Source organism: Saimiri boliviensis, chromosome 1 (genome assembly GCF_048565385.1).
Source record: "Saimiri boliviensis isolate mSaiBol1 chromosome 1, mSaiBol1.pri, whole genome shotgun sequence".
Lineage (NCBI taxonomy): Eukaryota > Metazoa > Chordata > Mammalia > Primates > Cebidae > Saimiri > Saimiri boliviensis.
Window position 1 is genome coordinate 183,184,478 of NC_133449.1, and position 144,179 is coordinate 183,328,656.

At 43.2% G+C, this 144,179-nt stretch overlaps 1 protein-coding gene and 1 non-coding gene across 2 annotated transcripts; one reads left to right on the plus strand and one right to left on the minus strand.

Moving 5' to 3' along the window:
- Positions 1-1,085: 1,085 nt before the first annotated feature.
- Positions 1,086-1,247, plus strand: LOC120365939 (U1 spliceosomal RNA). Its single transcript, XR_005580758.1, has one exon. It is a non-coding gene; the product is annotated as a U1 spliceosomal RNA (small nuclear RNA).
- Positions 1,248-17,301: 16,054 nt separating this feature from the next.
- LMNB1 (lamin B1) lies at positions 17,302-79,660 on the minus strand. The gene is made up of 11 exons (XM_039470832.2): positions 78,854-79,660; positions 54,070-54,226; positions 53,316-53,441; positions 46,887-47,057; positions 44,715-44,840; positions 37,576-37,796; positions 34,395-34,620; positions 33,005-33,109; positions 28,441-28,560; positions 21,652-21,759; positions 17,302-18,094 (listed from the first exon to the last, which is right to left on the minus strand). Exons 1-11 carry the CDS (start codon positions 79,210-79,212, stop codon positions 18,053-18,055), a joined length of 1,761 nt encoding a protein of 586 aa, XP_039326766.1. The 5' UTR covers positions 79,213-79,660; the 3' UTR covers positions 17,302-18,052.
- Between the last annotated feature and the right edge of the window lie 64,519 nt (positions 79,661-144,179).

The following is a 144,179-nucleotide window of genomic DNA, read 5'->3' on the forward strand; positions in this document are numbered from 1 at the left end:
GCAGGCAACATCTTACAGCAAAATGAGCAGTCCTGAGTTAGGAGGTCTGCTATGTGAGGAGAGACTCCCCAAAGGCATGCACCATTCTGGAAGAAGGGATGCAGCTTCCCATCGTCAGCTCTCAGGACAGTACGCCAGGGTCGGGGGCCAGCTTTGGCCGGGTCAACCTCTGCAGCTCCACAGTATCTTTGCATTGTGGGAGCTCTTAGGAGGAAGAAGGAAAAAAAAAAAATCTAACATTTGTTAGTAAATCTGCTTCATCCCAGATGAGAAGGACTAAGAATCAGAGTCAGCCAAGTTCTGCAAAAGTCAAGGGACTTTAGTTTTCTTGTTTTGGGTTTTTTTGTTTTGTTTTTATGACAGGGTCTCACTCTGCCGCCCAGGCTGGAGTGCAGTGGTGTGATCACAGCTCACTCACTGTAGCCTCAACCTCCTGGGCTCAGGTGATCCTCCTGCCTCAGCCTCCCGAGTAGTTGGGACTACACGTGTGCAATGCAAAGCCTGGCTAATTTTGTGTGTGTATTGCGTAGAGACTGGGTTTTGCCATGTTGCCCAGGCTGGTCTCAAACTCCTGAGCTCAACGATCTGCCCACCTCAGCCTCCCGAAGAGCTAGGAGTACAAGCGTGAGCCACCATGCGTGGCCTCAAGGAACTTTCAAACATGCACCCCGACTGGGGGGGAATGGGTGGAATGTTTTGTCAAATGCACCTGGTAAGATATGCAGCAGCAGTTGATCATGCCCGTGTGCAAGACTTGGGTCACCACTATTTATGCAGGCAAATCTTTAAAAACTGGGCACACCTATTGTGATGTAGCTATGCTTACCAAAAACAATCAGGCCTTGGAGAAATGTCTAACTCTAGGTCAGAGAAAGAAAATATATAAGGCGAATGTGGAATATTTTGTCACACCAGAAAGCAAAGAAGGGTACTGTGGTCACGTCTAAAAGACACAGGTTGCATTAAGCAGGCTTCCCCTAGCCCAAGATGGAACAGTGTGTGCATCAGAAAGAACAACAACTGCACTGAGTTGTCACACATCATTTATGCTAAGATTCCAAGTTTATAATGACACTTTAGAAAACCAACCTCCTGGCAGGGGAGATACCATGATCACGAAGGTGGTTTTCCCAGGGCGAGCTTATCCATTGCACTCCGGATGTGCTGACCCCTGCGATTTCCCCAAATGTGGGAAACTCGACTGCATAATTTGTGGTAGTGGGGGACTGCGTTCGCGCTCTCCCCTAGTTAAAACATTTTTTAATAAAAAAAAATTTTTTTAATAAAAAAAGAAACCAACCTCACCAATCACCTTTATTTAGGCACATCCTAAATAACTAAATCATTATTCTGATAACTGCCTTAAAAAAGAAAAATATCGACAGGATGCAGTGGCTCACGCCTGTAATCCCAGCACTTTGGGAGGCCAAGGCGGGCGGATCACACGGTCAGGAGTTGGAAACCAGCCTGGCCAATATGGTGAAACCTCATCTCTACTAAAAACACAAAAAATTAGCCAGATGTGCTGGCGGGTGCCTGTAATCCCAGCTACTCGTGAGGCTGAGGCAGGAGAATCGCTTGAACCCAGGTGGCAGAGGTTACAGTGAGCCAAGACCGCACCATTGCACTCTAACCTGGGTGACTGAGCAAGACTCTGTCTCAAGAAAAAGAAAAGTTTCTTATGTATATTGTACATTGGGATATAATTGAAGGGCAGCCCTTCTTTTTTCTTATTTTTTTTTCTTTTTTTTTTTTTTTGCCTTTTACAAGTAAATCTTAAATAAGCTTGTTTTAAAATTATTGGTAACATAAAAATGGACATGTCTTTAAAATTGTCAGCATGCATTTTTGGCTGTGTGCTGATCTCTGTTAGATATTTTAAGGTCTTAAAACTATAAATTCAGCCTACAAACAGAATGATCTTTGTGTAACCCTTTGGTAAATAAGGCTAATTCAATATTGTTGGTTTCATAAAATCAGCTGCATCTCCTGTGTTATCAACAAAACACCTATATATTTAAGTTTCTTTTTTTTTTTTAATTGCATTTTAGGTTTTGGGGTACATGTGAAGAACATGCAAGATTGTTGCATAGGTACACACATGGCAGTGTGGTTTGCTGCCTTGAAGGGAAGCCCTTCTTTAGAGAAGAATGACACCTAACAAGTATAGAAACAATAATAAAATCTATATGAAATCATTGATCTACCTAACCATCACTAACAGATGCTAGAATCTTTAGCTGATGGGTAACATTAAAATAGAAGGATCAGGGCTGGGCAAGGTGGCTCACACCTGTAGTCCCAGCACTTTGGGATGATGAGACAGGAGGATCACTTGAGGCCGGGAGCTCAAGAGCAGCCTGGGCAACATAGTGTGACTCCGTTTGTACCAAAAAAAAAAAAAAAAAAAAAAAAATTTGCCAAGCATTGTGGCACACACCTGTAGTCCCAGCTACTTGGGAGGCTGAGGCAGGAGGATTGCTTGGGCCCAGGAGTTCAAGGCTACAGTAAGCTATGATTGCTCCACTGCACTCCAGCCTGCGGGACAGAGATCTTGTCCCTTAAAAAAAAGAAGAAGAAGAAGGATCAGATCATTGACACCTAAACTCACAGATCAACCCTAACATCACAGAAAAGAGGAAAGCTTTTCGTGACAGGAAATGGCCCCCAATGTGCTGCCATAGGAAGTGCCCAGAAACTCTCATGAGATACTCTTGCCTCATCTGATCCCGAACTCGGTCAAGTGCTGCTGTCTAACTATCCATTTACAGAAAATAGAGAGATACATTGTATCTCTCTATTTTCTCTAAATGGATAGAAATAGAGATACATTGTATCTATTTTCTGTAAATGGATACAGAAAATAGAGAGATGCCATAGCAGGGTCTCTCAATTGCAGTACTATAGACATTTTGGCCTGGATAATTCATTTAGAAGACTTTAAAATATATCAACTAATGTGATGTGTGGGACCTTGTTTGGATCCTCATTCAGATGAGTTAAATGTTTAAAAAAAAAAAAACTATCAGGGAAATTTGAACACTGGATATATGATCTTATTTGTCTTAGGTAGAGAATAGAATAACAGTTATGTAATTTAAAGTTCTGTCTCTTCAGAATATATACTGAAGTGTTTATGAGGAAGCTATGCAAGGTAATGGGAAGCTGCTGGACAAAGGGTACAAAGTCTCAGCTGTAGTGGAGAAATAAGTCCTGAAGATCTACAGGACAGCTATGGTGACTATAGCTAATAATAACGTACCATGTGCTGGGCGCAGTAGCTCACACCTGTAATCCCAGCACTTTGACAGGTCAGGGCAGGTAAATTGCCTGAGCTAAGGAATTTGAGACCAGCCCATCCAGAAGGGCAAAACCCCGTCTCTACTAAAAATACAAAAATTAGATAGGCAAGGTGGCAGAAAAGGGGAAAAATAGAAGGATCAGGGCTGGGCAAGATGGCTCACACTGGTAATCCTAGCACTCTGGGACTCGGGTGTGGGGACACATTCCTGTAATCCCAAATCAAGAACAAACTGCCATTCACAATTGCTACAAAGAGAATAAAATACCTAGGAATACAACTAACAAAGGATGTAAATGACCTTTTCAAGGAGAACTACAAACCACTGCTCAATGAAATAAGAGAGAACACAAACAGATGGAAAAACATTCCATGCTCATGGTTAGGAGGAAGCAATTTTGTGAAAATGGCCATACTGCCCAAAGTAATTTATAGATTCAATGCTATCCCCATCAAGCTACCAATGACCCTCTTTACAGAACTGGAAAAAAACACTTTAAACTTCATATGGAATAAAAAAGAGCCTGCATAGCCAAGTCAATTCTAAGCAAAAAGAACAAAGCTGGAGGCATCATGCTCCCTGACTTCAAACTATACTGCAAGGCTACAGTAATCAAAACAACATGGTACTGGTACCAAAACAGATATATAGACCAATGGAACAGAACAGAGGCCTCGGAGGCAATGCCACACATCTACAACCATCTGATCTTTGACAAACCTGACAAAAACAAGCAATGGGCAAAGGATTCCCTGTTTAATAAATGGTGTTGGGAAAACTGGCTAGCTATGTGCAGAAAGCAGGAACTGGACCCCTTCCTGACACCTTACACTAAAATTAACTCCAGATGGATTAAAGACTTAAACGTAAGACCTAACACCATAAAAACCCTAGAAGGAAACCTAGACAAAACATTTCAGGATATAGGCATAGGCAAGGACTTCATGACTAAAACACCAAAAGCACTGGCAACAAAAGCCAAAATAGACAAATGGGATCTAATTACACTTCAGAGCTTCTGCACAGCAAAAGAAACAATCATTAGAATGAACCAGCAACCAACAGAATGGGAAAAATTTTTTGCAATCTACCCATGTGACAAAGGGCTAATATCCAGAATCTGCAAAGAACTAAAACAGATTTACAAGAAAAAAAGAAACAAACCCATTCAAAAGTGGGTGAAAGATATGAACAGACACTTTTCAAAAGAAGACATATATGAGGCCAATAAACATATTTTAAAAATGCTCATCATCACTGGTCATTAGTGAAATGCAAATCAAAACCTCATTGAGATACCATCTCATGCCAGTTAGAATGGTGATCATTAAAAAATCTGGAGACAACAGATGCTGGAGAGATGTGGAGAAATAGGAACACTTTTACAGTGTTGGTGGAAATATAAGTTGGTTCAACCATTGTGGAAGACAGAGTGGCAATTCCTCAAGGACCTAGAAATAGAAATTCCATTTGACCCAGCAATCCCATGACTGGATATGTATACAAAGGATTATAAATCATTCTATTATAAAGACACATTCACACATGTGTTCACTGCAGCACTGTTTACAATAGCAAAGACCTGGAACCAACCCAAATGCCCATTGATGATAGACTAGACAGGGAAAATGTGACACATATACATCATGGAGTATTATACAGCCATAAAAACAATGAGTTTGTGTCCTTTGTGGGGACATGGATGAACCTGGAAACCATCATTCTCAGCAAACTGACACAAGAACAGAAAATCAAACACCACATGTTCTCACTCATAGGTGGGTGTTGAACAGTGAGAACACATGGACACAGGGAGGGAGCATCACACACTGGGGTCTTTTAGGGGGATACTAGGGGAGGGACAGCAAGGGGTAGGGAGTTGGGAAGCGATAACATGAGGAGAAATGCCAGATATAGGTGATGGGGGGATGGAGGCAGTAAACCACAGTGCCATGTATGTACCTATGCAACAATCCTGCATGTTCTGCACATGTACCCAGAACCTAAAGTGCAATAAAATATATATGTAAAAAAAAAAAAAAAAAACCTTGATGTAATCACTTTACAATGTATACACTTGTCAAAACATCACATTTTACATCATAAATCCATATAATTTTGTCAGTTATACCTTAATAATGTGAAGGGGAGAAAAAAGAATATTATGTGACATACACCGAATATGTAAATATTATCTTTAGTATATTCTGAAGAGTAAAACTGTATTACAAACTGAAAAAAAAGTCATGCTATAATGCTATATCTGGGATTCACTTTAAAACAATCCAGTGGATAACAGGGTAGAGGGTGGGAGCATGGGTGAAATAAGATTGGCGTTAAGTAGGTAATTGTTGAAGTCAGGTGATGAATAGCTGGTGTTCATTATACTACTCTCAGAGTTTTTGTTTGTTTGTTTTTGTTTTTTTGAGATGGAGTTTCACTCTTGTTGCCCAGGCTGGAGTGCAATGGCGCGATCTTGGCTCACCGCAACCTTTGCTCCTGGGTTCAAGCGATTCTCCTGCTTCAGCCTCCCGAGTAGCTGGAACTACAAGCATGCGCCCCCACGCCCAGCTAACTTTTTATTTTTAGTAAAGACAGGGTTTCTCCATATTGGTCAGGCTGGTCTCAAACTCCCAACCTCAGGTGATCCTCCTGCCTCAGTGCTGGGATTACAGGTGTGAGCCACTGAACCCAGTTACTCTCCAGTTTTATATAGGTTTAAGCTTCCCATTGTGAAGTTACTTGTATTAAAAAGAGAGAGAGAGCCTGATACATGCTCTCCCTAAAAGAACTCCCTGCTCTGCAGGGACAGGGAGCTGACCAGAGGAAAGCCTGTAGCTCATAGGCTGTAGGCTCAAGGTTGGTCATTTTACACAGAGATGTTAAGTGTACGAAGTCAGATGTGATCAGAAGAGTCCAGTAAGGCAGTGGGCTGACTGTGCAGTAATTGTAGATAGGGGAAGGGAAGTGGAAGTCAGAGAAGAGGCCTCAGGCTCAGTGCCAAGAATGATGCCTTCGGTAATGGACAGAAGGGCTTCAGAGCATCCAGTTAAAAAAGAAAACCCAGCTGGGCACGGTGCCCCACGCCTGTAACCCCAGCACTTTGGGAGGCTAAGGTGGGCCGATCACCTGAGGTTGGGAGTTTGAGACCAACCTGACCAACATGGAGAAACCCTGTCTCTACTAAAAATACAAAATTAGCTAGGCGTGGTGGTGCATGCCTGTAATCCCAGCTACTCAGGAGGCTGAGGCAGGAGAATCGCTTCAATCCAGGAGGCGGAAGTTGCGGTGAGCCAAGATTGTGCCATTGCACTCCAGCCTGTGCAACGAGAGCGAAACTCCATCTCAAAAAAAAAAAAAAAAAGAAAGAAAGAAAGAAAGAAAAGAAAAGAAAAAGTAAAGATAATGCGGGCGCGGTGGCTCAAGCCTGTAATCCCAGCACTTTGGGAGGCCGAGGCGGGTGGATCACGAGGTTGAGAGATCGAGACCATCCTGGTCAACATGGTGAAACCCTGTCTCTACTAAAAATACAAAAAATTAGCTGGGCATGGTGGCACATGCCTGTAATCCCAGCTACTGAGGAGGCTGAGGCAGGAGAATTGCCTGAACCCAGGAGGCGGAGGTTGCGGTGAGCCGAGACCGCGCCATTGCACTCCAGCCTGGGTAACAAGAGCGAAACTCCGTCTCAAAAAAAGAAAAAAGAAAAGAAAAGAAAATGCACATCCTGCTGAGATTGGAGGGTGCCAATGAGGCTGTCACCCATCTGACAGTGCTATGGTGATGGAGGCATCCCACCACATGCTAGGAACAAAAAGAAGACACATGTCAACCAGAGCCCCTAAAGCCTCAATTCTGCTATATAAAGTGTGTGGGTGCACTTGCACACGCATGGCTTGGCGTGAGGCAGGTGATGCAGGTTCCGTGGTAAGAGGGATGATTCTCATTGGCTTGTTCTGATGCTCTGTTTGTGCACCACGAGGTTCACACAGGAAATATGAAAGGCGCTCAGACTACCGGGAGCAGCTGCTCGTGGGCAGGTCAGCCCTGAGCAAAGCTTCCCCAGGTCCAGACCATGACTGTCCTGCCACTTGTACATAGCACCCAAGTGTCAACTTCACTCTGATGGCTGACAGGGGCCACTAGGACAGCATATCCTCTGCAATCCATCCTAACGTGGGACAAGGACGGTGGCCCTTGTGTCACAGGGCAGAACAGAGATCTCTGCCATCCAAAGGACAAAGAAGGAGAAAAGCTAGTGAAAAAAGCCCTCCGTGGCTCAGGTGCAGAAAACCATCTAGACAGATGAGCAAAATGGGATTCCTCTCCTAGGGGAATACTTACCATTTTAAAAGGTTACTCTGACCCAGAAAATAACCCACTTGCTGCGCCCGCCCCCCACCCCACACACATACACATTAAAAAACTCCTGTGGCACAGACACAGTCACACACAGCACTAGAAGACTCCTGGGCCAGTTCAACTCTTGTCAGTATCAGCAAGTCTCAAAGTGAGCCCTCCGAGACCCCTGTGATTTCCTCTTCCCTCTCCCACACCCCTGATGACAGCTCCTTGTGGCTAAGTTCAGCACCACGTAAGGAAGAAGCTTACGTGCTGCAAGCTTGCTTGAGGAGGAAAAACAGTAAGGCAGCAGGTATCAGAAGCAAGTCGCCCCCGGGAGAAGTCAGGGAGAAGTGGCCACATGCCCCTCCAGGGTCACGATTAGAGCTGAGAAAAGGATACGTTTGTCTCTACAACCCTCCAGCAGCTCTTCTGAACATAAGAGGGGTCACAGGCCCAGGCAGGGTCAATTTGTTATGAAACAAATCAATGGATGGGCAGCACATATGCTCACATTTCCTGCCTCTCCCATCTCTTCTTGGAACTGAACAAGCCCCTTCAAACAGAACCTTCTGGAATCCTGTCAAGTTTCCTCCTTTCCCCCAGAGACAGTGTCACCGCGCACTAACTTGTTTCCCAATAATAACCATCCAAAGTCAAGCCGGGTGCGGTGGCTTCACGCCTATAATCCCAAAACTTTGGGAGGCTGAGGCAGGCAGATCACTTCAGGTCAGGAGTTCAAGACCAGCCTGGCCAACACGGTGAAACCCCATCTCTACTGAAAATACAAAAATCAGCCAGGCATGGTGGTGCACACCTGTAATCCCAGGATTACAGGAGGCTGAGGCCAGGAGACTCTCTTGAGCCCAGGAGGTGAAGATTGCGGTGAGCTGAGCTCGTGCCACTGTACTCTAGCCTGGGCGATAGAGTGAGACTCTGTCTCAAACAAAACAAAACAAAACAAAAAAGTCATTTGCCTCAGGTCAGCCATTTCCTAGTCTGTTGAAGAGCACACACAGAAAAACAAATTGCCTAAGAGCAAGGCGCCCTGGAGTACACCATTAAGAGGCTGATCTCATTTACCCTAGTTTAAGATTCAGGTGCCAAGGATGACAAAAGGAACTGCCTTCCTTTATTTCACAATTCAGTGTTTCTCAACCTTCCACTATGCATTTTGGGAAAGAGTTGTCAAAAACCCACAGTTATTTCTTCCAGCAACCTGGGTGGGGAAGGGAGGAAAGTCAATTTGGGCTCAGTCTCTCTGGCCTGCCAGAGACTTTGTCCATTGGGGATACTTTAATCTCCTTTCCCAGCTGAGGCCTTAACCTATTTGTTTAAATGAAACTCTGAAACAAAACTACGGCTATCATCAAGAACAGGCAGGAGATCCTGTCATCTTGGTTCCATGGATCAAGCAGAGGGCCAGTGTTCAGCATTTGTGCAGAGCACAGGCGAGATTTTCCAGCAGTGGAGGACAGTCCCGATGCAGCGTGCAGCCCTGTGAGCTGGGGAAGGCAGACAGAGGTTGGCCAACTGGCAGGAGCCAGATTTTCTCCATGTTCGGGTCTCAATAGGAAACTCAGAAGTGACTGCCAAACACGTTCCAGAAATCTCCATTTCCCATTTGAGCACTGAGTACATGGGGGACCTCCACAGTCACAGTCATCTTCGATTTTAAACAACAGGGGCAAAGGTTCCAATGTGACCGGCCTGTCACAAGTACTGACAGTATTCACCAGTGCCTCCTTCCTGCCAGAAATGCAAAGGGACCCAACAGGCACCCGGCACCTCCGCACGGTGGAGACAAGCCACATAACGGAGTGTTTAAAGCAAAGCGAAGGGAAATCGCAGCATTGAAAAATGATTTGGAACAAACAAGCATGACGGAGACTACTTGGGGGAAAGCTGACATTTGTCTGAAATGGAAAAATCCAAATGCACTTTCCAAAGCACCTAGCTGGGAATAGACATTGTCCCTCATATAATATTCAATTTTCAAAAGGAAAAAAGTAGATCTTGCCATTCATTTAACTTAGTGTTGCTTTTACTTGTCAACACCAGGTATAAGGTGGAACAGAACGTGGGTTATGATTCCCTCAGGTGAAGATCTCTCTTTGACAGCACTAGGCCCTCAAACGCCAAATTAACCAGGCACTCCCAGATTCTATCCCAAATCCCATCAGAGCAGGGAGAGCCAAGTCTCAGGGACCCTCAGGTGAACTCTTGAACTCAACTCAGCTGGCTGAGTGACTCTCTTGACACACGTCAGCATGCCGTTTCCACGAAAGCACTCTGGACTGACCTGGACCCTTGAATTTGGGTGCCTGTGAGTACCCAGGACCACCCAGAGAGATCAGAGAAACAGACTGAGGCTACAGGACTGTGGCCCCACTTTCCCCACTGTTCTGTCTGCAACGAAGTGGTGGCTCGAGACTGGATGGATTCTTCCAGGGCAAGAGCATGGCCTATCAGGACCACCAGCTGTATCCCTTAGCTAATACTCTGATAGATGATGGCCAGTTTTAATAAGCTCAAATCTTCTTAATGGGAAGTCAAAGAACTTGAAACTCCCCCTTAACTTCCCCAACCCTGGAGCCCCTGTCATGACCGCGGAGGTGAGAACTGTCACCTTTGAAAGTCAGCCTCCTACCAGACAATTCTTTCCTAATGACCACTTCCTTTAAGAGACCCATGCCCCTGAAGCCTGCCTGCTGCGTGGTGCCTTCCTGTTTTTTATTTTGTTTTGCTTTGCTTTTTTAGACGGAGTTTTGCTTGTTGCCCAGGCTGGAGTACGATGGCACAATCTCAGCTCACAGCAACCACTGCCTCCTGGGTTCAAGTGATTCTCCTTGAGTAGCTGGGATTACAGGCATGCACCACCATACTGGCTAATTTTTGTATTTTTAGTAGAGACAGGGTTTCTCCATGTTGGCAAGGCTGGTCTCGAACTCCTGACCTCAGGTGATCCGCCTGCCTTGGCTTCCCAAAGTGCTGGGATTACAGTCGTGAGCCACCACGCCTGGCTGCTATTTATTCTTTCTACATGAAGTCTATCTATGGAGAAGGTCCAACTATGTGGGAAAGTACAAATTTGGGACATAACCCATGACTATACTTGAATTCTCTATCATTAAAAAAGTGTTTATCTCCTTTCCAATCAGAGCTGAATCAACAGTTCCAATAATTCCTGTTATTCACAGCCTCCCCACCCTACCCCCACCAGGATAACTTGGATGTACTTGCACACCCTCTGGGTCATTTTCAACACTTCCTAGATCCAGTAACACATTGCATCACTGGGGCCCAAACTGCTTTCACCTACTTGCTGGGTGCTCTGTTTAGCTTACCTAATGGTGACTATCCCTCCAAAGGAGACTTTTAAATCACAACACTAAACTACCTCCCTGATGTCAGGGAAAGTGCATCCTCAAACAGCCAGTTTAGGAAAGGTGTCTACCAGGACTGTGGTTTCCTGCCTTATCTGAGAGCGTATGATGGAATAGTGGGAGGAAGGCAGACTGAGCAAGCGCTGGAGCTGTGGAAAATTGAATCTCTTTCCTGCTCCTAAGTCCATCTTCACATGCCGAGAGGTGCAGATCAGCTAATATACAAGAAAGCACTTTCTAAACCTCACCATGAAAACAATATTTATTACATTTGCCATTAATTTGAAGAACATTAGAAACAACAGAGATTTTAAATAGGGATTTGGGGATTATCCGACAGTTGGAATTGTTCCCATTCATTTAGACAATGAATGGCACCGTTTTCATTAGTAAACTGGCTATGTAAATTATTTTCTGACAGCTGCCTGGGATAGCAGAATAGGCATAGTCATCAAGGATAATAGAACTGTGATCAGACTGAGCTCCTCAAGAAAAGAACTGGCTCTCTCTCATCTTGGTATTTATTCCTGATGCCTTGCTCGGCAGTGCCTGGCAAAACTAAATCTCCCAGTGAATAGCTGGTGAAGGAATGAACAAGTGAATAAATGACAACCTCTGGGTCTGTTACCCCATCTACAAAACAAGGGTAATACTAATCATGCAGTATTGTGAGCTGTAAGGTAATGTTGGACGTGGCAACCCGAGCAGAGTGAACATTCCATAAACATTTGCCCCCTTTCCTTTTGCCCCGTGTCCTCTTGATGGCTCTTATGCTACTTTTCTGCCCTCCTATGTGAGAGTGAGAGTGTTCCGTGTGTCAAGAGACCAGCAGCTGCCAGTGTTTACTTCCCGCATGTAGGAGCAGCTCTGAGTTTCCAGACCCTGCCCCTGTCGGCTTCTCCCAGTGGGGTCCCCAATGTTCCCCACCTGTATGGTCTGAGTAAGGGCCCAGCTTCAGGTCTCCTCTGGGATTTCTGGTATGAGGTCAGCCTGAGTGACCCAAAGCATTCACCTGTAGCACCCACACCCTTCTATCTCCAGGGAAAAACCCCTCCCATAAGGGTTGTGATAATACACATTACTTTTCCTGGTAATGAAATGCAGCATCTCTCAGGGTGAAGCCCAGGCCCATTATTTCTTTTATGACATGGTATGAATGTTTTCAGCTCATAGATAGATAGATAGATAGATATACATATATATACATATATATATACATATATCTATATATTAGAGTTCAAATTTCATAACACTTTTCCCCTCAGCAAGACAAATTTTTTTAAAGAGAAATGATCTGATTTGGTAGCTGGGAAAATGGCTCATAGGAAAATTCTATGATCCCAGAAGGAGCTTGGGTTGAGTCCCTTCCTGGCGTCTGCTGGTTGGAGGAGGCAGCGTAACAAGTGAAAGCTAGCACTGAAGAGGTAGGCTGGGTCGCGACCGGTCTTGGGAAGGGAATGAACTAACTGCCACGGTCAAAGTCACACTTCTCACTACAGGGCAGTGTGAGAAGGGAGGCTCCTTGGTTTAAATGTGGACAATGGAGAGAAAAACAGAAGAGAAAAACAAGTGATCTGGGACTGTTTGTGAAACTAGATTTAAAAAAACAGGTCATCTGAGATCACTCTCAACCACTACATTAGGAAGCTAGAGAAACATATTCAGTACAGACGTTTGTGTCCCCTCTGGTCACAGTGGACACTTTAACTAGCACTTGTGGCTAAACTTAAGTCATGGGACTCAGAAAGAGCTGTGGAAACATCCGCACGTATTCAACTGACCAAACCAGACAACTGGAGAATAATTATCCAGACTGAGTCACAAAACACTGAGGAAAACCTCACACTAGCAATGGTACCTCTACCCTATCACAGTTACACAGTGAGTCCGCCCCAAAGTCAGATCCATGCAGAAAACCAGCAGATGCTACAGAGGGAGGATTAGGGCCATCAGCTGTAAGCCAAGTGGGTCATGAGATGAGTCTCAAAAGGCAAGTAGGAAAGTATTTGTCATAAAAAAAAAAAAAAAAAAAAAAAAAAATCAACACTAGTACCAAAGAAAATGAAATACAAATGCGGAGAAATCTTCCGGTTCCACAGACTGCAGCTCATTTGGAGTAATACACAGCCAAAGTAAGTATTAAAAAACCCAAAATGGAACAGGAGCGGCATTTCTCTAAAAGCAAACTTGGCTGGCATTTAAAGTGAGAATTCCAATTCAGATTGGTGGAGGAAGCACTCACATCATAAATCTGGGTGAATATGTGTTTTATTGTTATAAAGTAATTAAGCTACTGAGCAGGCTGTCTCCCTAAATTGAGAGGTGTATTTTGTCTCTGGGGAAATGTCAGGAGAGGACAGGATTTACCGTGCTGAGGCGGAGGTTGCGGTGAGCCGAGATCGCGCCATTGCACTCCAGCCTGGGTAACAAGAGTGAAACTCAGTCTCAAAAAAAAAAAAAAAAAAAAAAAGTGAAAGAAAATGCATTATTGTGGAAGTGAGGGGTAGGAGGAGGTAGGCAGTGAGGATTTCACACTCTAGGTCCAATGCATGGCTCCAGGGCAAAGTGGTTACTGACAGGCCCGTAAGCATGTTCTCCGTCCTCACGCTGACCCTCCAGGACAGTAAAGCAGCGTTCACTTCCAGTACGGTTCCCCACTAACTCCTCTTCCCATTCAAGACTGCTAATGTGGAGCTCTCTCCAAGAACTTGAAATATGACTTCTGTGAGTTTTGCATGTATTTTGCCACGTATTTTCCTCATTTTCATCAGTTTGGCTCTGAATGTCCCCTTCAGGAAGGCAGCCAGATAGAAGAAACACAAAATTCTAAATACTACCTCCCTCAGTCTTTTTTTTGTTGGGGGGGATTTTTTTTTCCCCTAATCTGGTAGACAGGGAAGAACAGTCAGAGTCCCAACTTTAGAATTCTGGGTTTTCCCATGTAAACATCACAGATACTTGAACCTTGCTTCAGGGACTCAGAAGTTTGAATCCCTAAGAAACATTTCCCTCTGGCGGCACCTCCTAAAATTCCATGTTGTTATTTCATGCAATGGAATTAGAAAGAAAAAAAATCTGCATTTTGTTTAGAAGCCAATGATCCAGAAGGTATGGATTATTTAAAGATTCTTTTCAATTTCTCTCATTTTATCAAGTGTTTTGGCAAAAGAAGGGGCATCCAAATAAATTTCTTTGTAATTTAAGATATGATGAAAAGGATGATGGGTAAGAGATTGAAACCCAAGAGGAACATGATTTAGAATAATCAAATCTCTTAAAAATACACGGACACAGACACACTCTTGTATGACAGCAGATTAAACTGACATGGACACACCCTGCTTCCACTATTAGACTGAGAAAATAGAATAAAATTTGTGTTTTAATAGAGCCAACCTTTAAAGAAAGGACAAGAAATGTCCAGGTGACACAAACAACTCAAAATCTGGAACATAAACTTTAAGGGCTGATAGCTGGGGATAGGAAACGGCTTTGGGTCCTTGCAAGGGAGTGAACTTAGTAAGACTGTTGAACAAAGCACAGAACCTTGCATAGCTCCCTGCAGGCTCACTCTACCAGAATGCTGCCTGCCAGCCAGAGCAAAGACAAAAGCCGGCAGTGCTTTTCAGACAGGAAGAGGAAGCTACTTGAGAAAAACAGAACCACCATGCAGTGGATTTGTATTACCACGAGGCAAGAAAGTGACCCAAAAATGGTCCTGGGACTCTGGCACAGGAAACTCCCAAATTCCTCTGTAGCAATACCATTAAAATCCAGGGATACGGATCACTCCTTGCTAGAGATGGGCTCACAATCCTAAAAACTACATGAGGACGCAAACTACCATTAGGAGGGTCAACAGACACAGCTAACAGAAAAACAGCATCCCCCAAAACGAAATAAAATAGAGACTATAAAATAAATACAGTTAAAACAATTCATAAAAAGAATAAAAACTATAATTAAAATTATGAAAAAAGAGTCAAATTTGAGAAAGAATCATCAAAGACAACTTCAGAAATAAAAAATATAAGTCCAGAAAGCTCAATGGCTGCAATAAACCGACGAGACAGGGCTGAGAACAGAACAAGTAAGATAAATTACAAAAGAGTTAGCTAAGAATACAGTGTGGAGAAATCTAAAACATATGAAACAGGACAGGTTCAACATAGTTATAAAGGAAACCCCAGAAGGAAATAACAGAGTGGGGATGAGATAATACTCAACAAAATTAGAACATCCAAAATTTTCTTAATGAAGAACAGAGACCTGAACAAGAGGAATAAAAATAAATCTGTATCCAGGCATGGTGGCACATGCTTGTAATCCCAGCTACTCAGGAAGCTGAGGCAGGAGAATTGCTTGAACCTGGGAGATGGAGGCTGCAGTGGGCCGAGACTGCGCCATTGCACTCCAGCATGGGCAACAAGAGTGAGACTCAGTCTCAAAAAACACTAAATACATAAAATAAAAATTCATATCTAAACAGGTGAAAACAGAACACTGAAGACAGAACACGGGAAAAATGTGAATCATGCTTGTTATAAAATAGTTAAGTAATCCAAAAATGCATATATATGTTGTGTGCCTAATGCACGAATGGAAGCATGCCCTCTGGCTCACTCATGTTCTCTGGGAATGAGCTTAGGTGCAGCTGTTTCAGAAAACCTCAATTTAGTCCAAAGTTTGTCAGTCTAAGCAAACTCAGGAATCTACTACTGCCACACATCCAGGGTCCTGCATTTTGACTCTCAATTTCCCCAGCGTACACACTATTCTGTCTTACAACTGCCATTTTTTTTAATGCCCAAATTAATTAAAGTGTTGGCTTTTATAACCTAATTTATACAGCAATAAAAGCACCTAGAATGCATTTTGATGGCAAGAACCCCATCTTGTGGCAAAGTGTTTCACAGCTGAGTTTGGCTGTATACTGTATTGCCATTCTCACTCTGAAGATAAATCTGCGTTGAGAAGTTATCATTTTATCTTCTTTACCAGACAGAATTTCTAACCCAGCATTTATCTTGTGTCTGCGACGGCACCAAAGTATGCAGTAAATCTGTGGAGCACAGTAATTCTGGGGCTTTGTGAGTTATTTTCAAGTGAAAGCTGGTAGTCTTTGTGCAGCTTACTGCAGGAATATTTTAAGAGAAAAGCAAACACTGACTCTGGGTTAGCTTCTGAAATATTATCTGTTCATTTTAGGAAGGGTTCAGATATTGCACTTGTATAAAATGAACTCAACGAGAGCAATCAAGACAAAACCTCCCTAAATTCACATGAAATGACACCATAATTAACACCATACATAATAAAGCTACCCCCCACACAGCACACTTGTATTTCATAGCATTCATCTTATTCCCCTAAAAGGTGGGGTTTTTTTGTTTGTTTTTTTGAGACAGTCTTGCTCAGTTGCCCAGGCTGGAGTACAATGATGCAGTCTGGGCTCACTGCAACCTCTGCCTCCAAGGTTCAAATGATTCTCCTGCCTCAGCCTCCCGAATTGCTGGGATTACAGGCATCCATCACTATAGTAGAGACAGGGTTTCACCATGTTGGCCAGGCTGGTCTCAAACTCCTGACCTCATGAACCTCCCACTTTGGCCTTCCAAAGTGCTGGGATTACAGGCGTGAGCCATTGTGCTGGCCTAAGGTGGCTTTTAATCAATTTCTCTGCCCTTCCTATTTTAAAAGACAATAGAACTATATTCTAAAATAGTCTCCCCATTTTTTCTTTTACTAGGAACATCCAGCATGGACAACATGACAAAAATCCTCTCTATGAATACAAAAAGATCAGCTGGATGTGGTGGTGCATTCCCATAGTCCCAGCTAGAAGGCGGAGCCCAGGAGGTCAAGGCCACAGTGAGCTAAGACAGTGTCACTGCACTCCATCCTGGGCAGCAGAATAAGACTCTGCCTTAAAAAAAGAAAAGAAGGAATGTCTTTCCCAACCGTTCCTTTTTGGTTTTCCTAAAGAGATTTTGAAAGGTCTTATTGTTAACAAGCTAAAAAATGTAATAAAGCATTGAGCATGATGTCTGGCTTAAAAACATGAGTTACTATTACTGCTTTTATTATTGTTATTAATGACAACTGAATACTGAAGACCCCAAAAAAGCTCGTCCATCTTCCTCAACTGGCAAAGCCTTAAAAAAAAAAAAAAAAACAGTTCAAACAAGCCAAATTATATTTTTATCAAAAGCAAAACTGAAACAATACTTTTCTCCCCTCAAAATGTTTTTAAGAGGTTAAAAAGGACAGTAGAGATCAATATTAAAAGAGGTTTATTTGTTAATGTCACATAAGAAATTTAAGCAAGTTACACTATCTTAAAAAACACAATGAATGCATTTTAATAGAGAAACCCTTCCCTCCCTCCGCCTCCCTCTCCCCGCCCCCTCATGAATTAAGAATCTAAGAGAAGAAGTAACCATAAAACCAAGTTTTGCGGAATCCATCGTCCAGAGTGCTTACATGGTGATTAGGTTAATATTGCCTTCTTACAAAATTTCTTTTCTATTTAAAAAAATTGTAAGCTTGATTGCTTATTACAAAAAAATTCAGTACAAAAGTTCAATATATTGAAAAATGTTTTCCCCCTCCCTGACAGCACCATTATATATAGCAAAGAATAATGAAGAGCAGATTGCTAGTCTAGATGCAGCAATCTTCAAATTATACCGAGACACACAGTGGTTTATTTACCCTCCCCTCCTCATAAGAACTTTAAAAAAAGAAAAAACACACATACAAAAAAAGTCAAAAAATTTGAGGAACCCCTTCCAAACAGTACACAGTTAAGTTCAGTGTCAATAATTCACATCTTGCAACAAAGTGTATGGACATTTCTTTTAGAAAACTTTCAGCATCAAAAAGAAAATTAAGGCCATCAGATTTGCAGCTTAAAAATTCACATAAAGGAAATATAAAAATATTCTGTGCTTCTGAGAAGGCTCTGCACTGTATACAGGTTAAGGATTACCATCTTAATTTTGAGGAAGACAGTTGATGAAAATTTTACATAATTGCACAGCTTCTATTGGATGCTCTTGGGGTTCCCTGATGAGGAAAACAGAAAGAAAAATTAATACTAAAGAAAAAAAATCATAATATCCTAAAATAAGACAAAAACTTTTAACTACAGGGATACTACAAAACCATATCACCTAACTTCAAAGGAGCCCTATATCATCTCTCATCTTTTGTAACCTTTTCTTTTTTCTCTTTTTTGTTTGTTTGTTTAAGACAGAGTCTCACTCTGTTGCCCAGGCTAGAGTGCATGGTGCGATCTTGGTTCACTGCAACCTCCATCTCCTGGGTTCATGCGATTCAGTAGCTGGTACTACAGGCATGCATCACACCACACCCAGCTAATTTTTGTATTTTTAGTAAAGGTGGGGTTTCACCATGTTAGCCAGCGTGGTCTCAAACTCCTGGCCTCAAGTGATCCACCCGCCTTGTCCTCCCCAAAGTGCTGGGATTACAGGCATGAGCCACCGTGTCTGGCCTCTAACTTTCTTTTATGGACTTCTTTCTAGACTACCCCCACCAAATTCCAGAACAGTAATTGTCAACTTTGGCTACACATTCAAATCCTGAAGAGTTTTAAAAAAAAAAATTCTGATCTAGGTCCCTTGATCAATCCAAATGTGAATTTCTCATTTTACTGGGAAATGATATCTATCTATCTATATATAATTTTAACATAATTCTAATATGCAGCTCAATTTGAAAACCATTGTTCAGTAACTTACTTTGATAACTTAGGAAACAGGAGATCAGTGGATCAGCTTTAACATCCACATTGGAGAATAAGGCTTGCTAGATCCTGAATTTACACATCCCAAGCCATTTGCACTGGATTCATCCTCCAAGGTGAAGTCAACATGGTTCCTCTATCCATTTCTTTATCACCCACTAATTTTGTAAAACCTCACAATATGGCTTGTGACTCACCACTGATTGAACTAAAACTGGTTTTTTGAAGGTCACCAAAATACTTCTAATCAATTCAAAAGGCTATTGGAAGGCCAGATGCGGTGGCTCAAGCCTGTAATCCCAGCACTTTGGGAGGCCGAGGCGGGTGGATCACGAGGTCAAGAGATCGAGACCATCCCAGTCAACACGGTGAAACCCCGTCTCTATTAAAAATACAAAAAAAAAATTAGCTGGGCATGGTGGCACATGCCTGTAATCCCAGCTACTCAGGAGACTGAGACAGGAGAATTGCCTGAACCCAGGAGGCAGAGGTTGCGGTGAGCCGAGATCGCGCCATTGCACTCCAGCCTGGGTAACAAGAGCGAAACTCCGTCTCAAAAAAAAAAAAAAAGGCTATTGGATTCATCCTCAAATACGAAGTTCAAATACCTGTTCTGTCCTTCCATCTTCCATTTTATGAACCTTGGTATCATTATTTTCTGTGATAAAAACCTCATACATCTTTATTCTTTTTCCTTCTCTCACCCTCAGGCTTAGTCACTAAACCTTAATAAATCTCTATTATAAAGCCTTAATAAATCTCCTCAGTGTCTCTAGAATTGCCCCTCTAGAGTTAGACCCTCTGATTCAGCTTGGCTAGTGATATTTTATTTGTTTTATTTTATTTTATTTTGAGACAGACTTTCGCTCTTGTTGCCCACGATGGAGTACAATGGTGTGATCTCAGCTCACCACAACCTCCGCCTCCCCGGTTCAAGTGATTCTCCTGCCTCAGCCTCCTGAGTAGCTGGGATTACAGGCATGTACCACCATGCACAGCTAATTTTGTATTTTTTATAGAGACAGGGTTTCTCCATGTTGGTCACGCTGGTCTCAAACTCCTGACCTCAGAGGATCTGCCCACGTCAGCCTCCCAAAGTGCCGGGATTATAGGTGTGAGCCGCTGCGCCCTGCAGCGAGTGGTATTTTTAAATGCCGTCTTAATTTTTCCTTCGTTCCAAATTGTACAGATACATGCCTAAGCATTCCAGACTATGCCCAGTTTAATTCCAACCTTTCAACTTCATTTATCTCTCACATAAACCCTACAAAATAACTGGATGAATGGATATATTTGGTGCATTAAGTCTTGATGCATCCTCTGTACTGAGCTAAAGATCACTATGAATTCTGTCATTCCTCCCAACAAGTGGAGACTATTTTACCTCCACCTTGAATCTGGGTCAGCCTCATGACTTTGACTAAGAGAATGCTGTGGAAGGGACAAGGGGCCCAATCTTTAAGAAACCTGGTACTCTCCACTTACTCTATTAGACAATTGCCATGTTGTAAAAAAGCTTTGGCTAACCTCTTAAATCACAGAAATCCATACAGAAAGAGACCTAAAGAATATTCCAGCCCAGGCCAACCTCTGAGCTGAACCCAGCCTGTATGATAGAGTTCAGTCTGCAGCACATGGGACAGAAACACTGCCCGGCTGAGCCCAGTCAGACCACAGAATTACGGGAAGTAAGAAATTGCTGTTTTAAGCTGTTATGCTTTGGGGTGGTCTGTTGGTGAAGCAACAGATGATTGGAACATCCTCAGAACACCATCATCTGCCTTCTTTCCAATACCTAAATAATTAGCCATCCTTCAAATTAGTGGACAAGCATCATCTCCCAGAGTTCTCAGCTACTCTGCTGGCCTCGAGTACTTCCTCTAGCGTCTGGCATGCTGTAACTCATGCTGAGCCACTTATCTTGCACCTTGAGTTATCTCCTATATAATTATTTCACTTCTAAGTAATTACAATGTTTCTCATTTAAGCATGGAAAATGGAACTTGTGCTTGTTTCTTGTAAGCTAACTGCAGTGTATGTGTTTTAAAATATTCCTCCAAAATAAACGTTTGAGAAGGCATCCAGGAAAAAATTCATGCTACTTCATGCAACCCACCTCAAGTGGTTCTCAACCCTGGGGGCTAAACACATGAGACAGTGTTTATTTAGACCAGGACTAGGGCTAAATGAAGCAAAGCAGACTTAAGATCATAAATCTGGAGCCATGGAGACAAAGTCTTATCAGGATGAGGGTAGAGACTTTAACAAATGATTAGACTCAAACAGCTTGAGAATATAAACTAAAGGCTCATTAGTTATTATTAATTCCAACTTAATTATAACGAAAACCAAATTTGGATTCTTTATTTCAAGGGCTCTCAAAAGCCGAACCATCAGATAAAATCTATCTTGCAATTAGATAATGATTACAAACTTAACATAGCAAGACTTTTGTTTCACTTTGAAGTTGAATACTACTTTGTTTTTTAAAAGTTTATATGCAGGTTCTTGCTCTAATTTAGTGAGCTCAACTTTTAGTCACAGAACTCTACAGAGTAAATAAGTTTTGGGGCATAAAATCCAATCCATAGACATGTTTCACTCTAACACATAACATACATTAAAAAACAAAAGACAAAACTGAAATCTGGTAAAATGAGAAAAAGTATCAACATATTCTTCCAGTACCCTAAACTATCACACCTTGAATACCCCTTTGGGGAATACAAACCCCACTTGTTAAATCACTGCTCTGGTTCATCAAGTGATAGGGGGAAAAACCAAATCACACTCTTAGTCTTCATGTACTTCTGTTAATAAAATCTAAAATAAATATATTAAATAAATAAAGTGATACCTGCTGGTGGAAAAGTTCTTCCTCAACAACCACTCCAGCTGCCTCTTCCTCCTCCTCCTCTTCTTCAGGTATGGTTGTTTTAAAGACTGTACTTCTTTGAGCAACCTCCTAAAAACAATAGTAGTTTACTTTTAAATTAAAAAACACACTTAAAATCAACAAGTGCATGGGAGAGGGACCTTTTCATTGCTTAAGAGACAGCTTTTCTGCTTATTATTATTACTATTATTAATTCTTTTTTTTTTTGGAGACGGAGTCTTGCTCTGTCACCAGGCTGGAGTACAGTGGAGTGATCTCGACTCACTGCAACCTTCACTTCCCAGGTTCAAATGATTCCTCTGGCTCAGCCACCCCAGGAGCAGGGATTATAGGCATGCACCACCACGTGTGGCTATTTTTTTTTTGTATTTTTAGTAGAGACGGGGTTTTGCCACGTTAGCCAGGCTGGTCTTGAATGCCTGGCCTCAAGTGATCCACCCACATCATCCTCCCAAAGTGCTGGGATTACAGGCATGAGCCTCTGCACCCAGCCCGTTTACTATTTTTAAAAGGGTGGGGCAGGGACAGCAGTATATCAGTAACTTTTTTTGTTATTGAACTGAAATTTCTGCATAATTAGTAGCAGTTCTTACACCTTCCATATTCCCTGCAGGGGAGGAAGTGCTATCCAATTTGAAATACCTGCTGAGAAGTTTCCACTGCTTTTTATCCTATTCTGTTACTAAGAATTCTGCAAATTATTTGGCATACTAAATTCTTTATAAAACTCAACGTGAATTCAGCTTAAAGATCTTAGCTCCTGGCAAAGAGAAAGTGTTAAATAAATGCTGAATAAAATAAAGCTGGAAGCCCACTGTGATCTCAGGGACCAGCAGCAACAGGACCACCTGAGGGAGAAGAAAGGACAAGCTCCTTTCATTGCCTTTCAGCAACTGATACCTTTTGAACGAAACACAATCAAGACAGATGAACACGATACACTATTTACCAATAACATACTAGTGAGGTTCCAATGTACTCTGTACAGAAATAAGTCTCCTATCATTCGCTAAAGGTATGACAGAAAGCAACTATTTCCATTTTCTAAAAAGCTCAAATACAGATTACTTTCCTGTGGAAAATGCTGACATGGCACAAATGCAGCAGTGTTTTTGCTTAAGCACAAGGCTAACCGGATGATCTGGCAGCAAGCAAATGAGGGTGTCTGTCCTCAAGAGTGCTGCAGAGCACATAATTTTATTCTGTACCCTGTCCTAAGGTCACTCAAGAAAGAGAATGCAATAGGGGAAGACACTAATATTACTTCAGTAAAAGCTTATCTAATGTATACCAGCTAGTTTACAAAGGCAGAGAAAGAAAACCAAAGCCCAGTGTCACAGAAATGAGACTTCCATTTGAAATATGCTCAAGAGTGTGTTTTGTAAATAAATTAAGGTGGTAAAACAGTATTTTGTGGGATTTTTTATTACTGTTTCTAGACCAAGGAAGATGGACCATTCTGAGTCTCTCAATTAGCCAATAACTTCAATGCTGTGAAATTGGTCTGTCTTTACAAACAGAAATAGCCGTTTCACAAACATCAGTGTTTTAACCAAAATAGTAATGATAATTTAAAAATGTGATTCCTTACATCAACCACCATTCAAAATATCAACTAGAAGACAGCAGCATATAAAGCAAAAAATAAATTCTTAAACAACTTTGAGAGTACCCAGCTTTTCTCAACTCATCTTAAAATAAGGAAAGAGTCAAACAAAATCTTCTATAACAAAATTACCACATTCCAGCTTTTAGAAGTTTGTGGCAGGGTATGTATCCCATATGCAAACGCTGGCTCTTAAGGCTCATGATGTGACTTAAGATATTAGCCTCAATGAGAACCTAGGAAAACAGCAACTTGCCCATCTTCATTATTATGAATTACCTTAACATATTTACTTTAAATGTAACCCTACTGTTAGGCACTTTTCATTTGAAAACATGTAAAAATCAATTAATCTAATACAGAAAGCCTGTATGAAAAATGAGTGACCTAATGTCTAAAAATCTAGGTAGAAAAATAACAACAATAATTTAGAACCAAAAAGTTGTTGGGAGGCTTAGATCCAGGAAACTGTTATTAGTCAAGATGCTGCTAAATGAATGTGTTTCCGCCTAGTGTCCTGAAATGTCCACATAAACGGTCTTACATGACAAGCTTTACTCTGTCTATAAAATGTAATATGGGTCTGCCCCTGCTCAGAGCCTTAGCCACATGAAGGTGCACTGATCTGTGCAGTGGTGTCCAGAGCCAGCTGCACCTGCTGATGCTGCCTATGCATTCACAGCTCTGTGCTCAGTCGTATAATGTTGGAAGTCTGACATCGGCCATAGTAGGAGTATTTACACCACAGAAATCGGCAAATGCTACAAAGCAGGGTGATTTTATATGGACAAGAGATGATTGTTTATATTTTATATATTATATCTCTATCTATATAAGTAAACATTTACATATACAGAAGTTTCCATTATATCTATATTCTGAAAAGTTTGGAAGTACTGCTTTATTTTTTTCATTCTCTCATAGGAAAACATCTTTTTTTTTTTTCTTGCCATGGTGACATTTGCTGTTTTTAACCTCCCAGTGCCCCTTCCCTCCTAAGGGCCCCCAGGTTTGCCTGGGTACCCGCCCTCCATGAAGCACAGGAGCCCACCACGATGTGGCTGCTAATTCCACACTCCTGACTCCAGAAACTGGTTTAGAGTTGGGCCCTGGTCTAGTGAGAGTGAAGCCCAGATAGGGCCTCACAGGGAATGAAGTTTAGCTTCCCTCCATAATTCAAACACGGAATATTAGATTATTTGATGGGCTAGACTGTCTTTTTTTAAGACAGAGTTTCACTCTTGTTGCCCAGGCTGGAGTGCAATAGTGTGATCTTGGCTCACGGCATCTACTTCCCAGGTTCAAGTGATTCTCCTACCTCAGCCTCCCTAGTAGCTGGGATTACAGGCATGTACCACCATGCCCAGCTAATTTTTTGCATTTGTAGTGTAGAAAGGTTTATCCATGTTGGTCGGGCTGGTCTCGAACTCCTGACCTCAGGTGATCCGCCCACCCCAGTCTCCCAAAGTACTGGGATTACAGGTGCGAGCCGCTGTGCCCAGCAGACTATCTATTCTTTTAACAGACTTCTACTGCATTCTGCTTGGTAGGCTGTTCTGAGAGAGTTCCGTAAGAAATGAGGAGGAAAAGCAGTATGAATACAGGCCTTATTTCATTAGACAGTTACTTTCGGCATGTATTCATTTAATTCTGTAAGACCATGTTTATTTGTCAGCAGTATCGGATCACATTAGTAAAAAATCTATGAACTCCACCATAAAGACAACTTTTTTGAAAGATCACCTTCCCACAAAAAGCAAATAGTAAAGACATACCTCAGGGAGCAGCTGGCAGCTATCCTGTGTCCCCGAGGGAGGCAACCAGAAGAGAGACAACAGACAGATCCCCGGGGACATACTGTGAGCCACTGGATCAGGTTCACTATTTAAATTTTTTATTATGTGAGCCCAAAAAATGTCCATTATTTCTAGCCAGTTTAATTGGGGTTTCTGACATGTGTAATGCCCCAGCAAGAAGAAAAAATACATAAAAAAACAAGACTGACTAAGCCAGTTACCTACAATCTTGCTACAAAACGATCTTTATGGCAGGTATGGTGTATAGATTGTTGCTTATCTGGTCCCTACTACAAATATGGTCTTACCAAATTAAATGAATAAATGCCAAAAGTAACTGTCTAATGAAATATGAACTGTATTAATAACACTTTCTCTCGTTTCTGACAGAACTCATTTAAAACAGAGCCTCACAAGCAGAAGGTAGTAGAAGTTTGTTAAAAGAATGGATCAACCAACCAATCAAATAATAAATCTGATATTCAATGCTTGAGTTATGAAGTGGAGCTAAGCTTCAGTTAGCTTTACTAATACATCATCAGTAATACTAGTAACACTGTCTCAACATGCATCCCATGTTATAATATCTGCTACTTTGTTCATGTCACTGTATCTATTGTGTGGACATTTAAACCTATTGTTGCAGTCCAAATAGCCTCCTATAACATTGTTTCTAACTTGGAACACACTTGCACACAGAAAAAGAAAGAGACATTTCTTTTTCAGACATTTCCAATTTCAAATGGCAGGGCGGACACGGAACTACCAGTACGGGAAGTTTAAGAGTTGCAGTTAATTCCAGCACTAGGTGGCAGCACCTACAGCAGCTGGACAGGATTCCAAAGTGCTGAAGGCAAGAAGTGAGCAAGGGCTTCAGCACAGCAAAGCCAGCATTCTGAAGCCTGTGAATTATTGAAGGTACTTGTAAATACCCGCTACCCTGAGAAACTAGAAGGTGTTTGGAGGTAAATTCCCCAGATGCACTCAAAAATCTCACACAGAGGTCGACAGTGACAGAAAATCAAATGCCATTTCATTTTCAGTCTCAGTCTGAGATCAAAGGCACTCGTTATTCAGCAATCGATTCCTTAGGGAAAGCATTTTAAACAACAGATGTTTACAGTGAGGGATAGACGGGAAGATGGCCAGAAACAGAACTTTTTATGCAGTCACCTCAGACTCCTATAATGAATGCTGCTATTGTTTTATTTCTCTGAACATAAGTCATGGTCCATGTGTGATTAAAAAAAAAAAAAATGCATCCAGTAAATGTTTCCTGAATTCCTGTTATGTGCCAGGCATGATGCCAGGATCTACCAGAACAGGGCCTTGCCCTCAGTATGCTTCCTCTAGTGAGCGAGAACAACCTGACAGGCAGGTTAGAGACCTGCCCCTGGCACTATGGGAGCTGATAAAGAACCCCTAAAGGGATGCTGTGATTTGACCCTCTGATCACTCCATCTTGTGCACACACTCCTCCTCTGGCCTTCCTGACACAACACACCATTTTCCCCTGGCTTCACTGGCTGCATCTTCCACCTCCTTTGCTCTTATTCCTAATAACAGTATTTTCTAGGGTTCGATTCTGGACCCTCTTCTGACAAACATTACTCAGCGAGTCCTGTAAATTACTTACTTACTTACTTGATTTATTTAAAACAGAGTCTCGCTCTGTCACCCAGGCTGGAGTGCAGTGATGCAATCTCGGCTCACTGCAACCTGAGCTTCTAGGATTCAAGCCATTCTCCTGCCTCAGCCTGCCGAGTAGCTGGGAATACAGGCACATGCCACCATGCCCGGCCAATTTTTCTGTTTTTAGTAGAGACAGGGTTTCACTATGTTGGCCAGGCTGGTCTCAAACTCCTGACCTCGGCCTCCGAAAGTGCTGGAATCATAGGCATCGGCGACCACGCCCAACCAGTCCTGTAACTTTAAATACCACCTAGGTGATAAGTACTCTCAAATATCTCTAGCCTGGGCAGGGTTCAAATAAATATTCCAGTAGGCTTCTAGAAATCTCTACTTGGGTATCTAACTGGCATTGCAAACTTAATATGGCAAGAAGAGGTCTCTTGATTACTTTTCCAACCCTTCTCTCCACAAAGCCTATTATTCCTCATGCAATTTCCTCAGTAAATGGCACCAGGACCATCAGGCTACCCAAACAAACTAGAAGTCAACTTAATTGCTATCTCTCATCCGTCACATTTAACCTGATTAATACATGCTATCAAATATACTTCTAAAATATCTCTTCCATTGGTTTTCTTCTCTTCTACCCACAGAACCACCTCAGTCTAAGTTACTCACCTCAGTTGCTTTATCTCTACCTGGTTTTGACCCCCTATAATCCATACGGCAGCATGATTTCTTTCTTCACTGCTCCTCTTAGCATGTCACTCTCCCTAAAATCCCTCCAGTAGCCTCCCATTTGCGCTCACAATATGATCTATACTTCTCCCCAGAACCTTTGCGATCTCTCCCTGCTAACCGAGTTTCCCTCTCCCTTTCTCAGTGTTTGTTAGCCACAGTGGCCTCCTTTCCTTCAAAACACAGAAGGATTTCCTGCCTTAGGACCTTTGTACTTGCTGTCTCCTCTAACTGGGAATATTTTTTCTGTCCTCTCAATGGCTGGCTCTTTCTCACCTTTCAGGTTAATACTCAAGAGTCACCTTGTCAAGGCCAACTTCCCTGACCACCCCAACCCTATCCTCTCCTTGGTGACTCTTTATGATACCACAGGGGTTTTTTTGTTGTTGTTTCTTTTGTTTTGTTTCTGAGATGGAGTTTTGCTCTTGTTGCCAGGGCTAAAGGGCATGATCTTGGCTCATTGCAACCTCAGCCTCCTGAGTTCAAGCGATTGTTTTGCCTCAGCCTCCCAAGTAGCTGGGACTACAGGCATGTGTCACTACGCGTGGCTAATTTTTGTATTTTTAGTAGAGACGGGGTTTCACCATGTTGGTCAGGTTGGTCTCTATCTCTTAACCTCATGATCCGCCTGCCTCGGCCTCCCAAAGTATTGGGATTACAAGCGTGACCCACCACGTCCAGCCCATTTTTAAATGAGAAATCTAAGACAGATGAAATAACTTGCCCAAAATTACAAAGCTAGTGTGCAGTGAAAACAGAAACTGGATACAATCTGTTCTGAAGCCTGTGCTAATAACCAGTACTTTATAATACACTCCTATTTATTCCTAAAATTTAAAAAAAGCTTCAGTTCAATTTTTAGCAGTTTTGGTCTGTTTAAGCAATCAGTTATTACACATTTCATTCTGATCTTGATTATATTTGCAACTTTCAAGTGAAATTAACGTTGTGGTGGTGGTCCTGATCAACTAGCCATACCTCTCCCTGAGAATTTTTCAATATAACCTTCACATCTTCACCAGTGCCCCAGGAGTTCTGGTTCTTCCAGATGAGGTCAGTGGGGGGGCTGGCTGTGACACCAGCGTTTGCAGCCCAAATCTGTAAAAAACAAAGGACATCAGTACACCCAGAACCCAGCTCTCCCACATGCCATTAACAGCAATACGATGAGACTCAAACACTTGATTCTAAAAGTCTGAGAAATATGCCTAGCTACAGAATTCTATACATAGCTGTGTGGCCAGAACTCACAGAGCTTCTCATGGCACCAGCTTCCCCATCTATAAGTGAAGATGATGATACATAAAGCCCTGAAGTGAAACTGCCTACACTCACATCCTAGTTCCTTTACACACCAGCTAACCCTGAGCAAGTTACCTTCAGTCATCCATAAAACAGCATAGAAATGACACCTTTAACTGGTGGGATTGTTGAAAAGAGCAAGAGATTACTCACATACAGTGGCTGCCTAACTCAGGGAAGGGTAGCCTCATCATTCCATTATTCTACGGGTTTTATGGGCCATCCTTCCATGTTAGAGCCTTCTGTGACCCCCCCTCTAATAATATCCTCCAGTTGCCTATAGAACTAAAGAGACCTTCTGCAGCAGTCAGCCTATCTAGAATAATCTTATGGAAACTGGTATGTCTCCAAACAGAGAAAGTGTCATAATACCCTAGAGTATCTGAGACTGCATTCCAAAAAACAATGCTGGAAATGGATAAATCACTCACTGTTCAAGGGAAAATATAATTGCTATTGAAATAGGCCAAAGAAAGAAATAATTATATTTTCCTTTTCATGGGCACGAAAATCTTTTTATATATCTACTGGCAAAAGAACGAGCAGGGTGAAGAAAACTTGGCAGTCAGAAAGCCTAAGTTTGAATTCTGGACAAATCACTACACCTCTAGGAACCTCAATGCCTTTAGCTACAGGGATACCATGAGCCCTGATTTTTTTAGAAAGATCATTTAAAATCAAATAGAAAGAGAAAAGTTTGTAATCCATAAATTGTTATACAAATAAAAGATTTTAAGGCTAGGTGCAGTGGCTCACGCATGTAATCCCAGCACTCTGGGCAGCCAAGGTGGGCAGATCATCTGAGGTCAAGAGTTTGTTCAAGACCAGCCTGACCAACATGGTGAAACCCTGTCTCTACTAAAAATACAAAATTAGGCAGGCATGGTGGCACATGCCTGTAATCCCAGCTACTCAGGAGGCTGAGGCAGGAGAATCACTTGAACCTGGGAGGTGGAGGTTGCAGTGAGCGGAGATCATGCCACTGCACACCAGCATGGGCAACAAAAGCGAAACTCGCCAGGTGTGGTGGCTCACACCTGTAATCCCAGCACTTTGGGAGGCTGAGGCGGGTGGATCACGAGGTCAAGAGATCGAGACTATCCTGGTCAACATCATAAAACCCTGTCTCTACTAAAAATACAAAGAAAAAAAAATTAGCTGTGCATGGTGGCGTGTGCCTGTAAATCCCAGCTACTCAGGAGGCTGAGGCAGGAGAATTGCCTGAACCCAGGAGGCGGAGGTTGTGGTGAGCTGAGATCACGCCACTGCACTCCAGCCTGGGTAACAAGAGCGAAACTCTGCCTCAAAAAAAAAAAAAAAAAAAAAAAAGTGAAACTCTGCCTCAAAAAAAAAAAAGCTTTATGACTACAAAAGGAAAGCTGAAGATGGCAAAGACAAGTATATTTGTTTTGTTTATTTGTTTGTTTTATTGAGACAGAGTTTTGATCTTGTTGCCCCAGCTAGAGTGCAATGGTGTGATCTCAGCTCACTGCAACCACTGCCTCCAAGTTCAAGCAATTCTCCTGCCTCCGCCTACTGAGTAGTTGAGATTACAGGCATCCACCATCACACCTGGCTAATTTTGTATTTTTAGTAGAGATAAAGTTTCTCCATGTTGGTCAGGCTGGTCTTGAACTCTCGATTTCAGGTGATCCACCCTCAGCCTCCCAAAGTGCTGGGACTACAGTCGTGAGCCACCACACCCAGCCAACAAGCGTATTTCAAAATGGGGGCTGGGTGTAGTGGCTCCAGCCTGTAATCCCAGCACTTTGGGAGGCCAAAGTGGGTGGATGACTTGAGCTAGGGAGTTTAATCAAAACCAGCCTGGGGAATATAGTGAAACCCCAACTTGTATCAAAAAAAAAAGTTGGGGGGTGGGGGAGTTGTGAGGAAAGAAAAAAGAGAAAAATCTACGAATTACTGATTTGGAGAGAGCCTTTACTTTTCACAAGTTCACCTGGAGCATTCAGATCTTTCATCAGCATTACAAATGGAAAGGAGCACAAGGTATTAATTGGGATGAAACTAAAAAAAAAAAAAAAAAAAACTGGATCTCGTCCAACATTTAGATTATGTGGAACGTTAGCGTTTTCCTAATTTTAAGCACTATTTCTCACTAACCTTTATGTAATCATATAGCTGATTTAGTGTTAATAATAATCATCATAAAATGTCAGTATCCTTGCTGGCTAACTTAACCTAAAAATGAGTAAGTCCTATAGCCATGTCATTCAATATGGCAGCAAAATGTGGCTTCTGAGCACTTAAAATGTGGCTAGTCTGAAACAAATGTGCTGTGAGAATCAAATACACACTAGATTTTTGAAGACTTAGCTAAAAGAAAGAATGTAAAAGTATCTAACTTTTTAGACTAATTACATGCTAAAGCAATAATATTTTGGATATACTGGGTTTAATAAAATATAGTTCTAAAATTCATGTCTTTCTCTTTTACTTCATTTTAATGTGGCTATAAGAAAATTTAAAATAACACATGTGGTTCTCATATTTCTATTCTAGAGTTTTAAATTCATCTTTGCTTTTGCCTCTGCAATTTTACAGAAAGATCACTTATCATTACCATGTTCCAAAGAGCTGGTTATCACATTTAATGCCAGTTACTGAAGAAAAAAAAAATCACATTATTTTATATGATAATTGAGCTCTCCACTAGACCTCTAGAATCCATCTATTTAGTCCCTGAGGTAGTATACCCAGTAGAGAAAAGCAGATGATTGGCATAAGGCTTCCATATTACTTTAGAGATAGCGAGCATACTCAATTCTGAATCCTTTGACCTGAAATGTCAGATTCTTTTTACCACATTATACAGCTTCCATAAGACATATAATAGGATTGAGCAATTTTCTCTCACTAACAGTAATCACTAAAGAGAAGAAAGGATATTGTAGTTAGGATAGTTGATCCATTTTTACCCATTATTACCAAATTAGCATCTGATATTTTCACAAAGTGGCATCATGCTCTCTAAATATACCTTTTTAAAGAGAAGTTTGAGCCTTTGATCTTCAACAGTAAGATATGGATCAACATAAAATTATAAACACATTTAAAAGACATGTTTAATATTTTTTAAAGAACAATCTATAAAAGGAAAGAGACAGTCACCTCTATATTCTTTTAGGATGAAAAGAGTGACTTTTGACATCTATATCAAAGTTAGCATATTCTACTGTTTGCTAAATCTACCTACTAAGTAAAAGCAAAAGAATCTTGTTTACTCAATGAAACATATTTCTCTAATAGTATTTCAGTAACTATTAAAGATGTAGTATTTCAGAACACACCAATACCGAGCCAGTTAGAAATCGAGACTCAAAATGTCACTTAGTCTCTCTGAATCTAGAACCTTAGATATTATGCAAAAATTGCACAGATACTCTTGCTAAAATATGACATTTCAAAGCAGTGGTCATTTACGAGGGTGCCTATAATCCAAAGACTTTTGTTCAAAACCTAAATTCTTACCCCAACCCCGAAGATAGCGAAGGGTGAAGTGGGGCCTGAATACCCAAATACTACCCCAGATGATTCTGAAGCTCACGCAAGGCTGGAGATTGCTGTTTTAGGGATACGTTAATGCACATATATTAATGTTATATTCTTTTTTTTTTTTTTTTTTGAGGCGGAGTTTCGCTCTTGTTACCCAGGCTGGAGTGCAATGGCGCGATCTCAGCTCACCGCAACCTCCGCCTCCTGGGTTCAGGCAATTCTCCTGCCTCAGCCTCCTGAGTAGCTGGGATTACAGGCACACGCCACCATGCCCAGCTAATTTTTTGTATTTTTAGTAGAGACGGGGTTTCACTATGTTGACTAGGATGGTCTCGATCTCTTGACCTCGTGATCCACCCGCCTCGGCCTCCCAAAGTGCTGGGATTACAGGTTTGAGCCACCGCGCCCGGCCTAATGTTATATTCTTAACAGATTTTTATGCCAAGCAGTGTCTCCTGAATGACATTGGACTGTAATTATCAGTCAGGTTATAGCTTTTATATCTACTGGAATAGACAAGATAAAAATACTTCAAAGGTCAATTCTTCACTACTCTCAATAAGACACAATTTTAAAAATCTTTTATAGCATTTGTAATATCCTAATAATACAAAAAGTGTTGGAATGGCAATTTCTAAAATGCTTCTCTTTCAGCCAAAAAACTTTCTGAGTTACTTTGTTAGTTAACAAAATGAAGTTAAATTAAATGATGACTAGATTAACTTACTGTAACAGTTTGGCCTGCCTTCAGCACGTATCTTGAGGTATATTTGTAACTGACTGATGTGTCTCCAATTTTTCTGATCATCTCCCAGCCTCCCATTGGCTGGTCCTACACACAGAAGAGCAGGGTAGTATTACTTCAAAGATACAGAAAGTTATGGCATAATCAAATAAATTAATCCATACAGACAGTTAAAACTAAGACTGCTTTATGGCCATCTTCCCATGTTTCAGGTTTTTCTATTATAAAAAGAAAACACGATTTTGTCATTCAGTAAAACGGTAACTTCAACAATGAGTTTATTAGTAAGGTACTTAACTTTAAAGAGGACAGAACTGGAAGGAAAGGGTATAAACCAAATTAAATGGTCAAATTCACTGCTAGATAAGGTGGGTCTTTTAAACTTACAATATTATCTAGCTGTCATAATCACAATTTTAAACATCAAGTATTGGATTACTTCAAGCTTTTAAAATATAGATGCATAAGCTTAGAAACAGAAGAAAATCTCTCATTTTCCTTCTGCATCTGTCCCACTTCTGCCCACATTCAACTCTCTTACATGAAAACATGAGGGGCTCAAAAAAAAAAAAAAGTGGGGGGGTCAATGTGGCTGGGCACAGTGGCTCACGCCTGTAATCCCAGCACTTTGGAAGGCCGAGGTGGGTGGATCACCTGAGGTCAGGAGTTGGAGACCAGCCTGGCCAACATGGTCAAACACTGTGTAAAAATATAAAAATTAGCCGGACATAGTGGCTCATGCCTGTAGTCCCAGCATTTCTTGGGAGGCCGAGACAGGCAGATCACGAGGTCAGGAGATCAAGACCATCCTGGCTAACATGCTGAAACCCTGTCTCTACTAAAAATACAAAAAATTAGCTGGGCGTAGTGGTGGGCGCCTGTATTCCCAGCTTGCGCACACCTGTAATCCCAGTTACTTAAGAGGCTGAGGCAGGAGAATCACTTGAGCCGGAAGGTAGAGGTTGCAGAGTCAAGATTAAGCCACTGCACACCAACCTGGAGTCATTAAGTTAATAAATGAAACAATATCCACCATTTTCATCCAATTGCTCTAACTTCTTCACAAATCTAGCTAGGGCAGAGAATAATAATAATAATTTATCCTCAGAAAAACCACTATAATAAAAGGAACATGCTTTTCAAAAAAGCCCTGGCTCTCTAGAGAAGAGTAAATTGTTTAAACTACTAAGGGCACCACCTCTTCCTCCTCCTATTTTAATTTTATTTTATGAATGTAAGTAAAAAGAATATAAATCCTTATTCCATGAAGACTTAATGAATCCAAACAAAAACTAAGGTGCTTTCACAATTGCAAGATAGCCTGGAAATCTTCAAAGCCTTGCTAGAAAAAAAATGGGTCTATTTTTTTTACCTGTTCGGAAGTGTTCTTCAAGCGGATAAATTTCCCATCAACATCAATTTCTTCAATGCAAACATTCCCAGTGGCTGAGGCGGAATGAGAGATGCTAACACTGCTACTTGCCTCTGATTCTTCCACATCAACCCTCTTCCGCTTTCCTCTAGTCGTACGTACACTGCGACTTGAGGATGCTCGGGATACTGTCACACGGGAAGAAGGGCTTGGAGAGAGCTTCAATCTATATAGGAAAAATAAAACAATTTATTTTTAAAACACATATGCCCTTCTTGCCTTTAAAAAAAGGGGAGAGGGCTGGACATGGTGGCTCATGCCTGTAATCCCACAGCACTTTGGGAGGCCAAGGCGGGTAGACTGCTTGAGGTCAGTAATTCAAGACCAGCCTGACCAACATGGTGAAACCCCATCTCTACTTAAAAAAAAAAAGAAAAAAAATAGCTAGGCATGGTGGCAGGCGCCTGTAATACCAGTTACTTGGGAGGCTGAGGCAGGAGAACTGTTTGAACCCCAGAGGCAGAGGTTGCAGTAAGCCAAGATCGCACCACTGCACTCTAATCTGGGTGACTCTATCTCGAAAAACAAAACAAAACAAAAAAACAAGGCCAGGCACAATGGCTCACAACTGTAATCCCAACACTTCGGGAGGCTGAGACAGGCGGATCACTTGATCAAGACCAGCCTGGGCAATACAACAAAACCTTGTCTCTACAAAAAATACAAAAATTAGCCAGTCATAGTGGCTCACACCTGTGGTCACAGCTACTCGGGAAGCTGAGACAGAAAGACTGCTTGAGCCCAGGAGGCTAAAGTTGCAGTGAGCCAAGATTGTGCCAGTGCCCTCCAGCCTGGGTGACAGAGCGAGGCCCTGTCTCAAATAATAATAATAATATCCCAATGAATTTCTAAAGCAAAATGTTGCTTACAATCTGTTAGCCAAAGCCAAAGTTTACCTTAAATAAGGTAAACTTTTTTATAATAAAATACCCATCATCAACTTTGTTTAAAAAAAAAAAAAACACACAACAATTTGAATGTCTTCTCTAGGGATAAAAGTAATATAACCATAATGCAGGAAGTCTAATAAACAGGTGTAGAAGGAGGTCATCTGATCTACCACCACCCACCACAGCCACTGTTATAGTTAGTGTACTATTTTCTCTTTGCATACCTTACTTTCTTATGATCGCAATGGACATAATATTGCCTGACTTTTTATCCTAAATCAGGCACTTTCCTTTTGGAACTCTTTTTAATTTCCTGAAATAGAGTTTTGCTCTTGTTGTCCATGCCAGAGTGCAGTGGCAATCTTGGCTCACTGCAACCTCTGCCTCCCAGTTTCAAGTGATTCTCCTACCTCAGCCTCCCGAGTAGCTGGGATTACAGGCATGCATGGCCACACCTGGCTAATTTTGTATTTTTAGTATAGAGAGGCTTTCTCCATGTTGGTCAGGCTGGTCTTGAACTCTCGATCTCAGGTGATCCACTCACTTTGGCCTCCCAAAGTGCTGTGCTGGGATTCCAGGCATGAACCACTCACTGCGCCTGGCTCTTTTGGAACTCTTTTCTGAAAACAGGTATCGAAAAGATTTATGCATTGACCAGATTTAAAATACATGTAAAGCCAGCCGGGTGTGGTGGCTCACATCTGTCATCCCAACACTTTGGGTGGCCGAATCATTTTTTTTTTGGAGACAGAGTCTCACTTTGTCTCCAGGCGCTGGGCTGGAGTGCAGTGGCACAATCTCGGCTCACTGCAACCTCTGCCTCCCGGGTTCAAGCAATTCTCCTGCCTCAGCCTCCCGAGTAGCTGGGACTACAGGCGCACGCCACCACGCCCAGCTAATTTTTGTATTTTTAGTAGAGACGGGGTTTCACCATGTTGGCCAGGATGGTCTCGATCTCTTGACCTCGTGATGCGCCCACCTCGGCCTCCCAAAGTGCTGGGATTACAGGCTTGAGCCACCACGCCCCACCGGGTGAATCATTTGAAGCCAGGAGTTTGAGACCAGCCTGGCCAACATGGTAAAATCTCATCTCTACTAAAAATACAAAATTAGCTGAGTGTGGGGGCACACATCTGTAATCCCAGATACTTGGGAGGCTGAGGCAGGAAAATTGCTTGAACCCAGGAGGAAGAGGCTACAGTAAGCCAAGATCACACCACTGCACTCTAGCCTGGGCAACAGGGTAAGACCTTGTCTCAAAAAAATAAAATATAGCCGGTCGCGGTGGCTCAAGCCTGTAATCCCAGCACTATGGGAGGCCGAGGCGGGTGGATCACAAGGTCAAGAGATCGAGACCATCCTGGTCAACAAGGTGAAACCCCGTCTCTACTAAAAATACTAAAACTTAGCTGGGCATGGTGGTGCGTGCCTGTAATCCCAGCTACTCAGGAGGCTGAGACAGGAGAATTGCCTGAACCCAGGAGGCGGAGGTTGCGGTGAGCCGAGATCGCGCCATTGCACTCCAGCCTGGGTAACAAGAGCGAAACTCCGTCTCAAAAAAAAAAATATATATATATATATATATATATATATATATATATATATATATATATATATATATATGTAGAGTCTCTTTCAGCCAATTTGGTATTTCCAAATCACAAAAACATTTAAAATCTCAGAGGAACTATTCCATCCTGACGCAGTTCAGCATTTAAAGTAATAATAAAAAACTAACAGTACTTGAGCAATACTTTGTCTGTTAAGGTAAAAATATTATCTATGACTACCTCTATACCTACCTAGGTGTTAGAAGAAATGACCGAGAAAATAATTAAACTTCTTTTAAAAATGCTAGGCCGGACGCGGTGGCTCACGCCTGTAATCCCAGCACTTCGGGAGGCCGAGATGGGTGGTTCACGAGGTCAAGAGATCGAGACCATCCTGGTCAACATGGTGAAACTCCGTCTCTACTAAAAGTACAAAAATTAGCTGGGCATGGTGGCGCACGCCTGTAGTCCCAGCTACTCGGGAGGCCGAGGCAGGAGAATTGCTTGAACCCAGGAGGCGGAGGTTGCGGTGAGCCGAGATCGCGCCATTGCACTCCAGCCTGGGTAACAAGAGTGAAACTCCGTCTCGAGAAAAAAAAAAAGCTATTTATTTTTCTTTAAATAAAAAGGGTGAGGGGCAAAAAGTGGACCATAAGATAGGGTGAGGCTTAAGTTCCTTACCTCTCTTCTTCGCCTTCTAAGAGTTTCCTGTAAGCACTGATTTCCATGTCCAGGGCTAACTTTACATCAAGAAGCTGTTCATAGTCATTCAGCTGTTGCTGCATCTGATCTCTTATTTCTGCCATCTCTCTCTCTTTGTCTGTCAGCATGCGACGAGAGTTGTCTTTTTCTTTAGCAAGCAAGTCCTCTAATTCTTGAATCCTTTCCAAACATGCTCTAGACTTAAGATACAAGGAAACACATTTACTTTCTAGGAACATTCCAACATTAGCACCAGGCAGCTATTTTAAACCATTTCCTAGACTGGAAAATAAGTACAACCCTATGGAATCTCTAACTCACTAGAACTGAAGAGATTTTAAGAAATTTAAACTCAAAATTCCTCAAATACAAAACACAGACCTCAGGAAAGTTTTGGCTAATAAAAGAATCAAAGATATATTCCCCAAATGTAAGTTCTATAAATATATGTATATTGTTTTCTGTACTTAGCCAAAAAAAGTTTAAGCTGTGGTTTTGGTAAAAGTCAAGTCTGACTCCCTTACAAAGCCTTTACTTCCAAAAGCATAAATTAAATAAAAAACTTAAAAAGATATAAACACTGACTGACAAAATAAACCTAAGAGTGGGTAAAAGTGTGTTTTAGCAGATTGCTAAGGAATATTCAGAAACCAAGGCAAAGGGACTCTGGTTACCATGTGGAAGGTACTACCTGATGTTCCTTTAGGATTGGTGGGCTATCTCATGCTCAGTTAGCACACAAAGGCCATATAATATAGGGCTGGGTGATAAAGTATCACTGTAAACATAGAAGCTATATATTTGGCATTAAAAAATTTAAAAATCACACATCCTCACCAGAAGTTCATCTTAGAAACCTTGTGGCTCACTGGGTAATTATTCTTCTGTGTTTCTCATGACAGAATTCATCTCAGTAGCCTCAGAAAGTGATAATCAACTCAAAAAGACTGATGGATAGCTTAGGCCTCAGAATCACAAGTACCCACAACAGAGTAGGAGAGGAAGGGCATCTAATGTGCAAAAACTATATCTAGAAGGCTAGAGATAAAAAGGAACTACCCAATACATAAAAACTATATTCTTGCTAATTAAATTTACTTCTCACAGTAGTATAGATTCAAAATTTTGAAACTGCTTTAACATATACTTGGGCTGAATAGATAAGTAAATGGATGATAAAAACTAGGTTTCTTACTCTCAGAAAAGTTATAGATATGTCAGAGAGGACACCAAATATGAATCCTGTGGTACTAGATTCAAGTCAGAGACATCTGTATAAATTCATGTTTACCTTAATATAAACACAAATGATTAGACAGAAAAACAGTTATAAATATGTGTGTACACTTGGGTTAGCATACATAAAATATTACCTACTTTTACTGGTGAGAGGGCTGAGAAGTAGTGACAACCCAGGACCAATGAGCACACTCAGTGACCAGATCTTAATTTCTATATACCATTCTCCAATAAGAACCAGAGCTCCTTGGAGAAATGAGTAAGTCTAGGATTGGGGCAGGGAAAACGCAAGATGGGCCTACAGCATGTTATAGTACCAGAAAGCAACAAAGTGCTCAAGAAGCAATGGGACACAGTGGCCAACCTGACAGAACTCCCAATGGCCAAAGGTGAAACAATCCAAGCCAAAAAGTAAATACTGCAGTATTAACTTACAACCCAAAGTATAAAGTAAATGCTTATGAGTCCATACTGACACAAACAAACAAATAAACAAACAAGGAATGGACAAATATTTACAAAAGAATGCCATTTAATAAATGTAGATCTCCCCACAGAATGTGGTGCTTAAGTCCTGCCCTTACCCTTGAGGGTGGGCTGAACTTAGTGACCTGCTTCCCATGAACAGTGTATGAAAAGGGAAAACTAGTAGTACTGTTGACAGTGGAGAAACATGGCAAACACTATCTTAAACCAAGCACCACCAGTGATGTCATATGGATATCACCTATGTGCAATCCCAGATATGATGCAACAAAACGGGCACCTAAAACCCCAAACCCCAGTCTAATCATGTGAAAAGCACCAGAGAAATCCAAATTGGGGGACAGTCTATAGGATACCTGAACAATCCTACTCAATATTCAAGCTCATAAAAAACAAGGAAAGCCCAAGAAAATGTCACAGACCAGGGGAGGCATGTGGCACCTGGAACAGAAAGAGGATAATAGAAAAACTGGTGAAATCCAAAGTCTGGAGTCTAGTTCACAGTAATTTATCAATGTCAGTTTCTTACTTTTGAAAAATACACTATGGTAACATAAGGATGCTAACAACAGGGGAAACTGGGTGAAGGAAAAACAGAACTATCTATGCTACTTTGCCAACTTTTCTGTATATCTAAAATTATGAAAAAATAACAAGGTTATTTAAAAAATAATCAGGAGTCACTCTGAACCTATTCGGGGGTAGAGGGGGTGCCTGGTTCACATGCAAACAAAAAAAATATATTTTTAAAGAAAAAATGACAATCAATTAATTAAATTACAGAGTAGTATATGACTTGACATTCTATTTAGACAGGCACTCCTCTTAAGATGGGTATTACAAAGGTAATGCCTGAACCTCAGAGAACTTGCATGTAACTGCATTTGCAAATATCATGCTATAAATGGAGAAATCCATTTCCCTGCTACCATGTTTTTTGTATTTTCTTTTCTCCAAAAGAAAAAAAAAAAGTCATGTAAGTTCAAAATGCCTCCCTTCAATCTCTTTGTTTTATTTCATATATCAGAGGTAGCAGACAGAATGAGCAAAAAAGGAGAGTTGACAAGAGATACAAACTACCCAAGATTCGAGGATAACCTGAGCCCAGATTTATAAACCCAGTAATGTCTCTGACTGCCTTTGATGTTGGAGAGCTGTTTAAGAGGGAGAAGTCGCCGGGCGCGGTGGCTCAAGCCTGTAATCCCAGCACTTTGGGAGGCCGAGGCGGGTGGATCACGAGGTCGAGAGTTCGAGACCATCCTGGTCGACATGGTGAAACCCCGTCTCTACTAAAAATACAAAAAAATCAGCTGGGCATGGTGACGTGTGCCTGTAATCCCAGCTACTCAGGAGGCTGAGGCAGGAGAATTGCCTGAACCCAGGAGGCGGAGGTTGCGGTGAGCCGAGATCGCGCCATTGCACTCCAGCCTGGGTAACAAGAGCGAAACTCCGTCTCAAAAAAAAAAAAAAAAAAAGAGGGAGAAGTCAAAATCTAGGTATAGAAGTTTTAAAGTTACTCTGAATCATTCTGCATTTTAAATAGAAATATTTAAATTCCATTTTCAGTCACTGCACTTACACTTGTGTAGTGAAACATAAGGAACACAGTATGAGAAGTTAGACCTAGATTCTCCTTTCTAATTCTGCCATTAACTACCTATGAGACTATAAGCAAGCTGCAATTAACCTCACTAAACCAGTTTCCACATAAGAAAATGAAGAGATCTAACTAACTAGATTATCTCTCAGATATTGCTTCCAACCCCAAATTTTATGACTTCTGATGATCTTAGGGTTTTTTAATTTTTTATAGTATGTAATGTAATTGTACTGGTTTATTAAGGTCTAGCTGCAACAAAAGTCTCCAGAATCCAGGTGTCAGAAAAACAAAAGTTAGAGTGTTTTTAAGTACCATGCTATACTCTCCTCTAAGGCAAGCAAGCGCTAACTGGCCCAAGTCAAAAATCTAGAAATGCTATCAACGATGTAAAATCTCTAATTCCAAAACATAACACTGCTACCATCTATATATTATTTAAATATATCTTCTAAAATCAGTATTTTAAAAGCCATGTCAATTTTAAGTGAAATTTAAGAAGTACTTCACCAACCTGAGTTATTTAACCAAAAGGAAATTCTTATGGCCCAATAGGCAGCATGATGAAACTGATATGACTCAGCAACAAACACTATTAAGATACACAACAGGGAAATATTAAAGAAGTAACATTTTTCTTTTTGATGATTTTTCTAAGGCTAAAATTTATCAACTAATAAAAATATTCCTCAAAATGTACTGTTTACCATAAAGTCTGTTACCAATAATGAATGGAGGAAAAGATTCACCCACAGACAGCGAAATTAAAAACTATTTTGGCTAAAGGGAAATGCTCTTCTTCTACTTACTAATGAGTTAGCTCCTGGAAACCCCCCGTTCCCTGCCTGACATTACTTAAAAACCACTAAGTTAAGATCAACAAAAACAATTGCAGCCAGGCGCTGTAACAAAAACAATTGCAGCTCACAGTTGTAATCCCAGCATTTTGGGAGGACGAAAAGGGAAGATCACCTGAGGTCAGGAGTTCCAGACCCGCCTGGCTAACATGGTGAAACATTGTTTCTACTAAAAATAAGAAAAATTAGCCGGGCATGGTGGCGCACACCTGTAATTCCAGCTACTCGGGAGGCTGAGGAAGGAGAATCATTTGAACCCAGGAAGCAAAGGTTGCATGCCACTGTGCTCCAGCTTAGGCAACAAGAACAAAATTCTGTCTTTAAAAAAAAAAAAGAAAACAAAACAAAACTTGCAAAAATGGGAATGCAATTAACAGGCAAACAGGGAAAAGGCTTAGATCTGGGTCAATAAGTTTCAGAGCTCACTGCTACTTATTAATAACACTAGACTACTCTCAGTTTCCTCATCCAAAGTACAATGAAGATCCACCACAAGAGAAGATCTGTACTAAGTAAATCAAACGGATTAAGCAACAGCCAAAAAAATAATAGTAAGAGTAGGAAAAAATAAAATAGAGAGACAGTAACTAGTATACAATTTGCTATTAGTAAATGGAAAATAGTAGTAAATGCCAACTCAGCCTAAGAACAGAGAGGCCCATTTTTAGAAAAGTACCTGTTAAGACAGTGATATAATCTGAATGTTTGTGTTCCCATAAAGTTCATGTCTAAATCCTAACTCTCAAGATGATGATATTAAGAGATGGGGCTTTTGTGTGGTAATCAGATCCTAAGACGAAAGCCCTAGTGATTGGGATTCATGCCCTTATAAAATAGGGCCAAGGGAGCTCATTCACCCTTCAACCGTGTGAGGACACAGCAAGAAGGCCCAATCTATAAATCAGGGAACAGCCTTCACCAGGCAGATACCCAATCTGCCAGTGTCTTGATCTTGCATTTCCCAGCCTCCGAAACAGAAATAATTTCCAATGTTTCTGTTGTTTGTAAGCTAGCAAGTCAATAGCAGTTTGTTATGGCAGCCCAAAAGGACTAAGACAGATGGTGCCATGGAAAAAAGATTATCTGTTAAATTTCTAAAAGTAAATCTTCTTTGAAGAGAATGAGGTATAAAAGAAAAAACTGAGAACCAGTAGAGAAACACATTTATCAGTCTGCAGCCTCTGGGCAAGTCATCAAACTCACCTAGATCTGTGGTTATACAGAATGAATTCAGGTGTTTCCAGCTCTACTGTTACATGAAAACCTTCAAAACACTATCAGCACAAAATAGGTTTAAAATAAGTTAAAAATTTCTGCTGTAAGTAACAAAGCACATGATAGACTATGTAAGGGATCCTATGTTAACTAAATTCTTTTTTATCACCCCATTTTATGTGACTCATTTTCTGCTTTAAGTTCCTGCAATAAATGTCATCAGTTTTATAATTAGAAACATTTTACTAAAAATGGTAAAAAGAAAAAGAAGAAAGAAAAGCCTCATCAAGAGTAAAGTGAAGTTTATTCTTATGTGGAAAATTCAAAACAAGATTTCCTCCCTTGAGGAAAACAGAAGCTGAAGTTATTTCCAAAATAATTAAGGTGATATGTAAATTGCTGAATCACTCTGAAGGCAATATATGAAGTATACATACTTTGTGTCCACACTGACATCACCCCAGGCTGAAAATGAGCTAAAGTAGTGCAGCACCTGAAGCACACCATCACGCCCTGGTAGATAGCCAGTCAACATAGCCAGCAATAATGCCATTTGTCGCTTAGGTGTACCAACAAATTAATGAGTCACTAAATTCTTATTGGAATATGCAAATTAAAGCTACTTCCCTGGATCCTAATTTTTTTTTTTTTTTTTTTTTTTTTTTTTGGAGACGGAGTTTCGCTCTTGTTACCCAGGCTGGAGTGCAATGGCGCGATCTCGGCTCACCACAACCTCCGCCTCCTGGGTTCAGGCAATTCTCCTGCCTCAGCCTCCTGAGTAGCTGGGATTACAGGAACATGCCACCATGCCCAGCTGATTTTTTGTATTTTCAGTAGAGACGGGGTTTCACCATGTCGACCAGGATGGTCTCAAACTCTCAACCTCGTGATCCACCCGCCTCGGCCTCCCAAAGTGCTGGGATTACAGGCTTGAGCCACCACGCCCAGCTTGGATCCTAATTATTAAACATTTTTTTTTTTTTTGAGACGGAGTTTCACGCTTCTTACCCAGGCTGGAGTGCAATGGTGCGATCTCGGCTCACCGCAACCTCCGCCTCCTGGGTTCAGGCAATTCTCCTGCCTCGGCCTCCTGAGTAGCTGGGATTACGGGCACGCACCACCATGCCCAGCTAATGTTGTGTATTTTTAGTAGAGATGGGGTTTCACCATGTTGACCAGGATGGTCTCGATCTTTTGATCTTGTGATCCACCCGCCTCGGCCTCCCAAAGTGCCGAGATTACAGGCTTGAGCCACCGCGTCCGGCAATTATTAAATACTTTAAGCACTAAACAACTTGTCTAGAAACACAAAGCATTCACCACTCACAAAGAATTTTTGCATGTCTTTCTTCATTTTGGTTTTCAAATGATATAAAAAAGTAATGTGTTGAGAATAACTCTGTAGAGATGAAGCTGTTAGAGAAGTCAAAAGACGTAGGTCCTAGGGTAAGTCCAGTGAATAAACTAGCAAGCTGCTTCCTCAAGGGCAAATCCCTTAGCTTTGTGTAATCTACTAATTAGGAATAATAGTATCTGCTCAAAGAATGTTTATGCAATGCAAAATGAACTAATCTAGAAAAGTACTGTGCAGACCAAAGCACAGGATAACATCATCCTCTGTGACAAACAGAGGGAGGAGGGACATCAGGCAGAGCAAAGCAGGTAGGTGCCCATGGTGAAGGTGGCCTTCAAGTCTAACTTCTTACAGAAAGATGTTTACTTACCTCTTTCTGTAGATTAGAAAGCTGAGATGAAAGGCTCTCAATTCTCATGCGGCTTTCCATCAGTTCTTCCCTGGCACTGTTGACAGTAGAAGTATTCATCTCTGATGACAGCCTGGCATTCTCAAGCTAAAAGAAGAAGCAAACCATAGTCAGTCTTATCTAGAGAACTGAAACAAACAAGGAAGCATGATTCACCTCAAGGTATTTCAAACCTAAGTCCTGCTGGTAACTGGTTGATGAAACACAGGAAAAGCATCATGAAGTTTGCTGACATGGTGTGAATGACCATAATTCTGTGTGACTTTTAGAGTCATTTCCTAAATAATGTGTGTTTTGTTTTTGTTTTTGTTTTTTTTGAGACGGAGTTTCGCTCTTGTTACCCAGGCTGGAGTGCAATGGCGTGATCTCAGCTCACCACAACCTCCACCTCCTGGGTTCAGGCAATTCTCCTGCCTCAGCCTCCTGAGTAGCTGGGATTACAGGAACGTGCCACCATGCCCAGCTAATTTTTTTTGTATTTTTAGTAGAGACGGGGTTTCACCATGTTGACCAGGATGGTCTCGATCTCTTGACCTTGTGATCCACCCGCCTCAGCCTCCCAAAGTGCTGGGATTACAGGCTTGAGCCACCGTGCCCGGCCAATAATGAGTTTTAAGAATGGTAATATACCTAGACCTTTAACCGAAGTTTATTACTTCAATATTTCATCTATTAAACCTTTAATGTCTAAGAGAACATTGATAAGGAGATTAGGCAGTAGCAACTTGACTTGGTGATGTTTGTAAGAAGGCAAACATCATGTATCACTAACCCACCAAATCCAATACAGAATATAAAGCAACAAGCAGAAAATACTAGTTTATAGATTAGGTCAAACCAGATAGAAATATTTCCATTCAAAGGCAAAAAAAAAAAAAAAAAAAATAGCTCCTTGAGTAAAATACAAATCCCGTAACACTACTGTGTATGTGTGTCTCAGGCACATGATCCTGTGACTCCTCCCTGGCTCCCTGTGAGGCCACAGTGTAACTCATCCTTACTTTAGTTCATTCACCGTCTAGCTCAATACATAATATTGGATAAATGTTATACAACTGAAGATACTGCTTGTAATAAGAGATCTTTCACCAATTACCAATTCATAGAATAGATAAGAAGCAACAAGAACAGTTTAAGGCCATACAATGAAAATTTTTAATAACTCTGACTCTAATACTAAGTCGGCCTCAAAAAAATCTTTTTAATCAAATCATATAACATTTAAAACGAGGTAAAATCATTTGCCAGGAAAGCCTGTATTAGTTGGTGATTTTTATGAATTCTTGCATGGTCTGCTAACGTAAGTGGGAAGTTTCTACAATTTTTTTAAAGTGAGTAATAGTGACAGAAGAAATACCAGAGACTTTTCATTTGGCCCTTGTGCAAAAAACCCCAATGTGTAGTAGCCACAATCTGTGCACAGTGATGATGTGAAAACTAGATCAAATGCAGCTGGACATTCATTTACTACTAAACGGATGTAGATGTTGGCACCATGATCAGTACTTGTTATTGGCAGAAAGGTATTTCATATGACTTGGGTTCAGCTCTGGCACAATACAAATGATCAGTAGGACAAAAAGACAAATCCTTACCTCTAATAAAATTGGAACAACCCTACATTTTTCCAGTAATTTTAGTAACATTTAGTTTATAGAAAACTGCATTTAAAAAAAAAAATCAGTTTTTCTATATATTTCATGGAGGCTAGTGGAATTGTTTTTAAAAAGAACAAGATAGCCGGGCGCGGTGGCTCAAGTCTGTAATCCCAGCACTTTGGGAGGCCGAGGCGGGTGGATCACGAGGTCGAGAGATCGAGACCAACCTGGTCAACATGGTGAAACCCCGTCTCTACTAAAAATACAAAAAAAAAATTAGCTGGGCATGGTGGTGCGTGCCTGTAATCCCAGCTACTCAGGAGGCGGAGGCAGGAGAATTGCCTGAACCCAGGAGGCGGAGGTTGTGGTGAGCCGAGATCGCGCCATTGCACTCCAGCCTGGGTAACAAGAGCGAAACTCCGTCTCAAAAAAAAAAAAAAAAAAGAACAAGATAAACATCAAGCCATGTTCTTCATGGGATCTGTGAAGTAATGATTTTAAGAGTTCAAAAGAATCTTCTGAAGAGAGAGCTCACTTTAGCATGGTAAGTCTGCTCCAGCTCTTCCTTATACAGCCTCACTTGGGCGTCATGTTGCTCTCTCATCTCATGAAGGGCTTGGGCCAGCTTGTACTCGTACTCAATCTGACGCCCAGAATCCACCTCTACCAAGCGTGTTTCATGTTTCCTTCTGGTCTCATTAATCTCCTGGGGAAAAAAGAAATAAAAAACATAAAGCCAAGTTATTTACTGTGGCTGCACTGGTACGGATCTGAGTGACATCACAGCCACCTGAAGTTTCACACACAAACCTCCTCCTGTTTGTCCTAAAGCAGTTATGTGAATAAACACTTTCTTGCCACTTAGTTTTCAGTTGAGAAGATATTTGAAATGAAACTAATGACAGAAGTCGTAGCATCTCAAGCCCTAGGAATTTCCTATTCCTTTTCAGGGGCATAGCTATTTATTTTTCTGAAGCCAAGGAAAGGCCTGGATGACCTACTAAACTACCATGCAATCAGGGATTTATAGACAATAAACTATACTAAACACTAAGCAAAAATTATTTTTCTAAATTGTTTCATAGATAATCCCTCTTTAAAAAAAAAACAAAGCACATGGAAAGGTAAACTTACCAGTCACGATAAATTTAAGTAAAAATTCATGTGTAATGTAACTATTTCCTTTTTCTTTCTTTGAGATGGGGTCTTAACTCTGTCACTCGCCCAGGCTGGAGTGCCGTGGCGTGATCCCAGCTTACTGCAACCTCCACCTCCCAGGTTCAAGCAATTCTCCTGTCTCAGCCTCTCTAGTAGCTGGGATTATAAGCACACACCACCACACCTGGCTAATTTTTGTATTTTTAGTAGAGATGGGATTTCCCCATGTTAGCCAGACTGGTCTCAAACTCCTGACCTCAGATGATCCACCTGACTTAGCTTTCCAAAGCGCTGGGATTACAAGAGTGAGCCACCACACCCGGCCATAAAACTATTTTCTTAGACATAATAACAGGCAGATCAAGCTAATTTATATGATTTCGTTTAAAAGCTGGTATTGCCGGGCACGGTGGCTCAAGTCTGTAATCCCAGCACTTTGGGAGGCCGAGGCAGGTGGATCACAAGGTCAAGAGATCGAGACCATCCTGGTCAACATGGTGAAACCCCTTCTCTACTAAAAATACAAAAAATGAGCTGGGCATGGTGGCGCATGCCTGTAATCCCAGCTACTCAGGAGGCTGAGGCGGGAGAATTGCCTGACCCCAGGGGGTGGAGGTTGCGGTGAGCCGAGATCACGCCATTGCACTCCAGCCTGGGTAACAAGAGCGAAACTCCGTCTCAAAAAAACAAAGTTGCTGTTTGTGTATGTTAGTGCATGTATTTTCCTGTGCATTTCTTCATCTTTCTCTTAGCCACTGCACAGGAGCATGCACTTGACAAAAATCAGAAAACCAAGTTCAAATTACAGTTCTGCTATCACCCTCCCAGAAATCATGTCTATTTCATGAAGCAAATAATACCTAAATCATAAAAACACTGAAAAGAGCAACTACTAATGGTTTGTCCTTCCTTTATCTACCTCCTCCTTCCTCTTTTTTCTCCTTCTTTTTCCCCCCAACTGTTCATAATAAGGAAGTTAGATATTATTGCTGAACATATACCATCAATGTAAAATAAAATTAGGCCAGCGTAGTGGTTCACACCTGTAATCCCAGCACTTTGGGAGGCTGAGGCGAGGAGTTTGAGGCCAGGAGTTTGAGACTTACGAAAAAAATACCAAAAAAAAAAAAAAAAAAAAAAAAAAAACTTACTTGTGAGGGTGTGAACCTGTAACCCCAGCTACTCAAGAAGCTGAGGCACAAGAATCACTTGAACCCAAAAGGCACAGGTTGCAGTGAGCCAACATCACAACACTGTGCTCCAGCCTGGGCAACAGAGTAAGACTCTGTCTCTTAAAAAAATAATAATAGGTGGCCGGGCGCGGTGGCTCAAGCCTGTAATCCCAGCACTTTGGGAGGCCGAGGCGGGTGGATCACGAGGTCGAGAGATCGAGACCATCCTGGTCAACATGGTGAAACCCCGTCTTTACTAAAAATACAAAAAATTAGCTGGGCATGGTGGCGCGTGCCTGTAATCCCAGCTACTCAGGAGGCTGAGGCAGGAGAATTGCCTGAACCCAGGAGGCGGAGGTTGCGGTGAGCCGAGATAGCGCCATTGCACTCCAGCCTGGGTAACAAGAGCGAAACTCCGTCTCAAAAAAAAAAAATAAATAAATAAAAATAATAATAATAATAATTAATTTTTTTTTTTTTTTTTTTTTTTTTAAAGTAGAAAAGGCCAGGCGCGGTGGCTCACGCCTAAATCCCAGCACTCTAGGAGGCCAAGGCGAAAGCATCACTTGAGTTCAGAAATTTGAGACCAGACTAGTCAAACTGGTCAAACCCTGTCTCTACCAAAAATACAAAACTTAGCCGGGTGTGGTGGTGCATGCCTTTAGTTCCTGCTACCCCGGAGGCTGAGGCAGGAGAATCGACTGAACCCAGGAGGTGAAGGTTGCAGTGAGCCAAGATCACACCACTACACTCCAGTCTGGGCAACAGAGTAGGACTCTCTCTCCAAAAACAATTAAAAAAAAAAAAAAAAAAAATTGCCGGGCGCGGTGGCTCAAGCCTGTAATCCCAGCACTTTGGGAGGCCGAGGCGGGTGGATCACGAGGTCGAGAGATCAAGACCATCCTAGTCAACATGGTGAAACCCCGTCTCTACTCAAAATACAAAAAATTAGCTGGGCATGGTGGCACGTGCCTGTAATCCCAGCTACTCAGGAGACTGAGGCAGGAGAATTGCCTGAACCCAGGAGGCGGAGGTTGCGGTGAGCCGAGATCGTGCCATCGCACTCCAGCCTGGGTAACAAGAGCGAAACTCCATCTCAAAAAAAAAAAAAAAAATTAAGAGGAATAACTTAAAATCCATTGAAAAAAAGGCAAAAGCCAAAAATTCAAAGATGTGACATAAACACTCTAAAATAAATATGTATACATACATACACACACACACACACACACACACACACACACACACGCACACACATATATATGTATACGTATATATATATAGTTTTTTTGAGATGGAGTCTCACTCTGTCACCAGGCTGGAGTGTGGTGAGATCTTGGTTCACTGCAACCACCGCCTCCTGGGTTCAAGCAATTCTCCTGCCTCAGCCTCCTGAGTAGCTGGGACTACAGGCTGTGCACCACCATGTCCAGCTAATGTTTGTATTTTTAGTATAGACAGGGTTTCACCATGTTGGCCAGGATAGTCTTCAACTCTTGACCTCGTGATCCACCTGCCTCAGCCTCCCAAAGTGCTGGGATTACAGTAGTGAGCCACCACGCCCAGCCTCTAAAAATAGTAAATGACTTTTTAATGATGTCATTTTTTATGTAGAACCAGTGGCCTGGCCACTAAAAAAATAAATCACAATTTTTTTTTTTTTTTGGCTTATCCACAGAAACCAGATCATTTTATTCATTTACTTGAATGTTTCCATTACATATTCATGAATACTTCAATTTCCATATGTATTTCATATCTATACCATTCAAATTAAATAATATACAAGTTATTGTGAATAATTATAAACATTTATTAAGCACCAAGAGTATACTGTGGTGGTTGCTATATGAAAACACAATTATCGATTTAGTATCCCTGCCATTGAGCTTACAATCTAAAATGAAATACAACAAGGCTATCAGCCTTCCTCAAAATGTCCTTAACTTAGAAATGGCTACTTTGGCAAATGAGTGAGGCAAAATGACCTACTATTCAAGTGCAGTGTTAATAAGGCTTTGAGTATGAGTCAAAGAATATTTTACTTGTACCCATTTTTCCTGATTGTATTATGCTTGTTAAGAAAAACAGTACTTAGAATTTTGGCATGAACAATGAATTATTTCAAATTGCCTTGTAGGACTTTAAACAAAGAGATGCTTACTGGCCTAAGTTTTCCAGCAGCCAGAGAAAGTCCCATTAAAAATATGAACTAGACCAAGTTTCTTTTTTAATCTACTTACACTTTTTCAACTTCTTCCTCTTCTCCTTATATGTAAGGGCTCCAATGATACTACTTATCAGGGAAGAAAGTACTGTATCTAGATAAACTACACTGAAGTATTAGAGGCTTAGCAAGTTGAACTTCTAGAAAATACTAATTCATATTTTAAAAGAGGACTGAGCAAAGACAGCAATGGAACCTCTGGCTACAGGAGATGCCTGGCTATGCCTGATATGTAAACAGACACAAGCAGTCGATAAAGCACAATTTTTATAAAACAATACAAAAGTGTAAGTGAATGTCATATAAAACTATCTGCTTTGGCCTGGGCGTGGTGGCTCACACCTGTAATCCCAGCACTTTGGGAGGCCAAGGTGGGCAGATAACCTGAGGTCAACAGTTCAAGACCTGCCTATCCAGCATAGTGAAACCCCATCTCTACTAAAAATACAAAAATTAGCCAACATTATAGGTGGTGACAGCCGCCTATAATCCCAGCTAGGGAAGCTGAGGCAAGACCTGCCTATCCAGCATAGTGAAACCCCATCTCTACTAAAAATACAAAAATTAGCCAACATTATAGGCGGTGACAGCCGCCTATAATCCCAGCTTGGGAAGCTGAGGCACAGTGAGCCAAGATCCTGCCATTGCACTCCAGCCTGTGCAACAGAGTGAGACTTTGTTTCCAAAAAAAAAAAAAAAAAAAAAAAAAATCTACTTTAACAAAGTAACACTTGGTAACAATTATATAAAAGTTTGCCAAAAAAAAAAAACAAACAAACAAACAAACAAACAAAAAAAACTTGTTTTAACAAAGCAACACTTAGTAACAATTATATACAGTTTGCAAAGAGCTTTCACACACAGTATTTCACTTTGATACTCAACACTCCTTGAAGAAAAAAGAGCAGTATCAGTATCTCATTTTAAATAAGAAACTGACACTAAGAGTTGTCCAAGGTCTGACTGTCTGTCTGGTACACCTTGCGCTAATACCTATTTTGTTTAGACTGTCATAAAAAAAATCAGATTTCTATTGTTTTTCCTCCAACTAAAAAAATAATTTTCTAACTATGAATTCCTATTTTTTTAATTATTGTTAGTCACTGTTTTCAAAATTACACTACTTCTAAAAACATTAAGCCTAGCACATTAACAACATGTTCTCTCCCATGGGTTGTTTCCAACCTTCTCCAATTTTCATGAAATATACATTCCCTTTTCTTCAATTTTATTACTTCCTTTGTTCGACAACAGTTTTGCCCCTACCCCTTGACCATAGCAGTTAAGGCCTGTAAGTGGCATTTTAAGAGTTACACGAGTGGGCCGGGCACAGTGGCTCACACCTATAGTCCCAGCACTTTGGGAGGCAAAGGCAGGTGGATCACGAGGTCAGGAGATCGAGATCATCCTGGCTAACATGGTGAAACCCCGTCTCCACTAAAACTACAAAAAATTAGCCAGACATGGTGGCATGCACCTGTAGTCCCAGCTACTCGGGAGGCTGAGGCAAGAGAATCACTTGAACCCAGGAGAGGGAGGTTGAGGTGAACTGAGATTGTGCCACTGTACTCCAGCCTGGGCAACAGAGCAAGACTCCGTCTCAAGGAAAAGAAAAAAAAAAAAAAATGACTTACACATATACCTATAAATGCTATGAGTAGCCAGATTTCCAGATATGAGCCATAGAAGGCAAAAGTGATGGTATATAACTTCTGCGATTAGGTTATAGAAGACAATGTGGCTTCTGCCTTGGTAGCTGGTACCATATGTTCTCATTCATATTTATTCTCTCTCTCTCTCTCTCTCTCTCTCTTTCTCTCTCTCTCTCTCTCTCTCTCTCTCTATCACTGACTCTTAGGGGGGCCATATCATGAGCAGCCCTATGGAGAAGATCATGAGGTGAGGAACTGACACTTCCAGCCCTACGAATGAGCTCAGATGCCATTTCTCCAGCCCAGGTTAAAAGCTATACTGCAACCTCATGGGACCCAGAAACAGAACCACCCAGTTTAGCAGCTCTGATTCCTGACCTTCAGGAACTGAGAAATTAATACAAGTCTGTGGTTTCAGGATGATGAACTTTGGAAGTAATTTGTTAGGCAGGAATAGATAACTAATCCCTAAACATATTGACAGTAATTAGCTGCTGTGATCAAGCCTTTATAAGTAAGATGAAGTGAAATCATAGCTGTTTACAATAACTTGAGTTCTCAAATGCAGCTCCTTAGCAGCAGTAGCTTGAATAATCTACCTGCAAAATTTCTCCCGATCCCCAAACATTATTTCTTTATTTAATATAATTCTGTGGTAAAGAAATCATAAATAAAATATAATTACATGTATAGCTATGACAAAGTCATTCTAGAACCCCTCCATTCCTCTACAAAGTAAAATTATACATAATTACCTCTTCATACATGTTTTTGCGAAACTCCAAGTCCTCAGTAAGGCTCTGACAACGATTCTCCAAATCCACTTTAAGTAAAGTTTCATCTGCTAACTGTTTTTTGGCAGCAGCTAAAGAGGCTTCCAACTATTACAAGGAAAAAGAATTGTGATAAAAATTACACAGCAATCATTTAATAATGAATTTAAGATATCTACGAATAAAATCAACTGTTAAAATTCCTATACATTTATCAATGTATAATTACTTCATTTTAACATTTATCACAGAACTGGGTGTTCATTTGCTGGTCTCACCCACAGAGTATCATACCAAATCAGCCATCAAACTGGTAACTGGCAACAGGGAACAAAACAGAGATGTTATGACCCACTCACGTTTCAAAAATCAAACTAGTTATTTTAGCTAACTGCTTTCATTTTTTCCTGTGTACAGAGCAGCATTATGACATCGCTTTTCTTACTTATTTCCTAATGAAATAGGCTTTGAGAGCAGAAACAGAATGAGTGTGCGTCCAATGGGGAAGAAGGGAAGCCACGCTATCTGTATGATCCAGATATAATACCTGGGAGGTGGTGATGTTTTGCATGTTAGCCACCTCAACGCTTTTCTTCAAGTGAGTCACCAAAAAATAAATTTCTAAAATTTCAAAAATAAAATAAATTTAAAAATAAATCAATCAATCAAACTATGGCTTAAGGCAGATGAGGCAATTAATCTACCACATATGGCTCAAAAGTAGGATTGACCTTACCTGGGCAATCTGATCCTTCAGATCCTCCAAATCTCCCTCTAAACTCTTTTTGTCACCAAGTGCAGTAGCAAGAGCCGCATCTTTAGAATTCAGTGCTGCTTCATATTCTCGAAGCTTAATCTGGGCACCATTAAGATCAGATTCTTTCTTAGCGTAGCTGGAAAATATTTAAAAAGCGTAAGACATCAAATCATACTCCTGACTTGAGGCCTTCTCCCTCTCTGCTGAAGAGACAAACAGAAGTAGTTTAAATAAGGCTGCCATAACCTATCAAAATTAAAGAAGCAATTCACAAGCATGGATCTAGAGTTTTTGTTGGCTAACATTCTCTTTCAATGTCACATGACTACTAATGACTATGGGTCAAAGACGTCCATATAAAGACCAATGTACCAGAATCCTACTTGTCCCTGAGGGGGAACACATGTCCCCTTTGTTCTATAAAGAGGCACACAAATACAGGATATTTTTGAAGAAATGAAAATTCACTATTTTCTAAATACAATGCATATTATAAGCCAAAATGTACAGGAACTGTAAATCAGGATATCATGCTAGGTGCAGTGGCTTACATCTGTAATCACAATATTTTGGGAGGCCGACGGGAGGATGGCTTTAGACCAGAAATTCAAGACCAGCCTAGGCAACATAGCAAGACGCCACCTCTACCAAAGAAAGAAAAAGAAGAAAAGAAAGAAGGGGTGGGGGGGGGGGGGGGGCAGAGAAAGAAAAGAAAAGGAAAGGAAAGAAAAAGGGGCCCAGCATGACGGCACACACCTGTAGTCCCAGCTACTCAGGAGGCTCAGGCCGGGACATTGCTTGAGCCCAGGAGGTGGATGCTGCAGTGAGCCATGACTGCACAACTGTACTGCAGCAGAAGGAAGGAAGGAAGGAGGGAAGGAAGGAAGGAGGGAGGGAGGGAAGGAAGGAAGGAAGGAAGGAAGGAAGGAAGGAAGGAAGGAAGGAAGGAAGGAAGGAAGGAGGGAAGGAGGGAAGGAAGGAAGGAGGGAAGGAAGGAAGGAAGGAAGGAAAGAAGAGGGGAGAGGAGGGGAGGGGAGAGGAAATTAAATTACACTAAATGAGAATAAGATGTTACTCTAAAAAGCATTTTTTTAAATGTAGAATAGCATCTAAAAAGTAATTTTATAACTCAATGCATGATACTGAAACTCCCATGATATTAGTAAGAACTAACTGACCACAATTTTGCAAGTATCTCCCATTTCGTTACACCTTTTTTTACACATTTTTGTTACCTCCCAGAGGTAACTTTAGATTTCTCTAACAATAAGTAACCGCCTCTCTAATACTTTGTGTAAAAATTATTTCAGTTTATACAGCTAACTACCAAAAAACTGAAGTTCAGGGCCCGGCACAGTGGCTCATGTCTGTAATCCCAGCACTTTGGAAGGCCAAGGCAGATAGATCACTTGAGGTCAGGAGTTCAAGACCAACCTTGCCAATATGGTGAAACCTCATCTCTGCCAAAAAACACAAAAACTTAAGCCAGGCATTGGTGGTGCATGCCTGTAGTCTCAGCTACTCGGGAGGCTCAGGAAGGGGTACTGCTTGAACCCGGGAGGCGGAGGTTGCCCTGAGCCGAGATCGTACCATTAAACTCCATCCAGCCTGGGAGCCTGGGTGACACAGTGAGACTTAGTCTCAAAAAAAAAAAAAGACAAAAAAACACAAGCTGATGTTCAAACTGAAGTTTCTTTTTCTCTAAATATCACCTATTTTTTATTTTTTGAGACAGCATCTCACTCTGTCACCCAGGCTGGAGTATATTGGGGTTATCGTGGCTCACTGCAACCTCCGCCTCCTGGGTTCAAGTGAAGTAATTCACATGCCTTAGCTTCCAGAGGAACTGGGATTACAGGTGTGCATTACTAGGCCCAGCTAAATTTCTGTATTTGTAGTAGAGATGGGGTTTGCCTATGTTGGCCAGACTGGTCTCAAACCCCTGGCCTCAAATCTACCCGCCTCGGCTTCCCAAAGTGCTGGGATTACAGGCATGAGCCACCACACCCAGCCTCTAAATATCACTTTTTATTAAATGGAGTTCTACACTATAAAATTAAAGTTCCTTTGGATGCATTTAACCCAATAATTATATTTTAATGGGCAGTATTTTTCTCACCCAAATAACTATTAACATTAGTTACACAAAAAATGCCTTAATAACATCAAAATTATTGCCAGGTGTGGTGGCTCATGCCTGTAATCCCAATACTTTGAGAGGCCATGGCAAGTGGATCTCCTGAGGTCAGGAGTTTGAAACCAGCCTCGCCAAAATGGTGAAACCCCATCTCTACAAAAAATACAAAAATTAGTCGGGCGTGGTGGCATGTACCTGTAATCCCAGCTACTTGGGAGGCTGAGGCAAAAGGATCACTTGTACCTGGGAGGTGGAGGTTGCGGTAAGCCGAGATCAGACCACTGCAATCCATCCTGGGTGACAGAGTGAGACTCTGTCTCAAAAAAATAATAATAATATCAAAATTATGAATACCTGTTCTTAAAACTGCTATTATATTTTTCTTGGAGAAATAGGATTTTAAAAATAAACTAAAAAACTGCTACTGAGAGTACTACTGATGTTTGAGGACTGGCTAAAGGAGAAATTTTTAGTTAATAAAAGTTCCAAAATAATCTTGTAATATTAAAATAAAGTGAAGAAATAAACTGGCCAAATGATGATCACATATGAAAAGATTTAATAGTGTTCACTTTTTACTCATTGGAAAAGCTCAGCAGTCATATCTCATGCTTTAAAACACCACAAGATGGCAGGCTTTAACTGAAGACTAGTCCAGAAGAGGAAAATATTAACTGTTTAAAAAAAAAAAAAAAAAAGGATCCCATACCAATAGAATTTACAACCAAAACGCAGAGTTCACACAAGTGCTGGGTCTCCACAGGAATAGAATTGACACTTGTAAAGAAACCTCTATTTTATCCCACTATAAAATGACCAGAGGGGCTAGGATACATATCATAATACACTGACTGAAAATAAAACGATCTTTATTTTCTTTTATTTATTAATAAATTTGGTTTGAGATGGAGTTTTGCTCTTGTTGCCCAGGCTGGAGTGCAATGGCTCTAACTCAGCTCACCGTAACCTCTGCCTCCTGGGTTCAAGTGATTCTCCTGCCTCAGCCTCCTGAGTAATTGGGACTACAGGCATGTGCCACCATATCTGGCTAATTTTGAATTTGTAGTAGAGATGGGGTTTCTCCATGTTGGTCAGGCTAGACTCGAACTCCTGGCCTTGAAATCCTGACCTCAAACTCCTGACCTCAGGTGATCCACCTGCCTCGGCCTCCCAAAGTGCTGGGATTACAGGTGTGAGCCACCACACCCAGCCTAAAACCGTATTTTAAATGCAGTATTACGCAGTACTTACAAAAGCTACTGATTCAAAATTAATTATGTAACAATTAAAAATATTAATTTTTAAAGTTCAGGTCATAATGTGGTATTTTTCAGTATAATACTGCCTCATGGCAGGAGAAAGACCTGTGCTTTCCAGGGACCAAATGGTCTAGCAAGAATGATACCTCATAAAACAGCATGTCATTTATGTTATTAAGTTATTATATGGAGCAATCTGTAAAATTGGCATATTTTATGCAGTATTGTTCTTGTTTATTTGACTTCACAGATGTAATAGGTAATACATGCAAATAGCTCAAAACTCAAAATGTCATGCTATCAAGTGAAAGATACTGTGCAACATCTTGTGGAGTGCAGAAAATACAAGGAGCCAAAAAATTAATCTAAGGCAGTACACCTAGATGACTAGAATAAGGTAATTTCTTCCATACAAATAAAAAACAAAGAAAACAAGGAGGATGGGGAATGAAGAGGGTATTTATTTGTGGTACCCTGAGGGCCACCCAATGATACCAGTGAAAATTTTATAGGAACTTTAATTTCAATCACGACTAATGTTTCTACTGTTCATTTTATGTCAAGTTCTTAGTTACGTAAAACAGTTGTTCTATGAAAATATAAATTGTTCTGTTATAAGTATTTCTTGGCCAGGTGCAGTGGCTCACATCTATAATCCCAGCACTTTGGGAGGGAGACCAGCCTGGGCAACATGGTGAGACCCCATCTGTACCAAAAACACAAAAAATTAGCCAGATGTGGTAGTGCATGCCTATGGTCCCAGCTACTAGAGGGGCTGAGGCAGGAGAATCACTTGACCCCAGGAGGTCAAGGCTGCAGTGAGCCCTGATTGGGCCACTACACTCCATCCTGGTTGACAGAGTGAGACCCTATCTCCAAATACAAATATATATATATATGATATATATAATATATATACATAAAGTGAGTACCTATCTCCAAATATATATATATATATTTACATATATTAAGAAACATGGCCGGGCGCGGTGGCTCAAGCCTGTAATCCCAGCACTTTGGGAGGCCGAGGCGGGTGGATCACGAGGTCAAGAGATCGAGACCATCCTCGTCAACATGGTGAAACCTCGTCTCTACTATAAATACAAAAAATTAGCTGGGCATGGTGGCACGTGCCTGTAATCCCAGCTACTCAGGAGGCTGAGGCAGGAGAATTGCCTGAACCCAGGAGGCGGAGGTTGCGGTGAGCCGAGATCGTGCCATTGCACTCCAGCCTAGGTAACAAGAGCGAAACTCCGTCTTAAAAAAAAAAAAAAGAAATATAGGGCCGGGCGCAGTGGCTCACGCCTGTAATCCCAGCACTTTGGGAGGCCGAGGCGGGTGGATCACGAGGTCAAGAGATCGAGACCATCCTGGTCAACATGATGAAACCCCGTCTCTACTAAAAATACAAAAAATTAGCTGGGCATGGTGGTGCATGCCTGTAATCCCAGCTACTCAGGAGGCTGAGGCAGGAGAATTGCCTGAACCCAGGAAGCGGAGGTTGCGGTGAGCCGAGATTGCGCCATTGCACTCCAGCCTGGGTAACAGGAGCGAAACTCCACCTCAAAAAAAAAAAAAAAAGAAAAGAAATATATATACGGCGGGCGCAATGGCTCATGCTGGTAATCCTAGCACTTTGGGAGGTCGAGGTGGATGGATCACCTAATGTCAGAAGTTCAAGACCAGCCTCGCCATCACAGTGAAACCCCATCTTTAAAAAAAAAAGAAAGAAAAAAAAAAAGAAATATATATATATATATATATATATATATATATATATATATATTTAAAGCTGTAACTTTGACATTACTGGAAAAATTAGGCAGATACAAATCAGAAGTTCAAAATGTGCTTAAAATTGCAAAGAAATGCTAACCTTTCACATCCAGGTTCAAAAGAAAACAACAAAACTCTTATTTGCTTACTTTAAAAAATGTATTTGGCTTTTTCCCCCTCTACTCAGAGAAGTATATAAATAGGCTCCCAGACAGCCTTATCGACAGGTTTTAAAAACACATGTAAGGGCAGGCCGGTCGCAGTGGCTAAAGCCTGTAATCCTAGCACTTTGGGAGGCCAAGGCAGGTGGATCACGAGGTCAATAGATCGAGACAATCCTGGTCAACATGGTGAAACCCCGTCTCTACTAAAAATACAAAAATTTAGCTGGGCGTGGTGGCGCGTGCCTGTAATCCCAGCTACTCAGGAGGCTGAGGTAGGATAACTGCCCGAACCCAGGAGGTGGAGGTTGCGGTGAGCCGAGAGCGCGCCATTGCACTCCAGCCTGGGAAACAAGAGCGAAACTCCGTCTCAAAAAAAAAACAAAAAAAAGAAAATACACTCTCTCCAAAAGAAATAATAATCATTTCTTGGGCTTAATTTTTCTTTTTTTCTCAGCCGGGCGCCTGAAATTCCAGCACTTTGGGAGGCCGAGGCAGATGGATCACAATGTCAGGATATCTAGACCATCTTGGCCAACATAGTGAAACCACGTCTTTAATAAACATACAAAAAGTAGCCAGGCATGGTGGCTCACGCCTGTAATCCCAGAACTTTGGGAGGCCAAAGTGGGCGGATCACAAGGTCAGGAGTTCAAGACCAGCCTGGCCAATATGGTGAAACCTCATCTCTACCAAAAATACAAAAATTCGGTGGGCATGGTGGCAGGCACCTGTAGTCCCAGCTACTCAGGAGGCTGTGAGGCAGGAAAATCGCTTGAACCCAGGAGGCTGAGGTTGTAGTGAGCTGAGATCACACCACTGTACTGCAGCCTGGGCGACAGAGCAACACTCCACCTCAAAAAAAAAAAAAAAAAAAAAAAATAGTAGCTGGGTGTGGTAGTATGCACCTGTAGTCCCAGTTACTCAGGAGGCTGAGGCAAGAGAATCACTTGAACTCAGGAGGCAGTGGTGCAGTGGCAGGATCATGACTCACAGTCCACCTCCTGGACTCAGGCAATCCTCCCATCTCAGTCTCTCAAGTAGCTGGGAGTATACACATGTGCCACCACTCCAGGCTAATTTTTGTATTTTGGGGGGGACAAGTGGGAAAATGGGGTTTTTCTATGTTGCCCAGGCTAGTCTCAAACTCCTGGGCTCGAGTGATCTGTCCACATCAGCCTCTGAAAGTACTGAGATTACCAGAGTGAGACACTGCACTCAGCCAAATCAATGAGTCTTCTATGTCACATGAGTTGTCAAGGATACACGGGAGCTATACAGTCAGTTAATACTCTGAACATAATTTTGTCATAATTTTCAAACCATTTTTCATTCATCAATATTATAAAGAAAATCCACGTGTAATTATCAGCACATGGTAAAAGTGCAGAAACCTGTAGAACTGATATCCTAAAACATACATATGAATTTGCTGCAGCTATCACCTAAGCAGAGTGAAATCTGAGGATGCCTCCAAACAGAGAGCAATTTAGATAGGAATCCTAAATTAGTAGACGCTATCTACCACTTAAGGTATTAGTATACATTTACTTCTAGTACATTTCCTGACTGGATTTGTTGTATTATCCACCTGTCTGATTAAACTATTTCTAGTCCGGATAAGGAGATCTTCCTATGTTAAATTCAACATATGAATCTAATACTAAAAATATTCATGCCCCTGAAAATAAGTCACAAAACATACCCATTTGCTTTAGATGTTTTACAGAAGAACTAAACCCTAACTGCAACCATAAGATAAATGTTTTATAAATGTAACTGGCATTCTATGGTAATTAAGAATTTCTTTCCTTAATAAACAAAATTAGCTCTCATTTCAAGTAAGCTAGAATTTTGTTACTCATAACAAGTAACCAGGTCTAATCGAGTATCTGACTGTTAAAAAGAAAATTAGTATGGCTGGGTGCAGTGGCTCACACCTGTAATCCTAGCACTTTGCGAGGCCAAGGTGGGTGGATCACCTGAGGCCAGGAGTTCAAGACCACCCTGGCCAACATGGTAAAACCCCATCTCTACTAAAAATACAAAAATTAGCTGGGCATGGTGGCTCATGCCTGTAATCCCAACTGCTCGGGAGACTCAAGCAGGAGAACTGCTTGAACCCAGGGGGCGGAGGCTGCACTGAGCCAAGATTGTGTCACTGCACTCCACTGGGCTAAAGAGCAAGATTCCATATCAAGAAAAGGAAAGAAAAAAAGAAAAAGAAGAGGAGAGAGAAAAAGGAAATTAGCTAGAAAGGATATTTTTATATTCTTGCTAACATTCTACAGCATTGACTTAAGACTAACATACACAGCTTTACTATGGTTGTACTTTCCCAATAAAACTAGTACCATGTATCTGGGACACATCCCTATCCTCTCCTGAGGCCTATAGGACTAACCTAAATCCATTTGGTTAACACTTTCTGAATTGCTCCTGAGCACCTTCACCACCATCAAATACTACACACTCTGCTGCTGCTAGTTTTACACCATACCACCAGTTTGACCCTGAATTGTATTAAGATCATTTCCAACCCTGGATTCTGCACTGAACTTGGCTCTGGAACTCAGTGTCTGAACTTTGCTTGGCCTCTGCATTAGTCCTTCTGTGAGGATGACTCTGTCTCCCACTCCTTGGGTGTGCTTCATTTGTCTAGGTATACCCTACTCTAGACTAGGCCTACCAATCAGAAAGTGGAGGTTAGTCAGCATCATAAGAAGACAAGGCAAGGGGAAAAAAAGGAGATTCAAAAACTGCATCCAACCGGGTGCAGTGGCTCACACCTGTAAATCCCTGCACTTTGGGAGGCCAAGGCAGGCAGATCACAAGGTCAGGAGTTCGAGACCAGCCTGACCAACATGTTCAAATCCCATCTCTACTAAACTATGAAATTAGCAGGGTGTGGTGGTGGGTACCTGTAATCCCACTTACTCAGGAGGCTGAGGCAGGAGAATGAATCACTTAAACCCGGAAGGTTGCAGTGAGCCAAGATGGCACCATTGCACTCCAGCCTTGGCAACAAGAATGTATCTCCATCTCAAAAAACAAAAAAAAAAACAAAACAAACAAAAATCAAAAACCGCATCCAATCACAAAATCACTGGAAAACAAATACTCAATGGAGCTCTTAGAAAAATATATCATTACTAGGTGGTAACTGTAGAGTATATTTTTCCAAAAGTCATACCACATACATAACATGCAGAAAGTCATTCAAGGCCTGCAAAAACAATAACTACTTGAAAATGAATTAGTGGGCCAGGCCCAGTAGCTCATGTCTGTAATCCCAGCACTTTGGGAGGCCAAGATGGGCAGATTGCTTAAGCCCAGGAGTTCGAAACTAGCCTGGGCAATATGGTAAAGCCCCATCCCCATTATTACAAAGAATACAAAAATTAGCCAGGTGTGCTGCCCTGCGCCTATAGTATCAGCTACTAGAGGGACCGAGGTGGGAGAATTGCTTGGGCCAGGGATGTTAAGGCTGCTGTGAGCTGTGGTTGGGTCACTGTCATTCTGGACAACAAAGTGAGACCCTTACCGTAAAAAAAAAATTTTTTTTTTTTCTTTTTTTTGAGACAAAGTCTCACTCTGTCACCCAGGCTGGAGTGCAGTGGCACAATCTTGGCTCACTGCAACCTCAGCCTCCCAGGTTCAGGCAATTCTCCTGCCTCAGCCTCCCGAATAGCTGGGATTACAGGTGTGTGCCACCATGCCCAACTAATTTTTGTATTTTTAGTAGAGACAGGGTTTCACCATGTTGGTCAGGCTGGTCTCAAACTCCTGACCTCGTGATCCACGTGCCTCAGCCTCCCAAAGTGCTGGGATTACAGGCATGAGCCACCACGCCTGGCCTGTAAAATAATTAATTAATTAATTAAAAAAGAAAAGAAAGCTGGCTAGGCTCTGTTCATGTTTTCATATAATATAAGGTTCTTCTGAACAGCTGTCTCTGGTAGCAGCTGAACACCACTCAACACTAGTGCAGTATTCAAGTGACTATCACATAAGTCCATGTCTGGCGATCTCTTCACACCCAGAGCTCAGCATCATGTCTTTTATTATCTAGCCATGCTTCAGATCTTTAGAGGAAAAAATAAACCTTATTTTCAATTTAAAGTAAAATATGCCCACATAAAAACCTTGTCCTAAAACTAGATAATTTTATTTCATAACAGGCTCAAACTGCACATCAAACATGCATTTGCTCCAACAGCCACTCATCAGCTTCAACATTATCCTCATGTTATCCTCCCTTCCAAAAGCAAAAAGGATGTGATCCACAGTACTTTTCTCCTAAGGAAAATGAATGAATTGAAACTAAAACAAATATAACTTAATACAGAAAAACTCAGCCAGGCACAGTAGCTCACTCTTGTAATCCCAGCACTTTGGGAGGCTGAAGCGGGCAGATCACCTGAGGTCAGGAGTTAAGAGACCAGCCTGGTCAACATGATGAAACCTCATCTCTACTAAAAATACAAAAATTAGCTGGGCATGATGGGGAACGCCTGTAATCTTTAGCTGCTCAGGAGGCTGAGGCAGGAGAATCGCTTGAACCTGGGAGGCTGTGGTGACAGTAAGCCAAGATCACACCACTGCACTCTAGCCTGGGCAACAAAGCAAGACTCCATCTCAAAAAAAAAAAATTGTACACAAAAACTCTAGAATGTCTTGTGATCATAATTTCTATTAACAAGGGTCTCCTCTGGCACATGGAAAAAGACGAAGATGCTTCTGCATAACTCAAAAGCTTCAAAGGACAGTTTCTAGTGCTAATAAAATTCTGCTACTCACTGAATAAACTGTCAATCAATTAGCAACAACCTAATCAGACTCAAGCAAGCTCTAGCTGAAACTCAGGAAAAAAATTAGGAAAAATACTAAATGAGATTGAAACTGGACCACAAAACCACTTCTTTGAAGCAAACGAACAAAAATTCACTGTAATATAAACAGGCACAGGAGTGTGGAGAAGACACTTACAGATTAAGTCTTTTTTTTTTTTTTTTGAGACGGAGTTTCACTCTTGTTACCCAGGCTGGAGTGCAATGGTGCTATCTTGGCTCATTGCAACCTCCACCTCCTGGGTTCAGGCAATTCTTCTGTCTCAGCCTCCTGAGTAACTGGGATTACAGGCACGCACCACCATGTCCAGCTATTTTTTTTGTATTTTTAGTAGAGACGAGGTTTCACCATGCTGACCAGGATGGTCTCGATCTCTTGACCTCGTGATCCATCCGCCTCGGCCTCCCAAAGTGCTGGGATTACAGGCTTGAGCCACTGCGCCCGGCCCAGATTAAGTCTTAATAAAAATGACTGATTCACTTAAAAATAAAAGCCAATAACCACTACTTTGTAACCTATCTACAATATGCCAGGCACTGATCTGGGTGTAAAATATTTCAGAAACAGTGTTCCAATATCCATTCTCCAGTTTGTTGGTTGTCATGAGGCAGCTGTTCCTAAAGCAATCACAGTGGCATCTTCCTGGTCCTGAATAGTAGCTATATACCGTTTTTAAAACAGTTCACTAGTTTCATTGATGACCTCATACATAAAAGCTCCCAAAGAAGGTGAGTTCTACAACAATATTCTAGGAATCATTACTGCTCCTCTAGCCCCTCTAAAAATCATTTCTGAGCACCTACATCTCATATTATTTCCCTTTCTGCTTAAAATCCCTAGTAGTTTCTATTCCCTTCACTGAGTGATGACACAAAGACCTAAACAGAAAAAGAAAGTAACTTAGCAAAGAGGGGCTATGAAGGACAATGAAGATTTCTGGGCCGGGTGCGGTGGCTCAAGCCTGTAATCCCAGCACTTTGGGAGGCCGAGGTGGGTGGATCACAAGGTCGAGAGATCGAGACCATCCTGGTCAACGTGGTGAAACCCCGTCTCTACTAAAATACAAAAGAAATTAGCTGGGCATGGTGGCGCGTGCCTGTAATCCCAGCTACTCAGGAGGCTGAGGAGAATTGCCTGAACCCAGGAGGTGGAGGTTGCGGTGAGCTGAGATCGCACCATTGCACTCCAGCCTGGGTAACAAGAGCGAAACTCCGTCTCACCAAAAAAAAAAAAAAAAAGATTTCTGCAAAGATAAGAGAAAGTACTAAATCCACCAGGCGCAGTGGCTCACGCCTGTAATCCCTCCCAGCACATTCATTCGGAGCAGATGGATAACCTGAAGTCAGGAGTTCAAGACCCACCTGGCCAACATGGCAAAACCCCATTTCTACTAAAAAAACAAGTCAGCCGGGCATGGTGGCATGCATCTGTAATCCCAGCTACTCGGGAGGCTGAGGCAGGAGAATCACTTGAACCCAGGACGCAGAGGTTGCAATGAGCTGATATTGTGCCACTGCACTCCAGCCAGGGCGACAGAGCAAGACTCCATTTCAAAAAAATAAAAAGGAAAGTACCAAATCTATCAAATTTAGATAAAAACAATGCTATAGAGATATCAAGAGAATAGGCTCTCATCTGTAAACCCAGCACTGTGTGAGGCAGAAACTTGAGGTCAGGAAGGAAGATCACTTGAGGTCAGGAGTTCAAGACCAGCCTGACCAACATAGTGAAACCCCGTCTCTACTAAAAATACAAAAATTAGCCCAGTGTCATAGTGGGCACTTATAATCCCAGCTGCTCAGGAGGCTGAGGCATGAGAATCACTTGAACATGGAGGCGGAGGTTGCAGTGAGCTGAGACTACACCACTGCACTCCAGCCTGGGCAACAAAGCGAGACCCTGTCTCAAAAAGAAAAAAAAAAAAGAGAGAGAGAGAGATATCAAGAGAATAAAAAGGCCAGGTGTGATGGTTCACACCTGTAATCCCAAAACTTTGGGAGGCTGAGGCAGAAGGACCACTTGAGCTCAGGAGTTTGAGACTAGCCTAGGCATGGTAAGAACTTGACTCTACGAAAAAATCAAAAACCTAGCTGGGTGTAATGGTACACACCTACAGTCCCAACTACTCCAAAGGCTGAGGTGAGAGGATCACTTGAGCCTGGAAGGTTGAGACTGTATGTAGTGAGCCAAGATCATGCCCCTGCATTCCAGACTGGGCAAGAATGACACCCTACCTTAAAAAAAAAAAAAAAAAGGGTCAGGCTCAGTGGCTCATGCCTGTAATCCCAACACTTTGGGAGGCCAAGGCGGGTGGATCACCTAAGGTCAGGAGTTTGAGACCAGCTTGACAACATGAAGAAACCCCATCTCTACTAAAAATATAAAAAATTAGCAGGGCGTGGTAGTACATGCCTGGCTACTTGGGAGGCTGAGGCAGGAGAATCACTTGAACCTGGGAGGCAGACGTTACGGTGAGCTGAGATCCTGCCACTGCACTCTAGTCTGGACAACAAGAGCAAACTCTGTCTCAAAAAAAGAGAGCGAGAGAGAGAATAAAAAGAAGTTATTAGGAATTTAAAATACCATAGCAAAAACCGGAAAGGAAAATTGGGAACATGTCTTAATAGAGAAATAATATACTTTCAAAAAAGGTAAGAAAACCAAAGGATTGGTGTAAGAGGTCCAACATTTGAATAACAGGAGTCTCATATGGTAGTAAAAGAGGAGAAAATATCCATAAAATAATTCAACAAAACTTCCAAGAACTAAAGAAGATAAATTTCCAGACCCCAAAACAACAACAACAAAACAAAAAACAAATGACCAACGCAATGGATGAAAAGAGATTTACAACAAAGAATATCCTTGTGAAATTTTAGAACTGGACCAAAAGAAGATTCTCTCAGCCTTTTTTGAGACAAAGTCTTGCTCTTGTTCCCGAGGCTGGAGTGCAATGGCATGATCTTGGCTCACTGCTACCTCCAACTCCCCTGTTCAAGCCATTCTCTTTTAAATTTTTCACTTATTATTACTTCTGCAGCAAATGAGAGCGAGAAAACAAGAACATGCCTTCAAAAGTCTAAGAAAATAGCCTTTACAACCTAGAATTCTATACCCAACCTATCAATGCTTATGCAATACAACTAGAATGGAGAAAACACAAGACACCCAAAGGTAATTCCTTATTTAATGAGATAAAAATTAATTTTAAAAAGATCCTAAACAATTTGACGTTTTAACAACTGGCATAGACTATATAATTATATAAAAAAGTAAGTAAGTGGGGAAAAATACTATTTTTTTTTTTTTTTTTTTGAGACAGTTTCACTCTTGTTACCCAGGCTGGAGTGCAATGGCGCGATCTGGGCTCACCGCAACCTCCGCCTCCTGGGTTCATGCAATTCTCCTGCCTCTGCCTCCTGAGTAGTTGGGATTACAGGCACGCGACACCATGCCCAGCTATTTTTTTTTTTTTTTTGTATTTTTAGTAGAGATGGGGTTTCACTATGTTGACCAGGATGGTCTCGATCTCTTGACCTTGTGATCCACCCGCCTCGGCCTCCCAAAGTGCTGGGATTACAGGCTTGAGCCACCGCGCCCGGCCTAACCTAGACTCTTTATTCTCCCTAGTCTCTTATGCTCAGTATCTCTTAAATCCACCTTCTCTCCTTTCTTCCACCTGCCTCAGTTCAAGGGCTACCTTATCACTCCCCCAGTGTTCTTACTAGTGTTTGTATCTCTCCTCTTTTTGTCCCTCCACAGCATAGCCTGACTGATCATGTCACAATTCTGGCTGAAAATTTTGGGTCTACTTATTACTTAAAATGCAATCCCCTTCCCCACCCCATATTAAATATATATATGGCTCCAATAGGCCAGGCACGGTGGCTCTCACCTGTAATTCCAGCACTTTGGGAGGCTTAGGTGAGTGGATCACCTGAGGTCAGGAGTTTGCAACCAGCCTGGCCAACATAGTGAAACCCCATCTCCACTAAAAATACAAAACATTAGCTGGGCGTGGTGGCGCGTGTCTGTAATCCCAGCTACTCAGGAGGTTGAAGCAGGAGAATTGCCTGAACCCAGGAGGCGGAGGTTGTGGTGAGCCGAGATAGCGCCACTGAACTCCAGCCTGGGTAACAAGAGTGAAATTCCATCTCGAAAAAAAAAAAAAAAAAAAAAATGAAGGAGCACTCTATCATGAGTATTAAAGATTTATTTAGAGGTTTTAATTTCTTTTAAATTATTAAGTCATGGAATAAAGTGGGAAAGTAGCTTTTAAGAAGAGAAGAAAAGAGGCCAGGTGAGGTGGCTCACACCTGTAATCCCCGTACTTTGGGAGGCTGCAGCAGGCGGACTGTCAGGCTGGTCAACATAGTAAAACCTCATCTCTACTAAAAATACAAAATTTGCCAAGTTTGGTGGCACATGCCTGTAATCCCAGCTACTCGAAAGGCTGAGGCAGGAGAATTGCTTGGACCCCAGAGTCAGAGGTTGCGGTGAGCTGAGCTTGCACAATTGCGCTCCAGCCTGGGCAACAAGAGTGAAACTCTATCTCAAAAAAAAAAAGAAGAAAGAAGAGAAAAAAGAGATCTCTTTCAGTAATTCATCTTTACCTTTTAGCAAATAAAGCCCTCAGCATTTCAAATAGGTGTTCCAACTACTGCACCCTACTGACAAATCCAAAATTACCTCCCTGAGGGCTACAAACTATCAATGTGAAAAATGCATCTAGTAGTATTTCCAAAAGTAGCACCCAAAGGAATCTGAAAATCAACTATCTTGTGTGAGACTTCAAGTATCAACCACAAATAATGACGCTCTGTGAGCATGCTTCATGTCAGTAAACCAGAGTAATGCATGCAGAACACTGTTGTATGGATGAAATACGGCTATGTATGTGAAAACCCTATCACAATGCTAGAAGTCAGGGCTACCATCCTTTCTAGCTCTTTCATTGCTCTCTGCTAAGTAATCCCAGGCAAAATACCTAACCTCTCTGAGCCTCAAGTTTCCTCACTCATCAGCAGTTATCCTAAACTTAAAAGACAATGTCTGTAAAGCATCTAGTATAATGCCTGGCAAACAGAATAGGCACAAAATAAATGTCAGCTCTTTTCTTCCTGCATCTTGCCTCCCACCCCCACCTCCACCCCACAAAGTCTTGCTCTGTCACTCAGGCTGGAGCACAGTGGCGTGATCTCAGCTCACTGCAACCTCTGCCTCCCAGGTTCAAGTAGTTCTCCTGCCTCAGCCTCCTAAGTAGCTGGGATTACAGGCGCCCGCCACCACACCCAGCTAATTTTTGTATTTTTAGTAGAGACAGGATTTCATGATGTTGGCCAGGCTGGTCTTGAACTCCTGATATTGTGATCCACCCTCCTAGGCCTCCCAAAGTGCTGAGATTACAGGCATGAGCCACCTCACCTGGCCTTTTCCTGCATCTTATATAAGTCTTTTAATCTCTCTAGGTCAGTAACACTTTCTATATCTACAAAATCAGTTGGGGACCCCAGACCCCATCTAGCAGTAATAGTGATATAATTCTATCATCAATAAATCCAAATGAAGTGAAGGTAAAAAAAAATTAAAAAGGACCAAGTAAGTAGAGTAACTCTAAGGCCTAACTTATCACCCAGGTATATGACAAAATATCAACAGAAACCTAAGTCTATGACCCAAGTGTAGAATCTTGATACTATTTTTCCTTAATGAGCAGAACAATAAAAATAATCAAGAACTAGAAAGAACCTCCAGAAATTAACACTACAGACCTTCAAGCGACATTCCTCTATTGCTGGTGGTACCAAAAATTGTAATTTTATCAACTTTTCAGTGGTTAATATTTAATGAGCAAATTAGAAGACATTTAACCAGCAATTTAACCAAAAGAAAAAACCTGATATTGTCAGCAAGAGAGTAGTCTCCTAGATAATCACAGCCATCTATGGCCTCTGAGAAATTGGTTAGATCCAGTCCGTGCAAAGCATATTTCCTTGGTCATAAGCAAGTAAGTGGCCAATAAAGCACATCTTGATGTATGTTTAAAATGTGTTAAATGTTGGCTGGGCGCGGTGGCTTATGCCTGTAAACCCAGCACTTTGGGAGGCCAAGGAGGGTAAATCATGAGGTCAAGAGATTGAGACCATCCTGGCCAACATGGTGAAACCCTGTCTCTACTAAAAATATAAAAATTAACTGGGCGTGGTGGTATGTCCCTGTAATCCCAACAACTCGGGAGGCTGAGGCAGGAGAATCGCCTGAACCCAGGAGGCAGAGGTTGCAGTGAGCCAAGATCACGCTACTGCACTCCAGCCTGGCAACAGAGAGAGTCTCTGTCTCAAAAAAAAAACAACAAAAATGTGCTAAATGATGTTATAGTACACATTTACTGACATGTAAAGATGTTCACAAAGTAGTGTTGCATGAAAAAACGTTATCTACTAATATTTATCATTAACCTATTTTTTGTTAATAAAATATAAAGGCCGGGCACGGTGGCTCACACCTCTAATCCCAGCACTTTGGGAGGCCGAGGCAGGCAAACTACCTGGGGTTGGGAGTTCAAGACCAGCCTGACCAACATGGAGAAACCCTGTCTCTAATAAAAATACAAAATTAGCTGGGTGTCATGGCTCCTGCCTGTAATCCCAGCTACTTGGGAGGCCGAGGCAGGAGAATAGATTGAACCTGGGAGGCAGAGGTTGCAGTGAGCCAAGATTGTGCCACTGCATTCCAGCCTGGGCAAAAAACAGCGAAACACCGTCTCCAAAACAAAAAACCAAAAAACTGATTTTAAAAACTTTCCTGGTCAGGTATGGCGGCTCACACCTGTAATCCCAACACTTTTGGGGGGCTGAGGGGAGCAGATCACAAGGTCAGGTACTGGAGACCAGTCTGGCCAACATAGTGAAACACTGTCTCTGCTAAAAACAAAAAATTAGCCGGGTGTGGTGGTGTGCGCCTGGAATCCCAGCTACTCGGGAGTCTTGAAGGAAGAGGATGGCGTGAACTCAGAAGGCAGAGGTTGTTGTGAGCCAAGATGGTGCCATTGCACTCCAGCACTGGCAATACCGCGAGATTCCACCTCAAAACAAGAACAAAAGAAAACTTCCCTGATCCTAAAAACAATTGGAAACTTCAGCTATGCAGGGTCAACCCAACCTATACCTGAGGTTCATTCTCACCATTTGTATATGAAAGAGACTTACACTGATGGGAAAAAAATTAGCGGGGCATGGTGGTGTGTGCCTGTAATCCCAACTACTCGGGAGGCCAACGCAGGAGAATCTCTTGAACCAGGGAGTCGGAAGTTGCAGTGAGCCGAGATCAAGCCACTGCACTCTAGCCAGGCAACAATGTTAGACTCCATCTCAAAAAAAAAGTGTAAAGGTGCCGGGCGCGGTGGCTCAAGCCTGTAATCCCAGCACTTTGGGAGGCCGAGGCGGGTGGATCACGAGGTCGAGAGATCGAGACCATCCTGGTCAACATGGTGAAACCCCGTCTCTACTAAAAGTGCAAAAAATTAGCTGGGCATGGTGGCGCGTGCCTGTAATCCCAGCTACTCAGGAGGCTGAGGCAGGAGAATTGCCTGAACCCAGGAGGCGGAGGTTGCGGTGAGCCGAGATCGCGCCATTGCACTCCAGCCTGGGTAACAAGGGCGAAACTCCGTCTCAAAAAAAAAAAAAAAGTGTAAAGGTTTCTAACTTGGCCGGGCGCGGTGGCTCAGCCTGTAATCCCAGCACTTTGGGAGGCCGAGGCAGGTGGATCACGAGGTCGAGAGATCGAGACCATCCCGGTCAATATGGTGAAACCCCGTCTCTACTAAAAATACAAAAAATTAGCTGGGCATGGTGGCGCGTGCATGTAATCCCAGCTACTCAGGAGGCTGAGGCAGGAGAATTGCCTGAACCCAGGAGGCGGAGGTTGCGGTGAGCCGAGATCGCGCCATTGCACTCCAGCCTGGGGTAACAAGAGCGAAACTCCGTCTCAAAAAAAAAAAAAAAAGGTTTCTAACTCAAACATATCAGAAGTGACACCACCTATACAAATGAAAGAATAAATATAAGTAGCGATTATGTAAAGAGAGGGAGAAAAAAGACTCACCATATTTTAATAGTGCTTTATCTTTCATTCTGGGTGTTTACTTCCTTGAATCTGGGTATACCAAATATCACATAGTCTCATACTCTAAGTTAAATAACTCCAAAACATCTTGCTTTACCAAACATCTTTTGAAAGCATGAGAAGGAAATGCCATGACAGTTTATTTACTTGGGACCTCTTCCTAGACATCAATTTTAGGGGTTTGGTCCTTCCAAGTCTTCCCTTGCAAATTAAAGTAATTTAACATAACTCTTTTATAAAAGAGCTATAACTAGCAGTTTAACTACTTTTATAACACTTATAAAGAAAACTAGTATTGGCCAGATGCAGTGGCTCATGCCTGTAATTCCAGTACTTTGGGAGGCCAAGACAGGCAGATCACCTGAGGTCTGGAGTTCGAGTACAGCCTGACCAACATGAAGAAACCCTGTCTCTACTAAAAATACAAAATGAGCCGCGTGTGGTAGCAGGCACCTGTAATCTCAGCACTTGGGAGGCTGAGGCAGGAGAATCACTTGAACCCAGGAGGCAGAGGTTGCAGTGAGCCAAGATTGTGCCATTGCACTCCAGCCTGGGTGACAAAGCGAGACTCCCTGTCAAAAAAAAAAAAAAAAAAAAGTTCAAGATAGAATGCTACCCCAAACCCCACTGAGGGGTGTCATATACAGTATGTGCATCATATTATCATCTTAAATTGGAATCGCTTTTACTTCCAAAGTATATCTGATCCCCAGGGTTTTACATAAAAGATAGGGGACCTATATCACTGAAGGAAAACAAATGTCTGAATCCACAAAATCAGTTACTGAGGACTAATGTAAATGCTTAACTTTCTGTTATATCTAGTTTTGCCATAGAGTTAACAGTGAAATTCTGAAACAAGTCAATTTCTCTGTACTTTTGTTTAAAGTATTGAGTGATGGCATTCATCATTATTCTTGCAAACTAATCCCCCAAAAAAGTTTCCAGCAAAATATAGTCAGTTAGGCTTGGACTGAATCAGAGTAATTGTACCTTACATATGAGATCTGTTTTCCTATGGATTCAGAGACCACCTGCATGGAAACTGTTGCCAAATTCTCTCTAGACCAAGCCTTTCCATGGTCTGTCTTTAAAATATCTTGTGTGCTGAGGAACCAAAAAGAAACTAAGTAACTTGGAATCTATAATTCTCAAGATCGTTTTTTGTTTTGTTTTGTTTTGTTTTGTTTTTGAGACCGAGTCTGGCTCTGTCACCCAGGCTATAGTGCAGTGGCACGATCTTGGCTTACTGCAACCACCGCTCCCCAGGTTCAAGTGATTCTACTGCCTCTCCCTCCCAAGTAGCTGGGACTATAAACACTTGCCACCACACCCAGCTCATTTTTGTATTTTTAATAGAGACAGGGTTTCACTGTGTTGGCCAGGCTGGTCTTGAACTCCTGACCTCGTGATCTGCCCACCTCAGTCTCCCAAAGTGCTAGGGTTACATGCCTAAGCCACCAGGCCTGAACTTGCTGTCTTAATCTAAATCAACCTACATGAGAATGATTCTTAATTATAAACACTCTGGTTCCAAGTAAAAAAATAAAATATATTGGCTCATGCCTGTTCCCAGCACTTTGGGAGGCCAAGGAGGGTGGATCACCTGAGGTCAGGAGTTCAAAACTAGCCTGACCAACATGCCTTTTGTAATTTTTAGTCGCTAATAAAAATACAAAAAATTAGCCAGATGTGGTGGCAGGTGCCTATAATCCCAGCTACTCAGGAGGCTGAGGCACGAGAATTGCTTGAACCGAGGAGACAGAGGTTGCAGTTAACCGAGATCGTGCCATTGCATTGCAGCCTGGGTGACAAGAGCAAAACTCCATCTCAAAAAAAAAAAAAAAAAAAAAAAATTAAATAGAGACCAGGCATTACAGGTGTGTGGCTCACACCTGTAATCCCAGCTCCTTGGGAAGCCAAGGCAGGTGGATCACTTGAGATCAGGTGTTCAAGACCAGCCTGACCAACATAAAGAAACCCCGTCTCTACTAAAAATACAAAATTAGCCGGGTGTGGTAGCACAACCCCGTAATCCCAGCTACTTGGGAGGCTGAGGCAGGAGAATCACTTAAACCCGGGAGGCAGAGGTTGCAGTGAGCCAAGACTGTCCCACTGCACTTCAGCCTGGGCAACAAGAGTGAAATTTCATCTCAAAAAAAAAAAAAAAAAGACATTAACAACCCCGGATGCCAGAAGACAATGGAGCAAAATAATACTTTCCAAGTTCTGGAGAAGTGTTAACCTAGTATTCCATACCTAGTCCAACAGCCAATCAAGCATGAGACTAAATAAAGCTATTTTCAGACATATAGGACTCAGAAAGTTTACCTCCTGCCCCCTTTCTGAATAAATTACTTAAGGATGTTCTTTAACAAAATATGAAGAAACCAAGGGAAAAGAATACATGCTCAGTGTGGTGTACAGTGGAGTGACAGCTCACTGCAAGCTCCGCCTCCCCAGTTCAAGCAATTCTCCTGCCTCAGCCTCCCGAGTTGCTGGGGCTACAGGCACACGCCACCACACCCAGCTAATTTTTGTATTTTTAGCAGAGACGGGGTTTCACCATGTTGGCCAGGATGGTCTCGATCTCTTGACCTTGTAATCCGCCCACCTTGGCTTCCCAAAGTGCTGGGATTACAGGCCTGAGCCACTGTGCCCAGCCAATTTGTGTATTTTTAGTAGACACAGGGTTTTGCCATGTTGACCAGGCTGGTCTCAAACTCCTGACTTCAGATGATATCCACCCACCCCCCTGGCCCCACCTAGGCCTCTCAAAGTGTTTTACAGGCATAAGCCACCGGGCCCGGCCAGGAAACTGTTTTTAATAAGTAACAGGACATCAGTACACAGCATACCTTAAGCAAAGAGAACTCTAGGGAAGAAAGAAGATTCATGTGATAGATATTATGATTTGATATCTTCAAGAAGTCTGCAAACACGCTGAGGGCAAATTTGTCTTAATCAACAAGAAAAATGAAAGGTGCCCGGCACGGTGGCTCAAGCCTGTAATCCCAGCACTTTGGGAGGCTGAGGCGGGTGGATCACAAGGTCAAGAGATCAAGACCATCCTGGTCAACATGGTGAAACCCCGTTCTCTACTAAAAATACAAAAAAATTAGCTGGGCATGGTGGTACGTGCCTGTAATCCCAGCTACTCAGGAGGCTGAGGCAGGAGAATTGCCTGAACCCAGGAGGCGGAGTTTGCGGTGAGCCGAGATGGCGCCATTGCACTCCAGCCTGGGTAACAAGAGCGAAACTCCATCTCAAAAAAAAAAAAAAAAAGAAAGAAAAAGAAAAATGAAAGGTAATTGAGGAATAAATCCATATAAGAAAAGTGATAAAATGTTGCATGTTTTGAGCAATTAATGGTATGTTACAGGGAAAAAACGGTACATCTAATCCTGACAATAGGAATACACATACAGTTGCACAGACCTAAGGAAAATATAATCCCAGAACACTACTTACCCTCAGAGAATATAGGTACTGTCAACCCCTCAGACAGCCTTCCTTAATCACACTAACCCTTCACTCTGCTTTATTTGTATTCCCCTAGCATTTGCTTTACCTAAGCTGTATCACAAACATTACTTCACTGATTCTAATACACATTCTTCTCATTTTTTAACCCCGCTAAAACGAGCAGGCATTTTAGAATCCATACATTTACAACTACTGTCAGCCAGGTGGCAGCCTTGTTACTGTGTGAAAAACCTTCTGTGGTTAACTCCTAGAAATATTATAAAAGCGCCGGCATCACATCAGACAAAAGACAATCTTTATTTGCTTGCTGGTATGTAGCTCCCTCACTACACTCTCAGCAACACAGAACAGTAATCCATTTTAAAAATACATATACATTTGTATCCTCTAACATAGAACGGTGACTGCTACTCAACAGATACTTGATATGCGAGATTTTTTTTTTTTTTTTGAGACGGAGTTTCGAGAAAAAAGAGAAGAAAAAAAAAAAAAGAGAGATGGAGTTTCGCTCTTGTTATCCAGGCTGGAGTGCAATGGCGCGATCTCACCGCAACCTCCGCCTCCTGGGTTCAGGCAATTCTCCTACCTCAGCCTCCTGAGTAGCTGGGATTACAGGCACGCGCCACCATGCCCAGCTAATTTTTTTGTATTTTTAGTAGAGACGGGGTTTCACCATGTTGACCAAGATGGTCTCGATCTCTTGACCTTGTGATCCACCTGCCTCGGCCTCCCAAAGTGCTGGGATTACAGGCTTGAGCCACCGCGCCCGACCTGACTTTTTTTTTTAAGACAGTCTCACTCTGTCACCCAGGCTGGAGTGCAATGGGCCATGTGGTTCACTGCAGCCTCTGTCTCCCGGGTTTCAAGCAATTCTCCCACCTCAGCCTCCCAAGTAGCTGGGATTACAGGCGCCCACCACCAAGCCTGGCTAATTTTTGTATTTTTAGTAGAGACAGAGTTTTACCATGTTGGTCAGGCTGGTCTCGAACTCCTTACCTCAAGTGATCTGCTCACCTAAGCCTCCCAAAGTGCTGGGATTACAGGCGTAAGCCAACGTGCCTCACCCTGTGTGACATTTTGACATCTAAGAAATCATGATGGGACCGGCCACGGTCTCCGGAGGCTGAGGCAGGAGAATTGCTTGAACCCAGGAGGCAGAGGTTGTGGTGAGCTGAGATCGTGCCATTGCACTCCAGCCTGGGTAACAAGAGCAAAACTCCATCTCAAAAAAAAAAAAAAAGAAATAATGATGGATCCAACAGGATGGATCCTACATAGTTGGTACTGATGTTTTTTATCTTCTTAGTGGTATACATAATAATAGCAAGTCTTATAAGCAACGATATCTAAGATTTGAACGAATTCAGTGGTTAAAAAAAAAAAAATGGAGAAACATGGAAATAGCGTGAGTGAACTGACAGCTCATTTCAAAAAATTAACGGAAGGCTTAGTAAATCAAAGAAACAGAAATAAAAGCTTAGCATTATTTTCGAGTTGTAGAACTAAATATCCAAACAATTTTTTTTAAAGAAGGGATAAATGTGATTGCCTCCGGAAAGGGTAGTGCAGTTATCATTTTTCACTATAACCAGTCTATACTATTTTGTTCTTTCCAAGTACACATGCTTTTTTATAAACCGGAAATATGATAAGAGGTATAAGTAAAAATACACAAAATCACAGAGCCTTCGGGCAGGGATATTCACACAGATACAGAAAGACATCCAGGGGCAAAGAGTGTCACAGTGAGAATAAGGTACCTCCAGATACTTTAATTGGCAGTGCTAATGGCAACCATAAATTCCAGACCCAAATTTTGCAAATCTCTAAAGCATGACATCACCACTTGTTGCCTACTGATGACAGTTACATTTTGCTCATCAGAAAGTCAAAGTAAGGCCAGCAAAGGTCTGGAAGTGTATCCCTGTGCACTGGAATGAAAACACACTCGCTTACGTGGAACAAATAATTACAAGCTCTCCTTCGCTCAAACACTCAGCATTTACACAGCACCCTGTTACCTGCCCTGGTCTACTATGTGCACAATGGCACACTAAGGGGTACTAAGCATGGTCCCTACCGGAAAAGCCGACTATACTATGAGGCAAAAGCTGGGGAGATGGGGCCACTGCCTGAGGGGTAAGGGAACCGCAACTCGAAGAACAGTGGCAGTAACATGCACAAATCCAGCTTTCCTTCCCTGCGCAGAACCATCCGAGGGCCCGCGCCATCCCCTCTGAGACAGGACACCTTTCCCTAGAGAAAGCTAACCAGCTAGCAAACCTAACTTGCCAGGGGCAGGCTGGAGGCGCGCGGATCAAGTTCGGCCTCTCCCTCCCGCCCAAAGCAGGCGCAGAACCACCGCAAAATGTCACAGGGTGAAGACAGAGCGCGCCAAAGCAGGATCCACCCCCAGGAGACGCGGATGCTCCGGGCAGGTCCCTCCCCTTCCTCCCTCAGCCCGCGCGAAGCTCATTCATTCTAGAGGCGGGCTGCCCGTCCTCCCCGGCCGGCCATCCCAGCACTGTAAATTCGCTAGACGCTTTGTCTCGCACCGGCCGGAAACCCGGGCGCGCACTCGAGCGCGCGCCCGCGCTCCAGCTCCCCGCACCTGGGGCCGGCGGGGCCGCCTCTCCGCGCGGGATCCCTGGGTTCAAGGTGCGAAAGCGGACGCTCCTTCTCAGCAGCCCCAAGCGCACACTTCGCACGTTCCAGAGGGCATCCAAAGCCTAGAAATGGGCATCACGGCCCCTCATCACTACAGCTCGAGCCCCCTCCTTGACCCCTGCCCCGCTATGAACTCTAGATTCTTTCTCCTTTCCGAAGACCGAGACCCTGTCCCTTCTGAAGGATGCGCGCATCCTGACCTCCACACTCCCTCCCCAGGGCAGAACCCGGAGAGCTGGTCGCCCCGACTGCGCCCCCGCTCCTCCTTGCGGGCGCTAACGGGGCCGACAGCGAGGACTCACTTGAGGAGCAGCTGGTCGTGTTCGGCCTTGCACTTGCCCAGCTCGATCTGCAGCTTGGCGCGCTCGCGGGCCGTGTCGTCGAGCGCGCGTCGCGCGTCGGCCAGCTCGGTCTCGTAGAGCGCCTTGAGGCCGGTGAGCTCGCGGCCGCGCACCTCCTCGCGCTCCGTCACCTGCAGCTGCAGCGCGCTGTTCTCTGTCTCCAGGCTGCGCACCTTGTCGATGTACACGGCCAGGCGGTCATTGAGCTCGCGCAGCTCCTCCTTCTCCTGGAGCCGCGACAGCCGCGTGGGGCTCAGCGGCGTGGTGGGGCCGCCAGTGCGGCTGCCGGTCCGCGGCGGCACGGGGGTCGCGGTCGCCATGGCGGGCGGCGGAGAGAGCGGGGCGCCGAGGCCGCGGGCGGGAGCGTGACAAGGAGGGGACGGCAGGGGGCGAAGCGGGAACCGAAGGCACAAACGGGCGACCTGCGCTCGCGTCCAGATGCCGGCGTTTGGAGGAACAGAGCACCTGGGGTGGCTGTAGCTCGGCTACGGCACAAAGGGCAAAGGCCGGGGGGAAACTAGGAATCAATCGACCGATCGCGAAATGTCCTTTGTAAGAAAACACGTACACACACTCACACGCACGCGGGAAGATGCAAGGCGAGGGTGACTGGAGGCCAAGCAGGGTCCGCGCCGCCGCAGTCTCCTGCTCGCAGCACTTTGTTTCCTCTCAGGCTGCACGGAGCGGCGGGCGCGGGGACGGGGGACAGGGAGGGGCGGGCTGGAGGCGAGCCGCGGGGGGCGGAGGTGGCGCGGGCCGCGGCGCCGCACTCCCCAACATGGCCGGCGCGCCCTGGCGCCTCCACGTGACCGCCACCGGCCAATCGGGAGCGGGCAGCGCGCTTCGGCGGCTTGGGAGCCGAGCCCGTAAATTTAAAATCTGGCCCTCGGGCAACCGTCCGCTCGGCACGCCCGGCTGGGCGGGGCCGGGACGGGACTCTGGGTGGCAGTGAAGTACGCCCGGGACTGCCCGTCCGCGCAGCTCTGGGCCCAGCGCCCTGCGGGCCCTCCCGCCGCCCCGCGGGGTCCCCTGGAGGGGCCGGGCCTGCGAATGGCGGGAAGGAGCCGGGAGGTTTCCGGGGCGGATCTGCGCCGCCGCCCACACCCGGCGGTTCAGGGAAATTCAAATAAAAACGTCCCTAAAAGCCACACGCGAAACTCTGAAGAGGCCCGAGCGACTGCGGGCGTGGTAGGTAGCCTTATCCCCCGCTCCGCTGGAGGGCTCGGGAAACGGCCTGGGGGCCGGGCCGCGTGGAATTACGTAATAGGCGCCTGAGTCCGAGGTTCAAACTGCACTGCTAGCAGGTTCCAAGTACCAGCCTTTTTTTTCCCGTCTGATGGAAAACTGTATCATGCACCTTCTTCCCATGAAATTGAGATCTGTGCGTCTTGAAGCTGACAGATTAACTATCACAGAAAAACCAGCAACCCTGATTTTAACTCATTTGCTACCGGTCTTGATGGGCGGTTCCTGATCCGTTGGTTTCTTAGTAATTTAAGGATTTGTAAAATCAAAAACAGCTCGGAAATGATACGATTAACATATGACGGTGAGTAGCTAGGAGCACAAGCCGTTTCATACTCCGTTAAAATCAGATGCATAAAAATCTGAACTTGTGAAAATTTAAGATTTTTTTTTTTTTTTTTTTTTTTTTGGCTTTTAAAAAGAGGCTCCCAAGATGTCACTGGCAGCTAGTTCTTTTTTTTTTTTTTTTTGAGACGGAGTTTCACTTTGGTTACCCAGGCTGGAGTGCAATGGCGCGATCTCGGCTCACCGCAACCTCCGCCTCCTGGGTTCAGGCAATTCTCCTGCCTCAGCCTCCTGAGTAGCTGGGATTACAGGCACGCGCCACCACGCCCAGCTAATGTTTTGTATTTTTAGTAGAGGCGGGGTTTCACCATGTTGACCAGGATGGTCTGGATCTCTTGACCTAGTGATCCACCCGCCTCGGCCTCCCAAAGTGCTGGGATTATAGGCTTGAGCCACCGCGCCCGGCCGGCAGCTAGTTCTAATAGCACATTCATCTCTTCGAAAAGTTTCTAATTTTTAGGCTAATGTTTATTGGGACTGAGTGCCAGCACTAGGCTTTTCATTACCTAGCTACACAACCGCTCTGTGATGTGGTAAACTGGATTGTTTCTATTTGAAAATTCATCAGGGCGGAGGCAGTGGCTCACGCCTGTAATCCCAACACTTTTGGGAAGCCGAGGTGGGCGGATCACCTGAGATCAGGAGTTCCAGACCAGCCTGGCCAATAAGATGAACCCCGGCTCTACAAAAATACAAAAATTGGCCGGGCGCGGTGGCTCAAGCCTGTAATCCCAGCACTTTGGGAGGCCGAGGCGGGTGAATCACGAGGTCGAGAGATCGAGACCATCGTGGTCAACATGGTGAAACCCCGTCTCTACTACAAATACAAAAAAACTAGCTGGGCGTGGTGGCGCGTGCCTGTAATCCCAGCTACTCAGGAAGCTGAGGCAGGAGAATTGCCTGAGCCCAGGAGGCGGAGGTTGCGGTGAGCCGAGATCGCGCCATTGCACTCCAGCCTGGGTAACAAGAGCGAAACTCCGTCTCAAAAAAAAAAAAAAAAAAAATACAAAAATTAGCAGTGCATGATGGCGTGTGCTTGTAATCCCAGCTACTTGGGAGGCTGAGGTGGAAGAATCGCTTCAACCCGGGAGAAGGATGTTGCAGTGAGCCGAGATAGCACCCAGCCTGGGTGACACAGAGACTCCGTATTAAAAAAGTAAAAAAGAAACTTAATCCATAAGAATGAATAAATAAATAAATAAAAGCAAACAAAAATTCATCCATATCATAGATGCACTTTCTGAAGGCTGCTCAGCAGGCGACAGACAGGACTGCGTTTGACAGGTCCCAGGGTTCTAATTGACTTGAGTCTGGCCCTTAACTATACCCTACATGGCCACCTCACCACCTATTAGGAACGCTTCTGTAATTAATGGTTACTTACTTTTAAAATGGCAGAAATGGAGACCAGGATATTCTTTAACTATTAATCAAGTCATGTACATAAGAATTAGTGAAGAGCACCGGGAGCTGCATATTCATCCCAGAAGAATTTCTAGCACTCTGAATGATGACATCTCCTTATTAATGGTTTTATTTCGTATCCGGTTTTCTGAAATACCTCCTTCCTTAACCTCGTTGAGAATTAAAGAATTGAAATGCTTCGAATATAAAAATTCAGTTAATCTTAAAAGGATCTTTAAAATCTAAATTACTGATGAGAAAACCAGCCAGGTGTGGTGGCTCATACCTGTAATCCCAGCACTCTGGGAGGCCGAGGCAGGCAGATCGATTGAGATCAGGAATTCAAGACCAGCCTCGTCAACATGGTGAAACCCGGTCTCTACTAAAAATACAAAAATTAATGGGCAAAGTGGCACATGCCTCTAGTCCCAGCTACTCCGGAGACTGAGGCAGGATAATCACTTGAACCTCAGAGGCAGAGGTTGCAGTGAGCTGAGATCACGCCATTGCACTCCACTCTGGGTGACAGCAAGATCCTATCTTAAAAAAAAAAAAAAAGTTAAATAAAGTAAATTACTAATGAGGAAGTGAGACCTAAGAAGGTGAGTGCTGGGCCCAGGCTGTGGAACCAGGATTGGAATGTAAATCTGCTTGTTCTCACTTGGTTGTGAGACCCTTTCCATTACGATAGGTGACATATATATATATATATATATATATATCATATATCATCGGTCCATGTGGTTTTATGATTTTATGGTTTTCATTCCTTGCTCCCCTTTGCCTGTCTTTTAAAAATATTTAGAAGTTTTCCTTTTTTTCTTTTTCTTTCTTTTTTTTTTTTTTTTTTTTTTTTTTTTGATATAAAGACAGGGTTTCACCATGTTGGTCAGGCTGTTCTTGAACTCCCGACCTCAGGTGATCCGCCCACCTTAGCCTCCAAAGTGCTCGGATTACCGGCGTGAGCCACCACACCCAGCCTCTTTTTTTTTTTTTTTTTTTTTAGATGGCGTTTTGCTCTGTCACCAGGCTGGAGTGCAGTGTTGTGATCTCGGCTCACTGCAACCTCCAACTCCCTGGGTCAAGCGATTCTCCTGCTTCAGCCTCCCAAGTAGCTGGATTACAGGCACACACCACCATCACCAGCTAATTTTTGTATTTTTTAGTAGAGATGGGTTTTCATGGTCAGGATAGTCTCAATCTCCTGACCTCGTGATCTGTCTGTCTCAGCCTTCCAAAGTGCTGGGATTACAGGCATGAGCCATTGCACTTGACCTGGAAGTTTTCTTTTAAAATTATTTCCTGTCCATCTAAATTTAAGGGTTTTCTTTGTTTTTGTTGTTGTTATTGTTGTTTTGTTTTTGAGACCAGGTCTCACTCTTGTTGCCTAGGCTGGAGTGCAATGGTGAGATCTCGGCTCACTGCAATCTCCACCTCCTGGGTTCAAGCAATTCTCCTGCCTCAGCCTCCTGAGTAGCTGGGATTACAGGCGTGTGCCACCACACCCGGCTAATTTTTTGTATTTTTAGTAGAGATGGGATTTCACTGTGTTAGCCAGGATGGTCTCGATTTCCTGACCTCACCCACCTCAGCCTCCCAAAGTGCTGGGATTACAGACATGAGCCACCACACCCAGCTTAAGTTTTAAGACTATATGTGATTGCAGCAATGATCTCTATTGCTCTCAACCCCATGAAGCTTTCTTTTGATACAGTCCCTCAATTTTCAGATTATTTGAAGAGGCTCATATTATATATAACCTATTATCTAAAACAACAACTTTCTTGGAGTCAAAACAGTTGAGGATTTGCTATTGATAGCTGTATAACGTTTTTTTTTTTTTTTTTGAGACGGAGTTTCGCTCTTGCTGCCAAGGCTGGAGTGCAATGGCGCGATCTCGGCTCACCGCAACCTCCACCTCCTAGGTTCAGGCAATTCTCCTGCCTCAGCCTCCCGAGTAGCTGGGATTACAGGTACCCGCTACCAAGCCCAGCTAATTTTTTGTATTTTTAGTAGAGATGAGGTTTCACCATGTTGACCAGGATGGTCTCAATCTCTTGACCTCGTGATCAGCCCGCCTCAGCCTCCCAAAGTTCTGGGATTAGAGGCGTGAGCCACCGCGCCCAGCCCATATTGATAGCTATATAACTTTAAGGAAATTTTTTTCTTTGATAATAGTTCTCAAGGAAACTTTAAGGGAATTATTATGTGATTTCCTTTAAGGAAAATGGGAGTGATTACTACCTTGCACAGAATTTGTAAAGTTTTAATAAAATAATATATGCATGGTGTCACACATATAACATGTGAAGGAGAAATAGTAACTCTTACTAATAGTAATCATGTGTCAAAAGCAAAGAAAAAGAATGGGAAATCTTGAAGCCTTAGAATTAGGCAATTGTACAAAGCACCGTGACTCACGCCTATTATCCCAGTACTTTGGGAGGCCAAGGCAGGAGGATTACGAGGTCAGGAGTTCAAAACTAGCATGACACACATGGTAAAACTCTGTCTCTACTAAAAATACAAAAAGTAGCTGGGTATGGTAGTGGGCACATGTAATCCCAGCTACTCAAGAGGCTGAGGCAGGAGAATCATTTGAACCTTGAGGCAGAGGTTGCAGTGAGCCAAGATCGTACCACTGCACTCCAGCCTAGGTGACAGAGCGGGACCCCATCTCAAAAAAAAAAAAAAAAAAACTAATTAGGTAATTGTGGCCAGGCACACCCTTGTAATCCCGGCACTTTGGGAGGACAAGGCAGGTAGATCACTTGAGGCCAGGAGTTTTGAGACCAGCCTGGCCAATATGGTGAAACCCCGTCTCTACTAAAAATACAAAATATTAGCCTGGATGGTGGAAGGGGGAGGAGAGACTGAAAGCTTAGCAGTAACTCACTTTTGTCTCAGGAGAGGGGAATGACAGCCAGCAGGTAGTTGAGTACACGTTGCAAACAAATAGGATAGCTAGGACTATGACACAAAATGAAACAAAAATTGCTAAATGGTATTGCTTCAATATATGTTTGCTGAATGGATGAATGAAGAAATAACTGAATACATGATCTTCTCCTGGAACAGGTTGTTTGACTAAATATATTTTACAAACTTGATACTTTTTCCAGTTGTTGTTAAAGTGTAGGCTTCATGTTTTAGAAGGTTGTGTGACTATCCAGAATGTCTTCCAAGTCTGATTTTGGTTTTTGTGTTTAAAAAAAAAAAAGCTTTGAAAAAAAAAAAAAAAAAAAAAGGCCGGGCATGGTGGCTCACACCTGTAATCCAAGCACTTTGAAGGCCAAGGCCGGCGGATCACCTGAGGTCAGGAGTTCAAGACCAGCCTGACCAACATGGTGAAACCCCATCTTTAAAATAAATCAATAAATCAATAAATAAAAATAAAGCTTTGGAGTTTTAAAGTATATTTTTCATCTTTAAGAGGATTCTTCTTATAGCACAGCCACCTGAAAATCATATGCTGCTCAAAATTGTATTGTTGGTTTTTTGCGTTTTTTTTTTTTTTTTTTTTTTGAGATGGAGTCTCGTTCTGTCACCCAGGCTAAAGTGTGATGGCACGATCTCAGCTCACTGCAGCCTCTGCTTCCTGGGTTCATGCTATTCTGCCTCAGCCTCCTGAGTAGCTGGGATTACAGGCATACACAATAACGCCTGGATAATTTTTGTATTCTTCGTGGAGATGGGGTTTTACCATGTTTGCCAGGCTGGTCTTGAACTCCTGACTTCTTGTGATCCACCTGCCTATGCCTCCCAAAGTGCTGGGATTAGAGATGTGAGCCACCACTCCTGCCTACCTCTTTAATAGGTAGGGGTTTTTAATTCTGAGAATAAGAACAAAAATTTTTAGGCCGGGCGCGGTGGCTCAAGCCTGTAATCCCAGCACTTTGGGAGGCCGAGGTGGGTGGATCACGAGGTCGAGAGATCGAGACCATCCTGGTCAACATGGTGAAACCCCGTCTCTACTAAAAATACAAAAAATTAGCTGGGCATGGTGGCACGTGCCTGTAATCCCAGTTACTTAGGAGGCTGAGGCAGGAGAATTGCTTGAACCCAGGAGGCGGAGGTTGCGGTGAGCCGAGATCGCGCCATTGCACTCCAGCCTGGGTAACAAGAGCGAAACTCCGTCTCAAAAAAAAAAAAAAAAAAAAAAAAAAAGAACAAAAATTTTTAAATTAAGAAAAAAAAAAAATAGAGGTGAATGGCCAAGTGCAATGGCTCATACCTGTAATCCCAGTACTCTGAGAGGCCGAGGCAAGCAGATCACCTGAAGTCAGGAGTTCAAGACAGCCTGGCCAATATGGTGAAACCCTGTCTCTACTAAAAATACAAAAATTAGCCGAGCATAGTGGTGAGCACCTATAATCCCAGCTACTCGGGAGACTGAGGCAGTCTCCTGAACTGCCGGGAGGCAAAGGTTGCAGTGAGCCAAGATCACACCACAGTACTCCAGCCTGGACAACAAGAGCAAAACTCTGTCTCAAAAAAAAAAAAAGTTAAGATATACTTTAAAGGATTAGGATACCTAATTATTTGCCCACTCATTAATCTGTGCATTTATTCAACAAACATTTGTTGAACACTTACTACCTGCCAAGCAAGGAATGACTAAGGTACATGATCCCTGCTGGGAGAAGCTCAGTGGTTCAACTACATGCAGGCAAACATGTATATAATAAATTATGCCTCGAAGTGTGAAATACTAAACAGACATGAACAAAGTGGTGTAGGCATGGATGGGGCAGGTTTCTGTGTGCAGGAGGAGGGAGCAGACAAGATGATCTCTGAGCTGGGCTTCTATAAATGTCAGCCTCCAGGGACTGGCAAATGGACTCAGAACTTTGTGGAGGGATGTAAATGGCAACCCACAGCCCCGAGGGAGAATCAGAGGGAAACCACAGACAGAATCTCTAATTCCTTTTGGCATGCTTTTTATTTCAAACCACACCAAGCAAGAGGTGCTTTAAACTAGGAATTTGTAAAGTGATAAGAGAAGTGTATCTTAGTCAATAATCTTAACTTAGGCCTGGTTTACATTAGTCAAGAAAAATGGAAAATTGAGAAAATTACCATGTAATTTTTATAAATTAAATTACTTAAGCCGTCATAACAGTTATGCCTTGGAGGCCAGATGCAATGGCTCACATCAGTAATCCCAACACTTTGGGAGGCCAAGGTGGCCAGATCACCTGAGGTCAGGAGTTTGAGACCAGCCTGACCAACATGGGGAAAACCCGTCTCTACTAAAAAAAATACAAAATTAGCCAGGCATGGTGGTGCATGCCTGTAATCCCAGCTACTCAGGAGGCTGAGGCAGGAGAATCGCTTGAACTCGGGAGGTGGAGGTTGCAGTGAGCCGAGATCATGCCATTGCACTCCAGCCTGGGCACAAACAAACAAAAAATAGTTATGCCTTGTCTAAAGCAAACCAAAAATAGAAAACCAATGAAGCAGGAAATGCTAGAGTACCTACTATGTGCAAGGCACTGCACTGGATGATTGAATTTTTTTTTTTTTTTTTTTTTTTTTCAAATTTAAAAAGAAATTAGGTCTTGCCATGTTGCTTCGGCTGATCTCCAACTCCTGGGCTCGGACAGTCATCCCACCTTGGCTTCCAAAGTGCTGGGATTATAGGTGTGAGCCACCATACCTCGCCTAGGAGAGTTTTTGTTGTTATTGTTGTTTGTTTTTAAGTATAAGATATTGTAAGATGCAGTTCCTTCCCTCAGTGAAGGTGATGTATTAGTTTTTTTGTGTGGAAATAAAATGTGTACATGTGAAAAATAGAGTAAGCAGTGATGCCGTAAATGACGAAGATCCAAGGGATTGACATTGATGACAAGTGTCAAATCTCTGAAACTGCTAAAATTTAAAGAAGGAATCACATCGGTTCAGGAAAACATGATAGAAGATTCTGCAAGAGGACAATTTGAACTGGACATGGAAGTAAGGGAAGATTCATTCAGTTAATGATTTGAACTACACAAATTAGCTTTATAAGTTTTTCAGGAATAAAACTATCACATAAAATTAGATGACTATATTTTGCATTAAATATTTGTATTTATGTTTGTTGAAAATTTATATTGGTAACTGGGCAAGAATTATCCAGGATTTGGTTGCCCACATACTTGGAATTTAATGCTACAAAGTATATTGTGTTAAAGTCTCTGAAAAGAGATGACACTGAAAAGTAAATAGGGACCTCTCCAGTTTACATATATATTGAGTACAGGAGCAACTGAAACTTTTATATATTGTTGATGGTAGTTTAAAATAGAACAACCTCTTGAGAAATTGTTTGACAGTTCTCCAGCCTGACCAACGTGATACAACTCCATCTCTACTAAAATACAAAAAAGAAATTGACAGTTTATAAAGTTAAAAATGAGTCCTGCAGTCCAGCAATTCCACTCCCAAGACAAATTAAAGCATAGGTACACTAAAAGACTAGAACAAGAAGTTTATAGTAGCTTTACTCATAATAGCTGAGAGGTTCAGAATATGCCACCCCAGTATACATCACTTTGGCATATTGATTATTTTGAGCTGAAGCCAATTGGGAATTATAGCAGATGTAGAAAAGGCTCTCAGCCAGATGCGGTGGCTCACACTTGTAATCCTAGCACTTTGGAAGGCTGAGGCAGTTTATCACAAGGTCAGGAGTTCAAGACCAGCCTGACCAACATGGTGAAACCCCGTCTCTACTAAAAATACAAAAAGTAGCCAGCCTTGGTGACCGACGTCTGGAATCTCAGCTGCTCCGAGGTTGAGGCAGAGAAATGCTTGAACCTGGGAGGTGGAGGTTGCAATGATTGCACTCTGAGGTTGCAGTGAGTTTGTACCACAAAGAAATGTCTCAGGTCAGTTTAATTCTCAGGCTCAGCTACAGAAGCTAAGAGTAGAGGAAATTTTTACTCCCTACATAGCCAAAACTGAAAAAGCTCCAAATGTTCATCAACAGGAAACTAGAAAAATAGATTGTGGTATAAGTACTATTTATCAATTTAAAAAAAGGAATGGCAGGTACACCAACCACATGGGTGAATCTCATAAATGTTATATTGAGTAATAGAAGCCAGGTAATAAAGAATATATCCTGTAAGGTTTATTTATATAAGTTTCAGAACAAGTAAATCTAATTTATGGTGAAAGAAATCAGAATAGTGATCTCCTACAGGGTTAAGAATTGATTAGAAGGGGTCATTAAGCAACTTTCTAAGCCAGACATGGTAGCTCACACCTGTAATTCCAGCACTTTGGGAGGCCAAGGTGGGAGGATGGCTTGACCTCAGGAGATCAAGACCAGCCTGGGCAATATGGTGAGACTCCCAACTCTATTTAAAAAAAAAAAAAAAAGGCCGGGCGCGGTGGCTCACGCCTGTAATCCCAGCACTTTGGGAGGCCGAGGTGGGTGGATCACGAGGTCAAGAGATCGAGACCATCCTGGTAACATGTTGAAACCCCGTCTCTACTAAAAATACAAAAAAAAAAATTAGCTGGGCATGGTGGTGCGTGCCTGTAATCCCAGCTACTCAGCAGGCTGAGGCAGGAGAATTGCCTGAACCCAGGAGGCGGAGGTTGCAGTGAGCCGAGATCGCGCCATTGCACTCCAGCCTGGGCAACAAGAGCTAAACTCCGTCTCAAAAAAATAAATAAATAAATAAATAAAAATTAAAAAATAAATTAATTAATTAATTAATTAATTAATTAAATAAATAAATAAAAGGCTAGGAGTGGTGGCTCACACCTGTAATCCCAGCATTTTGGAAGGCCAACGTGGGTGGATCACCTGAGGTCAGGAGTTCAAGACCAGCCTGGCCAAGCCAACATGGTGAAACCCCGTCTCTACTAAAAATACAAAAATTAGCCAGGCATGGTAGTGGGCACTTATAATCCTGGCTACTCAGGAGGCTGAGGCTAGAGAATTGCTTGACCCCAAGAGGTAGAGGTTGCAGTGAGTCAAGATCATGCCATTGCACTCCAGCTTAGCCGACAAGAGCAAAACTCTGTCTCAAAAAAAATAAAATCAAAAAATAGAGCTAGGAGCAGTGGCTCACACCTATAATCCCAGCACTTTGGGAAGGCAAGGCAGGCGGATCACCTGAGATTGGGAGTTTTCAAGACCAGCTGGACCAACATGGAAAAACACCGTCTCTACTAAAAATACAAAATTAGCTGGACGTTGTGGCACATGTCTGTAATCCCAGCCACTCAGGAGGCTGAGACTGGAGAATTGCTTGAACTCAGGAGGCAGAGGTTGCAGTGAGCTGAGTTCTCATCACTGCACTCTAGCCTGGGCAGAGCAAGACTTGGTCTCAAAAAAAAAATAGAGAAAACTTTAGTAGTTACTGTGGCATTCATTTGGAAAAATCACCTCTGGTCATCTGAATCAACTTCTTCATAAGGTTTTCAGGAACCTGTTGTCGTTTATAAGAAATTGGTTTCATTTCTCCAACCGTAACTTCTTAGTTACTTTCATTTACTGTATATTTCCTTTAACAGCTTTTTTTTTTTTTTTTTTTTGAGACGGAGTTTCGCTCTTGTTGCCCAGGCTGGAGTGCAATGGCGTGATCTCGGCTCACCGCAACCTCCACCTCCTGGGTTCAGGCAATTCTCCTGCCTCAGCCTCCTGAGTAGCTGGGATTACAGGCACGCGCCACCATGTCCAGCTAATTTTTTTTTTTTTTTTTGTATTTTAGTAGAGACGGGGTTTCACCATGTTGACCAGGATGGTCTCGATCTCTTGACCTCGTGATCCACCTGCCTCGGCCTCCCAAAGTGCTGGGATTACAGGCTTGAGCCACCGCGCCCGGCCCCTTTAACAGCTTTAAGTTGGGTTGATCTCAAAGTGAAGGACGGAGAAATGAATTCTCTATTGTCACAAGGAAAAGGGAAGTCATGAAGTTACAGGTGTGAGTCCACCATTTTTATTTTTTAAATTACAGTGAATCAAAATATCTGCTTCACTACAGAGAATTAAGATGCCATTCTTCCTATGAACTACCATGGCAGTCATTTGGAACTGAACATGTTGCTTTTTAGTTTATCTTTTCAACTAAATCATGACTCTTTAAGGCAGCCGAATGTCCCTGGGGGACAATGCAATGGTGCTATGATGTCATCTTTCTGTCTGACAGTGCCCATATGCAAGTAGAACCAATATAGAACAATGGAAGATCTAAGTACCCTGATCTTTCACCAGTTTCTCATTTCTTATAATGAATCTACCATATCAAAGAGATACTTGTGCATACTTCCTTTGAGTAAAACACCTTAATGGACATGAATCAAGTGATCCATACTTTTGAAACTTTTCAAAACAATTCTTTATCGTAATTACATGTGGAATATATAATTTTCTATTATTTGTCTGAAAATGCAAAACGGGCCGGGCGCAGTGGCTCACGCCTGTAATCCTAGTACTTTGGGAGGCCGAGTTGGGCGGATCACCTAAGGTCAGGAGTTCAAGACCAGCCTGGCCGTCATGGTGAAACCCTGTCTTAAAAAACAAACAAAAAAAAAGGGCCGGGCGCGGTGGCTCAAGCCTGTAATCCCAGCACTTTGGAAGGCCGAGGTGGGTGGATCACGAGGTCGAGAGATGGAGACCATCCTGGTCAACATGGTGAAACCCCGTCTCTACTAAAAATACAAAAAACTAGCTGGGCGTGGTGGCGCGTGCCTGTAATCCCAGCTACTTAGGAGGCTGAGGCAGGAGAATTGCCTGAGCCCAGGAGGCGGAGGTTGCGGTGAGCCGAGATCGCGCCATTGCACTCCAGCCTGGGTAACAAGAGCGAAACTCCGTCTCAAGAAAAAAAAAAAAAAAAGAAAGAAAATGCAAAATGAATCTATAATATTTTAGTGAACATATATCTATTCATGTTAAGATAGCATCAAATATAGTAAATAACATCAAATGTAAGACTTATTCTCTCTAAATACCACCTGACTATTTCAGTTTCAAGTTTACTGTGTTGTGTCAAATGCTTCATCAACTGGTCATAACAATTGATGAAGAAACTGGAGGAAATCAACCACTTAATTAAAATGCATACTTTGTAAATACTGTATGTAGTGTGCTAAGCAATGAGAGAGAGAGAGCCACGGATGTAGCAGCTGCCTCATATGGAATCTAGTTAACATTTGACATATAACTAGAGCTAAAAGATGTTCAGCTAAGGCCAGGTGTGGTGGTTCATGCCTATAATCTCAACACTTTAGGAGGCCAAGGTGGGTGGTCAGGAGGTCAGGAGTTCAAGACCAGCCTGGCCAAGATGGTGAAACCTGGTCTCTACTAAAAATACAAAAATTAGCCAGGCGTGGTGGCGGGTGACTGTAATCCCAGCTACTCAGAGGCTGAGGCAGGAGAATTGCTTGCACCCAGGAGACAGAGGTTGCAGTGAACCAAGATCACAGAACTGCACTCCAGCCTGGGCAACAGAATGAGACTCTGTCTCAAAAAAAAAAAAAAATGTTTAGCTAATAAGATACCTGCATCACATATTAACAGGTATGACATGGCCGGGCACTGTGGCTCACACCTGTAATCCTAGCACTTTGGGAAGCCGAGGTGGGTGGATCACTTGAGGTCAGGAGTTCAAGACCAGCCTGGCCATCATGGTGAAACCCCACCTTTATTAAAAAACAAAACAAAACAAAACAAAAAAACAGGTACAACATGAATGTAAAGGTTTGGGAATTTGGTAAAAGGAGGTTACAGAATTGCACATTAGGAACAGAATTATTGCTCTGTGCTCGATCAATACAGCATTTCACTTCCCGTTGTCTTTCAATGTCCAAAAATGATCTGAATGTAGGAAAGTTAAGCCATTGAAAATCTGGATGGAGCGCGGTGGCTCACACCTGTAATCCCGGCACTTTGGGAGGTTAAGGCAGGTGGATAATGAGGTCAGGAGTTCAAGACTAGCCTAGCCAACAGGGTAAAACCCCGTCTCTACTAAAAACACAAAAATTAGCTGGGCATGGTGGCGTGTGTCTGTAATCCTAGCTACTCAGGAGCCCAAGGCAGGAGAACCGCTTGAACCCAGGAGGTGGAGGTTGCATGTTGCAGTGAGCTGAGATCAGCCACTGCACTCCAGCCTGGGGAACAGACCAAAACTCTGTCTCAGAAAAAATATATATATATCTGGTTACAGATCTCATTCTACCCTTTGGGCTGGGGGCAAGAAAAAGTGTGGAGAATGCTTTGGAGGTAGAGTGGGCTAATTTGACCAATCACTGGACAAATAAAACTGGGAGTTTTGAGGGAATAATGAGGTTTTGGGGATCAGGTAAATAAAAGCAAGACAGCATAGGACAGCAGGACAAGCATACCCAAGTGTAAATCCTGCTCAGTCACTCCCTTTGTGACCCCTAGCAAGTTACTGAACACCTGCAAACCTTCATTTTTTTATCTATAAAAAGTAGCTAAAGAACTACCTTATAAGGAGTTGAAATAACTGAAGATGTTAATGTATGCCAAGGGTATCTGATACAGGGGTAGTACTCAGTAAATATTTATTCCTTTGTCTTCCTCTACAAAAAAAGACATTAGGATCCTTGTGTCCCAATTTTGAAAGCAACTATTTAACTTAGCCCATAATGTCTTATATTAATACTGAAAAAATCAGTGCCTATTACACATTGCATTTTCAAAATGTTAACTGTTTTGCTTTGCCGTGCTCACTAATGTTTATCTTGGCATGAAGTCAATATTACATAAATCTTGAGTAGTATAGATAGTGATTGACTTACTATAGCTTGATTCAATTTAACAAACTTTCAGTTACTGTTATTATAGTCAGCTCCAGAGAAATTATTAAATGATGAAGACACAGAAACTAACAGGGTATGCAAGGAAAGACCTGTGTTGTTAGTAACCCAGCCTCTCTCCAAACACAAGAAACTATGGCTTGAGTTTGGATTTCACAGTCAGTTGTATTGTTTTAGTGATTATTTCTTACCTATCCAGAAACAGTTTGATTAGTTTGAATTGACTTTTGTAATAGAAAGAATAAATTACTTTCAGTTGATGTTGTGAAACTATTAACAGGCACCTAGTTATTGCAAAAAATGGAAGGAGGTATGATCTATTTTTCTTAGATACACATAATATTTTAATCTAGATCTTCCCTTTGTATGTCCCTACACCACATCCACATTTTGAAGAGGAAGAAAAAAACGTGCTTTCTACATGACCACAGGATCAACCACTGCTGCCTGCTAGACAGAAAAAGGGTGGCATTAAGTGTGCAGCCATCTGCTTGTCACCGGCTCCTGGTGAGGCAAGAATAGCTAATTAGCACCCTCACCCCACCCGACTCTTGTCTCCTTGCCCCACCATCTGGCTGGTCTCCCCTTGCTGCCAACACCAGCTTCTTCCTGCACCCTCTGGCTTGAGGAGGCCGGAGACATTTGCCTTCTTAGGAGGCAGCAAAACCAGCCTTTAGCAGCACTTTAAACTATGAATTTCCGAAACTGAAAGGAGATTACACAAATTCCCTCCTCTCTCCACCTGCAATGCTCTCTCCTTCACTGATCCCTGTTATCTTACCTAAAACAACTTCTCCTCTATCCAGGAAAATAGGTCTGGAATCCACTATTTTGTAACTGACAGTTGTCTAATGATCAAAAGGTACCTAATTCCTACACTGAATCTCTCTCATCAATTTTATTTAAGGATTTTGGGGCAGAAATGGCATGTAAAATTATTCAGTAAATGTAGTGTACTTCACCATAAAGTCACAGGAAATGGTAAGAGGGGACATTTAATTGGAAACAGTGACAGCTGAAATCCCTTACTCATTAAAGACGTGTAGAATAAATAGGACATCAGCAAAGCAGACTAAGGTTTTGAGATTTCACAGCATAGATAGTGAACTTTCTAATGAGTAAACAAATACATAGTAGCTATCACCAGACAAGAAATATGATTATTCTATTTGCCTGAGAAGTAATGCCATCTGAATAAACTGATGTTTCTTTCACTAAAAAAAAATTTCTTGCTAACCTAGGATTCAGTTAAACATGCACACGCACACACACATTTTTCCCTACATTTCTTTCTTGTTCTGACTTCTTTCTTCTCTTTTTCTATCTTGTAGTGATACAAGCCATCCTCTTTAAAAAAGCTTAACAGTGCCAGCTTAAAAGAGGAAAGGCAATAGGAAAACGGAAAATAAATTTTGAAAATTTCAAAACTGTAAATATTAGCTTAGAATATGAATCCGATTAGAATCTTGGAGATAAGCTGTAGCTAAGCTTACTATGAAAAGACTTGCCCCATAGTTGCATTTCAAAAGCAACAATGTAAACTTGGAAAAGAAAACAAACTATAAAAACTATGGGGTTTTAATGTCAGAATTTTTACCTCACTAAAATAACTTGGTAGAAGAAATTGTCCAAGTGTATCTTTTGTATTTTAACAACAGAAGGAAAGGGAGGCCAACCAACTCTAGTTTAGAATATTTTTCTAAGTTACATGAAATAAAGCTGTGACCCAGATCTGAACAAAACACCAGATGCTTCCTACCTAGAGGAGACATTTGCAATTTTTTTGGCTGCTCACCCTCCCGTGTTTAAGGAATTCCTCACCATTTGAGTCTCAGTAAGAAACTGTCCCCGTCCCACTCTAGATGCTAAAAAGCCATCCACCATATCAGCCACCTATTTCTTTTGCAGGCCTAGGTTTGGCCAATCAGGTGTACCACCTCCGGATTCTTTTTTTTTTTTTTTTTTTTTTTTTTTTTTTAGAGACACGATGTTCCTCTGTCGCCCCGGCAGGACAGTGCAGTGGCACGATCTTGGCTTACTGCAACCTCCACACCATCAGGACCAGCTATTTTTTCATATCTTTTGACAGAGACAAGTGTCTTATCATGTTACCTGGGTTGGCCTTGAACTGCTCAGCTCAAGCAATCCAGTCGCCTTGGCCTCCCAGTGCTGGGATTACAGGTGTGAGCCCCCAATCCTAGCTCCAGATTTGGACTCTGGAGCCAATCACTCTAAGCAATGGAAGAGAGGTGCATCCATTCTGGTAGCCATATCCAGTTTCAAAAGGCAGTTGGGACTGGGGGCAGTGGCTCATACCTGTAATCTCAGCCCTTTAGGAGGCCGAGGTGGGTGGGTCACTTCAGGTCAGGAGTTCGAGACCAGCCTGACCAACATGGTGAAACCCTGTCTCTACTAAAAATATAAAAATTAAATATATATATAAATTAGCCGGGTGTGGTGGTGTGCACCTGTAATCCCAGCTACTTGGGAGGCTGAGGCAGGAGAATTGCTTGAACTTGGGAGGCAGAAGTTGCAGTGAGCAGAGATCATGCCACTGTACTCCAGCCTGGATGACAGAGCAAGCCTCTGTCTCTGAAAAAGAAAAAAGAAAAAAAAAAAAAAGGCAGCGGGGACAGTAGCTCTATCCTATGTGTTAGTGAGGGTGGCAGCTGGAGAGTCTCCCTCTCCTTGGCAGCAGCAATGACCTGCTTAGACACATTCTTAGACCCCAGTATGTAGCCTCCTTTGACCTTGGACTTTTTCCCTCCTATGATTCTGTGAGCTACCCAAAATGTTTTCAGTACTGTCCTTTTCTGCTTATGCCAGAATCAGCTTCTGTTACTGATTCTGAAGAACCCTAAGGGACACAGAGTCTCTGGAATAGTGACTTAGAATTAAAAAGAGAGGAACCAGGGCATGAAGTATAGTTTCTTATAAACTGTATACTACTCACAAGAGACATGTAGTTGAAAATAAGATCATTACTGTATGTGTGTATTTTTCCTTAATGTAAGTCAGGGAGGTGTATCCAGGACACATGGGGGAGCAGGGAGGCTACGGAGGACAGGTGGGATGGCAGCAGGAAAAAGAGGCCACGTGGGAGAGGCGACTTTCACTGAAGAGTTGGGAAATAGTGAAGGGAAACCTCATCCTTTTCTTGAGGTCTAGGCCCCAAAACGCTTTTGAAAAATGCAGGGCTTTTATCTGAAGGCCTCTGGCCCATGTGCCTGCTGCCGTTTCCTCTGCCCCTGAGATCTCCAGAAGAGAAAGGAACTCCAGCTATGCATTCTTTGGGCTTGGAGAGGAGCAGAGCAGGATGGAGCTTGCAGGTCATGCCAGGAGCCACCACAAGGCTGTGGCTGTCAGCTCAGGTACCAAGATCAGGGAGCAGGGGTTGTAAGATTATTACAATGATTAGCTGGGCATGGCGGCGAGTGCCTGTAATCCCAGCTACTCAGGAGGCTGAGGCAGGAGAATTGCTTGAACCCAGGAGGCAGAGGTTGCGGTGAGCCGAGATCACGCCATTGCACTCCAGGCTGGGTAACAAAAGCGAAACTCTGTCTCAAAAAATAAAAATAAAAATAAAGCCGGGCGCGGCGGCTCAAGCCTGTAATCCCAGCACTTTGGGAGGCTGAGGCGGGTGGATCACAAGGTCAAGAGATCGAGACCATCCAGGTCAACATGGTGAAACCCTGTCTCTACTAAAAATACAAAAAATTAGCTGGGCATGGTGGCACGTGCCTGTAATCCCAGCTACTCAGGAGGCTGAGGCAGGAGAATTGCCTGAACCCAGGAGGCGGAGGTTGCGGTGAGCCGAGATTGCGCCATTGCACTCCAGCCTGGGTAACAAGAGCAAAACTCCGTCTCAAAAAAATAAATAAATAAAAATAAAAATAAAGAAAGAAAAAAATACAGCCTGGCCATATATCGAGCCCCTCTCTCAAAAAAAAAAAAAAAATTAAAAATTAAAACTTAGACAGGAGTGGTGGCATGCATCTGTGGTCCCAGCTGAGGCTGAGGTAGGGTGGAAGATCACTTGACCCTGGAAAGTCTAGGCTGCCATGAGCCTTGAAGCCATGATTGCGCCATTGCACTGAGTGACACAGCAAGATCCTATCTCAAAAAAAAAAAAAAAAAGCCTAGTTAGAGCAATATTTGGGGTGATGAAAAAGTTTGGAAATAGTGCTAATGGTTGCAACATCATAAGTGTAAGTAATGGCACCAAACTGTACACTTAAAACCAGTGAAGATGGCAAGTTTTGTTTACCATAATTTTTATTTTTCACAATTTAAAACAATTAATAATTTCATATACCAAACCCATTGAACAGAACACTTTAAGTAGGTAAATTTTATAATATGTGAGTTATGTCTCAACAAAGCTGTTTTCCTTTTCTTTCTTTTTTTTTTTTTTTGAGACAGAGTCTGGCTCTGTTGCCCAGCTTTGAGTGCAGTGGCTTGATCTTGGGTCAGTACAACCTCTGCCTCCCAGGTTCCAGCAATTCTCCTGCCTCAGCTTACCCAGGAGACATAGGATAACAAGTGGCATGCACCACCATGACTAGCTAATTTTTTTTTTTTTTTTTTTTTTTTTTTTTTTTTTTTTTTTTGAGATGGAATTTTGCTCTTGTTGCCCAGGCTGGAGTGCAAGAGTACAATCTGGGCTCACCACAACCTCTGCCTCCCAGGTTCAGGAGATTCTCCTGCCTCAGCCTCCCAAGTAGCTGAGATTACAGGCATGCACCACCACGCCTGGCTAATTTTGTATTTTTAGTAGAGACAGGGTTTCTCCATGTTGGTCAGGCTGGTCTCAAACTCCCAACCTCAGGTGATCTACCTGCCTTGGCCTCCGAAAGTACTGGGATTAGAGGTGTGAGCCACCACACCTGGTCCTTAATTTTTTTTTTTTTTTTAAGCCTCGATAATAGAATGTTGGTAAAGAGCATATCATTTAATGTAATGATCACTGGAGTGTAGAAAATAAGCAAAACTTGCCTTTAGCTGTAACACATGATTATAACATTAAAGTCTATGTGCGGTCGGCAATGGACTGCCCCCAGTTCTCTCTGAGAATTTCCCAATGTGTCCTCAGGAGTGAATGCTTCTCAGCCTTCTTCCTGCTGTGTGGTTCTACCCTATCATCATGGCTCACTGGTCCAGAGATGGCCCCTAAGCAAGGAGGGAACAACTAGCTTCTCCTTTCCAGAAAGTAGACTTTTTTTTTTTTTTTTTTTTTTTTTTAAAGACAGGGTTTCACCATGTTGGTCAGGCTGGTCTTGAACTCCTGACCTCAGGTGATCAGCCTGCCTTGGCCTCCAAAGTGATTGGATTACAGGCGTGAGCCACCGCGCCCGGCCGGAAGTAGACATTTTGACCAAGAAGTGCTTGAGGCAGCACTCTAAGGAGAAGGTCTCTGCATGTGTATACATGCTCACAGAGCTTTTCAGAGGTGCCCTGGCTTCTGTCCCCTTAAGCCTAGTCTCCCACTCTTCCCTGGATTCAGGGTTGCTCTGGTATTGTAGTAATGCCTCTACCCCTTGTTTTTTTTGTTTGTTTGTTTTGTTTTTTGCTTAAGCTGTTTTTTATTTTAGTCCCTTGTGACCAGAGAATATTTAATTTGATATAATACAGCATGAATGTTTAATATGATACTTTTTCAGTGTTAACACAGAATTTCTGGCTTATGGTAAAATAAAGATGATATAGTCATCTTCCACCTCCCACTGTCCTTTCTGAAGTACAAGAACTCCAAACATCTACAGCTGATGTGTTTTAAATTACTTGAAGGTAAGTTAACACAATGGTCTAGAAAATAATTTAAGGACTCGGATGAAATATGAGGTCTGCTAAATGTGTTTTTTTAGTTCTGGGTAGTTTTTGTGTTTTCTCTTTTTTTTTTTTTTTAAGACAGGGTTTCATCACATTGGTCAGGCTGGTCTTGAACTCCCGACCTCAGGTGATCCACCCACCTTGGCCTCCAAAGTGCTTGGATTACAGGCGTGAGCCACCACGCCTGGCCGAGTTTTCTCTTTTTTTAAAGTAAAATTATGTTATACTTCCTTTCAGAATTCCATCACCACTTGGGCGATTATTTGTGAATCATCACTAAAGCCATTTAATTTCTTTTTTTTCTCTTCTTTTTAAAAAATCCCTGGAAGCCGGGCGCGGTGGCTCAAGCCTGTAATCCTAGCACTTTGGGAGGCCGAGGCGGGTGGATCACGAGGTCGAGAGATCGAGACCATCCTGGTCAACATGGTGAAACCCCGTCTCTACTAAAAGTGCAAAAAATTAGCTGGGCATGGTGGCACGTGCCTGTAATCCCAGCTACTCAGGAGGCTGAGGCAGGAGAATTGCCTGAGCCCAGGAGGCGGAGGTTGCGGTGAGCCGAGATCGCGCCATTGCACTCCAGCCTGGGTAACAAGGGTGAAACTCCGTCTCAAAAAAAAAAAAAAAAAATCCCTGGAAAATTAAAGCAATTAATTCGAAGCCCTTTCATTTCTTACAATCAAATGAGAATCTTCTTCTGGGGTTAAGCATTAAATATGAATGTTCTCACTGACCTCCTCAAGAAGGAAAAGTCCTAAATCATTATATGGTAATGAGGGTACAAAAAAAATTTAATTAAACAGCAGGAATTAAAGCAGACTGTTGCCAACACATGCAGGCTGCAATAGCAGCCACAAAATGTGTAGTGTCTATTCTGCCACATTCATTGAACTGGATTGCATTGTCTCATAGACTCACTTAACTCTGGAAGACCATAATAGGTGTTTATTTATTGTTTAGTGTGGGGGTGGAAAACTTTTTTTTTTTTTTTTTTTTTTTTTGAGATAGAGTTTCACTCTTGTTACCCAGGCTGGAGTGCAAGGGCGTGATCTCGGCTCACCGCAACATCTGCCTCTGGGTTCAGGCAATTCTCCTGCCTCAGCCTCCTAAGTAGCTGGGATTACAGGCACGCGCCACCATGCCCAGCTAATTTTTTTGTATTTTTAGTAGAGACAGGGTTTCACCATGTTGACCAGGATGGTCTCGATCTCTTGACCTCGTGATCCACCCGCCTCGGCCTCCCAAAGTGCTGGGATTACAGGCTTGAGCCACCACGCCCGGCCGGAAAAGATTTTTAAATTTATAGTCTCTAATTTTTCTCAAGTTCAAATGAAACCAACAATTTTGGTTTTGTCTAACGTTCAGGGTGTGTTTCTAATTAAACTGAAATCACAGTAAACACCTCCACTTTCTTCCTTGGGATCTCTATCATGAAAATTAATTGGATGATTTTGCCTTTCCCACCCAAACCCTCTTCTTCTGGAAGCAGCAATACTTATACTTGCTGTACCTGAAAATCCCCATTCAGGGCAGAGGCAGGTATTATGGCATTTGTCTGATCTCCTGTGTGCCCAGAAAGAAATTACCTGAAACTGGGGGCATATTGAGTAAGTTTGCAAGTGGTGATTTGGGTTAGAGTTCCTACCTGTAACTAACTAGAACTTCCTTTCATTGACTTCTACTCCTTCCCACCAATTAATCAGTGGTTGTTTTTGTTGTTGTGGTTGTTTTTGTTGTTGTTTGTTTGTTTGAGACAGAGGGAGTCTTGCTCTGTTTCCCAGGCTGGAGTGCAGTGGTGTGATCTTGGCTCACTGCAACCTCTGCCTCCTGGGTTCAAGCGATTCCCCTGCCTTAGCCTCCCAAGTAGCTGGGATTACAGGATCCGGCCATGCCTGGCCAATTTTTGTATTTTTAGTAGGGATGGGATTTCACCATGTTGGCCAGGCTGGTCTTGAACTCCTGACCATGTGATTGACCCACCTCAGCCTCCCAAAGTGCTGGGATTACAGGCATGAGCCAGCAGCCCGGCCTGAAATGTCTTAGAAGACCACACCTTTCCTGGTATAAATGCAAATTTCAAACATTTCTTAGACGTTTCTTGGTTAAGTTCAATGAATGAGTCTTACTGTTATTACAGGTAGTTAGGCTGGAGCCAGACAGGAGAGGGCTGTCCCCCATCCACTATGCATATTAGCAATTACAGAATTGCTTCTCTGCGAGTGATAATTTGGCAGCGCCCCAGAGAAAGGCCTCTTTTGATGGTCCACATCTGTTAACATCAAAATGTTGGCCAGAAGAGGTGGCTCACTGCCTTTAATTCCAGCATTTGGGAGGCGGAGGCAGGCAGATCACCTGAGATCAGGAGTTCAAGACCAGCCTGAGGAACACAGAGAAACCCCATCTCTACTAAAAATACAAAATTAGCGGGGCCTGGTGGCGGGGGAGTGTAATCCCAGCTACTCAGGAGGCTAAGGCAGGAGAATTGCTTGAACCCGGGAGATAGAGATTGCAGTGAGCCAAGATCGCGCCACTGCACTCCAGCCTGGGCAACAAAAGTGAGACTCCGTCTCAAAAAAAAAAAAAAAAAAAAAAATCAAATGTTAATTGAATGCAAGCCCCAGGGAGGAGAAAATTCCTGAGAATGCATATTAACAGGCAAAAATGGCAAAATGTGATCTTTCAGGTACACGCCACTGGAAAAAGGAAGCAAGCCTCAGAAGGGCATATGCTTACAGCTCACTGCCTGAGCTCAATTCCGAAGGGCAAGGAGGGAACTGCGCATGCGGGCAGCCCGCCCTAAGGGAAGAATCACAGTGAAGGTTTTTGTGATGAGCTTATAAAAATCCTAGTATCGCGGCCGGGCGCGGTGGCTCAAGCTTGTAATCCCAGCACTTTGGGAGGCCGAGGCGGGTGGATCACGAGGTCAAGAGATCGAGACCATCCTGGTCAACATGGTGAAACCCCATCTCTACTAAAAATACAAAAAATTAGCTGGGCATGGTGCGTGCCTGTAATCCCAGCTACTCAGGAGGCTGAGGCAGGAGAATTGCCTGAACCCAGGAGGAGGAGGTTGCGGTGAGCCGAGATCGTGCCATTGCACCCCATCCTGGGTAACAAGAGCGAAACTCCGTCTCAAAAAAAAAAAAAAAAAATCCTAGTATCGCAAGGAGCTGCGGCCCACGCCTGTAATCCCAGCACTTTAGGAGGCCCAGGCGGGCGGAGTTTGAGACCAGCCTGACCAACATGGAGAAATGCTGTCTCTACTAAAAATGCAGAATTAGCCAGGTGTAGTGGCATATGCCTGTAATCCCAGCTATTCGGGAGGCTGAGGCGGGAGAATCGCTTGAACCCGGGAGCTGGAGGTTGCGGCGAGCCGAGATCGCACCGTTGCACTCCAGCCTGAGTGACAAGACGAGACTCCATTTCAAGAAAAAAAGAAAGAAAGAAAGAAAACCCACAACCCACTAAAATCCCTGGATTTTTTTCTTGGAGCCAAGGAAGTGGCCTTCGAAGCAAGCGCCACTGAAGGGAAATCCCGGTGGGCTAGGGATCTGGGGGCGGGCCTCAAGTGAGAGGTAGAACCTACTCTGACTGTGAAGCCTGAGCCAGAGTCAGACACAACGACAAACCCAACCGCTTCCACCTACACAGGGTTCCTAAATAGTCACCACCCCCACTCTTTTCATTTGGATGATGAGTCAACCCAAATTCTCATCAAAGCTGCCAGGCTTTTCTCCTCCTGCTGTTTTTACACCCGAGACAACATCCTCAAGGCACTGAAGGAGATCAGATTCTGCCGCCCCCAGATAGGCCACTTCCCCGTAAAGATTATTTTCAGCTGAACGCAATTAGGAAGCAGCATATGCAGGAAGAATTCGGTGTCCTCCCCCTTTTGGCCTAAACGCAGGGCATAAATTCCTCCTTGTAAATGTGTTTTTCTCAGCCATACCAGAGAGGGGAAAATGATTCTTATTTGCATAACAAGGGTTACTAAACAACACTTACCTACTACACATTTCCAGGTCACCTTCCTGCTATTTTCCTCTTTTTCTTCTGTCTGGTGACTTCTCCATTTATTGTTTTTCATTAAAATGGTATATGTAAGCCCTTGGGTCTAACTACTTCTTTGGGTTTCCACTTCATTTCTGTGATGTCCCATGCACATAAAAATATTAACATTAATAAATGCTATGATTTGAATATTTGTCCCCTCCCAAATTCAGGTTGAAATTTAATTTTCAGGCTGGGTATGGTGGCTCATGCCTGTAATCCCAATACTTTGGGAGGCTGAGGCAGGCGAACCACAAGGTCAGGAGATTGAGACCATCCTGGCCGACGTGGTGAAACCCCGTCTCTACTAAAAATACAAAAATTAGCCGGACATGGTCGTGGGTGCCTGTAATCCCAGTTACTCGGGAGGCTGAGGTAGCAGAATCGCTTGAACCTGGGAAGTGGAGGTTGCAGTGAGCTGAGATCACACCACTGCATTCCAGGCTGGGCGAAAGAGTGAGACTCCATCTCAAAAACAAACAAACAAACAAAAAGAAATTATTTTATGTCTATATATTATCTAGTTTCCAGTATTCTGATCTGAGCAACAGAAAACAAAGTACAGTAACATACACCTTTACTGCTGTTAATGTCTTTTGTCAGTTTCATTTGCAGGCTCCAGTTACTAAACCTAAGAGGAAAGGTGGGGTTTTTTTCCCCTCCCTTACAGCCTAATAGAAAAAAAAAATTTTTTTTTTAAACAACAAAAACTTCGGCAATAAATGTGTGCTTGAAGAAGGAGTTACTGCTTTTGGCAAGTGTTGGCTAAAGGGTTAACTCAGCATCTCCCCGTCCCAGGAGTCTGTGTGGGAGGAGAGAGGAGAGGACTGATTACATTCTTTCTCCACACAAGCTTTCACCCATCCTACTTCTGAAAAAGACTCTTTATCTAGAACTTAAATGGGACAGGGTCTAATGGAGTTTCACATGTGAAATTTTTATTTTTTTAATATGAGAACAAGAAACAAGAAGTGAGCCAAAGGCCACTGAATTGTACACTTAAAAACGGCGATGCGGGCCGGGCGCAGTGGCTCAAGCCTGTAATGCTAGCACTTTGGGAGGCCGAGGCGGGTGGATCACGAGGTCAAGAGATCGAGACCATCCCATTCAACATGGTGAAACCCCGTCTCTACTAAAAATACAAAAACATTAGCTGGGCATGGTGGTGCGTGCCTGTAATCTCAGCTACTCAGGAGGCTGAGGCAGGAGAATTGCCTGAACCTGGGAGGCAGAGGTTGCGGTGAGCCGAGATTGGGCCATTGCACTCCAGCCTGGGTAACCAGCGAAACTCCGCCTCAAAAAAAAAAAAAAAAAAAAAAAAAAGGCGATGCTTCATTTCATTTCTGTGAATTTTACCTCAATAAAAAAAAATGATGAAACTACCTTAATTTTTTATCTCTGAAAATCTTTCCTTGTCATGGAATTTGTCCATCCTGTTTTGGGTTTGTAAAGGGCTGGATCAAAACTGAAAAGAATTTAGCCCTGTGAAATGCCTTGGACACAAAATTTGAGGTATGGTCCCAGCTCTGCTTCATCCTGGGGATCCTTTACTCTCTCTACACCTCCATTTCTATTATGAAATAGCAGATTTGAATATCGGATCTCTTCCAGACATAAATTGTTTGATTTAGAATCAAGAGGTGATTTACATCTTTATTGTTATCTTTAGGTAGGGCTCCTTTTATGTTTATTATTGCATAAGTCTAGAGACTGTGATCTGATATAAGCATTGAAACCCAAGCGAATCATTTTCACTGGGTGTCTCCTTACCTAGGTTTTTCATCCAGAAAAACCAAACAAACAAAAATCAAAAAGGTCAGGCACTGTGGCTTACACCTATAATTCCAGCACTTTCAGAGGCAGAAGTCGGTAGGTGGATCACCTGAGCTCTAGACCAACCTGGGCAGCATGCAAAACTCTGTCTCTACACAATAAACAAAAATTAGTCAAATGTGATGGTGTGTGCCTGTAGTCCCAGATACTGGAAAGGCTGAAGAGGAAGGATCCCTTGTAACTCCTGCAGCCCAGGAGTTACAGGCTGCAGTGAGCTATGATTTCACCACTGCATTCCAGCCTAAGTGACAGAGTGAGACCCTGTCTCAAAAACAAACAAACATAACACAAAATGAAAACAGTAACAATTTAACATATTCCAAGACGCAAAACTAAATAAAACCCTATTCTATCCCCAAGCAGTTTGCAGTCTACTGATCATTACGTAGCTACAGTTGGCCCTCCCTCTCTCTTTTTTTTTTTCTTTTTTCTTTTTTTTGAGACGGAGTTTCGCTATTGTTACCCAGGCTGGAGTGCAATGGCACGATCTTGGCTCACTGCAACCTCTATCTCCTGGGTTCAAGCAATTCTCCTTCCTCAGCCTCCTGAGTAGCTGGGACTACAGGCGTAGGCTACCATGCCCAGCTAATTATTTTTTTTTTTTTGTATTTTTAGTAGAGACGGGGTTTCACCATATTGACCAGTATGGTCTCTATCTCTTGACCTTGTGATCCACCCACCTCAGCCTCCCAAAGTGCTGGGATTATAGGCGTGAGCCACCGCGCCCAGATGGCCCTCCCTCTCTGTGAGTTCAGCATTCATAAATTCAAAGAACTCGGGATTGACGATAGTATTTGGAAAATGCTTTGGCATGGTGGGTCACAGCTGTAATCTCAGCATTTTGGGAGGCTAAGATGGGTGGATGACTTGAGCCCAGGCGTTCAAGACCAGCCTGGGCAACATGGCAAAACTCCATGTCTACCAAAAATACAATAATTAGCCCAGAATGGTGGTACATGCCTGTAGTTTCAGCTACTCAGCTACTGCGAGGCTGAAGTGAATCCCTTGAGCCTGGGAGGTTGAGGCTGCAGTGAGCCAAGATTGTGTCACTGCACTCCAGCCCAACAGAGCCATTCTGGTTTTTTTTTTTTTTTAAAGAAAAAATTGAAAACAATACTTGTCTGTTTTGAACATGTACAGATTTTTTTTCTTTTCTTTTCTTTTCTTTTTTTTTTTTTTTTTTTGAGACCGAGTTTCGCGCGTTACCCAGGCTGGAGTGCAATGGAACGATCTCGGCTCACCGCAACCTCCGCCTCCTAGGTTCAGGCAATTCTCCTGCCTCAGCCTCCTGAGTAGCTGGGATTACAGGCACGTGCCACCATGCCCAGCTAATTTTTCGTATTTTTAGTAGAGACAGGGTTCCACCATGTTGACCAGGATGGTCTCAATCTCTTGACCTCGTGATCCACCCGTCTCGGCCTCCCAAAGTGCTGGGATTACAGGCTTGAGCCACCACACCAGGCGATTTTTTTTCTTATTATTCTGTAAACAATGCAGCATAATAACCATTTATATAGTATTTACATTGTATTAGGTATTATATGTAATCCAGAGGTGATTTAAAGTATATGGGAAGTTAAAAAAATAATAATAAATTAAAAAATAAAAATAAATAAATAAATAAATAAATAAAAATAAATTAAAAAATAAATAAATAAAGTATATGGGAAGTTATAAATAGGTTATAAATATTTCATCATTTCATATCAGGGACTTCAGCAGCCTTGGATTTTGGTATCTCCGGGACTCCTAGAACCAGACCCCCGGAAATGCCAAGGGACAACTGTTATTTACATAAACACAAATCACCACACAGTCCAGGAAGGGCCTGGTTAGCAGTCAGGGCAAAACGCTATAGGTCTCCAATAGCTCATGTAAATCGACTTAGTCCAGGGAGCTGGGAAAGGAGGTGAATCTGAGGATGGAGAAGATGAGAAAGCACTGGCCAAGCAGAGAACACAGGAAAAGGTGGGGTTAGGGCAGATAAGAAGGTGAGCTGGAGTCACAGCCTGAACAGCCTCATAAACATTCTCATTATTCCTATCACGAAGATGAGGAACTCAGGCCTGGGATCTGAAACATGTGGCTCCCCACAATCATACTTAAAAAGAGAAAAATAGAATTATCTTACACTGGAGAAAACTGGCAGATGCATCCTTATCCAGAGGTCAAAGTTAAAAATGACCAGATAAGAACAAATTGATGTCATGTGCTTACTGGATATAATGCACTGAGAATTGTGTGAAGTTTCTGCCAAAAATACCTCATCTGAATTTAATCATAAGGCTCCAGGCAAACCCAGACTTGAAGGACACACTATAAAATAAATTACAAGTATTTTTCTTTTCTTTCTTTATTTTTTATTTTTTATTTTTTATTTTTTTTTTTTGAGACAGAGTTTTGCTCTTGTTACCCAGGCTGGAGTGCAATGGTGCAGTCTCGGCTCACTGCAACCTCCGCCTTCTGGGTTCAGGCGATTCTCCTGCCTCAGCCTCCTGAGTAGCTGGGATTACAGGCACACGCCACCATGCCCAGCTAATTTTTTGTATTTTTAGTAGAGACGGGGTTTCACCATGTTGACCAGGATGGGCTTGATCTCTTGACCTCGTGATCCACCCGCCTTGGCCTCCCAAAGTGCTGGGATTACAGACGTGAGCCACCGCACCCGGCCGACAAGTATTTTTCAAAAATATTAATGTCAACTAGGTGTACTGGCTCATGCCTGTAATCGCAGCACTTTGGGAAGCCAAGATGGGGAATTGCTTAAGGCCAGGTGTTGGAGACCAGCCTGGGCAACATAGCAAGACCCCCATCTCTATTAAAAAAAGAAATTAATGTCATGAAAGGAAAATAAAAGGAATTGCTTGTTTCCAATTAAAGACAACCAAAAAGATATATTCAGCCAGGTGCAGTGGTTCATGCCTGCAATCCCAGAAATTTAGGAGGCTGAGGTGGGTGGACCACAAGTTCAGGGGTTCGAGACCAGCCTGACCAACATGATGAAACCCCAGTCTCTACTTAAAAATACAAAAATTAGCCGGGTGTGGTGGTGCACACATGTAATCCCAGCTACTTAAGACGCTGAGGCAGAATTGCTCGAACCCAGGAAGCGGAGGGTGCGGTAAGCCGAGAGTGCGCCATTGCACTCCAGCCTGGGTGACAGAGCGAGACTCCATCTCAAAGAAAAAAAAAAACACATATTCGCTGAACACAATACATGATTTAGAATTTTCTTTTGACATAAAGAACACTATTTAATGATATTGTATCAATGATTATATAAAAGAATGTTCTTATCTTTAGGAATAGTAACTAAAGTATTTTTTTTTTTTTTTTTTTTGAGACGGAGTTTCGCTCTCGTTACCCAGGCTGGAGTGCAATGGCGTGATCTCGGCTCACCGCAACCTCCGCCTCCTGGGTTCAGGCAATTCTCCTGCCTCAGCCTCCTGAGTAGCTGGGATTACAGGCACGCGCCACCACGCCCAGCTAGTTTTTTGTATTTTTAGTAGAGACGGGGTTTCACTATGTTGACCAAGATGGTCTCGATCTCTCGACCTCATGATCCACCCGCCTCGGCCTCCCAAAGTGCTGGGATTACAGGCTTGAGCCACCGAGCCCGGCCGTAACTAAAGTATTAACAAGTAAAACATAAAAAATTAAAAAGGCTGGACATGGTGGCTCACACGTATAATTGAGCAGTTTGGGAGGCCAAGGCAAGAGGATTGCTTGAGGCCAGGAGTTCAAGATGAGCTGAGTCAATACAGCAAGACCCCGACTCTGAAAACAAAAGAAAACAAAACAATTTTTTTAAAAGGGTAAAGGGACAGACATCATATCTTCAACTTACTCTCAAACAGTCAGAAAACATGTGTGTGCATATGTATACATGGAGGAAGAGAAAAAGGGGTAAAACAAAATATGATAGGTCAGACATGGTGGCTCATGTCTGTAATCCCAGCACTTTGGGAGGCTGAGGCAAGCAGATTACCTGAGGTCGGAAGTTCAAGACCAGCCTGGCCAACACAGTGAAACCCTGTCTCTACCAAAAATATGAAAATTAGCTGGGCGTGGTGGTAGGCACCTGTAATCCCAGCTACTCCGGAGGCTGAGGCATGAGAATCACTTGAACCCAGGAGGCAGAGGTTGCAGTGAGCTGAGATTGTGTCATTGCACTCCAGCCTGGGTGACAAGAGCAAAACTCCATCTCAAATATATATATATATATACATATATATATATACATACATACATATGTATATATATGAGATAAAATATTAACATTTGAGGAATCTGAGTGAAGAATATTTGAGAATTCTTTGTACATTTGCTGCAATTTATTTGTAAGTCTGATATGATACCCAAATAAAAATTATTTAAATAATTAGACTAGGTACGATGGCTCATGCCTATAATCCCAGCACTTTGGGAGCCTGAGGCAGGTGGATTGCCTGAGCTCAGAAGTTCATGACCAGCCTGGCAACATGGTGAAACCCCGTCTCTACTAAAAATACAAAAATTAGCTGGGCATGGTGGCACTCACCTATAGTCCCAACTACTCAGCAGGTTGAGGCAGGAGAATCCCTTGAACCGGGGAGGCGGAGGTTGCAGTGAGCCGAGATCACACCATTGCACTCCAGCTTGGGCAACAAGAGCAAAACTCTGTCTCAAAAAAAAAAAGAAACAAAGAAAAAAGGATAAGAAAAGAAAAATGAAGCTGTTCTGTATAGGGAAACGGGAAAAACTGGAACTTTGAAGATGACCACAAAAACCAGGGAAGCAATCTAAGGTTCTCTAATTGCTGTAGTAAATATAGCTGTGCTAGTACTATCGCTGTCCCATCCACCTTGACATTCTAGAAGACAAGTAATGAGAAAAGCAGAACTATGCAATATATCATGGTGAATATTCTAAGGAAGCAGAGAAGCCTGGAGAAGAGTGTAGAATGCCTGGGGTCTAGGTGTCTATTTGTGACAAATAGAAAGCATCTATTTGTGTCTCTGGACCATTATATCTGTGATCTGGTAAATTTGTGTGTCTGTGTCTAGGGTTGTCCGCCTCTATGTACAGTGACAAAATATATGTAATTTTATGTATTTGGCAGGACAGGTGGAGAGGCTGTGTGTTTTTTTTTTTTTTTTTTTGGAGACAGTCTTGCTTTGTCACCCAGGCTGGGGTGCAACGGCACGACCTCGACTCACTGCAATCTCCGCCTCCCACATTCCAGCAATTCTCCTGCCTCAGCCTCCTGAGTAGCTGGGATTACAGGCATACTCCACGATGCCCGGCTAATTTTTTTTTTTTTTTTTTTTTTTTTTGAGGCAGAGTTTCACTCTTGTTACCCAGGCTGGAGTGCAATGGCGCAATCTCGGCTCACCGCAACCTCCGCCTCCTGGGTTCAAGCAATTCACCTGCCTCAGCCTCCGGAGTAGCTGGGATTACAGGCACACGCCACCATGCTCAGCTAATCTTTTGCACCATTAGTAGAGACGGGGTTTCACCATGTTGACCAGGATGGTCTCGATCTCTCGACGTTGTGATCCACCCGCCTCGGCCTCCCAAAGTGCTGGGATTACAGGCTTGAGCCACTGCGCCCGGCATTTTTTTGTATTTTTTTTTTTTTAGTAGAGATGGTGTTTCACCATTTGGTCAGCCTGGTCTGGAACTCCTGACCTCATGATACCTGCCTTGGCCTCCCAAAGTGCTGGGATTACAGGCATGAGCCACCGCACACAGCAGTGTGTGTATGTATTTTTAACCCTGCAATGCTTTCAGTTTATTTTCTTGTCTGATTTCCCAGAAAGCACATCCCTTAACACTTTAAATGAAACAGGTAAAAGCAGACATTCTTGTTTTGTTTCTGATCCTCAATATTAAAAATTCAATTTTTCAGGCCGGGCGCGGTGGCTCAAGCCTGTAATCCCAGCACTTTGGGAGGCCAAGGCGGGTGGATCACAAGGTCGAGAGATCGAGACCAACCTGGTCAACATGGTGAAACCCCGTCTCTACTAAAAATACAAAAAATTAGCTGGGCATGGTGGTGCGTGCCTATAATCCCAGCTACTCAGGAGGCTGAGGCAGGAGAATTGCCTGAACCCAGGAGGCGGAGGTTGCGGTGAGCCGGGATGGCGCCATTGCACTCCAGCCTGGGTAACAAGAGCGAAACTCCGTCTCAAAAAAAAAAAAAAAAATTCAATTTTTCTTCATCCAAAAAAGAGAATATTCCACTGTATTGATATGCCACATTTTATTTGTTAGTGGACATTTGGACATTTTGGATGTTGGTTATTGTAAGTAATACTGCTACATACATTTGTGTACATGTTTTTGTGTGGTCATTTGTTTTTGGTTCTCTTGGGTATATATCTAGGAGTGAAATTGCTGGGTCATGTGGTATATTCATTTACAAAAGCTGCCATAACAAAATACCAAGACTAGGTGGCTTTAACAAGAGAAATGTATTTTCTCATCATTCTGGAGGCTAGAAGTTTGAGACTAAAGTGTCAACAGATTTGCTTTCTTCTAAGTCCATTCCCCACGGCTTGCAGATGGCCAGCTTTTGCTCTGTCCTCACATCCATATGCACATGTCTGATGTCTCTCTCTGTATCCTAATCTCTTCATGTAAGGACATAAATCATATTGGGTTAGAGTGAACTTATATAATCTCATTTTGCCTTAATTACTTATTTAAAATACATGTTTCCAAATACAGTCACATACAGAGGTGCTGGTGATTGGAACTTCAACATATGAATTTGGTGATTGTGCCATAATTCAGCCCATAACACATAATAACCCTATGGGTTTTTTTTGTTTTTTTTGTTTTTTTTTTTGAGACAGAGTTTCTTTCTTTTTTTTTTTTTATTCTTGAGACGGAATTTCGCTCTTGTTCCCAGGCTGGAGTACAATGGCGCAATCTCGGCTCACTGCAACCTGCGCCTCCTGGGTTCAAGCAATTATCCTGCCTCAGCCTCCTGAGTAGCTGGGACTACAGGTGCATGCCACCGTGCTCAGCTAATTTGTGTTTGTGTGTGTGTGTGTTTAGTAGAGATGGGGGTTTCACCTTGTTGACCAGGATGGTTTTGATCTCTTGACCTTGTGATCCACTTGCCTTGGCCTCCCAAAGTGCTGGGATTATAGGTGTGAGCCCCCGCGCCCAGCCTGAGACGGAGTTTCACTCTTGTTGCCCAGGCTGGAGTGTAATGGCACAATCTCAGGTCACTGCAACCTTCTCCTCCGAGGTTCAAGTGATTCTCATGCCTCAGCTTCCCAAGTAGCTGAGATTACAGGCACACGTCACCATGCCTGGCTAATTTTGTATTTTTTTTTTTTTTTTTTTTTTTTTTTGAGATGGAGTTTCGCTCTTGTTACCCAGGCTGGAGTGCAATGGCGCGATCTCGGCTCACCGCAACCTCCGCCTCCTGGGTTCAGGCAATTCTCCTGCCTCAGCCTCCTGAGTAGCTGGGATTACAGGCATGCGCCACCATGCCCAGCTAATTTTTTGTATTTTTAGTAGAGACGGGGTTTCACCATGTTGACCAGGTTGGTCTCGATCTCTCGACCTCGTGATCCACCCGCCTCGGCCTCCCAAAGTGCTGGGATTACAGGCTTGAGCCACCGCGCCCGACCCTAATTTTGTATGTTTAGTAGAGATGGGGTTTCTCCATGTTGGTCAGGCTGGTCTTGAACTCCCCACCTCAGGTGATCTAGCCACCTTGGCCTCCCAAAGTGCTGGGATTACAGGCATGAGCCACCAAGCCCGGCAACCCTATGTTTAAACTGTTGAGAAACTGCCAAATTATTTTCCAACACAGCTGTGCCACGTTACATTCCCACTCACAGTGTAGGAAGGGTCCCATTTATCCATGTCTTCAACAACGTGTTATTGTCTGTCTTTGCATTATCGTTGTCCTAGTGGCATGAGAAGTGGTGTCTCCTGTTTTTGTCTTGCATTTCCCTAGTGAATAATGACATTGAACATCTTTTCATGTGCTTATTGGCCATTTGTACATCTTCATTGGAGAAATATCTATTAAAATCTTCTGTCCAGTTTTTAATTGGGTTGTCTTTTTGTTGGTGCATTATAAAGGCTCTCTATATGTTCTGTGTGCTAGATACTTATCAGATAAAGGATTTGCAAATATTTTCTTTCATTCTGTGGGTGGTCTTTTTACTTTCTTGATAGTGTCTATTATAGTACAAAAGCTTATCATATTGATGATGTACAATTGATCTGTTTTTGTTATCTATGTTTTTGGTGTCATACCTAAGAAACCATTACCTAAGCCAAGGAAGGTCATAAAAATTTGCACCCATGTTTTCTTCTAAAACTGTTAATAGTTTTAGCTCTTCCCCTTAAATTTTGATTAATTTCAAGTTAATTTTTAAATATGATGTGATCCAATTTTTTTTTTTTTTTTTAGACAGAGTCTCACTGTCACCCAGGCTAGAGTGCAGTGGCACAAACTCAGCTTACAACCTCTACCTCCTGGGTTCAAGCGATTCTCCTGTCTCAGCTTCCCGAGTAGCTGGAACTACAGGCATGTGCCATGACATGGGCTAATTTTTGTACTTTTAGCAGAGACAGGGGTTTCATCATGTTGGCCAGACTGGTTTCCAACTCCTGACCTCAAGTGATCCACCCACCTCAGCCTCCCAAAGTGCTGCAAATACAGGGGTGAGCCATGGCGCCTGGCCACTTATTTTTTATTTTTATTTTTATTTTTATTTATTTATTTTTTTGAGACGGAGTTTCGCTCTTGTTACCCAGGCTGGAGTGCAATGGCGCGATCTCGGCTGACCGCAACCTCCGCCTCCTGGGTTCAAGCAATTCTCCTGCCTCAGCCTCCTGAGTAGCTGGGATTACAGGCATGTGCCACCATGCCCAGCTAATCTTTTGTATTTTTAGTAGAGACGGGGTTTCACCATGTTGACCAGGATGGTCTCAATCTCTCGACCTCGTGATCCACCCACCTCGGCCTCCCAAAGTGCTGGGATTACAGGCTTGAGCCACCACACCCGGCATCTATTTTTATTTTTGAGATGGAGTTTCACTTTTGTTGCCCAGGCTGGAGTGCAATGGCATAATCTTGGCTCACTAAAATTTCCGCTGGGTTCAAGCAATTCTTGTGCTTCGGTCTCCCAAGATGCTTGGGTTACAGGTGCATACCACTACACCCAGCTAATTTTTTTTTTTTTTTTTTTTTTTTTTGAGACGGAGTTTCGCCCTTTTTACCCAGGCTGGAGTGCAATGGCGCGGTCTCGGCTCACCCTAACCTCCGCCTCCTGGGTTCAGGCAATTCTCCTGCCTCAGCCTCCTGAGTAGCTGGGATTACAGGCATGCACCACCATGCCCAGCTAATTTTTTGTATTTTTAGTAGAGACGGCGTTTCACCTTGTTGACCAGGATGGTCTCAATCTCTTGGCCTCGTGATCCACCCACCTCGGCCTTCCAAAGTGCTGGGATTACAGGCTTGAGCCACTGCGCCCGGCTATTTTTTGTATTTTTAGTATACACGGGGTTTCACCACGTTGCCCAGGCTGATCTTGAACTCCTGAGCTCAATCAATCCACCTGCCTTGGCCTCCCAAATTGCTGGAATTACACAGGCATGAGCCACTGCAACCGGCCCAGAACTGCACTTTAAATTCCAAGGCCTCTACTCTTAGCAACCTTGAATATTTTCCTTTTTTTTTTTTTTTTTTTGAGACAGAGTTTTGCTCTTGTTACCCAGGCTGGAGTGCAATGGCGTGATCTCGGCTCACCGCAACCTCCACCTCCTGGGTTCAGGCAGTTCTCCTGCCTCAGCCTCCCGAGTAGCTGGGATTACAGGCACGCGCCACCATGCCCAGCTAATTTTTGTTTTGTTTTTGAGATGGAGTCTCAGTCTGTCCCACAGGCTGTATGTAGCGCAGTGTTGTGATTTCAGCAGTGGCAGGCGCAATCTTAGCTCACTAGAACCTCTGCCTTGTGTGTTCAAGCGATTCTCCCACCTCAGCCTCCTGAGTAGCTGGGATTACAGGCATGTGCCATCATGTCTGGCTAATTTTTTGTCTTTTTAGTAGAGACAGGGTTTTGCCATGTTTGCCAGGCTTGTCTCAAACTCTGGACCTCAGGTGATCTGCCCGCCTTGGCCTCCCAAAGTGTTGTGAAGTACTGTGCCTTGCCTCTTTTTTTTCCTTTTATCTCTCTCTCTCTCTCTTTTTTTTTTTTTTTTTTTTTTTTTGAGACAGTCCTGCTGTGTTCCCAGGCTGGAATGCAGTGGCGCGATCTCAGCTCACTGCAACCTCCGCCTCCTGGGTTCAAGTGATTCTCCTACCTCAGCCTTCCAAGTAGCTGGGATTACAGGTGCCTGCCACCATGCCTGGATATTTTTTTTTTTTTTTTTTTTTTTTTTTGAGACAGAGTCTCGCTCCATCACCAGGTGCCAGGCCGGAGTGCAGTGGCACAATCTCGGCTCACTGCAACCTTAGCCTCCCAGGTTCAAGCAATTCTCCTCCCTCAGCCTCCCGAGTAGCTGTAACTACAGGCACACATCACCATGCCCAGCTAATTTTTGTATTTTTAGTAGAGACGGGGTTTCATCATGTTGGCCAGGATGGTCTCTGTCTCTTGACCTCATGATCTGCCCACCTCGGCCTCCCAAAGTGCTGGGATTACAGACATGAGCTACCACACCTGGCCAGTGTGTGTGTGTGTGTGTGTGTGTGTGTGTGTGTGTGTGTGTGTGTTTAATAGAGATGGGGTTTCACCATGTTGGTCAGGCTGGTCTTCAACTCCAGACCTCAAATGATTCATCTACCTTGGCCTCCCAAAGTGCTGGAATTACAGGCAAGAGCCACCGTGCTCACCCTGATTTTCTTGTCCCCTAGAGGGGGGAAAAACATTTCCTTCACAACAGAACATTCTATTTTAGAAAATACTCCAGCACTGATTCCATTCCTATGGCTTTTGTGCCTTCTCCCCTGGGTTCCTCCTGCCAGAGCAGACTGGCAGCAGGTGTGCACACTCCAGGCCCAAGACGTGGCCAAAGCACAGCTGGGTTTCTCTTGGGAGCGGTTAGGCATGTGGGTTTGTGTGCACCTGTGTGTATGCAAGGCCCTTCATAGTGCCTTACAAATCCAGTGCTGGGAAGAAAAAGGGGCCAGCAATGAGCTGAGGTGTTGGGGCCAGGGGCCAGTCCTCCAGCACTGTCACATTAAGATGCAGGATTCTGACCTCCCAAGTACTTGAGAGGTATAACTGTTAAGGTAGGAAGACAGGCATATTGTATTTAACAGTTTGTTGGCTTAACTCGTAACTTTTAAATATTTTGACATATGGTATGTGGGATCTCCATTTATCCTTCAGTCCTAAGCCCACTATTGTTATGGGTGGGTGCTTCACAGCCTGTCAAAGAGTGTAATAACAGTTCTCTACTGGAAATCAACCAATCTTGCTGGCTGAACCTGAAAACACTTGCACCATGTAAAACATTTCTTTTCTTTTGCCATCAGGTTGCCTTTAGTACTCACAGGTATGTCATGAGCAGTCACCGTTTGCCATGAGAGAGACACTCTCCCTGATCTCTTTTCTTTTCCCGGTTTCTACCCATTTGGTCTCCCTTGTAAACCCCAGACTCCAACATGGTCACAAGCACCACACAGTAAGGGCCCTTGACACTGCGGCCCCTGGGGGGATGTCAGGCCTGAACATTCAGGTCCATCTGCAGTATCTACAAGCAGAAAATAAACCGTTTTCTTGCTAAAATTGTTTGCCTTTGATGGCATAAGATCTGGGGCCTTATATTTAAAAATCAGAGGTGGAGGCCGGGCGCGGTGGCTCAAGCCTGTAATCCCAGCACTTTGGGAGGCCGAGGCGGGTGGATCACGAGGTCAAGAGATCGAGACCATCCTGGTCAACATGGTGAAACCCCGTCTCTACTAAGAACACACAAAAAAATAGCTGGGCATGGTGGCACGTGCCTGTAATCCCAGCTACTTAGGAGGCTGAGGCAGGAGAATTGCCTGAGCCCAGGAGGCGGAGGTTGCGGTGAGCCGAGATTGCGCCATTGCACTCCAGCCTGGGTAACAAGAGTGAAACTCCGTCTCAAAAAAAAAAAAAAAAAAATCAGAGGTGGAGGGGGTTACATAGGACAGAAAAGCCCTTTCTTTCTTTCTTTCTTTTTCTTTCTTTCTTTCTTTTCTTTTCTTTTCTTTCCTTCCTTCCTTTCTTTCTTTCTTTTCTTTCTTTTTTTCTAAGACAGGGTTTCACCATGTTGGTCAGGCTGGTCTTGAACACCCGACCTCAGGTGATCTGCCCGCCTTGGCCTCCAAAGTGCTTGGATTACAGGTGTGAACCACCACGCTTAGCCGAAAATCCCTGTCTTTCACATTTGGTTGTTAAAATTTAAAAACTTTTCATTATCTTTATGCAATTGATGTTTTATAAATACCTGGTGTCAAAAGAGTTAACGTTCAAGACAACCTGCAGATTGGGAGAAAACATTTGCAAGCTGTGGATCCAACAGGGGACTGATACCCAGAGTTTACAAAGGACTCAAACAAATTAACAGCAAAAAATAAAACATCAAAAAAATTATTTTAGGCCGGGAGCAGTGGCTCAAGCCTGTAATCCCAGCACTTTGGGAGGCCGAGGCGGGTGGATCACGAGGTCAAGAGATCGAGACCATCCAGGTCAACATGGTGAAACCCCGTCTCTACTAAAAATACAAAAAAATTAGCTGGGCATGGTGGCGCGTGCCTGTAATCCCAGCTACTCAGGAGGCGGTCGCAGGAGAATTGCCTGAACCTGGGAGGCAGAGGTTGCGGTGAGCCGAGATCGCGCCATTGCACTCCAGCCTGGGTAACAAGAGTGAAACTCCGTCTCAAAAAAAAAAAAAGGTCGGGCGCGGTGGCTCAAGCCTGTAATCCCAGCACTTTGGGAGACCGAGGCGGGTGGATCACGAGGTCGAGAGATCGAGACCATCCCGGTCAACATGGTGAAACCCCGTCTCTACTAAAAATACAAAAAATTAGCTGGGCATGGTGGCACGTGCCTGTAATCCCAGCTACTCAGGAGGCTGAGGCAGGAGAATTGCCTGAACCCAGGAGGCGGAGGTTGCGGTGAGCCGAGATCGCGCCATTGCACTCCAGCCTGGGTAACAAGAGCGAAACTCTGTCTCAAAAAAAAGAAAAAAAAAAAAATTATTTTAAAAATAAATTAAATCTGCAGGGCTCAGTGGCTCATGCCTGTAACCCCAGCACTTTGGGAGACCGAGGTGGGTGGATCACGAGGTCAGCAGTTTGAGACCAGCCTGGCCAATATAGTGAAACCCCATCTCTACTAAAAATACAAAAATTAGCCGGGCACGGTGGCTCAAGCCTGTAATCCCAGCACTTTGGGAGGCTGAGGCGGGTGGATCATGAGGTCGAAAGATCGAGACCATCCTGATCAACATGGTGAAACCCCGTCTCTACTAAAAATACAAAAAACGAGCTGGGCATGGTGGTGCGTGCCTGTAATCCCAGCTACTTAGGAGGCTGAGGCAGGAGAATTGCCTGAGCCCAGGAGGCGGAGGTTGCGGTGAGCCAAGATCGCGCCATTGCACTCCAGCCTGGGTAACAAGAGCGAAACTCCGTCTCAAAAAAAAAAAAAAAAAAAAAACAAAAATTAGCCAGGCATGGTGGCCCATGCCTGTAGTCCCACTACTCGGATGGCTGAAGCAGGAGGATCCTCTGCTTCCTGGGTTCAACCGGTTCTCCTGCCTCAGCCTCCCGAGTAGCTAGGACTATAAGCATGTGCCACCAGGCCTGCTAATTTTTTTGTATTTTTACTAGAGATGGAGTTTCACCACATTGGCCAGGCTGGTCTCAAACTCCTGACCTTGAGATCCTCCCGCCTCGGCCTCACAAAGTGCTGGGATTACAGGCGTGAGACACTGCACCCAGGCTGGTTGTTTCTCACTCTCTTCTCTTCTACTTTTCAAATCTCCTCTCCTAAAAATAAAAAACGAGTTAAAAAGAAATTCCAGTGCGTATCCAAGTCATGGCACCCAAAAAAAAAAAAAAAAAAAAAAAATCTACAATAAATTCCACAGATAATCCCATTTAAAAGTAGGTAAGCCGGGCGCGGTGGCTCAAGCCTGTAATCCCAGCACTTTGGGAGGCTGAGGCGGGTGAATCACGAGGTCAAGAGATATTAGCTGGGCATGGTGGCGCGTGCCTGTAATCCCAGCTACTCAGGAGGCTGAGGCAGGAGAATTGCCTGAACCCGGGAGGCGGAGGTTGCGGTGAGCCGAGATCGCGCCATTGCACTCCAGCCTGGGTAACAAGAGCGAAACTCCGTCTCAAAAATAAATAAATAAATAAATAAATAAATAAATAAATAAATAAATAAAAGTAGGCAAGTGGGCAAAGGACATGAATAGACATTTTTTGAAAAAAAGATATACAAATGGCCAACAAGCACATGAAAAAATGCTCAACAATACTAATCAACAGAAAAATAAAACTTCGGTTGGGTGCAGCGGCTCACGCCTGTAATCCCAGCACTTTGGGAGGCTGAAGGGGGTAGATCATCTGAGATCAGGCATTTGAGACCAGCCTGGCCAACATGGTGAAACCCTGTCTCTACTAAAAATATTTTTTAAAAAAATTAGCCAGGAATGGTGGTGGTGCACACCTGTAATCCCAGCTACTCAGGAGGCTGAGGCAGGAGAAATTTCTTGAGTCTGGGAGGCAGAGGTTGCAGTGAGCTGAGATCATGCCACTGCACTCCAGCCTAAGTCAAAGGGCAAGATTCTGTCTCAAAAATAAATTAAAAAAAAAAAAGAAAAAGAAAAATGAAAATTAAAACTGCAGTGAGATATCATCTTACACAAGTTAAAATGGCTATTATTAAAAAGACAGTGGTTCAAGCCTTCAATCCAGCACTTTGGGAAGCTGAAGGGGGAGAAGCTGTTGATCCCAAGCGTTCTAGACCAGCCTGGGCAACATGGTGAGATCCTGTTTCTACAAAACATTAAAAATTATCTGGGTGTGGTGACATACAAGACCTTCTTTATAAAATAAATAAGTAGATAGATAAATAAATAGAACAAAAATAACTGATGTGAGAATGCAGAGAAAAGGGAACACTTATGCATTCTAGGTGGGAATGTAAATTAGTTCAACCTCTATGAAAAATAGTATGGAGATTTCTCAAAGAATGAAAAATAGGACTATCATTTGACCCAGCGATCCCACTACTGGCCATCCATCCAAAGGAAAATAAATAATTGGCTGGGCACAGTGAGTGGCTCAAACCTATAATCCCAGCATTTTAGGAGCATGACGGGGGAGGATCCCTTGGCCCTGGAGTACAGACCAACCTGGGCAACATAGCAAGTCTCTCTCTCTCTCTCTCTCTCTCTCTCTATATATATATATATATATATATATATGTATATATATATATATATACACACACACACACGTATATGTGTGTGTATATATATATACACACACACTCTATAAATATATATATACACTCTATATATACTCTATAAATACGTATATATTTATAGAGTATTTTTAGTAGATATACACATGTGCTGGGCATGGTGGTGTTTTCCTGTAGTCCCAGCTACTTAAGAAGCTGAGGCAGGAGCATCGCTTGAGACCAGGAGTTTGGTGTTGCAGTGAGCTATGATGGCACAACTGCACTCCAACTTGGGCAAGAGAGTCAGATCTTGTCAAAAAAAAAAAAAGAAAGAAAGAAAGAGTCGCTCCACTCCCCACTTTAGAGTCTAAGCTGGTTCCACGTACAATACCATGTGTTCCGAGCCAGCGCCATCACATCTGAGTCTCTTCTCACCCGGCTTTGATGGTGAGGCAGCTCCTGTGCCTGCAGCTGTGGTCCAGGGGGTGTCTGTGCTGGATACAGAAGTTGCCGTGACACTGGGCACACACCATCTACAGCATCTCTTTCTTCTTGCAGCCCTCTTTTGAGCACCGGTATGTAAAAAGAAAGAAGAGAGAGAGAGAGAAAGAAAGAAAGAGAGAAAAGATAAAATAAATCACCATACCAAAAAGAAGATGCCTGCACTCATTGCTTATTGCAGCTTGAGCCTAGGGTTCAAGACCAGCCTGGGCAACAAAATGGGACTCTGTCTCCATAAAAATGACAAAAATTGGCTAGGAGTGGTGGCTTATGCCTGTAATCCCAGCACTTTTTGAGGCTGAGGCGGGTGGATCACCTGAGGTCAGGAGTTCAAGACCAGCCTGGCCAACATGGTAAAACTCTGTCTCTACTAAAAATATAAAATTAGCCAGGTTTGCACACCTATAGTCCCAGCTATTCCGGAGGCTGAGGCAGGAGAATTGCCTGAACCCCAAAGGTGGAGGTTGCAGTTAGCGGAGATTGCACTATTGCACTTCAACCTGGTCAACAAGAGTGAAACTCAGTCTCAAAATAAATAAAATAAAATAAAAATATAAAATTTAGCTGGAAATGGTGGCACACACCTGTGGTCTCAGCTACTCGAGATGCTGAGGCAGGAGGATCACTTGAGCAGAAGTCAGGATACAAGGAAAGTCAAATACCATGTTCTCACTTATAAGTGGACGCTAACCCCAGCTACTCAGGAGGCTGAGGCAGGACAATCGCTTGAACTTGGGAAGCAAAGGTTGTAGTGAGCCAATATCGCGCCACTGTACTCCAGCCTGAGCACAAAGTGAGACTCTATCTATCAATCAATCAATCAATCAATAAAGTGGGAGCTAAATAATGTGTATACATGAACGTAGAGTGTGGGATATTATACACTGGAGAGTTTGAAGAGTGGGAGGGTGGGAGGGGGAGAAAGGATGAGAAATTACTTAATGGATACAGTTACACTATTCGGGCGATGGTTACATTAAAAGCCCAGACAATATAACCATGTATCAAAACCTCACTTGTATCCATTGAGTTTATACAAAAAAGAAAAGGAAGGGGGTCTCTCTTCGCGGAGCCGCACGAGAGCAGAGTACCAGGCTGCCGCGGAGGGAGTCATGGCGGGACAAAACTAGAAAGTTTCTTCCACTCTGATCGAGTATTGGTTGAAGGAAGTGCTGCTGAAACTGTAACCAAAGGAGGCATTACGCTTCCAGAAAAATCTCAAGGAAAAGTATTGCAAGTAACAGTAGTCGTTGTTGGATCCGGTTCTAAAGGAAAGGGTGGAGAGATTGAACCAGTTAGCATGAAAGTTGAGGATAAAGTTCTTCTCCCAGAATATGGAGGCACCAAAGTAGTTCTAGATGACAAGGATTTTTTTTTTTTTTTTTTTTTTTTTTTTTTTTTTTCTTTTTTTTCGAGACAGAGTCTCACTCTGTCGCCCAGGCTGGAATGCAGCGATGCCCTCTCGACTCACGGCAACCTCGGCCTCCCGGGTTCAAGCGATTTTCCTGCCTCAGCCTCCCGAGTAGCTGGAATTATAGGCAAGTGCCACCACACAGGCTAATTTTTTTGTGTTTTTAGTAGAGATGGGGTTTCACCGTGTTGGCCAGGCTAGTCTCCTACTCCTGACCTCATGATCCGCCTGCCCCGGCCTCCCAAAGTGGTGGGATTACAGGCATAACCACTGCGCCCGGCAAAATTTTATTTATTTATTTATTTATTTATTTATTTATTTATTTATGTAAGAGACGGGGTTTTGCTCTGTCGCCCAGGCTGGAGTGCAGTGGTGATCATGGCTCGCTGCAGCCTCGACCTCCTGAACTCAAGCAACATCCCACCTCAGCCTTCTAAGCACCTGGGACCACACATGTGTGCACCATCATGCCCAGCCAACTTACTTTATTTTTTGTAGAAATGGGGGGTGGGGTGGTCTCTCTATGTTCCAGGCTGGCCTTGAACTCTGGGGCCTCCTCCCACCTCAGCCTCTCAAAGTGCTGGGATTAGAGGCATTAGCCACTATGCCCAACTGTAAGCTTTTAAAGTTCATCTGCATATATTAAAAACCTTTCATAATAGCATTTCCCTCATTTTGAAAAAATAAAAGGTTTTTTGTTTGTTTTTGTTTTTTGAGAGAGAGTCTCCCACTCTCGCCAGGCTAGAGTGCAGTGGTGCCATCTTGGCTCACTGCAGCCTTCGCCTCCTGGGTTCAAGCAATTCTCCTGCCTCAGTCTCCCCAGTAGCTGGGACTAAAGGCGCACACCACTGCGTTCAGCTAATTTTTGCTTTTTTTTGTTTTTGAGACAGAGTCTTTAATTTTTGTTTTTTTTTTTTGTTTTGTTTTGTTTTTGAGACTGAGTCTTGCTCTGTCGTCAGGTGCCAGGCTGGAGTGCAGTGGCTTGATCGCGGCTCACTACAACCTCCGCCTCCCGGGTTCAAGCAATTCTCCTGCCTCAGCCTCCTGAGTAGCTGGGACCACAGGCGAGCACCACCAAGCCCAGCTAACTTTTGTATTTTTAGTAGAGACGGGGTTTCACCATGTTGGCCACGCTGGTCTCGATTTCCTTTTTTTTTTTTTTTTTTTTTTTTTTGAGATGGAGTTTCGCTCTTGTTACCCAGGCTGGAGTGCAATGGCGCGATCTCGGCAACCTCCGCCTCCTGGGTTCAGGCAATTCTCCTGCCTCAGCCTCCTGAGTAGCTGGGATTACAGGCACGTGCCACCATGCCCAGCTAATTTTTTGTATTTTTAGTAGAGACGGGGTTTCACCATGTTGACCAGGATGGTCTCGATCTTTCGACCTCGTGATCCACCCGCCTCGGCCTCCCAAAGTGCTGGGATTACAGGCTTGAGCCACCGCGCCCGGCCCCAGTCTCGATTTCTTAACCTTGTGATTCACCTGTCTCAGCCTCCCAAAGTGCTGGGATTACAAATATATAAAGTATTTTAAGGAAATCTATGTTAAATTTGTTATTTTTGGATTAACTGTATTTTTTTTTTTTTTTTTTTTTTGGCTTTTTAAAAAGGTGAGGTCTGAGTTAGTCATTCACAGAGAGCCTGAAAGGTTAATTAGAAACAGCTGGAGGCAGATAATGCCCTTCAAACCCTAAACAACAGCCATAGCAGAAGCTAAGCACCCTCTGGCACCCCTGGGGATGCAGCAGGGAATGGTCCTTTGAGTCAGCTTGAACTACAGATTCCTTCACTGGTAGCTACAGCTACTATGTGTGGATCCACACCACCCAAGACAGCAGCATCCCAGAGACATGTGACCAAAATGGTCAGAGTGAGTAAGTGGCCCATGGCAGGTATTAGGAGAAAGTGCAGAGGTGAAGGAGTCAGACCAACAGGGAAGATAAGAATTAGGAATATACAGTTAGGGCAGAAGAAAAGGGTTTTGTATCAATTTCAGAGGTTGTAATGATTACCTAAAGGTGAGTTTTACATTCTACTTACAGAATGTTGCTTGGTCAGGCTAGATGCTTTGGAATATTTCAGAATGGATCACATCAGAGAGGATAAAAAAGTTTAAAAAGGGTTGATGTCAATGTCACCAAACAAGATAGAACCGAACAGAGACATGTGTCTGACCAAACCCTAGCCCCTCCCCCCCAAAAATTGGACTCAATGATTTGAGAGAACACTTGAGTCAGCGACACCTAATAAGTCTTAAAAATGGGTGTTTATGCCGGGCGCGGTGGCTCAAGCCTGTAATTCCAGCATTTTGGGAGGCCGAGGCGGGTGGATCACGAGGTCAAGAGATCGAGACCATCCTGGTCAACAAGGTGAAACCCCGTCTCTACTAAGAATACAAAAAATTAGCTGGGCATGGTGGTGCGTGCCTGTGATCCCAGCTACTCAGGAGGCTGAGGCAGGAGAATTGCCTGAACCCGGGAGGTGGAGGTTGCAGTGAGCCGAGATTGCGCCATTGCACTCCAGCCTGGTAATAAGAGCGAAACTCTGCCTCAAAAATAAATAAATAATAAAAATAAAAAATTGGTGTTTATATAGGTTTCTTTTGGGGTCAGGGGGACTGAGTCTTGCTCTGTTGCCCAGGCTGGAGTGCAATGGTACAATCTTGGCTGACTGCAACCTCTGCCTTCTGGGTTCAAGCAATTCTCCTGCCTCCACCTCCTAAGTAGCTGGGATTACAGGTGTATGCCACCATACCTGGCTAATTTTTTGTATTTTCAGTAGAGACAGGGTTTCACCATGTTGGCCAGCCTGATCTCGAAATTCTGATCTCAGGTGATCCATCTGCCTTGGCCTCCCAAAGTGCTGGAATTACAGGAGTGAGCCATCACACCTGGCCTCATTGTTTATATAGTTTAGAACTCGTAAGCTCAGCTTGACAGCTAATATACAGGATCAAAGTGGTCAAGACGCTGAATATCTGTTTGTTTGGTTTTTTTTCTTTTTGAGATGGAGTTTTGCCCTGTCGTCAAGGCTGGAGTACAGTGGTGCTGATCTTGGCTCACTGCAACTTCTGCCTTCCAGGATCGAAGGATTCTCCTGCCTCAGCCTCCCAAGTAGCTGGGATTACAGGCGCCTGCCACCATGCCTGTCTAATTTTTATATTTTTAGTGGAGACAGGGTTTCACCAGGTTGGTCAGGCTGGCCTTGAACTAACGTCAGATGATCTGCCCACCTTGGTCTCCCAAAGTGCTGGGATTACAGACGTGAGCTACAGTGCCCAGCCTCGATATCTGCATTTAAAGGTAACTAATATAATACTTTTCGGCTGGACAAGGCGGCTCACGCCTGTAATCCCAGCACTTCGGGAGGCCCTGATGCTGGAGGATTGCCTGAACTCAGGAGCTGGAGATCAGCCGGAGCAACATAGCAAGTCCTCATCTCTACTAAAGATAAAAATAAAATAAAAATGTAGCTGAGCATGGTGGTACACCTGTAGTTCCAGCTACTCAGGACGCTGATGCAGGAGAAACACTTGGACCTGGGAGATGGAGGTTGTAGTGAGCCAGGATTGCTCCACTGTACTCCAGCCTGGCAAACAATGGACACCATCTCAAAAAATAAAAAAATAAAAAAACTAATATAATATTTTCATTCTTAAAAATATTTTAACTTTTCTTCATCACCATCCTTGATATTATATGACTTCCTTAAATTTTGAAAATTGAGCTCGGGCCAGGTGCGGTGGCTCACGCCTATAATCCCAGCACTTTGGAAGTCTGAGGTGGGTGGATCATAAGGTCAAGAGATCGAGACCATCCTGGTCTACATGGTGAAACCCCGTCTCTACTAAAAAATACAAAAAATTAGCTGGGCATGGTGGCACGCACCTGTAGTCCCAGCTACTCGGGAGGCTGAGGCAGGAGAATTGCTTGAACCCAGGAGGCAGAGGTTATGGTGAGCTGAGATAAAATCATTGCACTCCAGCCTGGGTAACAAGAGCGAAACTCAGTCTCAAAGAAAAAAAATTGAGCTAAATACAGGCACAGTGGCTCAGGCCTATAATCCCAGCACTTTGGGAGGCCAAGGCAAGCAGATTACTAGAGCCTAGGCGTTCCAGACAAGCCTCAGCAACATGGTGAAACCCCATCTCCACAAAAAAATTTTAAAATGAGCCGGACGTGGTGGTGTATGCCTGTAATCCCAGCTACTAGGGAGGCTGAGGCAGGAGAATGCTTGAACCTGGGAGGCAGAGTTGCAGTGAGCCGAGATTGCTCCATTGCACTCCAGCCTGGGCAACAAGAGCAAAACTCCATCTCAAATAATAATAATAATAATCAGCTGGGCGCGGTGGCTCACACCTGTAATCCCAGCACTTTGGTAGGCCGAGGTGGGCGGATCACCTGAGATCAGCAGTTTGAGACCAGCCTGGCCAACGAGGTGAAACTGTCTCTACTAAAAATGCAAAAATTAGCAGTGTGTGGTGGCAGGCACCTGTGATTCCAGCTACTCAGGAGACTGAGGCAAGAGAATCACTTAAACCCAGGAGGCAGAAGTTCCAGTGAGCCGAGATCAGCCATTGCACTCTAGTGAAACTCTGTCTCAAAATAATAATAATAATAGAGCTAATTTACCTTTTGTAATAGTACATATCTATGTAAAATACTCTGTAGGAGGCCGGGCGCGGTGGCTCAAGCCTGTAATCCCAGCACTTTGGGAGGCCGAGGCGGGTGGATCACGAGGTCGAGAGATCGAGACCATCCTGGTCAACATGGTGAAACCCCGTCTCTACTAAAAATACAAAAAATTAGCTGGGCATGGTGGCGCGTGCCTGTAATCCCAGCTACTCAGGAGGCTGAGGCAGGAGAATTGCCTGAACCCAGGAGGTGGAGGTTGCGGTGAGCCGGGATCGCGCCATTGCACTCCAGCCTGGGTAACAAGAGTTTAACTCCATCTCAAAAAAATAAATAAATAAAAATTAAAAAAAAATACTCTGTAGGAAGAGATGTGCTTTTTGTGTCTTAGTTTTACATTCCGAATGCTTTTCACATTCAAGTAGCTGTGCTACACTATTCAAAAGAGACACATCTCAGTTGGTAAATGCACAGAGAAAGCAAACAGTGTCTTGAAGGTATGCCAAAATCTCCCGGGTATGTATCAGCCCCATCATTGACTGCTTTGACACTTTATTTTGGCAAATTGGAACTTGTATATTTTCATAATAAACAATGTAACTGTTTCTCAACCACTTAAAGGGAGGCGAAATGGTCTCCTCCCAAAACTCAAAAGTCTAATCTGCAGAAACAAATTTACAGGATTGTCTTTTGTTCTGAAACAAAAGGAAGTAGGACCAACTCGGCAAATAGTGAGGGTCTACTGTGTAAACTATGACAGTTATGATATCCAGTGAAAATCCTAGAATATTGGATAGGTTTCACATTTCTAAACAGTTGGAATCCTTTTAGTTTCTTAATCAAATCCACTTAGCATGAGATCCTTAGGATATTCAAGGGAATTACCCAAAGGAAACAGAACAACAAAAGTAGGCTATTTAAGGTGTTGACTTAGTGACACTGTCAATTCCTCAAAACTCTTCAAAAATGGATTATTGATTTAAAGCATCAAAGACAAGTTATTTTCTGTTCTATGAATGTCCAGAATGTCCAGAAAAGATAAGCAAACTACAGCTGGAATAGATAAAAGTTGCTTTTGACACCAGGTGAACTTGTTAAAAAAAAAAAAAAAAAGATAAAAGTTGCAGTTTCATAAATTTTTTCCAAAAAAAAATTTTTTTTAATTGAAATGAAATCTCTCTCTGTCACCCAGTCTGGAATGCAGTAGTGCAATCTCAGCTCACTGCAACCTCTGCCTCCCGGGTCCAAGCAATTCTGCCTCGGTCTCCCGAGTAGCTGGGATTACAGGTGCGTGCCACCAGGTTTTGTTTTAAGGTATATACTTTTTAGACTCCAGTAGCCAAAAGATACTTTTATCTGATGGTTAAATGAATTTGCTTTAGACAAAAAAAAAGTGATGAATCTGCCAGGAAACCTATTGTTTTTTTCTTAACAAGGTCAATTTTCAAAAATGCTAGAAACACAGAAAAAAACACAACAATGTGGAGGGAATCTCTCAGGTATTGCAGGTGGAACGAATTACTCTCCCAGAGGTTACTTTTCTTTTTCTTTCTTTCTTCTTCTTCTTCTTCTTTTTTTTTTTTAATAAGGTGGGGTTTCACCCTGTTGGTCAGGCTGGTCTTGAACTCCCAACCTCAGGTGATCCGCCCGCCTTGGCAGAGGTTACTTTTCATTGGATGTATATCCCATTATGGGTGATACCTCAGCAGAATAATGTTCTTAGCATCACTCAGGCAGGAATCTTACTGGCCGTAAACATTTCAGAAATACACATCTAAGCCAGCTTTGGCCGGGAGCAAAGACAGCACTCTAATCCACCTGGACAGCTGAAAGGGTGAAGTTGGGTCAGAGATAAGTAGTGCCGGCTGAATTCTCATAGCTCACCTACCACCTGACAAGCCCAGGCATGGGGGTGTGCGGTTGGCACAGGTGTTCTGGTTGAGCCAGCTGAAGGCTTAACAACCCCATGATCCAAACTCTGTTACTGTAACTACACTTGCCCCTGATACTTCCTATTTGCCAAAGAGAATAAATTTTTGCCAGGTACGGTAGCTCACGCCTGTAATCCTAGCACTTTGGGAGGCCGAGGTGGGTGGATCACCTGAGGTCAGGAGTTCAAGACCAGCCTGGCCATCATGGTGAAACCCCATCTTTAGAAAAAAATAATAAATAATTTAAAAAAAGAGAATAAAATTTCTAAATTCATGCATAATGGCAGAAAATAAAATCCTCAGTGCTTTAAAATAATGTTAAGTTTCTTCTGGGTTTTCTTTTCATGTATTTATTTATTGCCATGATCATGAACACATGGGTTTTCTTTTTTCTTTCTCTTTTTCTTTTTCTTTGAGATGGAGTTTTGCTCTTGTTGCCCAGGCTTGAGTGCAATGGTGCGAACTCAGCTCACCACAACCTCTACCTCCTGGGTTCAAGCAATTCTTCTGCCTCAGCCTCCCAAGTAGCTGGGATTACAAGCATGCGCTACCATGCTCAGCTAATTTTGTATTTTTAGTAGAGATGGGGTTTCTCTAGGTTGGCCAGGCTGGTCTCGAACTCCCGACCTCAGGTGATCCGCCTGCCTTGAGCCTCCCAAAGTGCTGGGATTACAGGTGTGAGCCATCGAGCCGGATTTTTTTTTTTTTTTTTTTTTTTTTAGACAAAGTCTTGCTCTGTCTGCCATGCTGAAGTGCAGTGGCATAATGGCATAATCTCAGCTCATTGCAAACTCCACGGTTCAAGCGATTCTTCTGTCTCAGCCTCCTGAGTAGCTGGGACTAGAGGTGTGTGCCACCACTCCTGACTAATTTTTGTATTTTTAGTAGAGACGGAGTTTCACCATATTGGCCAGCTGGTCTCGAACTCCTGACCTTGTGATCCACCTGCCTCAGCCTCCCAAAGTTCCTGGATGACAGGCATGAACCACTGAGCCCGGCCTTTTATTCGAGACAGTCTTGCTTCATCACCCAGCCTGGAGTACCGTGGTGCAATCTTGGCTCACTGCAATCTGCACCTCCGAGGTTCCATGCACCACTAATTTTTGTATTTTTAGTAGAAACGGGATTTCACCATGTTGGCCAGGCTGGTCCCGAACTCCTGACTTCAGGTGATCCTCCTGCCTCTGCCTCCCAAAGTGCTGGGATCACAGGGGTGAGCCACTGCAGCCGGCCAACATGGGTTTTCAATTCATTTATTCAGTATTTCTTGAGTGCCTCCTATGTACCAGAATTTTCCTTATGGGTAAGCCAAATAGAGAAAAGAGAGCTGTCAACACTGGCCCTATTTGATTTCCTTTCAAGTGAACAAATTCCCAAAGGAGTCAGCAGTTTAGAGCTGATGTTTTTTTTTGTGGCACCTGCCAGCTTAGAGGAAATAAAAGTGTCACTGGCGGTAAGCATTTCAGAATCTTAATGGTGAAAGATGGAAGTAATGGCTTGGGTTCAGGAAAAAATGCAAGTTTATGGACCAACAACGTAAAAAAGCCAAAGTTATATAGCTAGTTATGCAATATTTTAAGGTATAAATTAATACAAAAGAATAATTTAGATAGAACACTTTTGTGCTGTCAAAATAGTGTTGTGGCTGGGTGTGGTGGCTTACGCCCATAATCCCAGCACTTTGGGAGGGTGAGGTGAGCAGATGACTTGAGGTCAGGAGTTTGAAACCAGCTTGACCAACATGGTGAAACCCCATCTCTACTAAAAATACAAAAAATTAGCTGGGTGTGGTGGTAGATGTCTGTAATTGCAGCTTCTTGGGAGGCTGAGGCAGGAGAATCACTTTAATCCAGGAGGCAGAGGTTGCAGTGAGCCAAGATTGTGCCATTGTACTTCAGTCTGGGCAACAAGAATAAAACTCCATCTCAAAACACACACACACACACACACACACACACACACACACACACACACACACAATGGATTTGAAAGTTAAAATATTGTGATTATGAAATAGTTTAATATCTTCTGTTTACTCTGTATCTCTAGTGTAGCAGCCAGCATGCTTTCTGTTAGAAATGACAGAAACTCAAAATAGTCTGAGCATAAAGAGTTTATTGCCTTGTGTAACTGGTAAATTCAGGGTGTGGCTGGTTTCAGGATGACAGATACAGGTTCTCAAATGAGCTCATTAGGTCTTTCAACTTAGTTTTTTTCATTGTTCTGGATATTCTCTTCTCTGTAGGTGGGCTATTTGCACTTGGCAGGGGAATTATCAGATAATATTCCTCAGTTAACTTCTACTCCACCTCCATAGTGCAAAAAGCAAAGCACTTTCTCCTCCATCTCCAAATGTAAATCCTTGGCAAAACTCTAATTACCCTGACTTGGGACGTACCCCCTTCTCTGGAACACTTGCTAAAGTCAGATAAGCAGGACATTATGATGTCTGGAATGTCATGTGCCCACTACAGAGCAGGGTCCTGGTAGAAAACGCATCAAAATCACACAATTGCATTGCTGTGAGACAGAAGCAGTTTCCCAAAGAAAGAAGAGCTTTGCAAACAAAGGCAAAAGACCCACCTGAAGATTCCAGTTCCAAGCTTTAAATTGTCCCCTCTATTTTTTTTGTTTTGTTTTGTTTTGTTTTTTGTGTTTTTTTTGAGACGGAGTCTCGCTGTCACCCAGGATGGAATTCAGTGGCACAATCTCAGGTCATTGCATCCTTCACCTCTTGGGTTCAAGCAATTCTCTTGTCTCAGCCTCTCCAGAACTGGGATTACAGGCTCACACCACCACATCTGGCTAATTTTTGTATTTTTAATAGAGACGGGGTTTTACCATATTGGTCAAGCTAATCTTTGAACATCTGACCTCAGGTGATCCACGTGCCTCAGCCTCCTAAAGTGCTAGGATCACAGGTGTGAGCCACCGCACACAGCCTGTTCTTACTTTTTGGATCAGCTGTGTTCCCCCTAGCATTTTTTTTCTTTTTCTGAGACTGTGTCTCTCTGTCACTCAGGCTGGAGGACAGTGGCATGATCTCAGTTCACTGCAAGTTTCACCTCCTGGGTTCAAGGGATTCTCCTGCCTCATCCTCCAGAGTAGCTGGGATTACAGCCTGCTGCCATGCCCGGCTAATTTTTCATATTTTAGTAGAGACGAGGTTTCTCCATGTTGTCCACGCTGGTCTTGAACTCCTGAGCTCAGGCAAGCCACCATCCTTGGCCTCCCAAAGTTCTAGGATTACAGGTGTGAGCCATGGTGCCTGGCCTCTTCCCCCGAGTTTTTGAGTAATGTGATTATTATGTTCCTAGCTCAGTGGTTTTTAAACATGAAGGCTTGTCAGAATCATCTGGGCTGTTACAATGCCGATTGCTGGGACCTACCACAGAGCTTCTGACTCAGTAGCTCTGTTTTCAGGCGGTGCCAAGGCTGCTGCTGGTCTGAGGACTACATTTTGAAAACTACTGTTCTAGGATTTTATTTTTAAAATTAACAAAGAACTTCTTACTCAAATGAACACCAGTCCTGGATAAATTTTACAGGTAAATGCTTTCAAATCTTCAAGGAACATGTCATGCTGATTAACTCTGTGTCCTTGGGCAAGTGACTTAACCACTCTGTCAGTTTTTTTTCTTGTGTAGATGGAAATAATGATACTTACATGGTTGTTGCAGAGATTAGATGAATTAATATATGTAACATACCTAGAAGAATTTCTGCAACATAGTAGTTACAAATATTTGCAAGTGTTTGTTTATCTTATTTTTTTGAGGTAGGGCCTGGCTCTGTTGCCCAGGCTGGAGCACAGTGGTGCAATCTCAGTTTACTGAAAACTCTACCTCCTGGGCTAAAGCCATCCTCCCACCTCAGCCTCCTGAGTAACTGGGACTACAGGCACACACCACCATGCCCCGCTAATTTTTTTTTGTTTTTTTGTTTTTTTGAGACAGAGTCTCGCTCCTTTGCCAGGCGCTAGGCTGGAGTGCAGTGGTGCGACCTCGGCTCACTGCAACCTCCGCCTCCTGGGTTCAAGCAATTCTCCTGCCTCAGCCTCCCGAGTAGCTGGGACTACAGGCGCACGCCACCACGCCCAGCTAATTTTTTTTGTGTGTTTTTAGTAGAGACGGGGTTTCCCCATGTTGGCCAGGATGGTCTCTATCTCTTGACTTCATGATTCGTATGCCTCCCAAAGTGCTGGAATTGCAGGCGTGAGCCACCACGCCTGGCCTTTTTTTTGGTATTTTTTGTAGAGACAGGGTTTTTCCATAGTTGCACAGACTAGTCTTAAATTCTCTTTTTTTTTCGGAGGTGGAGTTTCACTCATTACCCAGGCTGGAGTGCAATGGCACGATCTCAGCTCACCGCAACCTCCACCTCCTGGGTTCAGGCAATTCTCCTGCCTCAGCCTCCTGAGTAACTGGGATTACAGGCATGTGCCACCATGCCCAGCTAATTTTTTGTATTTTTAGTAGAGACAGGGTTTCACCATGTTGACCAGGATGGTCTCGATCTCTTGACCTCGTGATCCACCCGCCTCGGCCTCCCAAAGTGCTGGGATTACAGGCTTGAGCCACCGCGCCTGGCCTAGTCTTAAATTCTTAAGTCCAAGCAATCTGCCAGCCTCAGCCTCCCAAAGTGCTAGGATTACGAGCATGCCCAGCCTGCATTTTTTTTTTTTTTTTTTTTTTTTAACCTCTGCCTCCTGGGTTCCAACAATTCTTCTGCCTCAGCCTCCTGATTAGCTGGGATTATAGGCATACACCACCACGCCCAGCTCATTTTGCATTTTTAGTAGAGACAGGGTTTCTCCATGTTTGTCAGGCTGGTCTTGAACTTCCAACCTCAGGTGATCTGCCTGCCTCAGCTTCCCAAAGTGCTGTCATTATAGGCATGAGCCACTGTGCCTGGCTGCCTGCAAGTATTTAAACTGTTCCAGAGAAGAGAGGGGGAAAAAAAAATCATTCAAACTATTTACAATGAAATCAATATGTAGATATTAAATCCCGAAAAGGATTATACACACCAATCTCACTTACTAATTGAAAAATCCTAAATATTAGCAAATAGAATGCAGCTGTACATTAAAATAATACAGTAACACCACCAAATGAATTTTATTCCAAGAATGGGAAGATGGCTGAACACTAAGAAATCTATAAATGTAGTTACTTTAGTAATCAATCTGATGCAAAAAATGAAATTATCATTTCAAATGCTGAAAAGGTAATTAACATTGACTCCCAACGAAATTTTTAAGGAATAATAGAATAGATGGGGAGTAGACATTTGTGGTTTCTTTTTTTTTTTTTTTTTTTTTTTTTTTTTGAGACGGAGTTTCGCTCTTGTTACCCAGGCTGGAGTGCAATGGCGTGATCTCGGCTCACCGCAACCTCCGCCTCCTGGGTTCAGGCAATTCTCCTGCCTCAGCCTCCTGAGTAGCTGGGATTACAGGCACGCGCCACCACGCCCAGCTAGTTTTTTGTATTTTTAGTAGAGACGGGGTTTCACTATGTTGACCAGGATGGTCTCGATCTCTCGACCTCGTGATCCACCCGCCTCGGCCTCCCAAAGTGCTGGGATTACAGGCTTGAGCCACCGCGCCCGGCTTGTGGTTTCTATTCTGGGCTGCTTAGCATCAGCACCCTATTCTGGGGTAGAGAGTTTGTATGAATCTTGGTGGAATATGGGTTCCCACTGGAGAGCCAGGCACTTACTGTTCCTGACCCGGGTGCCACAGTGCTGGCTCTGACCCAAACTTGGTCAACCAGAAACCCTTGCTTAGGACTCTGGAACGTAGTATTTACAAATATGAGTCAAATTCCAAATACTGAGTCAGGAGCAGGTAATGCACAGAAGTAGGGTGGGTTAGAATCCAGCCTGGTGGTGACAGTAGTACCAGTGTTCAGGGTCCGCAGGGGCAGCAAGAGCCATCTCAATCTTGACTCCTCCTGAGGCATAGTTTGGTTGATGTCTGGCTTTTTTTCTTTTGGAAGAGATCAAATTTTATTTGATTTTTAAAAGATTAATATGGGCCAGGCATGGTGGCTCACGCCTCTAACCCAGCACTTTGGGAGGCCGAGGAGGGTGGATCACTTGAGGCCAGGAGTTCATGACCAGCCTGGACACCATGGTGAAACCCCATCCCTACCAAAAACACAAAAATTAGCCAGGTAGGGTAGCGCGTGCCTGTAATTCTAGCTACTTGGGAGGCTGAGGCAGGAGAATTGCTTGAACCCAGGAGGTGGAGTTTGGAGGCAGCAATGGGTTGAGATCTCCACTGCACTCCAGACTGGGCTACAGAGTGAGACTCTGTCTCAAAAAAAAAAAAAAAAAAAAAAAAAAAAAAAATTATATATCTTGTAAAGGTGGAAAAAAGCATTCTAGTCAGAGGAAATAGAATGAATTAATTAGGTTTATTGTGATCACCCAAGGGATAAAACTAAAAACAGTGTGTAGATGCTACAGGAAGTCAAAGAAAATGGCAACAGCATTATTAGTATTTAGACAGATAGAGGTTGGACTGGTGGCCACTTGGTAGAAATGTTAAAGTGAAGACTTGCATGTCAGATGGGTACTTGGACAGGATGTATTCATGATATTTGGCCGGGCACGGTGGCTGAAGCCTGTAATCCCAGCACTTTGGGAGGCCAAGGCGGGTGGATCACAAGGTCAAGAGATCGAGACTGTCCTGGTCAACATGGTGAAACCCTGTCTCTACTAAAAATACAAAAAATTAGCTGGGCATGGTGGCGAGTGCCTGTAATCCCAGCTACTCAGGAGGCTGAGGCAGGAGAATTGCCTGAACCCAGGAGGCGGAGGTTGTGGTGAGTCGAGATCGCGCCATTGCACTCCAGCCTGGGTAACAAGAGCGAAACTCCGTAAAAAAAAAAAAAAAAAAAGGGCCGGGCGCGGTGGCTCAAGCCTGTAATCCCAGCACTTTGGGAGGCCGAGGCGGGTGGATCACGAGGTCAAGAGATCAAGACCATCCTGGTCAACATGGTGAAACCCCGTCTCTAATAAAAACACAAAAAATTAGCTGGGCATGGTGGCATGTGCCTGTAATCCCAGCTACTCAGGAGGCTGAGGCAGGAGAATTGCCTGAACCCAGGAGGTGGAGGTTGCGGTGAGCCGAGATCGCGCCATTGCACTCCAGCCTGGGCAACAAGAGCGAAACTCCGTCTCAAAAAAAAAAAAAAAAAAAAAAAACCATGATATTTGTAAATATCTGAGATATCTTACTGGATGCTTCCCAGTCCAGGGAACGCACAAAACTCCCAAATGCCAACAGAGTCTCACTCTGTTGCCCAGGCTGGAGTGCAGTTGTATGAACTCTGCTCACTGCCCACCTCAGCCTCCTGAGTAACTGGGATTACAGGTGCGTACACCATGCCTGGCTAATTTTAGGGTTTTTTTTTTTTATATTTTTAGTAGAGATGGGGTTTCTCCATGTTGGCCTGGCTAGTCTCAACTCTTGACCTCAGGTGATCTGCCCACCTTGGCCTCCCAAAGTACTGGGATTACATGTGTGAGCCACTGCACCCAGCCTGAAATCAATAATTTTGATTAGAACGAGATGAATCTCTTCTTGATCTGATTTTATTATTATTATTATTATTATTATTATTATTATTATTATTATTATTTTAAGAGATGAAGTTTTACCATGTTGGCTAGGCTGATCTGAAACTCCTGGCCTCAAGTAATCCACCTTCCTTGGCCTCCCAAAATGCTGGGATTATAGGCATGAGCCACCACACTTGGCCCTGACCTGATTTTGTATGTGTGTGTCTTGGCCAGACTCCGTGGCTCATGCCTGTAATCCCAGCACTTTGGGAGACCAAGGTAGTTGGATCACCTGAGGTCAAGAGTTCAAGACCAGCCTGACCGACATGGCAAAACCCTATCTCTACTAAAAATATAAAATTAGGGCCGGACGAGGTGGCTCACGCCTGTAATCCCAGCACTTTGGGAGGCTAAGGAGGGTGGATCACGAGGTCAAGAGATCGAGACCATCTTGGCCAACATGGTGAAACCCCATCTCGACTAAAAATGCAAAAAATTAGCCGGACGTGGTGGCACATGCCTGTAATTCCAGCTACTTGGGAGGCTGAGACAGGAGAATTGCTTGAACCCAGGAGGCGGAGGTTGTGGTGAGCCGAAAATGCGCCATTGCACTCCAGCCTGGGCAACAAGAGCGAAACTCTGTCTCAAAATAAATAAATTAATAAATAAATAAAATTAGCAAGGTGTGGTGCTGCACATCTGTAATCCCAGCCACTTGGGAGGTTGACAGGAGAGTCACTTGAACCTGGGAGGCAGAGGCTGCAGTGAGCTGAGGTGGCACCATTACACTCCAGTCTGGGCAACAAGAACAAAACTCTACGTCAAAAAAAAAAAAAAAAAAAAAAAAAAAAGTGTGTGTCTCAGCCAGGTGTGGTGACTCACACATAATCCTAGCACTTCGGGAGGTTGAGGCAGGCAGATTGCTTGAGCTAAGGAGTGTGAGACCAGCCTGGCAACATGGAGAATCCCCATCTACACCCCTCCCCGCCCCCACACACACAAAAGAAAAAAACAAAAACAAAAATTAGCCAGGCATGGTAGCACATGCCTGTAATCCTAGCTGCTCTTTAAGAGGCTAAGGAGGATCAATTGAGCCTGGGAAATCAAGGCTGCAGTGAGCCGTGATCATGCCACTGCACTCAAGCCAGGGTGACAGGGCAAGACCCTGTCTGAAAAAAAAAAAACTGTGTATCTCAAACCAAGAAGCAACATTATATTTAATGGGGAAATTCCAGAAACTTTCCCACTATTGCCAGCAAATAAGACAAGGGTGAGCTCCATGATCATCTCCCACAGGAGTCGATTTTTTTCTTTTTTGTCGGGGGAGAATGTGGCAAGGAAAAACTTTTATTTCACTAAAACCTTGTGAAAACAAGAATAAGCAAAGTAAGTTGAGTGACCAGTAAAATGTCTGAATCAAATCAAGAATTGACGGTAAACCAAGTCAAAGGAACTGCAGCAGGGGAACTTGATAATATGTTTCAAAGAGTTCAACAAATGTTCATACCCTTGTCTCAGTGGTTTACTTCTGAGGATTCAGCCTAAGAAAATTATCAGGCTGAAACAAAGACTTGTATGTAAAGGGAAGAAACTTTGCACCTGGCCTCAATAGAGGACAAGCAGTCTCTTAAGTAGGAAGCAGTTTTATTTTTCTTCTCCTTCTCCTACTTCCCTATTTTCTCCTATTCCCTTCTTTCTTCCTCCTCCTCTTCCTTCTATTTCCTCTCCCACTGCCCGACCCCTGCTTTTAATTTAATTTAATTTAATTTTTGAGACAGACTCTCACTCTGTCACCCAGGCTGGAATACACAATCTTGGCTCACTGCAACCTCCACCTTCCAGGTTCAAACAATTCTCCTGCCTCAGCATCTCAGGTAGCTGGGGTTACAGGTGCACACCACCACACCAGGCTAATTTTTGTATTCTTTTTTTTTTTTTTTTTTTTTGAGACAGAGTTTCGCTCCTGTTACCCAGGCTGGAGTACAATGGCGCGATCTCGGCTCACCGCAACCTCCGCCTCCTGGGTTCAGGCAATTCTCCTGCCTCAGCCTCCTGAGTAGCTGGGATTACAGGCACGAGCCACCACGCCCAGCTAATTTTTTGTATTTTTAGTAGAGATGGGGTTTCACCATGTTGACCAGGATGGTCTCGATCTCTCGACCTCGTGATCCACCCGCCTCGGCCTCCCAAAGTGCTGGGATTACAGGCTTGAGCCACCGCGCCCGGCAATTTTTGTATTTTTAGTAGAGGCAGGGTTTCTCCATGCTGGCCAAGCTGTTCTTGAACTCCTGACCTCAGGTGATCCACCCACCTCAACCTCCCAAAGTGCTGGGATTACAGGCATGAGCCACTGCACCCAGCCCCCTGCTTTTAATTTTATCATACTTTAATATGCTCTTTGGTTATAAGAAAGAAGTTCCTGGGCTAGTCGTGGGATAGGTTGTACGTGCCTCTGAATCACAAATGGGAATTTTCAGGTTGGGCTTTAAGGCGTCAAGTGGTGGAGGCCTTTGAACTCAGAATCAAGAGAGGACTGGAGAAAACCTTTCAGGATGAGAAGGTGGACCCCAATATCATGGAAGCAATTGGGAGCTTTGGGCAAAGGATAAAAGAGAGCAAATTCCCTGTGGCTGAGAAAGATTCATGAACTGGAGGGCCAGTGATGACTGATAAGCCCTAGTTGTTGTTTGTTTTCAAGCAAACAGTTCTAGATTCCCCAGAATTTCCATGAAAATCTTTAGCACATAAAAGCCGAAAGATGGTGGTGTTTGGAGCTGGTGCTCATGGTGGAGGTGAAAGGTGGGGGAAATAGGTACACGTAAGAGCATCTAGAGAAGACCTGGAAACGCTAGCAAAAGAAATTGGTGCTGAGGTGACAGAGACCCTCCTGTAGAACTTCTGGAAGACTGCTGGGCTTTCTGCAGTTATGTGGGGTCACAACATATGTATCTTCTTAGGATAGTGAAGAAAAAGGTCACCCAGAAAGCAAGGGAATTTAGGAACATTACAATTACATTTGTGCGAGGGTGTTTAGAGCCGCATTATTTATATCCAGAGTATCTACCCTCAGAAGGACCTGAAACTCTATTACCAATTGAGAATTCTCCAACTCACTGTCTGCCCCAGCTGAGGGAGGAAGGCAGGCCCCTTCTGGCCTACCCACTTTTGTCTCCAACTCTCAGCTCTCTCCTGGCCACGGGAGGGACTAGTGTTCATCTGTGGAAATTTATCATCCATGTGTCCAAACTCCACCCACATTCCTGCCCACCCCTTGGACCTAGCAGCAAGCACACCGGTGGTGTGGTCCATTCTCAGGAGAATGGACCAGGGAGGGGGCCCATGAAGGTCCAGAAAGTGAGCTTCTTATGGCAATTTGGCATAAAATTCCAGGGTATCCAGAGCACCCTTGAAGGGGAAACTGGACTATAGGGCCTTCAAAATGCTTTGCCTGGCCGGGCATGGCGGCTCATGCCTGCAATCCTAGCACTTTGGGAGGCCAAGGTGGGTGGATTGCATGAGCTCAGGAGTTCAAGACCAGCCTGGGAAACATTGTGAAACCCCATCTCTACTAAAAAAAAAAAAAAAAACCAGAAAACAAAAAACAAAAAATTAGCCAGGTGTGATGGTGCATGCCTGCAATCCCAGCTACTCGGGAGGCTGAGGCAAGAGAACTGCTTGAACCTGGCTGGTGAAGGGTTGCATTGAGCTGAGATAGCACCACTGCACTCTAGCCTGAACAACAGAACAAGACTGTTTCATAAAAAAAAAAAAAGAACGAAAGAACGAAAGAAAGAAAGAGAGAGAGAGAAAGAAAGAAAAAGGAAAGAAAGAAAAAGAAAATGCTTTGTTCTTTGGGACAGGGCATGGACTTTGGGAGGAAATCTCATACAAGTAATAGATCAAATCCAAAAGAGCCTTGTTTTCTCTGTGATTTCAGAAGTCTTCATAAGGTACAAGAATATTTGAGGATACATATACTCGAATATACATGTCCCCTCCATATGTCTTAGGGACATATATACTAGAATTTAGCTTGAAATTTAGCTTGCTTAGGAACATATATACTAGAATTTCTCTTGCCTCAGCCTCCCGAGTAGCTAGGATTACAGGCTTGCACCATCACACCTGGCTAATTTTTTGTTTTTTTGTTTTTTGTTTTTTTTAGTAGAGATGGGGTTTCACAATGTTCCCAGGCTGGTCTTGAACTCCTGAGCTCGGGCAATCCACCCACCTTGGCCTCCCACACTGGCTGTGTGATTGGGTCTGTAAAAGCAAATAAGGAGGACATTAAACAAGGGTATCTGGAACTGAAGCTATGCAAACTAGAACTTAACTTGGAAACATGTCTGGTAGCTAAAAAAACAAAATGAAAACAAAAGTGAGCCTTAGTCACAAACAGTTAACCCACTGATTGGTTATACAACTCAGGACCTCCCAAGAGACCATACCCAAATAAGGCAAATGCTCCATCACAACATGCCCAAATATAGTAAACATCTAGCTGAAATCAATCAGGTAATTTCTTCACTTTGTTTCAGAGTTAGCTGCTTGTACTAGTGGAACAGACTTCTGGTTTTGAGTGATGCCCAATTCATAAATCTTTATTTGGTCAAGTAAACTCTATTAAATTTAATTTGTCTAAAGATTTTCTTTTAACAAATCTAAAAGGCTCTCCAACTAGAAGTTCAAACTCTGTGAGTGACCAGAAGACAGTAAGCAGTGCTCCTCCCTCTGGTTGCAGTGACAGCAGCATGGAGGTTCCTTCCTCTCTAAAGCAACCATCTCAGCCGGGTGCGGTGGCTCACGCCTGTAATCCCAGCACTTTCAGAGGCTGAGGTGGGTAGATCACCTGAGGTCAGGAGTCCAAGACCAGCCTGGCCATCATGGTGAAACCCCATCTTTTTTTTTTTTTTTTTTTTGAGACGGAGTTTCGCTCTTGTTACCCAGGCTGGAGTGCAATGGTGCGATCTCGGCTCACCGCAACCTCCGCCTCCTGGGCTCAGGCAATTCTCCAGGCTCAGGCAATTCTCCTGCCTCAGCCTCCTGAGTAGCTGGGATTACAGGCACGCGCCACCACGCCCAGCTAGTTTTTTTTATTCATTTTTTTATTTTTAGTAGAGACGGGGTTTCACCATGTTGACCAGGATGGTCTCGATCTCTCGACCTCGTGATCCACCCGCCTCGGCCTCCCAAAGTGCTGGGATTACAGGCTTGAGCCACCACGCCCGGCCGAAACCCCATCTTTAAAAAAAAAAAAAAAAAAAAAAAAAAAAAAAAAAAAAAAAAAAGATAAAGCATGTGGATGTCCCCAGGGCAGGAGCAAGGGGCATGATGAGAATGAAGTACACAGAGGCCTAGCATCTGAGTTTGGGCTCTAGAATGAGACATAAACAAGCAGAACTCCCCTTGAAATGAAGAAGTGCTTTCAGTGATTCCTAACATATTAGGAGAGATGGTCCAAGGGATAGACGCTGAATTTGCTGATAATCTGAGGATATTCAAGTGGAAGGCATTGCTTGCACCTCAAATTATCATATGAGATACCTCCTTTAATATTATTATTTTTGAGACAGTCTCACTCTGTTGCCCAGGCTGGAGTGCAGTAGTGTGATCTCGGCTCACTACAACCTCCGCCTCCAGGGTTCAAGCAGTTCTCATGCCTCAGCCTCCCGAGTAGCTGGGATTAAAAATGTGTGCCACCACACCCAGTTAATTTTTGTATTTTTAATTTTTGTATTTTTCCCCATGTTGGCTAGGCTGGTCTCAAACTCCTGACCTCAGATGATCTGCCCTCCTCCGCCTCCAAAATGCTGGGATTACAGGTGTGAGCCACCAAGCCTGGCCACATCCATTACATTTTGAGGAGACTAGAACATTTACCCTGTTGCTCCGAAATCCTAAAATCTTCACATTGGACATTAGGTATGACTTTAAAAATCATTGCATTAAAGTCATACCCTATGTTTAAATTTTCTTGCCAAGAGTCGTCCAGCCTGTTTCAACAGATTTGGAGACCAGGATTCACTATTTTCTTAGCATCTCATTTTGTATGTGAAAAACATTAATAAAACGATATTTTGAAAATTAAACCTGGCTGGACATGGTGGCTCATGCTTGTACTCCCAGAACTTTGGGAGGCCGAGGAGGGTGGATCACTTGAGGTCAGGAGTTTGAGACCAGCCTGGCCAACATGGTCAAACCCTGTCTCTACTAAAAATACAAAAATTAGTCTGGGGTGATGGCACCTGCCTGTAATCCCAGCTACTTGGGAAGCTGAGGCATGAGAATGGCTTGAACCTGGGAGACAGAGGTTGCAGTGAGCTGAGATCCTGTCACTGCACTCCAACCTGAACAACAGACTCCATCTCCAGAAAAAAAAAAGAAAATTAAATCTAAATTTGTCTCCCTGTAATGTGCCCCCGTTGGCCCAGGTTCTACGTCCCGAGGCAATACAGGCTAAGTCTAGTCTGTTTTCCACAAAATACCCTTTACAAATGGAAAGGCAGCCAGCATAACCGAGATGTCTCTTTCAAAGCTCTTCAGGTTAGTTTCTTCAACTGTTCCTTGCTTGACATGTGTCAAGGCCCTTCACTCTCCTGATTTCTCTCCATGCACATTTTGAAGTTGTGTTTCTGGGAGGTTTCTGTTTTTGCTTTTTGAGACAGGGTCTCACTGTGTTGCCCAGGCTAGACTGCAGTGGTGTAATCTCGGCTCACTGCAATCCGCTTCCTGGGTTCAAGCAATTCTCCAGCCTCAGCCTCCCAAGTAGCTGAGACTGGAGGTGCGAGCCGCCAATGCTGGCTAATTTTTTGTGTTTTTGTAGACAGGGTTTTGCCATGTTGCCCAGGCTGGTCTCGAACACCTGGGCTCAAAGCAACGTACCATCCTCAACCTTCCAAAGTGCTGGGATTACAGACATGAGCCGCTGTGCCTGGCCTGAAGTTATATCTTTTAATAAATAGTTGCCGGGCGCGGTGGCTCAAGCCTGTAATCCTAGCACTTTGGGAGGCTGAGACGAGTGGATCATGAGGTCAAGAGATCGAGACCATCCTGGTCAACATGGTGAAACCCCGTCTCTACTAAAAATACAAAAAAATTAGCTGGGCATGGTGGCACGTGCCTGTAATCCCAGCTACTCAGGAGGCTGAGGCAGGAGAATTGCCTGAACCCGGGAGGCGGAGGTTGCAGTGAGCCGAGATCGCGCCATTGCACTCCATCCTGGGTAACAAGAGCGAAACTCCGTCTCAAAAAAAAAAAAAAAAAGTTAACTACACCCAGAATTAAATATCATGCTTCTCAGTAGGGAGAGAGTGACTATCTGACAATATTACATTGGCTTTTCTTTTCTTTTCTCTTTTCTTTCTT

Bases quoted from the DNA above. Each gene is read 5' to 3' on its own strand.
- LMNB1 (XM_039470832.2), bottom strand. From the start codon at position 79,212: ATGGCGACCGCGACCCCCGTGCCGCCGCGGACCGGCAGCCGCACTGGC. The intron at 53,442-54,069 runs GTAAGGTCAATC...TCCTTGTAATAG, and splicing joins TGAAGGATCAGATTGCCCAG to TTGGAAGCCTCTTTAGCTGC. The intron at 18,095-21,651 runs GTATCACTTTAT...TTTCCTCATCAG, and splicing joins AAGAACTTTTCCACCAGCAG to GGAACCCCAAGAGCATCCAA.